The sequence below is a fragment of the Abramis brama genome (genome assembly GCF_963993115.1).
Source record: "Abramis brama genome assembly, chromosome: 2".
In the NCBI taxonomy this organism is placed as follows: domain Eukaryota; kingdom Metazoa; phylum Chordata; class Actinopteri; order Cypriniformes; family Leuciscidae; genus Abramis; species Abramis brama.
Window position 1 is genome coordinate 1,313,453 of NC_139964.1, and position 107,500 is coordinate 1,420,952.

Here is a 107,500-nt window from a genome sequence, read left to right on the forward strand (position 1 = left end):
GTTATATTACATAAACCGATAAATGTTATCATTAAATTTCACTGAAGTATTAAAGTCTGCTTTATATCTTTGTAATATACTGATAACCATCATAATAATACAAGTGGTAAAAAAGAAAAAACATGATGATTTTAATATACCATTAGTTTTCCACAAACTTAGGCTGTTAATATTGAGAAGGTGCACAGTGTCATACACACAAACACAAAACACCATCATGGTGACACACACACGACTCCAAATAATGCCATAAACATTCATTAAACAATATATGATGTAATATAAACCCCAAATGTATAAAACTGATAACAAAAACCAAGAAGAAACATAATTATTTAAATGAAACAGCATCAAATGTGAAGTGTCACACAGGGAATTCTGGGAATGTCCATTTAGAGAAACAACAGGAACAGAAAAAAGAGACGAGCAGAAACACAAGAACTACAACTGACTTCAGCCACAGCCTTAGATGAAATCAACTGAAGAGAAAAGAAGACATTAAATCTGTGAAGATCTCAGCAGAGGAGGATTAAACAACTCCACAAACAGCATTACCAGCTTCACTTATTACTAACCAGACTGACTTTATTTCTGTCAGACGTCTACAGTTCTGTTTGAGAATTAACAGAGGTTTAGATGTTGATGATTTATTGTTTCATTTGAAGTCACCATGATGGAGATCAGTGACTGCTTTAGTTGGGCTCTTGACCATTGACATTCTAACATTAGTTGTTCTCTGCCTGCTGTAGCTCTGTGTTTATAAGACATGTTGATTATGGCTAGGAAATCAGAGAGAAAATGAATCGTGTGATGGCAGTTGTGAATCAATGATGGCACACATAGATGTCACTGAACTCATTAAAATTCTGCTTTCTGACTTCGATTTATGTTGTTGGTTAGTGAATCTGCATAAATGCCCAGAATTTTTTATATAATATAAAGGATTTCTTAAAAGTTGTATTAAAAAAAAATCATTCTTTTAGGCACACACAGATGTCAAGATTCAGTCTATGCATCTCAACAATGGTGAGGAGCAGAATATTCAATTAAGAAATGTAAATTACTAGACAATTCATATCATAATTTATTCATACCGCAATGCATGATGGGAGCCATTAATGAGTTGTGATTGGTGGCAGCCACTGCAACATGCTTTATTAGTGTCACCATTGTTGAGATTCACATGCAGATTATTGATGTCTGTGTTTGAAATGAAATTATCTGAAAGTCTTTGATCAGAACGATGTTTATTAAATATTTTGAATTATAAGTAAAAGTACTGATAATCATAGGCTGAAGAATCACTAAACTGCTGCTAACAAGTTAAACCAAACTATCTCAATAAGTTTCCTTTTTCAGATCACAGCATGATTATGTCAAAACATAACCAACACTATAAGATAACATTTTACTTTGTTCATTTAACTGTTATAAATCAATAACAGCAGACAAACAACAGTAAATATTAAAGTAAACATATAATGGTCTAGAGCCCAACTAAAGCAAACAGCAGGGACGTGCACAGACATTTTGAGGGGCAGGGGCTCAAGTGAAATAAAGGGCACTTCTCATAATTACGTTTTTTTTTTTTTTTTTTAAACAAAAAAGTATATTAACGCAACTCTGACTTTCTTTTTAAAAAAATAATTTAAAAAGTTAATTAATTTTATCTTCCTCAAACTCACGCAATTGTTTCATTTTCAAAAGATGTCTACGAAATAATCAGTTCACACAGAAACCATGGTCTCCTTAGTATTCACTAGGTTTATAGAGCAGAAAAGGAAACCATTCCACAATGTGCATGTTTTGAAAACATTTTCTATGCTACTAGTTTCAAGTATATATTTATTAATTGTTTAAATACTTTTTGTTTCACAAGCAAAATAACTTTTTAGCTTCACACAACCAAGCATCAGAATACTGAATTGCCTTAATGTTTTAATCAAATACATTAATATTATTATTGCTATGCACGTACACACAGACACATACACCATAACTGATGGTGACTGACATGGACTTAGTTTCACATTTGAGGGAGGACTGTATCATCATCATCATCAAATAAAACCTTCAAAATCCACATTCAGATGGAGTTTGTTTTAAACCTACTACACTCTTAAAAATATTATGTGGCTTAGTAAATATTACAGAAATATTTAACTTTATTAACTTAATAAAATCTCTGAAAATCTTTACTTGATTGTTTGAATTAAACTTACCAAAATAATTGAGTAAAAATTCAATAAAAGCCAATGTCATGTATGTATTTGTGGTTGTATGGAATACTATTTTATAAAGGTTTAGAGGAAATAAAAAAGATAAATTACTCATAAATAAAAAGTTAATTTATAAATATTGTTATTTTTAATGTTTAATGTTAACTTATTTCTACTGAGTTTTATTTATTAATGTACCAGATGCAGTTACTCAGATTTACTACATTTTTTAGAGTGTACCTGTAGATTTCTTCTAAATTCACCAATTTAGATTTCTAAATTTCAGGGGGAAAGACTCTTGATGTAAGTCATTAACTGGGGACGTTCTGTATGCAAATTAGGCGTCAACTAGTTAAAATGCGCACATTTGCATCTAATTGACAGGGCAATGCAGGTAAATAGGATAAACAAAATAACTAAAGCATATCACCTTGATATATGCTTATTTTATTACTAACTTATTTTATTACATGGCTTGGTTGAATTCCAATGTAGAATGCGGTCTGTTATTTCTTGATAACAGACCGCTGTGCGGAGTATAACAGACCGTTGCGATGAAAAACAGCGTTGCTATGGACTCACAGGATTCTAACCGTAGAGACGGAGCGGACTATTTTCTTTAGCGGAAGCAATACAATCGGGTTTTAATCGGGAGAGAGAGAGAGAGAGAGAGAGAGAGAGTGAGAGGGAGCGCTTCAGAACTCCTGACCTGATATTTAGATATAATATTCCTCAATAAATATATTTGTTTGACAGGGAAGCTGTGCGCAAACAGGAATATATATTATTTTTCAAAAATAAAAAAAAGCACCCCAGAAAAAAGGGCACTTTCTCTCCAGGAATAAAAAGGGCAGGTGCTCAAGCCCCCTTTTATGTCTATGTGTGCACGTGCCTGGCAAACACCCATCACCTTAATGGTAACTTACAATTTGTGATTTTCTCCTTCAGTGATTCTGCTTGTTAACATCAGGTGTCTTCAATAATGCTCAATCATCACTAAATTAATCACTTAATTATCTCCTCAGCCCTAAATGCCGCTCCATCTGAAAGCAGGTGATGGCGATTTACTACTAATCAAGGAACCGGCTTTACTGACGAGATGCGCATAACAATATCGCGATTTAAATCGCCCAGCCCTAATTGAGCCTCCAATCAAAACTCATCAGTATCTCCCAGCATGCATTGCAGCAGGAATACATTATGCTGAATTGCCTTAGTATTTTCTTTTATTATTATATCTGCTTTTATTTTTGATGTTTTTGTTGCAGCTTTTTAGTAGCTTGTTTTGTGATGTTCAGAGTTTTATCTGATTATTGTGTTGATTGTCACCGTTGTTGAGATTCATACACTGAATCTTGATGTCTGTGTTGGTTTAAATCACGCGGTAGTTCAAAATCTTTTTTCTACACCATGTATTTATAAAGTTCTTCAGATTATCTGTTGCTCATTTACAGAAATATTATACTCAATAATATGAAATATTTATTTTAAATATTATAATCAATATTATCACTTTGCTCAAAGTGAGAGATACGACTCTTTATGAGGTCAGTGAATCAGGCCACAATATGACGATTATCTCATCAGTAACCTGCCATCATCACCTGGTCACATTTTCTCTCTGATTTTCATGCCATAACGTTTGTGTTTTATAACCACACAGTTAGGGCAGTCAGAGAAAATCTAAAGTTAAAAAGTCAGAGAGCCCAACTAAAGCAAACACTCATCTCCATAATGGTAACTTCAAAATGTATTATTTTCAATAAAACATCAACGTCTAAACCTCTGGTAATTCTCAATAATTAGATTACAGGAAACCACAGCTGGCAGGTTTTTATTTATTTTTTTTTTTAATAAAAGTTCAGTTCAATGTTCAATGCCATAAAACCTAAAATATTTCTACCGTATTTTTTACGGTAAAGCACTTGCAAGCTGCTAGTTTTTTACCGTAAACTTTAGTTCAGTGCCGTAAAAGCAAAAACAATTCTACCGTATTTTTTACGGTAAAGTACTGGCAACCACAGCTGCCAGTTTTTTTCCGTAATATTTAGATCACTGCCGTAAAAACTAAAATATTACTACCGTATTTTTTACGGTAAATCGCTTTCAACCAGCTGCCAGTTTTTTACCGTAAACTTTAGTTCAATGCCGTAAAACATAAATATTTATACCGTATTTTTTACGGTAAAGTACTGGCAACCAGCTGACAGTTTTTCACCGTAATTTTTAGTTCGATGATGTAAAACTTTGTAAAATTAGTAAACATTTGCTACCGTATTTTTTACGGTAAGGAACGGTAAATGCAACGGTAATTTTTTTTTTTTACAGTGTACTTCCAAAATCCGTACATTTAACAGTATATTAATGTAAAATTACATGAAATGTCCCGTGAGAGCTATTACAGTTTTTCACTGTATATAGTAAGGGTACATACCGTTAAGGAATTAACATTTTTTTTCCGTTGCTTTTTTACAGTTTTTTACTGTTAAAATTACGAACATTTTTAACAGTGTAAGAGAGACCAAGCCAAAAGCATGTGTTTATGAAAGTTGGACAGTTTGATTGGGATTTTGCTAATATTATAATTGCATAACAACAGAAAATTCAAGCCACCGATTTTAGAGAAAATATAGTTCGGAATAAAATTTTGGTCTTTAGTTATTATTGTTCCCAGGTATGTAACCTGATCCTTCACAGGGATGTCACATATAATTAAAACTTCACATTCTTTAACTGCCATTAGTTCACATTTTCTTAAGTTTAATTTGAGACCTGAAGCTTGTGAAAATCCTCTGATCAACTCTATTGCAAGGGGGATCTGGGATGCATTTCTCAGGAAGATGGTTGTGTCATCAGCCAATTGACGAAGGATGATACTTCTTTCAGCCAATGTTATCCCTTCCAGGGCACTATTAGAGACATGTAGAGCTAAGAGTTGAGAGGCGATCAAAAACAAGTATGGGGAGATTGGGCACCCTTGTTTGATTCCACGTGACACTCTGAATCTAGGGGAGGTACCAAATTTCAATTTTATTAGAAGTAGGCTGAGTTTTGTTCACCCTCTTCCATCCATCGTTTTCTTGACCTTATGTAGGCTCCCTTAGCTTTTGATTTATAAATGTCATCTAATTTATTTTGTAATTTAGTATGTTTACATCTTTCCTCATTGGATAGAGACTCTTTTTGAGAAAGAAATGCTAGCTTCTCAATAACCTCGTCTTCAACTGCTCGACTGTTCTTGGCCAAATCACCACCAAACCTCCTGAGAAATTTCCCCAACTCATATTTTAGAAGCTCCCAATTTGTCCCATAATCTTTCTGAGAGTCTGCTTTAATCCAAAAGTTTTCAATTAATTCTTTGACTCTTTGTTTGACCTGATCATGTTCAAGTAGGGAACTATTAAGTTTCCAAAATGATGCTTTTGGAACAGAGGACTGATCCGAGGACAGAGTTATTGAGAGGTAAATTGCTTTGTGATCGGTCAATGGAGTGTTACTGATATTAACAGATATGTTGTTCCTCGTTAAACATCTGGAAACCAACCAGAAGTCAATTCTGGATTGTCTTGAGCAGTCCTTATTGGACCAGGTATACTGTCTGACATTTGGAAACTGTTCCCTCCAAACATCAACCAGGTCAAATTTATCCATGAGACAGTTTAACACAGAGTTAGGAGACCCTGACCTCCTTGGTGGCCATCTGTCTAACATATTATTCATCGTTATATTAAAGTCTCCTCCCACAACTAAAGAGGCGTACGGGTATTTGTTCAACCAGTGTGATATTTTATCCTCTATGGTATCAAGAAGCATGTTATTCTCCACAGAGGAGTTGTATCCATATATGTTTATAATGACTATGGTATGATTATTTTTGGTACTTACCATTATAAGAAAATGCCCTGAAGAATCTGAGTCGGTATTTTGAATATTCCCATTAAAATTGTACCTAAAGATTCCTACCCCAGCTGAGTGTTCTGATCCATGTGCTAACCAGATGTTGTCTCCCCACTGTGACCTCCAAAAATTACAGTCATTGGCTGTTGAGTGACACTCTTGAAAAAAGCAAAAATCTGTCTTATTTTTCTTAGCAAACAAAAACAAAGCCTTGCGTTTCACACTATTTCTAAGACCCCTGGCATTAACAGACATTAAAGACAAAGACATAAGACAATATCAGCTATAACCTGAAAGCTGGAAAAAAAACACAATATTCTCTCTTAACACTTAATTAGAAAGTTGTTAAAAACTCTGCAATAGAAAAAATAACAAACCCCGCAAAAGGCATGTAGGTAAATTCTGTATACATATTATGATAAATCTACCCCAAAAATAAAGCCATGTCCTTTGATGAAAACATTTAAAGACATTTTTCCCCAAGTATAGGCTATATAAGAGCCTTTAACCTTGTAATTAACTGATTTTTTAATTATAACTACAAGAGCCATAGGTAAGTTTAATTGGTTACCTAGCAGAAATTGTTTGACACAAAAACGGAAATAGGCTAACACGTTTATTTCTGTCTTTTACTCTTTTTATCATGTGCTTTTTATCTGTACCCTTCATTTTTTCGTTCTACCCACCTTTTCTAAAGTCCTAACCAGATGATGATATTCAGCATTGAGGAGCATTACGTCTACTGAAAACAAAAAGGCCTATATCCATCTACAGATGACCCATATTCATTTACCCAATCAGTATAAAGTTGCTACCATTTATACAACTCATAGTAGGTTCTAGCAGCTTTACAACAGAGGTATCGTGTGAATTATTCACACTAGCAAAAGCTAGAAAATAATAACCTTGGGTGACTTACAGTATAACCCAATGAAAATACTTTTTTAATTTTCTTTGTGAATTAGATCATTTTATTTTATAGATTATTATTTTTATTTTATTTTAAAAAAAACTTTTTTTTATTATTATTATTTTTTGGTACTCCTGAGATGAACAATTCACACAGAAAAAGAGCAGATAAACCTTAAAGTCATTACTACTGTTATTTGTTATCCAAGCCTGCTCTGACCTTAGTTAAGATTCACATGTGCAAGCGCAAGCATATAGAGCAGCGCAGAGGCCTCACTTAAATGTCATTCACTGTGACCCTTTTACCATCAATGTGCGCGAAATGTCCTCTGAAGCCCGCTTTCTTCCCCTCCTTCCTCGCCTGTTCCACCAGCGGCCACAATTTGTTCCTGGCATCCTTGGCATCTTGAGTCAGGTCTTCGAAGATTTTCATTTTCCTTTCCTTGAGTACGGTCGACGTTCTGGCATCCTTCCAAATCTTGTCTCTGTGGGTTCGTGATAGAAACTGCACAATGATACGGCGGTTGGAGCGTGCCTCTCCCGAGCGGGGTCCAGGTCTGTGAGCGATGTCCACTGAAAAGGCCAGTTGGTCTGCGATGTCTGGTGAGACCTGGCTGAATAAGTCCACCATCATTTTTTTTTTACATTTTCTCCTGCTTGTTCCTTGACCCCAGCGACGCGTAGATTCCACCTCCTCTTGTAATTATCAAGTTCATTGCACCTGTCACGGAGCACACCGTTTTCTTTCTCCAGGACTCCAACTTTTTTCTCTAGGGTTTCGACTTTGTCTGTTGCTTCTTTTATTTGTTTCCCCATATATTCCATAATCTCTAGGTGTGTTCGACATCGGCTGCGGCTGGATGCACCCGATCGGCGAGAGTAGCCGCGTGCAGGTGGGGAGGAGCTGCAAACGGAGATATGAAGTCGGACACTTTCTGGTTCCCGTAGTGACCGCTTTACCACAGCTGCAGTGAAATAAATGCAATATTTGCCAAATAATGCACAGATGTTTCAGAGACATTTTAATTCAATACTTTATGTAGCCTACTGCTTCATCCAGCGTCTGTTTGAACAAGAATAAAGTTCAACATAAGCTACTATCAATGAAGTGGAGTCTACGTTTTTTAAGCAGTTTTAATTTGATAAACATGACACAATATAACATGACAACAACATGAAAAGAGTGTTCACTGTTATAATAAACTGATTTGAGAGCTTTAGAGGAACTAAAGGTTTTCGAATAAACACGAAACACACGTGATCGTTGTCATGCAGTGAATCCGGCCAATGGTGGAACAGCTGTGTCGTCATCAGCCCTCCTGCAGCCCAGTGCAGCCGCTCTTGAGAAGCTGCGCTGGCTGAGTTCTCCGGCTACTCTCGAATCGCTCTCGCGGTACTTTGATGGCATACGTCACAGTCACGTGGCGTCGGCGCTGTATCAAGTCGGACAAAATTTCTAACCGGCATGCACTGCTTTAAGTCAGCCGCCGATCGGTCTGCGCAGAGCTGCATGAAGTCGAACAAGCCTTCTCTCTTCAGTGAGCTGACGCGCATGTGACGTCAGCATCCATCACGAAATGCTTTATTATTTTCGTCAATCAGCGAAAACAAAATAATAAATAAAATAAAATAATAATAAAACATATGTCTGAACATTTCATGCTTTAGGCAAGGAAAAATATAAAATCAAAACAAAAACAAAAAATGAAAGTCAGTTGTCGTGAAGTAAAAGCACAGAGTTATAGGCGCGTTTCCATTACAGATTTGCGCAAAACTCTTGCGATTTTTTCTAAATGTCGACAACAAAACTATTGCGAAATGAGGGCGTTTCCATTAACCGATGTTATGCGGATAAAACTACATATTTTCCTCTCGCGATCAGTCAGTCCAAACATTAAAGCAACGGACGCTGGTGGGTTTATGTATATCCCAGCCACTGCACTGGCCATTATTATTAATCAGAGGAGATGTGTGTGTGTTTCCAATCATTAATGGTGAGGAACGACCCTTATGGGTGTTTCTCCCTCAGTTCTGCGTCGAGGTCTTGATTGTGGCATTTATTTGAGATTTAGAATCCATTATTCCTGTAATTCTTCTGTCTTTTATGAGTTTAATAAAGAACTCTGTCTCGTATTCTGTCCACACACACCGCCTCATTGACCTGCAAATACACAAAAACTGTTTCCATTTCAGTTTTGCGAAATGTTTCTTTTACGAATTGCCTGAAAAAACCTCCTCATGCGAGCAGGAAAACTTTTTTGTGATAAATGGGAGTTTTTGTGAAATTGACGTGTTTCCATTGGGCGTATTTTCAATTCGCAATTTCAATTTGTGCAATTTGAAGGGTAATGGAAACGCTAGTGATAAAGTTTCCCTGTGTGACACAGAAGCTTCTTCTATCAGGACCAGTGTTCGACTGGGGCTGGGCCCAAAAAAATGACCTCGGGGGGGGGGGGGGTACCCTGGTTTTTCATTAAAACTAAAATAATAGAAACATAATTTATTAGGTAATATATATATTTTTTTTAATCAAAGTATTGCGCTTTGAAGAGAAAAGCAGAACAAAAGCTCCTGGAGACACAAACTGTGCTGCAACTACAGACTAAACCATGACTTGATGGAGCAACATGAGAAGAAATATTCCAGCTCTACGTGACGAATCTCACATTCTGCTTCTACAGCATCAGAACGCTCAGCTGCTTTCATGGGAAGAGCATCACTGGACACTTCTTTTCTGCTCTTTGTTGAAGTGATTTAGACACTCCAGCTGAATAATGTTTAATCGGACAGATTTTGTCGAGCTTCGTTCAGGTGTCCTGACGTTGGAGGAAGGCTGAGACTGTTGTAGAGGACATGAAGCTCAGAGAACATATTCTTCACTGCCAAATATCTGTGCTTCAGCATTATTATACAACAAATCATTTTCAGCTGTCTTCTATCAGGACAAATAAAGGAAAGGATCATAAGGACACAGAAATAGAGCTAGTGACACAGAAGTGGCTCAACTTACCCACCATTAGGGGTGTAGTATGATGTCACTGTTGTGCATTATATATTATTAGTTATAATATAACTATCATTATCATTATAAATATTAGTTTTTTTTGTGCATTTTCCCATGACAGTCTTACTTTACAGCACATTATTCAGAATGTCTATTCATTAAGAATATTTCCATGCAGTGAAATATCCAAAATATCCAAATGTTAAATTATGACACAACAAAATAAAGTGAGAAAAAAAGAGCTTTTATTAGATAAAGAGAATATTTAATGTTCCTCATTGCAGTTCACCAAACTCTGTGTGTTTGCAGAAGAATATAATCACAGGAAAAGAAGAGCTGGATTCTATTTGCCACAACTATGATCAACATTTCGTAGTTTATGAAGAATTATAAAAGTGCAACTAAACATTACAACTAATTCTCCAACAAGTATGAACTACAGTCAGACAAATATCTTGCTATACATTTACTTTAACATTAAACTTGTTTTAACTTTCCTGAAGAATATTTACTTAGATGTGCAAGAATTCTCTGCATCAGATCTTTATACAATCAATTTTAATTTATGAATGGATATTTTGAAAGAAGTATATTTATATTTATTCTGATAAACTCATATTGTTTCACAAATGCAAAAATGGAAAGTAAAACATTGAATTAAAAAAGTAAAAGTAGAAAGACTATACGAGCGCTTGGGACGCTCAAGGGTTCAGGATTGATGCAGTCAAGATGGTGGTGTGTGTGTTTCCGGTAAGAGAAACATTAGAGGGAATCCGGTTCAACTTATTTATTCAAAGGGAATTTGTATACGTTGATTCACAAATGTATGTGTGATCCATAATCATTTACGCACTGAAACAAACATATACACTGCTGAACGACAGACCAGCCGGCCCGACCCGCAACTCAGCTGCCGACCCCTGCATGTTCGCGCTTGGCCGAGCTCTGTACAATACCAATGACTCAGGGGGCGTGGTTAGGGCTTTCTCACAAAGACTGAAAAAGCACTTCCTTATAAAATAATCCAATAATCTTGAAAAATAATGTTTAGAGTGAAGAATTGTGTTGTTTATAGTCTCTGCACAGGAGAGACTCGTTTACATGTTTACAAACAAAGGAATATATATATATATATATGTGTGTGTGTGTGTGTGTGTTGCTGTCGGCCAAAACATGTTGTGAAATATCAGCATATGGAGTATCAGCACAAACCCAATATGGTGCATCTCTAGTGTTTAGTGATGTATGAAGAACAGAGGATTGAACTATTATTCAGTCTGGAGAAATCCTTCACTAAGACACAGTATATTTCACTCACCCGGTTGTGTGTGTATCACTGGTGTTTCTCTCAGGACGCTGTTTAATGTCACACAGAGACACTGAGGAGTTATCATAAACCCCAAATCCAGCACAGAGGGGTTCAGTGAATGTGGTGTTGAGTGTGTGTAAGTGTGTGAGTGTGTGTGTGTCAGAGACGCTGTAGAAGGACAGAGTGCCGGCCGACACGTCCACATACACTCCTGCTCTCTTAGAGGATGAAGAGACGACAGGAAAACCAGTGGCTTTATTATTGTGATGGACAGAGAATCTGTTATTAGAGCAGAACAGACTCCAGGATTTGTCATTGAATCCAAACACACAGTCTCTCCATCCTTTCCTGCTGATTCCTTTATATGACACTGATATAGCAGCATCTCCGCTCCATTCAGCCTCCCAGTAACAGCGTCCAGTCAGACTCTCTCCACACAGAACCTGATGAACATCATCAAATCTCTCTGGATGATCAGGATACGGCTGACGCTTAGACACACTCGTCACTGTCCTGTTCTCATCAGACAGAATGAGTCGAGTGTGTGCTGTGTTTGGATCCAGTGTGAGATCACAGGCATCTGAACACAAGAAGAGAAACATTTCACTAAATGACACAAATCAACAATAAATCACTAAATGATTGTGTGTGTGTGTGTGTGTGTGTGTGTGTGTGTGTGTGTGTGTGTAGACCTACATTTGTGTAATCCTGCTGTCATTCTGAACTCTCCACAATGATCCACACTATAAAACACACACATGATTCACACTCATTTCTAGAGGAAACACAAGTGTGTGTGTGTGTGTGTGTGTGTGTGCGCGTGCATCAGCCTCACTTTGAACGTAAGAGTGTGTGTGTGTGAGAGTGTGTGTGTGTGCATCATCTTCCCTTTGAACGCAAGAGTGTGTGTGTGTGTGTGTGCGCATCAGCCTCCCTTTGAACGCAAGACTGTGTGTGTGTGTGTGTGTGTATGTGTGACATCCTCCCTTTGAACGCAAGAGTGTGTATGTGTGTGTGTATCATCCTCTCTTTGAACGCAAGAGTGTGTGTGTGTGTGTGTGTGTGTGTGTGTGACTCATCCTCCCTTTGAACGCAAGAGTGTGTGTGTGTGTGTGTGTGTGTGACTCATCCTCCCTTTGAATTGCAACTGTGTGTGTGTATCATCCTCTCTTTGAACGCAAGAGTGTGTGTGTGTGTGTGTGTGTGTGTGTGTGTGTGTGACTCATCCTCCCTTTGAACGCAAGAGTGTGTGTGTGTGTGTGTGTGTGTGTGACTCATCCTCCCTTTGAACGCAAGAGTGTGTGTGTGTGTGTGTGACTCATCCTCCCTTTGAACGCAAGAGTGTGTGTGTGTGTGTGTGTGTGTGTGTGTCTCACCCTCCCTTTGAACGCAAGAGTGTGTGTGTGTGTGTGTGTGTGTGTGTGTCTCACCCTCCCTTTGAACGCAAGAGTGTGTGTGTGTGTGTCTCACCCTCCCTTTGAACGCAAGAGTGTGTGTGTGTGTGTGTGTGTATCGTCCTCTCTTTAAACGCAAGAGTGTGTGTGTGTGTCTCACCCTCCCTTTGAACGCAAGAGTGTGTGTGTGTGTGTGTGTGAGTGTGTGTGTGACTCATCCTCCCTTTCAACACAAGAGTGTGCGTGTGTGTGTGAGTGTGAGTGTGTGTATCATCCTCTCTTTGAATGCGAGTGTGTGTGTGTGTGTGTGTGTGTGTGTGTGTGTGTGTGTGTGAGTGTGTGTGTGACTCATCCTCCCTTTGAACGCGAGTGTGTGTGTATGTGTGTGTGTGTGTGTGACTCATCCTCCCTTTGAACGCGAGTGTGTGTGTGACTCATCCTCCCTTTGAACGTGTAAAGGGTTAAAAAAAGTGTTCAAAGTTAGGCATAAGAGATAAAAAAGGTAATTGAGTTAGTACAGTTTATTATACTACCATTTATCACAAAAATAACCAATGTGGGAAAAATAGACACCCATATATTTTTTTATGATAATGTGTACTAAATAGTTACGAAGAGACCAGTTTCATTGTATTGTACTTGTTACTATGGTGGGCGATACTTATAGAGGTCACTAGATGGCGCTGAGCGCCGGGAGGAACTTAAAACCATTATGAGACAAGCGCTGCAGAATAAATACTGCAGTTGAGCTGAACCAGAGAATGTCTAATATGGCGAGAAGTTTCACTCTCACTACACTTCCGGCTTCTGAACTGGTTGCAGTTCCACTCTGATTCCATATGAGGGCGCTCACAGGACGAGTGCAGAATGAATGGAGGTCTATGGCGAAAAACCCTCAAAATCCACTTTTCTCAGGATATAATTTTTTGTCTAGTAATTTGAATGTTGTATTCGAAAGGAGATGCAAAGAAATTACACATTGCTGGGTGTTAGATTTTTTAGAGTCACTTATTTGCTTTAAAAAGTCTTTTAAAATGTAAATGACGTCAGAATGCTGACGTCATTAGCAGAATGCTAGCGTGTTATCGGCAACAACAACTCAACCTGTAAGAAATCAAAACGACATAAGTACTCGTTCATTCAACTTTCGACCTAAAACCCATGTTGATCTTGCAAAATCTACAATCAGATCTGAGATTTCTCAACGGCAATCGGGTGAAAGAGACAAATTTAGCCGTCTAGCCCCATTGACTCCCATTCATTCTGCACTCATGGCGATCGCCCCCAGTGGAACTCTGGTGGTACTACAACCAAAATTCGGTACAATAGGGCTTAATAGGGAGTGGGCAGGCTCTCCGTAGACGGGCTCTGGCTGAACGCAAGCTAAAGGTTTCGTCTCATTGTTTCTATATAATACAGGTGGGTTAATGTTCCTCAAAATGGTATGCATGTATCTCAGTATAAGAGATAAGAGTGTTGTGAATCGGTAGTGAGTACGTGCAATGTTTAGAGTTGAGTAGTTTTGCCGTAATGTGTGAAATAGTGATGTTCAGCTATACACTGCCATACTGAGCTAGCGGACCTGTTGCTATGAGTAACCAAGTAAACAATAGAAACGCGAATGGTCTCGTTTTGTGTTGTTAACTTAACAGGGTGGTGGCGCAGTGGATAAGACACAATCCTTTGGTGTGAGAGACCACTGTGAGATGTAGAATGTTTGAGGAAAAACCAATGTGTCACACACACATTATGTTAAAGGTTTTCCTGTGTTTAAACAGAGTAGTTGACTCGATCAGGTACTGTAGGGTACAAGTGATTTAACACTTTTCAGCCGGTTCTGATATTTGATGTTTGGCTACTATCGTTATTTTAATAATTTCTTTATTTTAATGTTATTTATTGATCTGTCAGGGTTATCTAATCTAACTATTTGTGGCTTGTGTTTTGAATATTTGTTCCCCTGCACTTTAGGCATTTTGCACACATTTGCTCCTCATCTTGTGACTTGATTCTGATTTATTTCGTTTTGTATTTTTATTTATCAGAAAGGTATATTCTGTTCTAATTTAATTTAGTAAATTAATTGTTTATTATTTCGGTGCATTGATGTTGTGCTGTACTTAGAGCCTGCTCGCACAGGTAATTTAGCAGATTTAATCTGATTTGCATGTGAAATATAAATCCTGACTGCAGTGTGGCCTTTCTGGAGTTATTTATGTTATTTCTTAGTTTTATTGATCCAAAATGTTCTTATACATTTTCTTCTATATCTTTGTGTGGTTTTCTGCACATCGCGGCTTTGAAATGTTAAATGCTGTGCTTATAAAAACTTTACACAGAGGGAAGATGAGAAGAAAATGCCATCAAAACATTTCATTTACATTTAAATTTATTAATTTAGCAGACGCTTTTATCCAAAACGACTTACAAATGAGAATAGAAGCAGTGAAACTAACAGTAGGACAACAATATGCAAGTACTATGATCATTCTCAGTTTAATCTAACGCTGTACATGTTAATTGTTTTTTTCATATTTCAATATTTAAAATGTTATATTTAAAACATTAATCTCATAACATTATTTATGCAATTGTAATTGGGTAGTTGACAAATGGCCAAGAAAAAGTACGTTTTTTGGAAAACATAACTTTTTAAGAAAAAATACATATATTTATGGAGTATGAAAACTGCAGTTTCAGAAAATAGCAGTGGTCACTCATTTTGTCAATGACTTCACATATTTTTTTCACGTTTTCACTCAACAGTACTGTAAATGTGTCCTATGGTGTGACATTTAAAAAGTACTAAGAAATTAAATTATTAAATAACAAAACATACTTGAGACAGAATTGTTCACATTATTAAAACATTATTTTCTTAAAGTGATATTTATTTTACATGAAAGTACTAATTAGAATCATTTTCACCATGGATAGATGAACCTGATAAACTATGAATGTCAATAAAACTTTTTCGCCAAACTTACAAAACTGTTTGAAATTGTACCTATTTAAGAAGAGATATTATTGTAACTCCCCTAATGCCAAACTTGACTCTTTTTTTAAAGATATTTTAAAATAAGTATATTTTTCTGTTGTTTTATGTTTGTCACACCATAGGACAAAACGTCACACTAAAGGACAAAGATAGTCATTGCATAAAAATAATCAGAATGCATACTGTTTATTGTAACAATAATAACAGAGGAAATTTGTTTTTTATTTTGTTGAAACTTTATATATTCGTTTTAAAAGCTTCTTAAAGAGGTCTTGTCCTATGGTGTGACATCTGTGTCCTATGGTGTGACAGGCGAAAGTGTCACACCAAAGGACATTTCCTGTGACATTTTCTGTCACACCAAAGGACATTTGAGCTTTTGTGGCAGTTAATAACCATGCTAATACTAGCTGAACTGTTATTAACAATTGGCATGATACATTTGCATAATATTACATAGTCCTGCTGTTAAAAATACAAATTTTATTTAAAAAAATAAATTTAGGAGTGTCACACTAAAGGACAAAAAAACTTAACTTCAGTGGTCTGAAAACATAGTTAAATATTTGAACAATTCTGAGAGAAATATTTACCATGTGCACTGCTCATGGGCTTGATAGGGGTCTTCAGTCACATGACCTTGATGGGGTCTTTCAACTAAATTTAGTTGTCCATGATATTGCCCAACTTAATATCAGGTTATTGCATAACACCAAAGGACATTTTCTTCTGTGACAAACTTTATGAAATTCCTACACTTTTAGAAATGTATGTATAGGAAAAGTGATGGCCACTTAGTGAAATAGACACTTGCACAATTATGCCAGGAGTGTTCATTAAGATCAGGGCTCGACATTAAGGCTTGTCCGATTGTCCGGGACAAGTGGATTTTTTTGTAGGACAAGTGGAAGAGAAAATTAGTTGTCCCACTGGACAAGTTAAATTTCAAACAAAATAAAATGCCATGTTACTTCACGTTATGTGCCACTCATTACGTCTATAATTTTACAGATTTAATTTGACCGATTTGAGACGTCGCAGAACTGCCAGAGTCAAACTGTGCTTTCGCGCGTTGGCTGGTGCTGAGCCAGAGTCGGACGCGTTCAGCGCTGTCATATATCACAACTAAGCAGTGTTTTTAACCTCATAATGTTTATTTTAGGTTTCAGATATTTAAATACACATAAGCACGAGTAAAACAATACATTTGTAGTTTGTAAAATACACACTGATGTCTATGGAAGCAGCAATAACAATCTATTCAAATATAATTTGCCGACATGTGTTATTCATATCAGACAAACATAGTGGAAGTAACTATAAAGTTTACTCTATTCTTCTCAGTTCACCGGCCACGTTCTTGCATTTTATTTCGGGAGAAACTGATGAATTCACGTGCTGTAAATCCGACTGACAGGACAACATTGCGGCGCCCATCTCATGATCAAGATTATTTATAAAGGTTTTTAAACAACCAAACACACTCACTTACACGTATTTGAGAATCGGAATATCAGATAGGCTAGTTGATGACATGGTAAGCAAGTTTGTGAATATTTTGAATAAAAAAGGAAAAGCGAAATAAAAGCGACACATCTGTCATACATTATTATTGTGACTGCGGTGTATCGCGTGACGCGTCGCCATGGAAACATTAAAGGGAACGTTCGCCTTGAAAAAACTCACTCTGGGGGGTGGGGGGGGTCAGTTAGAATATTTTAAACTTACGCGTGAAAGGGTTAAAGAAATGATCAAAAATAAATATATGTGTGTGCTGTAAAGTGGTTAGAAAAAAAAAATCGGAATCGGCAGGTCAAACTCAATGAAAAACCGGAATCGGCCTAGAAAATTGAAATCGGTGCATCTCTATGTCTACAAAATTATTTTAGATATAGTATACAGTAAGTCTAGCTAGCTTCAGCTTGTCTAGCTAGCTTGCAAATTCTGAGGATACCTACAAGAGTCAGCACTTCCTCTGGTGATACACTGCTCACCAGCGTGCAAAGTATTACTTTGTATTATGGAGTCTGGAGATCTGGAGTCTGGAGATCCTTATTTCTTGTTGAAGGGGAACTCTGTTCTTGGGACACGTTCCTTTCTACTGTTTCAACTGAATTTTATTAATATTGATAGTGTTTGGATGCTTTCAATGGTTTGTTCGAATTCTGCATTAGCAAAACACAAAAAAACAACTAAATGATAAAATTATATATCTTTACCCGGACAAGTGACTTTTGTGCATAGACAAGTAAAACATAAATTTACTTGTCCGAAGGACAAGTGCCTCAAAAAGTTAATGTCAAGCCCTGAAGATGTTTAAACATTATTTTATGTATTTATAAAAGTTAATATTTATGAAATAATGTTGTCTACCGTCACACCATTGGACGATTTTGAGATTTGGCTCAAAGTTGTAAAAAAATAAAAAATAACTCGGGTATTTAAACAACAAATTCATGTAAAACAAGAAAATGTTTAACCATTTATAGTATTCTAAATTATGAAAATGTGAAAAACTATTTTTTATCTTGTGTGACAGTGAAAAAGCCACGTCACGTCAACTACCCAATTGCAGTGTAAATGCATCCATGGCTCGTCTGCATCTCGAGCTACGAGAACTCGCGAGACTAAAATGTGACGAGATTTCTCGTCGAGTGAAAAGCTGTCTCGTGGTCTCGCCATGACGGAGCGTGAGGGTGAAATGAGCACAGAATAGCACATTCACACATAGATACGTGCCTCCACTGTTTAAATAAACACCATTGTAAACGTCTGCTCATCCAGCACGAGTTGCAGTCGCACACAGTGCAGCACGAACCACAGTTCACTGATCGCGTGATGATGGCCGAGGATTTGTTGCGCAACAGAGCCTAAAACGTCTGATAAATGTCTTATCTTGAAGAATGCGCGCTCAGCACTGCCGCTACGGAGTACGTGTGATCGCCAATCCCAAAGTGAAAGTAAAACACAAGCTCCCTGATGCGCGCAAATTAGGCTGCATACACACAACAGCCTGTTTTCCAGTCATGAACTTTGTCATTGAGGATTTCTATATTGTGCAAAAATCTCGTCTCGTCTCATTCTCGTGAACCCAATCTCGTGTCTCGTCTATTCTCGTGAGATAAGTGTCTCGTCACACCGTTTTGAGTGGGTGTGCCACAAGTTTTTTTTTTTTAAGCCCCTGGAAACCAATTTATAGCGGAAATATCACCTCTTTATGAAAAAGTTTGTTCCTATTGTTGCTGTCAATATTATTTTCGGAAGATACGTTAAAAATGCAGTTAGCTTCTGTGTACGTATCTACAATACATGGCATGATATGTGTGTCTCACTTGCTGCTTGTACATGATGCACCTTTTGTTTGATTTAATCCCGGATAATTCCAATTGATGATTTAACCTAAATTGTGTGATTAATCAGTATCTAAGAGCAGCATCTTTGGATTATGCGTTATATTTTTAAGCATTAAAATTGTCACTTGTTGCAAATGCAAAATTAAGACACATGAATGTGAACTGATTACGCAGTCGCGTTTCGAACACATTGATCAATATGCTTGCGTAGACTTCAGTAAAAGTATAGTGGCTAAATTAACAATAAATAAAGCTTTTACTTCTGAAGTTTCCAACGAGCACAGCAGTAATGACTTAATTAACTACTTTACTTATAAGATTGATAATATCAGGGAGAAAATGATAACTATGCAACCGTCTACTACAGTATCGCATCAGGCAGTGCACTGTAGTCTCCCTGAGGAAAAAAATCCATTCATTCATTGCAATAGGAGAGGAAGAATTTACTAAACTCGTTAAATAATCTACATCAACAACATGTATGTTAGACCCTATACCGACTAAGCTACTGAAAGAGATGCTTCCAGAGCTCATAGATCCTCTTCTTAATATCATTAATTCATCTTTGTCACTAGGATATGTACTGAAAACTTTTAAGCTGGCTATGATTAACCCTCTTATTAAAAAAATGCTACTTGATTCTAGAGAATTAGTCAATTACAGGGCAATCTCAAATCTACCCTTTTTGTCAAAGAGAGGCTACTAGAAAAGGCAGTATCCACACAACTATGTTCCTTTTTAGAAAGAAATGGGATCTGAAAGGATTTCCAGTCAGGATTTAGTACTGAGACAGCTCTCATTAGAGTCACAAATGCTTTGCTCTTATCATCCGATCGTGGTTGTGTCTCTCTATTAGTGTTACTCGATCTTAGTGCTGTATTTGACACTATCGACCACAACATTATTTTAAATAGACTCAAAAATTATGTTGGCATTAGTGGTTTAGCACTAGCATGGTTTAAATCATACTTATCTGACCGTTATCAGTTTGTAGCAGTAAATGATGAGATGTCTCATCGATCACAAGTTCAGTATGGCGTACCACAAGGCTCAGTACTAGGACCGCTGCTGTTCACTCTGTACATGCTACCATTAGGAGATATCATTAGGAAACATGGCATTAGCTTCCACTGTAATGCCGAAGATACCCAGCTCTATATCTCTTCACGCCCCAATGAAACATGGCAATTCAAGAAATTAACAGATAATGCATATCTTATATAAAAATTTGGATGACTAGTAATTTACTATTTCTTAATTTCTCAGATTTTCTAATGACTAAACCAAAAACCTCTGTACATACTAACCTAGAATACTGTCTAACACTTGATGGCTGCTCTGTCAAGTCTTTGTCGTTGGTTAGGAATCTGGGTGTGCTCTTTGATACCAATCGTTCATTTGAAAGTCACGTGTCTAGTATCTGTAAAGACACATTCTTCTGTCTTAAATATATATCTAAATTACGTTATATGCCTTCAATGAAAAATACAGAACAGTTAGTTCATGCGTTCATGACCTCAAGGCTAGATTATTGTAATGCTCTACTGGGTGGCTGCCCTGCACGCTTAATAAACAAACTACAGCTGGTCCAAAACACAGAAGCTCGAGTTCATACCAGAACCAGGAAATACGACCATATCAGCCCAGTTCTGTCAACACTACATTGGCTCCCTATTAAACATCGCATACATTTTTAAATATTGCTGATTACTTTCAAAGCACTAAATGGTTTAGCTCTGCAGTGCTTGAGCGAGCTCTTAACGCATTATAGTCCTTCACGTCTATTGCGATCTCAAAATTCCGGCCAGTTGATAATACCTAGAATATCTAAATCGACTGCTGGCGGTAGATCCTTTTCCTATTTAGCACCAAAACTCTGGAACAATCTTCCTAACATTGTCTGGGAAGCAGACACACTCTGTCAGTTCAAAGCTAGACAAAAAACACATCTCTTTAACCTATACATTCTTAAATACAAATCAGTTAAATGATTATTAGGCTGCATAAATTAGGTCAGCCGGAACCGGGAACACTTCCTATAACACCCAATGTACTCGTTACATCATAAGAAGAATGGCATCTACGCTAATGTTAGTCTTTCTGCTTATTCCGAAGTTTACTGTAATCAGCCGGATCCGGCCCGTATCCAGATCAGATGGAGGACCTGCACCTAGACACGACCACAACGCATCCCTGAAGTGTCAGCAGAGATTGTGCCAACTAGACTCTCCCCTGTGAAGGCCTCATTGACACGACAGCCATTGGCTCTGATCCTCAACAAACCAGTCTCCATACCGGCGTGATGACTCTGGTCTTCAACCAGATGGAACTGAAAAATATTCTGATTGTTCCAATCCAATCGAACTTCTGACCTGTAATGCTGCCTGAATCATAATCATACACTGTTCGTTCGCTGGCCAGAGGAGAACTGGCCCCCCGACTGAGCCTGGTTTCTCCCAAGGTTTTTTTTCTCCATTCTGCCCTGATGGAGTTTTGGCTCCTTGTCACTGTTAGGGCTGGGCGATAAAACGATAACGATATGTATCGCGATAGACACGTGATCGATATCAATAAAAAAATTGTTCGATAAAACGTTCAATATTTTTTTTATTCGTCGGAAGCAAACAGAGGACGCGAAGCAAGTTTGGTTGCATTAACAAAGGCACTCACACTTTTGGTAACCTAGCAACATAGGGAGTGACACGCTAACAGCCAATCATGTAACAGTGTCATGTTTGGTTGCGCCATATCGTTGTCTCGTGCTCTGTCTCTTCAGTAACCGGCGATTGATAAGCAGAAAATGAGTGCCGCAGCGAGTGAGGAAATTGTAAATAAAAGAGGAAAAGTCAGCTCGCCAGTATGGCAGTTTTTTGGATATTATAAGTCTGACCGTAGTCAGACCAATGTCGTCTGCAGGTTATGCAAGACCGTCGTACCTGCCAAGACTGGTAATACCACAAACTTGTTTTACCACCTTAGCCGCGCTCATCCTTTGGAGCACAGCCGTATTCAACCAACAACATCTGCAGCTGCAACACCGCACAAGCAGCAGACCACCATGGAGAGGTACTCTGCATCAGTGCCTTATGACAAAGAATCTAAACGGTACAAAGATATAACAGAGGCAGTGGCATATCATATAGCCAAAGACATGCTTCCGCTTAGCACTGTCGAGAAGCCAGGTTATAAAAAGCTCATACACGTGCTTGATCCACGCTATGTTCTTCCTGGCCGAAAGTACTTTTCTAAGACTGCCATTCCTAAGCTGTATGTAATGTGCAAAGAATCTGTTGTTACCGCACTGGCATTAGTAGTACATTTAACATTAGCTCAAATGATTTATAGGGAATTTTAATAATTAATCATGAATATGATTAATATTTTGCATAATACAGTTACATTAATTTATTCGAAGTTGAAAATAGATCGATTTGTATATCTGAATAATCAATCACAACTAATTATAATTCATCATTCATATACTAATAATCCTATTTCAGATCGATTATGAGATAACCCTTAATGGAAATGAATAATCATCAAAAGGTTGTTTGTCCAGCAAACGGCCGTAAGATTAACTTAACAATTTCTCAACAAAAATTATCTCTTTCTTATAATTTGAAGAAAGCTATTTTCTGGCCATAAAAACAACTCTCCTGTTCTTATAAGATTAGGTTACTTAAAGTAACAAATCAGCTTTGTAGCTTAAGATCGAAAACATCTCATTGACTTTAGTTATGAGCAGGCAGACAGAATCAACCAAGTATGAATTTTAATAATTGGACTAATACATTGAACTAAGGAATATAAAAATACTACAGTCTACACGAGTAAATACATATATTTACAACAGCAAATTACGGACGAAAACATTACAAGACCAAACGGATACGAAAATGAGGGAGAGGATGAAAGAGAGTTCGGACAATGAGAGAGTTGAGAGAAAGTGAAACTAAACGTGCGATCAAAGAAAGATCACAGTTAGGCAAAATCACAGGCAGTAACCTTGAGAGACAACAAGAAATCAGATTCATCAAATCACAAATCAAAATACTTGCGTTTGATTCTCTTTGTATTTGCTGAAGAAGGAGAAGCTCCTTAAGAGCTGGGCGTGTTTCCTCGTGTCTTTGAGCCAGACTCGCGCGAAGTTTAAAGGTTCACCGAACGTGAAGTTGCCAGAAGAGTTCATCTCCCTTTGTGGAGGGAGAACGAATATGAAAATAAAACTTAGTAAAGAAAATAAAACTGAGTTGATGATTCCCTAGCCATGGAGCCAGGAATTCTTTCAGTGCTCGTGCACGTCCTTGAGGAGGAGCGCGCGCCGCGGGAGATTCGAGTCTCTTTTTAGTTGAAGCTTCACTGAACGAATGCTAGAGTCTAAACAAAGACGAAAAATAAAGAAAAGACTTAAGAAAATAAAACGAGAAAACGGAGAATGAATGCTCCCTTAAAAGGGAGCCATGTGGATCTTCTTCCTGATGAAGACGGTTCGTAAGAAGTGCTCACGGAGATTTCCTGAGTCGGTCTTTTCTGGAAAATATGGGTTGACGCCTCTGTTCGCACGAACAACCAATCACCTTCAGAGATTGCAGAGCGGGAAGAAGATTCTTTGTCTTAGTTCCCAGTTTAATTTGCATGTTTTATGGCAGCGTTATTATGTGATCAGTTATACTCTAACGATGGTAAAAATAGTATCATACATTTACCAGATCCTGATGCATACATTTGGTTTCAGTACAAGGAGAGCTTTACGTGGATACCGAATTAGATATGTTTCGAAGGTACACGTCGAGATAGATTATTATTCTGTAAAAATAAGCTTAAAGGTTAAACTAACAACCTAGGAATAAAATGAACCCAACATGTGATGTACATTGATAAGTGGGAATTGAAGATTGGACTTTAGAAAGATCCACATGGCATATCTATGATTGCAACAGGGTGCACATCTGAAAACATTATTCCTTTACGGTTTACAAGAATACAAAAACCCATCACAGAGAAGAACAATCATGAAAAAGAGACATTACATTCAGGTTTACATATTTCTTCAATGGTTATACATATAAAATATCTAGGATGAACACTTTAATTCTGCTCTTCTGCCAGAATCTCAGTGAGATTCCTTGCTGCTGACATTCCGTTAGGACCATAAAATTTGATGGTCTGGTGGGAGGTAGGGTAGGCAAGACAAATATAGTGTATCATTCTTAAAATACCCACTTAGAATTCAAAACTACACACTAGAGAATCACACTAGAATAACACAAAACTAATCAACATGCGCGCTTTAATATGTCACCTACAAATTCTGAATCACTTGTATTCGGAATTAAATGCAAAGGGATGTTTGTGTGTGTGTGTGTGTGTGTGGAGATCTCCTCGCCACCTGGGTCTCTGGCTTGGAGAGAGAGAGATGTTAGCAGATAGGGATCTCTTTGAAGCCATCTTCTCGAATTCTGAGATGTTCTCTGGTAAGCATCACTTGGTAGCAAACGTGTCAAAAGAGATCAATTCAGTCCAGACTCATGGTGCCTGTCTTAAATGTATCTACAAGGAGGCATTAATCGTCTCTGTCAATTTATTGAACAACGAACACGAGCTGTCGAACACACTGCTTTTACATGCATACATGCCTTGTTTTTCATCCGGAACCCCTGCTTCTTCGCTCGCCTGTCACTCAAGCCTTCCATGCTCATTGAGTACCCCCTAGTGGGCTGGGTAGAACATCACAACTAAATAGATAATATACAATACCCTGACACCTCCCCCTTTTTAGTCAAATACTTCAGGTTACAATTCTGTTTACCTTATGATTATAACATCATGTTTCAGTAACCTTACTTAACAAAGATGACTATTTAACTACTTACCAAAACATATTTTCTTTAAACACAACATTACTCTATCTTTGATATATCACATGTCAGTTTGTCAATTCTCCCCATCAAACATCAGAATATTAATTATTATGTTCAGGAATAACCAAGCCTGTTCATAACACAATAAAGACATTGATTAACGACTGTGTATTATCACTCTCTTTTCATAAGTCCAAACGCTCAGCAGGCTTACTCACTCGGCCTGATCTAGTGATATTATGTTTCTTTGCAATTGTCTCTGCAGATAAATCAGAGTCTCTATGAAGTTGAACTTTCTGTGGTGACTGTTCATAACTCTCCTCTGTCTTTAAATTAGTTTTGGGAACTCCGTCAGGCAACAACTGAAGATGCCTGCGATTTCTCCGTGTCTCTCCCCCTTTTCCGTTGCAAACTTCATATGACCTCGGAGTAGTGCTCTCCGCCAGCACTGTAGCTGGTCCTTTCCATTTGGTTTCCTCATCCAGCTTTAACAAGACTGAATCCCCTGCTCTGAGAACAGGTAAGTCCTTCGCACCATGTCGTCTGTTAAAGTAGTATGCTTGCTTTTCTTTTGCTGCTTTGTCTTTCTCTCTCACACTTGATTTATTTGGCCACTTTGGTCTCAGGTTTTTCGTTAAGGTGGGTAGAGTCGTACGGATTTTTCGTCCCATAAGCAATTCCGCTGGGCTGACCCCTGTAGAGGAGGTGGGTGTGGCTCGGAAACACATGAGTGCTATCAACGGGTCATCCTGTTTCAGAATGCGCTTCGCCGTCTGAACGGCGCGTTCTGCGTGTCCGTTACCTTGTGGATTATACGGACTCGATGTGATGTGATGAATATCGTACATACCACAAAAGCTTCTCCAGGCTTCACTGGAGAACTGCGGTCCATTGTCGCTAACAATCTGCTCTGGTATGCCGAATCTTGCAAATAAAGCTTTAAGTTTCTGAATAACATGTTCAGATGTTGTGACTTGAAGCAGAAGAATTTCCAAGTAGCGCGAATAGTAGTCAGATACAACCAGATATTGTTTTGATTTATGCATACATAAGTCTGTGGCTATTCGCTGCCATGGCCGTTCCGGCAGTGGAGTTGACTGGAGAGGTTCTTTGCGCTGCGTACGTTTATTCTCTGTGCAAAACTTACATGTCTCTATCTTTCGCCTAAGATCCTCAGAAATTCCGGGCCACCACACAGTTTCTTGAGCGCGTGCCCTGCATTTTGACAACCCTTGGTGTCCGTCATGAATTCTGCTAAGCATCTCGTGTCTCATCACTTTAGGAATTACTATACGATTCCCCAGCACAACCAGTCCCTCACTCACTGACAAAGAGTCTTTCCATTTGTAAAAACTCTGTACGCTATTAGGAACACTTTTAGCATATTCTGGCCATCCTGACTTTACAAATCTCTCTACAGTTTGTAGCTGCTCATCCTTTTGTGTCTCCGATTTTATTTCCGACAACTTGCGCTGTGACACCGGTAGACATCTGATGATAGCATTCACGTGACAACTCACCTCTGCTGTCATAAAGTCTTCTGTAGTGTTCAATGGGCTTCGCGACAGAGCGTCTGCCACCACCAGGCTTTTGCCAGGCGCATACTCCGCTTTTGCGTTAAACCGCATAAGTCTCATCAAAAGTCTCTGACATCTCACTGGCACAGTGTCCAAGTCTTTACTATTGATCAGTGGTACTAACGGCTTGTGATCAGTGATCAATTTAAATGTGTCCATGCCGACTAAGTATTTCTGGAACCTTTCACACGCCCATACGCCTGCAAGGCACTCCTTCTCAATCTGGGCGTATCTCGTTTCAGAATCAGTTAGTCTTCTAGAACAGTACGCGACCGGTTTCCAGCTATCGTCATGCTTTTGCAGTAACACCCCGCCTATACCGTAACTGCTAGCATCCGCTGACACCACTGTTTCCTTTCCCAGATCATAGTGTGCCAGGACTGGAGCTTTTGTGAGTGAGCTTTTAAGTGTTTTGAATGCACTTTTCTGCGCTTGATCCCAAGTCCATGCACGTCCATTTTTGAGAAGCTCATACAAAGGACCTCCCTTCGATGCCAGGTCTGGGATGTATTTACCCATGTAGTTTATGAGGCCTAACGCCCTCCTCAACTCGTTTACATTTTCTGGCTCTTGCAAGTCACTTATTGCACGTACCTTTTCAGGATCTGCCCTGACACCCTGTGCATCCACGACATGACCCAGGAAGCTCAACTCTGCTTTTCTGAATACACACTTGTCTTTATTCAATTTGAGGCCCACACTTTCCATCCTTTTCAGCACTTTTCCCAAGTGTTTGTCATGCTCTGCCCGGTCCTTCCCGTACACAATCACATCATCCATATATACAGCAACTCCTTCCATGTCCACTAGGAGCTCGTTCATTTTTCTTTGGAAGATTTCTGGAGCTATGCTGATTCCAAATGGGAGCCTCTTAAAGCAATAGCGTCCCACCGGAGTAATGAACGTTGTCAGCAAGCTGCTCTCATTACATAACGGAATCTGCCAAAATCCTGACGCTGCGTCTAATGATGTGAAGACGCTTGCTCCTGCTAATTTAGCCAGAATTTCGTCTGTTGTGGGAAGCATGTACCTCTCTCTTTTTATGTTGTCATTCAGTTTATTTAATCCCACACAAATTCTGACGCTGCCATTGGGCTTCATGACCGGTACCATGGGTGCACACCAATCTGTAGGCTGTGTGACTTTTTCCACAACCCCTTGTTCCTCCATTCTCAGTAATTCTGCTGTAACTTTAGGAAGCAGTGGTAATGGTACCCTCCGCGCAGTATGTACTGCGTATGGCTCTGCGCCGTCTTTCAGGTGTATTTTTACCGGCTCTGTTTTCATTGTACCGCTTCCTTCAAAGACTGCGGCTATCTGCTCTATTCTTTTGACTAGCCCCATCTCAGCAGCTGTCTGTCGGCTTAGAAGGTTACTGACAGTTCCTCCCGCAACCACATACACGGTAATGGCATACTTTCTGCCTTTATATTCCACTTTTTCAGTGAACTGTCCGATGCAATTTAGTGATCCGCCTGGGCTGTCTAGTGCTATGTTTGAATGAAGGAGCAGAGCTTTTGAGCGAAGCTTTTCATAAGTCACTGTGTTCATTACGGTAACATCCGCTCCCGTATCGATCTTAAAACTAACTGGAGTATCACCTATCTTAAGCAACACAGTCCATTTAGCTTCATCTGACTCATTTTTATTACTCACCGCGCCCAGGTAAAAGCTCTCTTCACTCACTTCTTTCGCCGTCACTTGTCTCACAGTTTTTGATTTGCACATTTTCGCCCAGTGTCCTTTTCTTTTGCATTTTCTGCATTCAGTTTCAGCTGCTGGGCATTTTCTGATGTCTTTGTGTCCTGTCTTACCACACCTGCCACACTCATTTTCTGTATCATCTCTTCTTTTCTCACCAGCTCTTTTGTATTTCTCTCTCGTCCATGGCCGATCTCCCGCCTTTAATGAACGCCTGGAGGCTACCTCTTGCACGCTGCTCGTTGACTGACCCTCCTGCTGGCTGATCTGCTGCGCGACATCCTCGGCCTGCCTCGTCATCTGCACCGCAGTTTCCAGTGTAAGTGCTGTCATTAGCTGCATCCTCCTAGAAAGCTCTTTATCCCGAATTCCGACTACAAGTCTGTCTCTTATATGTTCATTTCGACTTGCACCGAATTCACAATTCTCACTGAGTTCGTAGAGGGCTCTAATGTAGCACTCCGCCTTTTCCCCGGGCCTCTGCACTCTCTGATGAAAACATGCCCGTTCGTGTATCACGTTCTTTTTAGGCAAAAAATACTCATCAAATTTTCCAAGCACCGTTTCATAATCCTCAGCACTTTCCTCTGCTGCGAAGTTGAATGATTTGAAAATGTTCTCAGCTTCAATGCCCATGGCGTATATTAAAGTGCTTATCTGTACCTCTTTATCTTCTTTGCTCAGTTTTGTAGCTGTCCTGTAGCGCGCAAACCTCTGCCGCCACGTTGGCCACTCCGTTGGACGATCAAAGTTAAAACTTTCTGGTGGATTAAATTTCGACATCTTGCTCTTCTCTTGTATTTATACTTCTGACACCATGTCTTAAATGTATCTACAAGGAGGCATTAATCGTCTCTGTCAATTTATTGAACAACGAACACGAGCTGTCGAACACACTGCTTTTACATGCATACATGCCTTGTTTTTCATCCGGAACCCCTGCTTCTTCGCTCGCCTGTCACTCAAGCCTTCCATGCTCATTGAGTACCCCCTAGTGGGCTGGGTAGAACATCACAACTAAATAGATAATATACAATACCCTGACAGTGCCATGCTCTAATTTACAATTACGAGTTTAAGGGTTAAAAGCTTCCTTAAAATTTATAATGACAAGTAATCATGAGTCCTGTCCATACGCTACACTGTGCAGCAAGAAATATTGTCAGCCAAGTACTTTGCAACAACCTCTGACCTGTGGTCAAGCCGTACTTCTGAGCCATACATTAGCTTGGCCATTTACTTCATCGACAATGAATGGGGTTTGAAAACCTCTTGAGACTGCATATTTCCCCGAAGATCACACAGGAGAAGTGATAGCAGAAGGCTTGAAGGAGGCACTGTTGTCTTGGAGTCTGATTGAAGACAAAATGGTGTGCATCACCACAGACAGCGGGGCAAATGTAGTGAAGGCGACTTCACTGAACAACTGGACACGGCTGCAGTGTTTTGGCCATCGTTTGCACTCTGCTATTGGTGAGTAGCTTTGTCATTTTAATGCTTGTCATCAATGTTGGTTCCTTGGGTAATTTTATTAGCTAATAATTGAGATTATATATTACAATTATATTATTATGATTTATGGAAAAAGCTTTACACACTGACATGACAGTGTGTGTGTGTGTGTGTGGGGGTGTTTCTGTTTGTGTGCGTGTGTTTCTGTGTGTGTGTGTGTGTGTGTTTCTGTGTTTCTCTGTGTGTGTGTGTTTGTGTGTGTTTGTGTGTTTGTGTGTGTGTGTTTCTGTGTTTCTCTGTGTGTGTGTGTTTCTGTGTTTTTCTCTGTGTGTGTGTGTGTGTGTGTGTGTGTGTGTGTGTTTCTGTGTTTCTCTGTGTGTGTGTGTGTGTGTGTTTGTGTGTGTTTGTTTCTGTGTTTCTCTGTGTGTGTGTGTTCTGTGTTTTTCTCTCTGTGTGTGTGTTTCTGTGTTTCTGTGTGTGTGTGTGTGTGTGTTTCTGTGTTTCTCTGTGTGTGTCTGTGTGTCTGTGTTTCTCTCTGTGTGTCTGTGTGTCTGTGTTTCTGTGTTTCTCTGTGTGTGTGTGTGTGTGTGTGTGTGTGTGTGTGTGTGTTTCTGTGTTTCTCTGTGTGTGTGTGTTTCTGTGTTTCTCTGTGTGTGTGTTTCTGTGTTTCTCTGTGTGTGTGTGTGTTTCTGTGTTTCTCTGTGTGTGTGTTTCTGTGTTTCTCTGTGTGTGTGTGTGTTTCTGTGTTTCTCTGTGTGTGTGTGTGTTTCTGTGTTTCTCTGTGTGTGTGTGTGTGTGTGTGTGTGATCTATTATCAGTTATTTACACTGGCATTGTTTTTCTGCAGGTGCTGCAGGAAAAGATAAAAGAGTGGAGAGGGCTGTAGGTGTGTGCAAGAAAGTGGTATCTGCCTTTTCTTACTCATGGAAGAAAAAGAGTGCGCTCTCTATAGCACAGGAACGTCTCCATCTTCCCACACACCAGCTGGTCACAGAGTCACTAACCAGGTGGGGCTCAAGACAAAAGATGGTGGCAAGGGTCCTAGAGCAACAAAAGGCCATCACTGAAGTTCTGTCTTCTGACAAAAACAACAGGCACCTGATCCCAACGTGGCAGGATATTGACGTCCTTGAGTCAATGCATGCGGCCTTAACTCCTCTCCTGGAGTTCACAGACTCCCTTTCTGGGGAGTCATATGTGACGGTCTCGTACGTGAAGCCTGTGCTCCACCTTTTCCGCTCCAGTTTGCTGAAAGTTAATGAGGGGGACACTCAGCTCACAAAAGAGCTGAAGACAAAGATAATGACTTATCTCGACGAGAAATATGCTGACCCTGACACAGATGATCTTCTTGACATGGCTACCTTCGTGGATCCTAGATTTAAAGGCCAATACATCAGACCAGAGAAGGTAGGGGCCATTCAAATGAGAGCTGTGTCTGAGATCATGGATGAAGACCAGGGCCAATCACAGGCAGGGCCTTCTGAAGGAGCAGCAGACCAAGGTGCAGAAGGAGGAGCTGCAAGTGGACCACCTCTGCCACTGGGCGTGAAGAAGCAACGCAAGTCATTGGGGAGCTTTTTCAAAAAACAGTGCCAAGAAGATGATGCCTTGCCTCTCACTGAAAAACAAAAAGTGGAGAGCGAGCTGGAAAGGTACCTGATGTGCCCTGATGCAGACAGTGAGTCTAACCCTCTGGACTGGTGGAGGCTACATGAACACAACTTCCCCAGATTGTCTCAGCTGGCGAAAAAGTACTTGTGCATTCCAGCCACCAGCACCCCCTCAGAAAGAATGTTTAGTACTGGGGGTAATATTGTTACATGCACCAGGGCAGCTTTAGACCCAGAGAAGGTCAACCAGCTGGTGTTCCTAGCACAAAACCTGGACTGAAAATATACTTGAATAGTTCAACTTCAAGTATGATGATTAGAGTAAGAATAGCTTGAAGAGTTACTTTTTCATATTTCTGCAGGCTTTATATTTCAAACAATGTTACTGTACTGTAGGTTTGTTTTTTATGTTACAGATGTACCTCAGTCTACCTCAGTTTTATTTATGTTTACAAAACACTGCACATATTTTAAAACACTTTATTCACCAGAAGGTGAACAGCTAGTGAACCTCCTAGCACTAGACTTGCACTAAATTCTCAGGTTTCTCTGTTTATATTTAACACTTTGCACTATTTTATTACACTTTATTAAGCATTTCTTGCATTTTCTTTCATTTTGCACCTTAAATGTTAAGATAATTAAGTGTTCATTGTGACTTTAGACTTATGTTTACATTTTAATTATTTGAGTTTTACATGGTTGTGTTGACATTTTATTGTCTTAAAGGGATAGTTCAGGATTTTAGACATGAATCTCTATAGCTTCCCCATAAGCAGTGTGGTGCATTGACCATGACTTACCCCCGACAGCGTCCTGTGAGCCGAGCTCCGGTCCAGTTTTGGTCAAGATGAAATTAGTCCGGCAAGTTTGCTGGGGTCACGGCAATAAAGCTTTTTTCTTCTCAAATCAATATGTGTTCAAAAGAGTGATATATTTGCAGCACAAAACCGCTGTCTATGGAGAGGTCAGACCTCGTAATGGCTTGGCACTATTTTCTTCCCCGTCATATCACTGCGCGCTGCCGCTACCTACAGCCAGCTGCGAGCCGCGCACGTGTCACTTTGTTTACAGCTCGTAAAGAGAACGATAACATGTCTGACTACAGCAGCGACGATGACAACATTGACTTCGACACACAGCCAAAAGGATATCTTTACGAAATGTGTGAGGAGAAAGCGCCACATCTTTGTTTGTACAGTCCGGATAGTCACAAGTCCGCACCATTTTCTACAAAGCTTGTACAAACTGATCGCTCTTGGTGAGTAGCTATGTTAGCTCGTTCGTGTAGCTGTTCTGAGCACGTAAACACTGCTGTAAACACTGCCGAACAACTGAAAAAGTGGTGTGCGCCTGCGCAGCTCGCAGCTGGCTGTAGGTAGTGATATGACAGGGGAGAAAATAGTGCCAAGCCATTACGAGGTCTGACCTCTCCATAGACAACGTTTTAGTGACGCAAATATATCACTCTTTTGAACGCATATTGATTTGAGAAGAAAAAAGCTTTATTGCCGTGACCCCAGCAAACTTGCCGGACTAATTTCATCTTGACCAAAACTGGACCGGAGCTCGGCTCACAGGACGCTGTCGGGGGTAAGTCATGGTCAATGCACCACACTGCTTATGGGGAAGCTATAGAGATTCATGTCTAAAATCCTGAACTATCCCTTTAAGAACTGAGGAGATTATGATCAGAGGAAGGTTAAGTTTAAAATAAAAATGTTTAAATGTAACATTTTTCTCCTGGTCCTTATTTTAAATGGGTAATAAAAAATATCAATAATTATCGATATCGACTGATATGAAACACTGATATCGTGATACAGTTTTCAGCCATATCGCCCAGCCCAAGTCACTGTCGCCTTTTTTCACCTTTGTTGCCACTGGCTTTTGGCTTGCTTAGCTGGGGACATTTAATTTTACATTAACATTAATTAACATTGACTGAATATTAGAACATATTAGATATTAATGCATATTAGAACTCAACCGAGCTGGACCATGACATCACAGTTTTCTCCAGAGCGGAAATATACATAAATTAACTAAATTAATACCTTTTTTACAACAAAAATGAAACATCACTGAACTTACTTCAAGGGATAATTCACTGCTGGAAAGATGAATGTGTATTTAAATTGGGTCATTTATGTAGTAGAAATGTGAAAAGCCAGAAAATGTATTTTTGGCTCATGTGGATGAAAGACATGAGGGAGGGAAGCACGGTCATTCGAAAATACTACTGGGTTCAATTCTGATGTTTTGCTCATATGTGAGACAGATCGGATGTTTTCTATGACAGTGTAAACAGGAAAAAAACGCATGCATTCGGATATTTCGAGATCGGTTTCAGGCCTCGTTCATTTGTGGAAATAAATCAGATATGAGCCAATGCAACTATCATGTAAACAGACAGATCCGATTTTTTGAGGCATTAGGGTACATATCCGAGGTTTAATGATGAGAGAAACCCTGACGCGCATCTGCAAAGGTATGGATGGCCCGATGAAACGTCGTGTCGTCGTAGGAGAGGAATGTGGACACACGTTGACACAACATATCAAAGGTTGGCTTGCTCATCCTAAAATTTCAGACCCGCTGCTCCTCGTTAAAGCCCGCCATGATCTCATGAAAGTGTGTATCTATAGCACGAATTTTATTTCTTCTGCCATTTACGCCAAAAATTGTTTTTGAGTGCATATGATACGCAGTTTCCACGTGCATATGATATTTACTTTATGGCGTGTAATACACACGCACTCCACACCCCTAATCGTACCCAAGGGGTTTAGAGTGCATATCTGCATGCAGAAACTATTTTTGGCATATAAATGGCACGAGAAATAAAATTTGTGGTATAGATACGCACTTTCATGAGATCGTGTTGTATGTTCCCACCAGTCCTGAGATGTCTCTCGCACACAATAACTGAAGCATATGTGCAGGCTGCAATGATGGCCCTTTTCATCCTCCTCCGCCTTAAAATCATGGTGATAGTTGGCGAACTTCGCATAGGCTACTGTATTTTCCGGACTATAAGTCGCATCAGTCCAAGACCAAGAACAGACATTTAATCTGGAAAGGCAAGTTATTCAACTACACAATAGCACACAGAACAACAGGCTGAAGAGGTGTCCGGTATGTTAACGTAACACATTAACTAGGGCTGTAACGATATGCGATATGAAACCGAATAAATAAATAAATACATACCGATAAATTCTTTAAAATTGGGCAATTCCAGCGTTATGGACGTGACATTTGCAGTCAAAACTTGAAATATAAATTCTCAGAAAATGCATTTAATACCAATATATTGAAACGTCTATTTATATATCCATATTCCCTTAATAAAGGGACATTAGAAAAATATCTCTACATGCGTTTTATATTTAATATGAGGAAAATACACACGCGTTACGGACACAAAAAAATCTTTAACTTTTAGGTGGCAAAATATTTTTTTGTAATTCTGTGAAATACACTGCGCAAACCAAAAGTAATACTACCCACCGGATGAAGAAGGGTTGGCTCTCCACTGAACATAAAATATATATATATATATATATATATATTTTTTTTTTTTCGCATTGAGGAAAAAACAGTGTGACGGACGGGACCGCTCTGAAAGCGGCACTAAAAGACTGCTTTGAAACGTGAAATAGAGTTGACAATAGATAATCCCGACACGGAGGCGCCGGCACGTGAACTGGAGGTCATCTCATAAATGAACCGAAACTCAGCATATACGGTGGCCTACTTGCCTCACAGACCTGAGACATATATAGAAAGCTTGAAATGTCTACTTTTAAACAGAACAATTCAAAACGAAAGAAAAAAGACTGCTCTGCTCTCTGCTTATGTAATCTGTATGAAATGTGTATTTCTCTCTGGCGCGTTCACTACGGCGAATATCGGGAGTCAGCATCTCCAACTTCATCTTTGCAGCCGACACTGACACAGAAAACACTTGTTTATTAATAAACAATTAAAATGTCTCCTTGCTATATTTGACATATTCATAATCATTACTTTTGCTGGTTCTTTGTGACAGCTTTTAGGAGCTTCATTGGCAGCGCCACCCTTACATGTTACATGAACGCGTCACCACCGCATCAGCACCGATAACATGGATTTTTTTCTTTTTGAGGGCATTTTGTTTGTGTTCAGTCTTTTGTTCAGTTTTTCAGTTGTTTTCAGTAATTTTTTCAGGGCTAGGCTACTGGAGCAGCATCTGTACTCTCGCGGCTGTAGACGGTAATGTCTTCTCTTGGTTCATGTCAGTCAGTATGAATTAATTTTGATATACAAGTCGCACCTGACTATAAGTCGCAGGACCAGCCAAACTATTAAAAAAAGTGTGACTTATAGTCCGGAAAATACGGTATATCGCAAGCTAGCATCAAGCATATTTCACGTTTGTCCATCTGTGCAAGAACCCCCTTTAAGCATGCGCATGTAAACACATTAATCGGATATGGGGCAAGAAACTGTAAACGGACGGTCAAAAAAAATCGGATATAGACAACAAATCAGATTTGGGCATCAAGACCTGCAATGTAAACGAGGCTTGCTTGTCCCACATACTTGAGTATCTGCAATGAGCAGTTTGGATCCATCCGTTTGCCAGAGAGCAGCTTGACTCCTGATTCTCCTGGGTGATTGTAGCTCAGGTCCAGCTCTCTCAGGTGTGATGGGTTTAAACTCAGAGCTGAAGACACATAACCACAGCCTTCCTCTGTCACCATACAGCCAGACAACCTACAGACACACAGTCAGACCATCTACAAAAACACACATGACTGGCAGACTGTAAATAATCTCTTATATGTTCTTTTTTCAATTTCAGCAGACAAATATATACATTTATCAAGGCAGAAATGCTTCTTTACAATAAAACAAAAACAGATACGTCAATACAGAGACAGCATTATAACCCATCATGTCCACCAATGGTCATGGAAATGAAATACTCAAGCTTATACAGATGTTTTGTGTTTTACTCAAGAACAAGGGGAGCTATTACTTATAATTATTAAAAAAATAAATTAAAAAAAAGATCAGTGCGAATTGGTTTTATATAATCAATAATTTTTTCCCATATTGAACAAACGTATTCTATCTGGGTTCTTAAGGAAAAGGAAATCTTTTCCATCACATGTATATGTGTGTATGTATATGTGTGTGTGTGTGTGTGTTTGTGTATATATATATATATATATATATATATATATATATATATATATATATATATATATATATATATATATATGTGTATATGTGTGTGTGTGTGTGTATATATATATATATATATATATATATATATATATATATATATATATATATATGTGTATATGTGTGTGTGTGTGTGTGTGTGTATATATATATATATATATGTGTATATGTGTGTGTGTGTGTATATATATATATATATATATATATATATATATACATGTGTATATGTGTGTGTGTGTGTGTATATATATATATATATATATACACACACATATGTGTAAGGAATAATTGGCCGTTTACCTCGGGTGTGCATTATTTTTCTAATAATTCAACGGCCTAAAGTCAATTATTCCGCTTATACTACAGTTACCACACCTCAAAACATTGTTCAGATTATGTATTTCAAGACGTTTGTAAAGTTTGTCATTAAAATGCTCTTGTATGTAGACCTAATTACGCATCTAATCCCATGCCTCCGTTGCTAATTCCAAAACGTAATTTTAGAGTTAGTAACGGAGGTTTGAGCCACTGATAGCAGACTAATGCTGGGGACACACGACTAGCTGACACACTCTCTGACTGTTTTCATCGACTGCAGCAGATTTTAAACACCGACTTTGAACACAGACTGAACGCACTGAACACGCGTTTGGGCATGATCAGTCATAAGTATCAAAGTACATTCATTATGCAGTTATTAATGCAGGGTTTAGAGAGAGATGTTGCAATAATAAGACAGAAAAGCATGTGCATCAATATTATTATTTATTTATTAATTCAATTCGTTTTAATTTATTCGATCATTCTTTTTTTTTTTTTATTATTGACAGATGACAGTAGACTATAGCCAAATAAATGAAACACAAAGCCCTTTTAACAAGTAGGCCTATCAATAATTATTAATTTGTTATATTATCTGCAATAAAAATCCATGCTGCAGGACTATCCAATTATTTAGCCTATATTCAGTTTAATTTTCTATTGATTATAGATAGGACTATATACTTTATTAAAATTAAACTGCATGTTTCTATTGATTGTGAAGCTAGACATTGAAAATTGCAGATCAAGCGCAAGGGGCTAAATGCTTTTGAATGCTTCAATGCTTTTGTTATGAATTGTATCCTACTTTCCGTTATTACAGTTGACTACGCGAAGTGACATGGAACTGTAATGTGGTCAAGACCATGCCTGGAACTACTTCCGTGCGTTTCCCTGAAAATAATGCACACCTTAGAACGTTCGTCAACCAATCAGATTCAAGCATTCAACGGCCCTGTAGTATATATATATATATATATATATATATATATATATATATATATATATATATATATATATATATTAGTGTAATATGTCAATCCAATCATCAACTGTAAGTGGCTCTGGTTTTAGCCATTTCTTTGTAATTACTTTTTTACTGGCTGCCAGAAGAATGATGTAAGCAAGATGTAAACATTCACAATTACAAGGAATCGTCACCTCAAAAACAGCTTCCAAGTTTCCTTCAATCCCTTGCCAAAACTGGGTTAATTTCTGACACTCCCCAGAAATATGATAATGGTTAGATTCCCTTTTCCCACATAATCTCCAACTGCTAGCACCTGTCCCTTTGTATCTTTTCCGTGTTGGTGTAGTAAATCTCTAATATGTTCTTAAATACCTCAGAATCTGCAGCTTACAGTGTGGGCTCTTCAGTCCTTCAGAAATAATCTTCACTCCTGAATCCTGCAGGTCATTATTCGTCAGGTCCAGCTCTCTCAGGTGTGAGGGGTTTGAACTCAGAGCTGAACACACATAACCACAGCCTTCCTCTGTCACCATACAGCCAGACAACCTACAGACAGACACAATCAGACCATCTACAAACACACATCAACATTATGACCGGCAGACTGTAAATAATCTCTTATATGTTCTTAAATACCTCAGTATCTGCAGCTGACAGTGTGGGCTCTTCAGTCCATCAGAAATAATCTTCACTCCTGAATCCTGCAGGGCATTAATACTCAAGTCGAGCTCTCTCAGGACACAGTTTGAGGATTGTAGAGCTGATGACACAATTTCACAATCCTGACCAGTGAGATTACAGCCAACAAGACTAGAAGAGAGTAAATACAGCACAATAAGTTGGGGTGCAGGGTGCTTTTCTTTAAAGGGGCAGCAGTAGCACCTTAAAACTAGAAAAGAAAATAGATAAATAATTGCCAATACAAAGATAAAATAGAGTAAAATATTGTGAAATATGTGGTTGTTGTGGAGAAGTAGTCCACATTGGTGGATGAACAGCTAGACACTCACTGACCATAGGGTTCCCTTGTCCATAGCATAGCCTAGTTATTCCAAACTGAAGTAGTATGTATAACAAAAATGTAAATATATACAAAAAAAAAAAAATTTCAAGTAGATAAAGGATTGCCAAGATATAATGTAGAATGAATCTGTTTCATATGGAGTTGGGACGTGAGGTCAAAGACTGCCACTTTCGGCTCTGGCCACATCCCCAGGTGAAGTCACAGGTCCATCATCCCCAGAGGCCTCGAGTCTAAAGGACTATGTATATGTTAAATTATGTTGTAAAACATATGCATAGAGTGTGATATCATATTGTGTGCATGCGCGTCTATGGTTTGCGTGAAAGAATACGTCAGTAGCGCCAAATAAAAAATAAAAAGAACATTCGTCCGCAGCCGCTCCACTCCTGACCGCAAGTCCACCGTCAGTGTTGTAGAGCGGCACTAGGCAGGTTTTTGTGTTCATTTCTATTGCATTACGATTGAAAGCAGTATCAATAATGTCAACAGTATGATGTGCAGTCAAGTTCGGGTGTGTGTATATGCTGTTTAAATTAGTGTTCTCACTGATACGCTTGTTGTGATTCGCGGAGATTTGAGGAGTTGTATTTTGACGACTTGATATTATTTCTTATTCAAAAGTTTCCCGCACCCCTGCCAAAGATCCAGGCAAGACAAGATTAAACATGTTTACTTGCAAAATAATTACATTCTGAAATTTAGAAAGCCTAACATTCCAGTTTAATGTGACATGTAGCCTAAGCTATGTATCGTTACTTTTGCAACGACTCTATTATTTTTCCAGTCATAGACCAGCGCTCAAGCACTGACTAGCATCCAGCGCTGACTAGAATCAGCATTCACAAGCTCAAAAATGTGTTTGGCGCTGACAACAATCCGGTGGTGGCTAACATCCAGCGCTGACTAGAATCACGCAGTGGAGGAATGGAAAGCTCACAAGCCATTAAAAAGTATTGACTAAAGAAACACTTATATTTTTTGAAATATTTTCAATAAATCATATTCCCATTCACTCCAGCGACGAATTTATAACAGTCGCGTGTGTGTGCGTGTGTGTGTGTGAGAGAGAGAGGTGCGGGCGTGATACTCCGTCATTTTGTTCATACAGGACATCATTCAAACTGTAAAGTGTTTACTTATATTTGTGTACACTCGCAATAAAACACAACATTGTGCTTTTGTCAAACTGTAACCTAGAACTGTCACCCAACCAAAATCTCTCTCTCTCACACACACACACACACACACACACACGGTTTAAAAGCAAAAAATATTTATCCAACCCCATTTAAAAACAGTCTGTGAGTGCCATCTTTTGGACATTCATCATATTGCATTGGTTTTCATTTCTTGTCCTCAAACAGAGCACAAATCTGTTTATTTTTAAGTCACACATTCTACATTGATTAAAAAAGAAAATCAATTGTGTTTTTAATGGTAGTATTATTTTATACAGAAATAAATTATTTATAATTAAGATGAGAATAAAGTTAGTGTTAATTAAAATTTTAAGGAAAACAAATATATTGATCAGAAATATAGCAAATATATATATTTTTAAATATATATTTTAAATTCATTCAGGTACAATTACCAAACATATCTCAAGGTCTTTTTGTCTTTGTATTAATTTAATGAATAAACTAATTATATAAACAATTGTCAATGCACTACAAATAAACTGGTTCTATGCCTTTACTTTATTAATAAAACCTATTTAAAAAATACAAGGCTTAAGACATTTATTTTCCTTTGGTGGTACAGCCTGAGACATGCACACTAAAAAAAAATTGCCTTCTGCATTTTTGTTTTGCTTTTCCCTCCATTGTACCGAACTCGTACCCAACCGTGATGTCTGAACCGAGGTATGAACCGAACCGTGACTTCTGTGTGCCGTTCCACCCCTACTGTCATGGGATTAATGTTATAACTATTATTATGTAGTAGTGTAATGTAGACAGACACAACTAAAAGAGGTTGAATTTTTCATATAATTTGCACACAGAATATGGGTTGGAGCTTTTACTTTTGAACTCTCAAAGTGCACCAGATTGATGACTTTAACATTAAAATGCACAAAGTTTTCGTTCAGGGACCTGGATATTGCATAGGGGGCGCTGGCCCAAAAAAGGTTGAGAACCACTGCTCTGAATGGCACGAATGGTATTATTGACTATTTAAACTGAGCAGTGTAATATCTTATATGTAAGGTTGACCATTTTATTTTGGTATTTTGGCGCGTGGCTCCTTTAATACTTATGTTCTGGTTCTGGTTGCTCTCCTTCGGTTCAGATAAGCGCGACTGAAGAGAGGCGAGTTGTGCTGAAGCTCCGTCTAAAAAGATGATATGAGTTTTGTTTATTGAACTAAAACATGTAATTTTGTTCTTTAATACACTTTAATCTTATTTATACTTGTATGAAGTTTGTGTGAAGGATGTGAAGCATGTATTTTTGAAGAGAGTTCATTAAGCATGAGTGTGCAAGCTCTGGCTAAAATAATGCCTTACTAAAATAATCACTGACAGGCTGATGTTACAATGGCAAGAGATGGCCACGGATTCCAGCTTGTTTTGATTCATTTGTCTTTCTATTCATGCAGGTATATGCTCCCATTTATGCTTCTGTTAATATATATTTTTTAATTTATGTAAAATGTTTTTTTTTTTGTTAAATGTTGAATACATTGGTTTTGATTTATATGAGAAACATGAAAACTGTAAAATGTGTTGCAGTTGCGGTAAACGTGACTGAAGAGAGGCTGATGTTACAATTGTGAGAGATGGCCACAGATTCGAGCTTGTTTTGATTCATTTGTCTTTTTATTCATGCAGAATAAAATCTGGCCTGAGTAATTTCTGTTGCCCAGTCTCGTTCATCCACCCACACAACGCAAAGCTTAATGAAGACCGGTGACGCGTGGAGGAAACATAAAAACATACTCTTTTGGTCATACTGATTTTCAACAGATCACTGGAGCTGTGTGAAGTCCCCTCCTGCTTCAAACACTCCACCATCATCCCGGTACCCAAGAAACCTAAAATCCCTGGACTTAACAATTACAGACCTGTTGCTTTGACATCTGTGGTCATGAAGTCATTTGAGAGACTGGTGCTGGCCTACCTGAAGGACCTCACTGGACCCTTGCTGGACCCCCTGCAGTTTGCTTATCGAGCAAACAGGTCTGTGGATGATGCAGTCAGCATGGGACTGCACTACATCCTCCAACATCTGGACAAACCAGGGACTTATGCAAGGATCCTGTTTGTGGACTTCAGCTCCGCTTTCAACACCATCGTCCCGGATACCCTCCTGAATAAACTAACCCAGCTCTCTGTGCCCTCCTCCATCTGTCAGTGGATCATCAGCTTCCTGACAGGCCGGCAGCAGCTAGTGAGGCTGGGAAAAGTCACATCTCGTACCCTTACCATCAGCACTGGTGCCCCCCAGGGGTGCGTTCTCTCCCCACTGCTTTTCTCCCTCTACACAAATGACTGTACCTCCAAAGACTCCTCCGTCAAGCTCCTGAAGTTTGCAGACGACACCACAGTCATTGGCCTCATCCAGGACGGTGACGAGTCTGCTTACAGACAAGAGGTTGAACAGCTGGCTGTCTGGTGCAGTCATAACAACCTGGAGCTGAACACGCTCAAAACTGTGGAGATGATAGTGGACTTTAGGAGAAACCCCCCTGCACTCCCCCCTCTCACCATCATGGACAGCACTGTGACAGCAGTGGAGTCATTCAGGTTCCTGGGCACTACCATCTCTCAGGACCTGAAGTGGGACAATCACATTGACTCCATTGTCAAAAAGGCCCAACAGAGGTTGTACTTCCTTCGTCAACTGAAAAAGTTCAACCTACCACAAGCGCAGATGACTCAGTTTTACTCAGCTGTTATTGAGTCGGTTCTGTGCACTTCTATAACTGTCTGGTTTGGGTCAGCCAGCAAATCAGATATAAGAAGACTACAACGGACTGTTAGGACAGCTGAAAGGATCATTGGTGTACACCTCCCCAACCTTCAGGACTTGTACAATGCCAGAGTGACGAAACGGGCAGGGAACATCATCACAGACCTCTCCCACCCCGGCCAAAACCTGTTTGCGCTTCTGCCGTCAGGCAGACGTTACAGATCTCTGCGCACTAGAACATCTAGGCACAAAAACAGTTTTTTCCCCCATGCTATCTCCAGCTTAAACAGCTAAAACAGCCATTAACACCTGCTGTATAATTCATTCAGTACTTGAGAGAGAAGCAAGAGGTTTTTTTGTGTAAATACATATACAAATTTTATTTATAGAGCTGTACACACAATGCACAAATCTGTACATAAGTCTTCTGTTTCAGATGTATACTAAAACTATTATTATTGTTTATTCTATTTATTTATGTTCTCATTTAAATGCCTGTTCTAATGTCATATATGTATGTATGTACCAAGAGCTCCGGTAAAAAACACAAAAAATTCCTTGTGTGTTTGTGCACACTTGGCGAATAAAGCTCATTCTGATTCTGATTCTGATAAGAGTAGGATTGTTCTAAACTAGGGAAGCACCGATAGGTTTTTCCAGAACCGATCCGATCCCAAAAATTCTGAGTATCGGCCGATACCGATCCGATATCAGCACAGTTTTCTTTTTAATCAATGTAGAATTTCTATACCTCTGTTTGTTGAACTGATAATTACTCTGTTGTGTGTTAAACATCATTATAAAGAAAAACAACAAATGAAAAAATTATATGATCATAATCTGACAAAATACTATTATAAACTAGATTAGTTGAAAATTCAGCAGCAAAAGTTACTCTAGAAAAATCATGAGAGCACAATAACTGAATAAAATCTAAACATTTTGTGAAAAACATTATTTAGTGGAGATGGAGAACAAATAAAAGTGAATAAGTGTAGCACTAAATCTGTTAAAATGTTTCTCATTGCTCTTTGTATTGTTGTAAAATACATTCATGAAAAACAAGTAAATATATTTATGATATATACTATAAAATTAAAAGACATTTCTTTTAAATGTTTAGCGCAGCTGTTTAATGAGGCAGCAACATATTATAGATAGGACAGAACAAGAAAGGCTATTAATAATCTTTCATTGCACAAAAGTATTATAATATGAAAGGCTCCAATACAGAGCGGCACAAAGCGCTTATGCGTATCCCGTGCGCAGAATGATGCGCTTGAAGCAACATGGAGTCACAGCGCTTCACATTGAAAACCTCAAAGCAAAAAGGGAAGAGATTTGATGCGTAGTTCCGGTATTATATGACTGCAATAGTTCCGGTATTATATGAATGCAATAGTTCCGGTATTATATGACTGCAATAGTTCCGGTATTATATGACTGCAATAGTTCCGGTATTATATGACTGCAATAGTTCCGGTATTATATGAATGCAATAGTTCCGGTATTATATGACTGCAATAGTTCTGGTATTATATGAATGCAATAGTTCCGGTATTATATGAATGCAATAGTTCCGGTATTATATGACTGCAATAGTTCCGGTATTATATGACTGCAATAGTTCCGGTATTATATGAATGCAATAGTTCCGGTATTATATGAATGCAATAGTTCCGGTATTATATGAATGCAATAGTTCCGGTATTATATGACTGCAATAGTTCCGGTATTATATGAATGCAATAGTTCCGGTATTATATGACTGCAATAGTTCCGGTATTATATGACTGCAATAGTTCCGGTATTATATGACTGCAATAGTTCCGGTATTATATGAATGCAATAGTTCCGGTATTATATGACTGCAATAGTTCCGGTATTATATGAATGCAATAGTTCCGGTATTATATGAATGCAATAGTTCCGGTATTATATGACTGCAATAGTTCCGGTATTATATGAATGCAATAGTTCCGGTAGTATATGAATGCAATAGTTCCGGTATTATATGACTGCAATAGTTCCGGTATTATATGACTGCAATAGTTCCGGTATTATATGACTGCAATAGTTCCGGTATTATATGAATGCAATAGTTCCGGTATTATATGACTGCAATAGTTCCGGTATTATATGACTGCAATAGTTCCGGTATTATATGAATGCAATAGTTCCGGTATTATATGACTGCAATAGTTCCGGTATTATATGACTGCAATAGTTCCGGTATTATATGAATGCAATAGTTCCGGTATTATATGACTGCAATAGTTCCGGTATTATATGAATGCAATAGTTCCGGTATTATATGAATGCAATAGTTCCGGTATTATATGACTGCAATAGTTCCGGTATTATATGACTGCAATAGTTCCGGTATTATATGACTGCAATAGTTCCGGTATTATATGAATGCAATAGTTCCGGTATTATATGAATGCAATAGTTCCGGTATTATATGACTGCAATAGTTCCGGTATTATATGACTGCAATAGTTCCGGTATTATATGACTGCAATAGTTCCGGTATTATATGACTGCAATAGTTCCGGTATTATATGACTGCAATAGTTCCGGTATTATATGAATGCAATAGTTCCGGTATTATATGACTGCAATAGTTCCGGTATTATATGACTGCAATACTGTAGTTCCGGTATTATATGACTGCAATAGTTCCGGTATTATATGAATGCAATAGTTCCGGTATTATATGACTGCAATAGTTCCGGTATTATATGAATGCATATAAGGTGTGACTGAGTGACAGTGGCTAATGGTTTACATGGCTAATGGGTCAGGTATGAGGGCCCCTTAACAGAGTTTTGCTTAGGGCCCCAGGGAGGTCAGGATCGGCTCTGCACGTGAAGAACAAGTATAGCGCTCTCTACTCCAGTGTGGTGATCTAAAAGACACCCGGGAGAAAGTTACATGAACAGCAATAAACTCCAGAAAGATAAAGTCATTTTATGCGAAACCATAGACCTTTCTCTACAGATCAAGTATAACAATAGTAACACTGAATCATCTTGGAGAGAGTTTCATCATGTTGACTGCCGTAACCGAACGCGCCGCGCTGTTTGAGTGCTGAATGGAGAATGACTGACAGCCACAGCGGAGGGGAGCACTTACTTGAGTTTAACGACTTCAGTATTAATCATTACATCACTTTATCACATTAAACTATAGAGTGGCTTTAGAACACTTATAATATAGTGCACGAAAAGTTGACGGTTATTTATAATGTTTTTGTGGCTTTTGTGAGGCTTAACAATAACACAGAATAGTTTACGCCAGTGGCGGATCTACGGGGTGGCAAAGGGTGGCAGCTGCCACCCCTGGGATACAGTCTTGCCACCCCTGTTGCCACCCCATTTATAAATCAGATAATATTTTTTAAGGATATTTTATGTTCATAGCCTACACGTTGAAGGCCAAGGAGACCCGCAACAAACTCCTCTCAAACAGAAATAGCCGATTTAGAATCCCCTCCCCCTCACAATGGTTTCACCCATCACTAGCACGGCAGCGACCCCCGCGAAAATGAAATTTCACCAGTGGCAGCAGGGCACAGGGCAGGCAGCACAGTGCATCTGTCTGCAGTACGCAGTGTCTTGCAACCCTACCGGAGAGACTGAGCTGCCCCAGAGCCTCTGAAGGTGAAGTGAGTTTCCCCAGGTGTAGTTTAAATACACGTTTAACTTAAAGTTACATTTGTAATGAATGTATTGTATGCTAAAGACGATTCAGCATCAGCAAAAACAGCGAGTCTATTACGTTAGCCAAAATCAGCGGTCAAACACTCCCTCGTGATTTGTAAGAGCACTCTTCCCTTTGATTGGCCTAATTTTTATTTTAGTAAAGACAAGAACAGCTTGATAAAAAATATAAAATATTGTATCCATAACGTTTACTGATGGTCGCCGTTACGTTACAACACACAATACAGTGCCAGTTAGGAGATCGATCATTTGATTAGCTAAGCAGTCCTATGGGTGGTGTTGGCGCAGTGGATAAGACACATGCCTTTGGTGTGAGAGACCCAGGTTCGAATCCACTGTGAGACACCAATGTGTCCCTGAGCAAGACACTTAACCCCTAGTTGCTCCAGAGGCGTGCGACCTCTGACATGTATAGCAATTGTAAGTCGCTTTGGATAAAAGCGTCAGCTAAATGAATAAATGTAAATGTAAATGTATTAAATCCAATTTCTCTCAGATATCACAGCAATGAAACTAGGCTACAACTGGGGAAATAACAAATACAATAGGATTAAGTATGGGCGTTAATAGTTGGGAGAAAATATGAGGCGTAATAATGATTAGATCTGCATTTGGTCTTAAAGAGGCAGCAGTCTAATAATCCTGCTGACGATTGCTCCATTAATGTGAACCAAACAACAAAAGGCAAAGAGAAAATCAGTCGCAGCTCTTGAATGATATAAGCTTTAATCTATCTATGATAAACTATGCAGTGTTATTTTAAATCTGACTTTATTAGATGTCTTTTTAGCCCATATTACTCCTGAACAGTAATTGTCAGTAGACATTACTGAAATTAAAGCACTGGGTATATAATTTGTATATTTGTTTAATTGTATACTTTTTTTGTTTGACCATGTGTTTGTACTTTGTTTTTTGGTGTCCTATGTCTTCTGTATATAAAACACAAAAGCCTGCACCCTTCTGCATAACATATGTTTTATTTGTTTTGTTAAAGCATTGCTTTTTCTTTTGCTATAGACCCCTTCACGGTTGACGTCACAGGAAAATTCTAAGTTTGCAGTGCGCATGTCGGGGTCAGAAAGTTCATTCCATCCCATTGAATTGTGTGTTAACCAGAGAATTTCTCGTCAAGAAAAAATGCCTTATTGTTGCGTCGTGGACTGTGAAAATCACACCAGTTGTGGAGTCAAGTTTTTCCGGATTCCTGCAGGATCTCATCCGTTTAAAAAAAAAAAAAATAGACGACATCTGTTCAGATCTATTTTTTTTACAGTCTATGGTTCAGATACTGCTGCTATCTGCTAAGTAGCATGACACAGGTCACAATTAATGCCAGATATCGAACTTCACCTAACTATTAAACCAGTCTACAGTTTACAGAAAACATTTGTTTACTTACCAGGGCTTAACTATACCGTTGTTGTCACAATAACTGTCATATAACACAATAACACTACAAACACGAGCATCTTTGATCGTAGCATTGTCCCTGTCTGCCCGTTTATTATATAAAAAAAAAATACACATACTTAACAGTGTTAAATTTGAAAAGTACTGTTCGACAGAACGGCTTGGTTTGTTACCACAGTTATCTGCGTAGTTCCTCGGCGATGAAGTTCCACATGTGCGGCTATCCAACACGAAAATGCATGCAGCAAATAAGCCGTTCACAATATTTTCTTCAGATAACTCCAAATTTCTCCCACACACTGGACTTGATTTTTGATGACTGTCGACAACTTTACAATCTCCACTAGCTATTCTTCTCTTCAACTCCTCAGCATCCATCTCAACGACTGCAAGCAGATCGCGCGCGCGCGGTTATGATGCATTTTTAAAAGTGAAAGATCCTGGGAGGGCGTGGCGCGTGGGCAAATAAACTGATGTGGATTTTAAATTATTTTATCAACTTGAAATACAGGCAATCAGGCATATTTTTGTAGACGTGTTCCTAAAAATCTGAATATATTTTTACGTTTGCATGTGATTGTTTTAAACCCGTGTTTAGACCCGTGTTTCCCCCGTGTCCGACCCGAAACACTTTGGATATTTTTCACCCGTTTGAGCAAAATTTGCGGGTCACCCGTCCGAACCTGTACAGGACTCTAATCAGGCAGACAATCGCCATTAGCTAAAAACAAGTTTATTATGGTTCTGTTCCCGTTCCTGTGATGGCAAAGACAGTGCATATATATGCCGGTCTATTAGCCGCACCATTTTTCTGACCCCATGCTGCGCGCGCACCCAACCTAGGCGTTCGATGTTTACAAACATTGAAGGGGTCTATAGATATTTATTTTACATTTCAAAATATAAAACAATATTAATTGTGTTCTAAATTTTATTTTTTTTCCTTTTTTTTAATATAACAAAAAGAACCGATAAGAATACCGTTAAAGTACCGGATCGATAAGGAGTATTGGTAAGAGTAATACCGAATGATACCCATCCCTATTGGAAGCAACAAATTAAAAGTTATGGCCAATTTAACTGTGATTAAATTCAGTGTATATACGTCTGCCATATTTTGCCACCCCTCAAAAATTCCTGCCTCCCTCTCGCCACCCCATAAATATTTTTCTAGATCCGCCCCTGGTTTACGCACAATATCAGATTTGGATCTCGTCTGACCGATTCCCGATCCGGCAAAGAATGGCAGTATCGGAGCCGACAGTGAGTATCGGATCGCCGCATCTTTATTCGAAACTGCATTTTGAAGTATTAAATTTTATTTGTGTACACTCACAATAAACCAGAACAATGTGGCTTTGTAAAATAAACAAACAGGATGTGTTTCTGTCGTCTCGGTTTCCTTCCCGTCAACTAGTTTGTGGAGCGCTTCACAAAAATAAACCAAACTCAGCAGAATACTGTCACACAGCTTTCTCTTTTCTTTTGTTAATCTGTTAATTATTTAAGCCAAATATATTTAGCATATTTATTCCTTTTATACAGGCCTATAGACTATGACTTTATGAAAACAAATTATTATTTTTATTATATTTTAAATGTAACTCCATTCTCCTTAAATCATCCTGGCGACCCAGGGTTTGAACACCTGTGCTCTAGGGAACTGAGTTTGGCTCCTCTAGTATAAGTGAACCTCAGGGAATATAATAAATAATGTAAAAACTCCATGTCATGACCCCTGTAAAGATGTAAGATGCATTATTAAAAGGATTCTTTAGCTATTAATGATTAAACACTCACAGAGCTTTTCTGCAGTTGACCACAGCTGGTACCAGTCTTCTTCTCCCCTCAGCTGATGTGTTGTATTTCATGGGGTTCAGCTCATCCAGCGCCTCCTCTGAGATCTGAAGCATGTAGGAGATTGTTGAGCAGTGAGACGGAGAGAGTTTCTCCTCTGAGTGTTTGTCTGATTTCACAAACTCCTGAATCTCTCTGGACAGAGTCTGATCTTTCACTTCCAGCAGACAGAGGAACAGATTGATGGATTGATCAGCTGAGAGACTAAGATAAGCATTCGGATGTTTGATTCTGTCTTTAATGAACTGTGTGGTTCTCCTGATGTTCTCTGAGCTGTTCTCTGTGTGTGTCAGTAGATCCTGTAAGAGTCTCTGATTGGACTCCAGTGAGACGCCCAGCAGGAACCGCAGGAACAGATCCAGCCGTCCATTCTCTCTCCTGAGGGCTTTAGTTACTGCTGATGTTAGTAGATCATACAGAGAGACTTCATCAGACCTGAATACACACAGAAGCTGCAGTGGTTCCTTGTTCTTCATTAAATAGCAGTAAAACACATAGAAAGCAGCGAGAAACTCCTGAACGCTCAGATGAATGAAGCTGTAGACTTTCCTCTGATGAATCACAGATTCCTGCTTAAAGATCTCAGTGCAAATCCCAGAATGCACTGCGGCGTCAGTGACGTCTATGCCGCTCTCAATCAGGTCCTCCTCATAGAACATCACATTGCCCTTCATCAGCTGATGGAAAGCCACTCCAGCAAGTTTCACAATCACTTCTCTGTTGGACTGCAGGAGTTTCTCTGGATCTCTCTCTTCATACTTCTGATTCCTCATGTTGATCTGAATCAGCAGGAAGTGGATGTACATTTCAGTCAGAGTTTGAGGGATTTCTGCACTCAGATCTTCTTCCAGGAGCTTCTGAAGCACAGTGGAGGAGATCCAGCAGAAGACGGGTATGTGGCACATGATGTGGAGGCTTCTTGCTCTTCTGATGTGTGAGATGATTCTGCTGGCTTGATGCTCGTCACTGATTCTCTTCCTGAAATATTCCTCCTTCTGAGGCTCATTGAATCCCTGAATCTCTGTCAGACGGTGGATGTATTTGGAGGGGATCTGATTGGCTGCTGCTGGTCTGGAGGTGATCCAGATGAGAGCCGAGGGAAGCAGATCTCCTTTCATGAGCTTTGACATCAACACACCCACTGATGAAGTCTCAGTCACATCAGAAACTTCCTGAGCGTCTGAAAACCTCAGTGTGATTCTGCTTTCATCCAGACCATCAAAGATGAACACAACTTTACACTCCTCATAAATCTTTGAGTCCAGATCTTGAAGTTCAGGATGAAAGTCCAGCAGAAGTCTGTGAAGACTGTACTGATGATCTCGGATCAAGTTCAGCTCTCGAAATGGAAGCACAAACATGAAATCTACATCCTGATGGTCTTTTCCCTCAGCCCAGTCCAGAATGAACTTCTGCACAGAGACGGTTTTCCCGATTCCAGCGATGCCTTTAGTGAGAACAGTCTTGATCTGCTCTTTCTCCTGGCGTCCTGGTTCAGGAGAGGCTTTAAAGATGTCATTGCAGTAGATTGGAGTGTCTTGTGAGTGTTGTGTTCTGGCTGTTTTCTCCATCTGTAAAACCTCATGTTCTTCATTCACTCCTCCTCTCTCTCCCTCTATGATGTAGAGCTGTGTGTAGATCCTGTTCAGGAGGGTTTCATTCTCTTGGAGTTTCAGTCCCTCAAATAATCTCTCATACTTGTTCTTCATGCTGGCTTTGTGTCTGTGTTTGACTCTCTGTAGTTCATCATTCACTGGTTGAGGAGAATCCTGCTCTCCAGTCTGATCATCTCTGAATGGGGACAAAATACACACATAAAACATGTTTGTGAATAAAACATGCAAGGAACAGCAACACATTAATGAACATTGTCAGTTTAACAGATTCTCCTTATAAACAACACTCAGGGTTTCTCCTGGCTCAAAACGAGGCGGAGGTGGTAAAATCCTGATCATGTACTTTAATAGTAAGATAATTAAATTGGCATTTTCCGTAGATCATCATATAGCCGACTGTGTTTCCCACAGTATTTCAGGGGGTGGAGGTCGGTACCTCTAGGGGGGTCAGGGGTCATGCCCCCCCGGAAGAACATTTTGTACATTTTAAAGATAAATTCATTAATCTGGTGCACTTTGAGTCTCACGAATCCGCTGTTAAAAATAAATAATCCGCCCGCCAACCGCCCCAAATATGATATTCTCTGATTTAGAAATCTGCATCTGATCATCACATTACAGTTATTCAGATTCTCAGAGTTAAGCATGATGATATGGACACATATCACACTGAAGTAGGCTGATTTAAAATGAACATTTATTTAAAATAAAAGTTCTTCTTTTGGCAAAATTACATTTCCTTAATAAGCTAAACAGAGGCTTTACTCCCTTCAAGCTTAAATTGTCAATGTCTCATTAAAATCACTGTTGGAAAACAATCTTATGAGAATAATTTTTTTTACCTTTATAAAGGGCATTTTTTCCCTAATTTTATTAAATGTATGCTCCATCTTTCATTTCAAATTTTAAATTTGATCAATACATTCAATTAGAATAAGACACTAGGATGTTAACAATCAAAACGTAGGGAAACACGGCAAGACATTTATATTATGATCAACTATAGGCTATCAATCGCCACTTACATTAAATGAAATAAAGTCAGAATCATCCTCGCGTTTTTGGTGATTCCCTTGTTATTTTTTCATTTATATATTTTGATATTGGCGTTTTAATCAGGGCATTTGTCCGGTTGGGCAAGTACAATTCTTCAATTCTCTCTCACTTGTCCCTTCAAAACAAGACAAAAACACCCGTGTCCCAGACAAGCGTTAATGTCGAGCCTTGGCATGTGTTTTCCTTGACTGGTTTTCCCTGAAGAGAATTACGCTGTTGAAAACGAAAGTAAAAGAGTGACGCTTGTTCATTGTGTTTTACCGTGATGAGAGTTCTGTGTCTTTATTAAACTCAACACATTATAATGATTTATCTGTCATCCGCCCTCGGTTAACTGGAATGTTAAGTTTTTATTACTTGGCCGCCCGACCCGCGGATGATGATGATGACAACCCGCGCAGCGCTATCGGCAAACTATACGGTTTGAGAACGGACACCGGCCGGGAACCCGACCCGCGGATTTTAATAATGTATTAATTAGTAAAACTGAAATTAACATGAACTAAGATTAATAAATGCTTTAAAAGTATTGTTCATTGTCTATTTATGTTAACTAATGAATTAACTGATGAATTCTTATTGTAAAGTGTGACTGAATAATAATAAAGAATCTGAACAATTTCAATCAATATCTAGGGCATGTTTTAGGTCAGATTAAAATGTAAAAATGTTTAAGTTTGAAAGTACTATTAGATCTTTAAGCATGTCAGTATTTGGTGCTGTGATGAACACTACTGTGAATACACACGTGTGAATGGCAGCCAGCTTTGAGTACAGGGTTACCAGGGTAACGGCTGCATTTCTGCGGCTGCATCAGCGCCATCTACTGTCAGAAAGTGGAAGTGCGTTTGCGTCTCCTTCCCTCGTTCCGCCATGCGCTTCTCATGCGTGTTGGTGTTGTTCACATCAGAGCACATGCCTCTGTGACGCAGCACACAGCAGACGTTTAACACAGCGGATGGAAAAGTGTTCTCAGAATGCATTCTGGGTAATTATTCACAGTATTGTGAAGTTCCCATGATAGCAATACCGTGCATGTTCATTATTGCGATGTATATTGTATTGCTGTATATCTGCACGTCTAATTGCACATGTGACTCAGCGTGTAACATCTCGTTAGTGCAGTAATGGCTGTTATGTTGAGCACAGTTTATTAATTAAAGCAAAGCTGGCTACTTTACACCATTGTTGACTCCTCTCCCTTCAGACGCGCCATTCATCGGTGGAGCCGATATTACAAAAAACAATATCCCATAATTGACAAAATAACTAAAACTAACACTATTGTCCTCTGTAGAGCCACTTTATACCTGTAATAATAACACGTGATTTATGCACAGATTCAACTTCGACACATGACTTATAGTCACGTTTATCCTCACCTGAGGTCAGAGGTTGCGGGTTCATCACTGAGGTCAGAGGTCGCTGGTTTATCACTGAGGTTAGGAGGAAGAAGAGGAAATGATCTGTCACTCTTCAGAGACACACAGCTGGGTTCTGGAGATGAAGATCTCTTCCTCTTCCTGGAGATACTAAGAAAATATATGATAATTTATACACATCTTTACACTGGATTAAATCTAAATGATTAGTTCAGATGATCTGTGATGTTGTGTGAGTCGGTCTATTGTGTCCAGCACTGGATTGTGTCTCACCTAGGGTCAGAGGTCACTGAGTCCATCTCCAGGATTTGTGGGATTATTCATAGATCTGTGACTCTTCAGAGACTCACTGCTGGGTTCTGGAGACGCTGCACTCGTTCTCAGAGACTCGCATCTTCCCTTTATATGGAGACACTGAGAGCATTACATTTATATCACATTCAGCAGCTTTAATTCACAGAGATTCACAGTGTATTCAAGATTATGCACATGTTCGCTGCGATGGAAGAGAGCGGGGAGGCGTCGTCCATATTTGTTTACAGTCTATGGTCCCAGTAGGCCTGTGACCTTTTGTTGTCTTAGCCCATTACTATTGTCATTACTGTCATATAAATTGTTGTCTGGCATCTTAAAAATATATAAAAAAATAAATAAATTAATATAAAAGTATAATTTAGAAATAAAAAAATAATATCATAATATAAATATAAAATTATATTGTAATATATTATAATATAAAAAGTATTACACATATCTACTCTCATAATCCATATCAACTGCACTTTGTGACCATAAATGACTGTGGTGGAAATGACATTTCTGTATTTGTTTGTGAAAAATGGAAGATAGTTTCACTGATTAGCTCTGAATTAATACTTAGCATTTATATATGCAAAATACTCTTATTTAACTTAACATTTCTAGTATTGACACCAATACTGTGTGACAGCTATATTTATTTTATAAAAATGTATATTGATAGTGGTCTCACATTAAATACTATAATGATTATTTTACTAGTGCTTAACTCAGGTAAATTAATAGTTACAAGTCATATTTTTAAACTGTATTATCATTGTTGAAGTTAAAAGTCTGGTTGTGTAACAAGGAGAAAACAGTGATTTTGACACCTATAAAGAGGAAAAGGATGAAAAAAATCATAATAGAAAGGTAGTAAAAAATCAGAAAATGTAAAAAAGTATACAAATGAAAAGTGGTTTTACTGTTAGTTTGACAAAGAAAGAGGAATTTGTCCAAAGTTATAAGTATTTTTAAAAATATGACCAGAGAACATAACAAGTGCCCTTAGTCTAAGAATCACCCAACTATAAATCACAACAACTCAGATTTCAGTCAAAACTCACAAATTGTAAAATTACTTAAAAGGTCTATTAGGGTCCAATGAAATCCATTGTATTTTTTTCCAAAATGCACATTGTTGCTTATTCTTTATTAATAATAATAATGAGAATTGTTACATAGGTGAAATAAAACAATAAATCGGGCATAATTTATCATATTATCTAATCGGGCTTCTTCCCTTAAATATCACAATCCAGACACTTTAATTGGAGAGTATAGATTTTCTGTAGTGATCAGAAATACATCAGTTTGTCATAATCTCCTGTTTCCTGTTTCGAATGCGCATGCGTCGCGTCTGAACGCGTTGTTGTCTTTGGAGCTCCCGATTGATTTATAATTCTTGATTTCTCTTTAAACTCACTTACAACGAACATTTTCTATTTTTCCTCACCTCATAGTTACAACGCGGACTGTTGAGCAGACGCGTCTCAAGCCTATTAGTGATCCAACGTCGGATACTCTTATAGGTTACTCCTGTGGATCACGGCTGAACGCGTCTTCTCCACACTCACTTACGGTACAAACAAACATTTTTTCGCCTATCGTGCGTCTACTCTACACCTGTACCACTAAAAAGACGGATTATATCCAAGACTTCAGTCATAAATTAGTATTAATATTGATAGCATCACTGGTAGCGTCGTTGCTAACTTAACTTACTGTCCATCTGTTAAAATGGCGAATATATCAGATGTAAGTAGTCTACCTTTTGGTGCAGGTGAGGACACATTTGAGCTACACGCGTTGCAGTCTGAGCTGGAAGCTGTTGAGAAACAGATCCACGACCTTTTAGTGAGAAAAGCCGAGCTGATAGACCGGCGGTTAGCTCTTGAAACATCACGCACCGATGCAATTGCACATAAATCAGTGATCAACGTTACTAACCCGCTGACTCCGACCTCGTCTACTCCGTGCGTTACTCAGCATCGGTCACGAGCGTCGAGGCCGCGATCAGCTATGGTCTCGTTTACGCCGGCTCCAACATGCCACCACGAAGCCTGGATATTTCCGCAGCGGAAGACGCGAGTCAGGTCTAGACCAAGAAAACTCTCTCCGACCCTCCCGGTTTTCGAGATATCCACACAAAACCGCTTCTCCCCTCTTCGCGAAACAGAACGCGATGCTGTGATCATCGGTGATTCCATCGTTCGACACGTACAAGCTACGTTAAATAAAAGTAAGGTGCATAGTCACTGCTTTCCTGGTGCTCGTGTTTCTGAAATCGCTGCTCACGTTCCCGAGATTCTGAACGAGCGCGTCGGAACTGTGGTCCTGCACGCGGGAGGGGCCGACATCAGGCTGCGACAGACGGAGGTTCTGAAGAAAGACTTCAGGAATCTGATCGATACGGTACGCAGCACATCGCCTGATTTAACGATCATTGTGTCAGGACCACTTCCCACGTACCGACTAGGTCATGAAAAGTTTAGTAGATTATTCGCGCTAAATGAATGGTTAATATCATGGTGCAATGAGCAGAAACTGCTCTTTGTAAATAATTGGAATCTGTTTTGGGAGCGTCCTAGGCTTTACCGTGCTGATGGCTTACACCCAAGCAGATTCGGATCGGATCTTCTGTCAGATAACATCTCCAAAATGTTAAATACCTTTTGACTAGTAACCAAAAGTTCAAATCATAGTCTCTGCTGCACCAAATTAACTGATATAAATAGTGTAGAACATTGCATAGAAACTGTGTCTATTCCTCGTTTAGTGAGATCAAATAATAAATCTACTGCAGGATCTAGAAAAAATCTAATCGTTATTAAACCAGAAAATGTTGCTATTAGTAACCAAAAACAATTTCTAAAGCTAGGTCTTCTAAACATTAGATCACTCACACCTAAGGCAGTTATTGTAAATGAAATAGTCACGGATAATAGCTTCGATGTACTTTGCCTTACTGAAACTTGGCTTAAACCTAATGATTATTTCGGTCTAAATGAGTCTACTCCATTAGGATACTCCTATAAGCACGAACCCCGTCTGATTGGTCGTGGCGGTGGTGTTGCAGCGGTCTATAGAGATATTCTCAATGTTACTCAGAAAACGGGTTATAAGTTTATTTCGTTTGAAATACTTGTACTAAATGTTACGCTCTTAGATGTTAGAAAAAAATCCATATTATCTCTAGCCTTGGCTACCGTATATAGACCGCCTGGGCCTTACGCTGATTTCCTAAAAGAGTTTGCAGATTTTCTCTCAGATCTATTGGTCAATGTAGATAAAGCATTAATTGTTGGAGATTTTAACATACACGTAGATAATCCAAATGATGCTTTAGGGGCTGCGTTTATAGATTTATTAAATTCCTTTGGGGTCAAACAAAACGTCACCGGACCAACTCATCGTCTTAATCACACACTCGATTTAATTATATCATATGGAACCGATCCAACCGATATAGATATCATTCCACAAAGTGATGATGTCACTGACCATTACTTGGTAACTTGCATATTACGTACTGCTGTAATATGTCATGCGGCGCCGCGTTTTCGACCAGGCAGAACAATCCTTCCATCCACCATAGATAATTTCTCGAGTTGCTTGTCTGATCTGTCTCAGCTGCTGCCTGAACCCAAACAAACAGATGAACTAGAAGAACTAACTAGCACTATGAGCACCATTCTCTCTAGAACATTGGATGTTGTTGCACCCGTTAGATTAAAAAAGGTTACAGAGAAAATTAAAGCACCATGGTACAATAATACTACGCATGTTCTAAAGAGAGAAACCCGTAATTTGGAGCGTAAATGGAAACAAACTAATTTAGAGGTCTTTAGAATCGCGTGGAAAGACAGTATGTCACGTTATAAAAAGGCCCTAAAAGCGGCCAGGGCTGAGCATCTCCGCAAACTAATAGAAAACAACCAAAACAATCCTAGGTTTTTATTTAACACCGTGGCTAGACTAACAAATAAACAGACGTCACCCGAACAAAATATCCCGTTACAGTTTAGTAGTAATGATTTCATGAACTTCTTCACTGAGAAAATAGAAAACATCAGGACCACAATTGTAAACGTTCAATCCTCAATCGCACCTTATAATTCAGCCTCAATTATCCCCCCGCAAGAACAATTACAGTGCTTTACAACTATAGAACAAAAAGAGTTAAATAAACTTATCACTTCATCTAAAACAACAACATGTTTATTAGATCCTATACCAACTAAACTACTGAAAGAAGTGTTACCTGTAGTGGAAGGTGGTCTCCTCAATATTATTAACTCGTCTTTATCTTTAGGTCATGTTCCAAGAACATTTAAACTGGCAATGATAAAACCTCTCATTAAGAAACCACAATTAGACCCGCATAATCTAGCAAATTATAGACCCATTTCAAATCTACCTTTTATGTCTAAAATACTAGAAAAAGTTGTGTCCACTCAACTGGGCTCTTTCTTGCAAGAAAATGACATCTATGAAAAGTTTCAGTCAGGATTCAGGCCGCACCATAGCACTGAAACTGCGCTCGTTAAAATCACAAATGATTTACTTTTAGCTTCTGACCAAGGCTGTATCTCAATACTAGTTTTGCTTGATCTAAGTGCTGCGTTCGATACTATAGATCATACAATACTCTTAGATCGACTACAAAATTATACTGGTGTTCAAGGACAAGCATTAAGCTGGTTTAGATCATACTTATCAGACCGCTACCATTTTGTCTATTTAAATGGAGAAAAATCGATCATAATTCCAGTAAACTATGGAGTGCCACAGGGATCTGTGTTGGGCCCTCTGTTATTCTCAATATATATGCTGCCACTTGGAAATATTATAAGGAAACATGGAATTAGTTTCCATTGTTATGCTGATGACACTCAAATATATATTTCATCACGGCCGGATGAAAGCGCTAAATTATCCAAATTGACAGAGTGTGTTAAAGATATAAAAGATTGGATGACGCGTAATTTTCTTTTATTAAATCCAGACAAGACAGAGGTAATACTTATCGGTTCAAAAAACCGCCCACAGAACCTCTCACAATACAACTTTGACATCGTAGGATGTCCTGTTACTTTATCCTCTACAGTAAAAGACCTGGGTGTTATACTCGACGGTAACCTGTCTTTTGAAAATCATATTTCGTATGTTACAAAATCAGCCTTTTTCCACCTTAGAAACATTGCTAAGCTACGTAATATGCTATCAGTTTCTGATGCAGAAAAGTTAGTTCATGCATTCATGACCTCGAGACTAGATTACTGTAATGCCTTATTAGCCGGTTGTCCTGCATCCTCAATAAACAAGCTACAGTTAGTCCAAAATGCAGCCGCTAGAGTTCTTACTAGATCAAGAAAATATGATCATATAACACCGATTTTATCATCACTACATTGGCTACCTATAAAGTTCCGTATTAATTATAAGGTATTGCTACTGACTTATAAAGCCCTAAACGGCTTAGCTCCAGTCTATTTAACGGATCTTCTATCACCCTATAATCCATCGCGCTCTTTAAGATCAATAAATTCAAGGCTTTTGGTCATACCTAGGATATCCAGATCAACCAAAGGAGGGAGAGCATTTTCACATTTGGCTCCAAAACTCTGCAATAGCCTTCCTGATACTGTTCGTTGCTCGGATTCACTCTCCCAGTTTAAAACTAGATTAAAGACGCATCTTTTCAGCCAGGCATTCATATAATATTGTTAATCTCACAGTTTCAAACTACAATCCGGCCTCTAGTTCATAAATGCCAGAGGAGAACTGGCCCCCGACTGAGCCTGGGTTCTCCCAAGGTTTTTTTTTCTCCATTAGGTCACCTGATGGAGTTTTAGGACACCATTAGGTCACTTGATGGAGTTTTTCGGTTCCTTGCCACTGTTGCCTTTGGCTTGCTCAGTTGGGGATATTTTGGGGATATTTAATTTTATTCTATCAATCAATAAATTCCACTAGAAACAAACTTTGTTGTATTATTTTATTATACTGTGAAGCTGCTTTGATACAATCTGTATTGTGAAAAGCGCTATACAAATATACTTGATTTGATTTGATTTGATAATCAATCTTCTCACTAAAGCTGATCGTCTGTGAGTCGACGCCTGGCCTTCAGGAGACCGAAAGTGTTCAGTTTTACATCTTTACTTTCCACCTCTGTATATTTCAGATTGTGAAGAATCACAGGATCAAAAAGCAGAATCCCTAGAGCTCGATATCATGATAATCCTGAAAATGAACTTGTTCACTTTTACATGCGTCACAAAACCTAAGTATTAACAAAACGCTACTTGAAGATCGAGTTTAAATATGATAGCGACGCGAAAACATTTTACAATAATATGGCATGGTATCTGAAACAGATAAATGAACTTACCGTGCTGTGATAACTATATATGTTTCAAGACTTCTGAAGGTGAATTTACATTTCCTCAGGATCTTCTTTACTTTCGGTTTCTGAAAGCGCATGCGCAGAGGGCTCAGATATCAGCGATAAACCCCGCCCATCTCTCTTCTTCTTCATTCAGTGTTCTGGCGGGTTTAGTTCTGTCGTGAAGGATGTTTAGCGCCTCCTGCTGTATACTGGAGTGTGTGACATCATGACCTCCTCAATCTCTAAGCGCAGAAATGCTGTAATAATGGCGTTAGACTTCTCTTTACATCTGTAAATATCATCAAGCTGGTTTTGTCATTTATGAAGCAAACAGTTTGATCATCTGAGAGATTTCCAGGGGTCTGTGATTATACGAGCAGAAGTTTCTTTAATTACTGCCTTTTCCTCAGTTTTACTCAGTTTCTCATTCATTCACCAATATCATATTTTACTAACTCCCAGTTATTACTAAAACAGCATTCATTACAGCTTTTTACAATAATGCTTAACAAAATATGTAACTTTAAGCTTAATGGTAGATATAAGACAGATATTTAATGTCAGTATGATGGTTTAATAAGTGCTTACAGAGAGCTTAGTCTTTATATAGATAGCCGTACAGTCAGTCAGCACAGCTGCAAGATCCACTCACATTAGCATCACAACTTCACAAGCACAAGTGTGAACGGGCCTATGGATTTAAGCCAGAAACCAGATGAAGGACCAAGACGCCCTCTCCGCAAATACCCAGCCCAGATGTTTGGACACCAGCGAAGAAGCTTCCAGAGTTAAGTTTGTTTTTCACTCTGTTGAACGAGCGACGCAACAGTCATTCATTAATACGTTTTTCAAGGTTAGTAAAATACTTCCGAATTCAGTTGATAATGAATATAAATGCTTAATGTTTTAACTTTGTCTGTTAAAGGTACATTAAGCAACTTTTCATGTTAAAAATACCCATTTTTCTAACCCATACATGCTTAAACAATTGCCTGATGGGCTGAATGAGCCCTTCTATGATCTCTGCGATTGCCTCTATAATCCTGTACAGTAAAATAAATTAGAGGGATTCGGGACGGAATCGACTGGGCGTGATGTCATGCGCGTTCACGCTCACCTGGCTATGTCTGGCAGGTTTGTGTATTCGCCGCCATTATCCGCATCAGCGAAGACAACTCAAGCGACTTTGGCAAAAATAGAAGATGGATTCAAAGAGACCGGCTTCTAGTTCATCCCAAACCCCAACGCAAACTCCACGTAACCGCGTGCACAACTCTGGTTGCAGTTTCGCGTGTCGCCAGAAGGGGGCATAGTTCTGCAAAAACTCAGAGACTTGCGCAATGCACCTTTAATGTAGATGACTTTGAACTTAAGTGTCAAAAAACAACGTTAGGCTGAGATAATGGCGCTTGGAGACACGTTTAATGGCGAACAGTTTACCCATAGTTTAGAATAAGTTTAGCTTCCGTTCCTCACTCCACTCCAAGTGAAACAGAGTAATAGTTTCTTTAATATCCACTGCATTCTTTCATTACAGTGTTATAATAAATCTTAGCTGTTATAATTTACAGTTCAATCCTTAAGGTTCAACCATTAGATTATAGATTGATGCCTAACGTTCTTTATACTCATGTAAATAAAAGCAGGTTTCCTTTGGATCCTTAAAATGTCTGAGTTTGTGTCTCATATGATGTGTAGTTTTATTACATGGCTTGGTTGAGTTCTGATGTAGAATATGCGGTGTGTTATCTCTTGAGAACAGAGCGTTGCCATGGACACGCAGGATTCTAACAGACAACAGAGCGTTGCCATGGACACGCAGGATTCTAACATAGAATAGAGCGTTGCCATGGACACGCAGGATTCTAACATAGAACAGAGCGTTGCCATGGACACGCGGGATTCTAACAGAGAACAGAGCGTTGCCATGGACACGCAGGATTCTAACATAGAACAGAGCGTTGCCATGGACACGCAGGATTCTAACATAGAACAGAGCGTTGCCATGGACACGCGGGATTCTAACAGAGAACAGAGCATTGCCATGGACACGCAGGATTCTAACAGAGAACAGAGCGTTGCCATGGACACGCAGGATTCTAACAGAGAACAGAGCATTGCCATGGACACGCAGGATTCTAACAGAGAACAGAGCGTTGCCATGGACACGCAGGATTCTAACAGAGACGGAACGGACTATTTTCTTTAGCGGAAGCAATACAATCGTTTTTAAATCAATAAACTCCTTTTTAAATCAATATTTTGTGTCGAATTATTGATTTAATTGGTGGGTAGCCATGTAATAAGCGGGATAATGTAGAGCGAGGCAGTTGTTATAGCGAACACAACCCCTTCAGGATTCAAGACCCCTCCGCAGCCTGTGTTGTATTCGCTATAACCACCGCCTCGATCTACATTATCCCTTACATAGCCTATTACCATATCACACGAGCAAGAGTGCCTTCTCCCAAAAAAACAGCATGATTGCAAACATATTTATTTTATAAAAGAACTTAAAATTGTAATATTTACAAAATATTGTATATTTTTTCCCCCGTTTATTCCGGAATTTTCTAAATGAAACCGCAGCCGATTCATGTCTCCAAGCAACACAAAGCGGTGGAGGGAGTGTCTGGCTAAACTGATGTGATAGGTCCGCTTTGATCTGAACATCTTAAAATGATAAATATGATGCACACAGCTCTTTTTATAATGTCATTTTAATGTTATGATGCTTTAAAAAACCGTTAATGAATTAATGTGTGACGATTCAAATCTGTTGAGATGATAAATTAATTATAGCACTTTCTACTTTTGCCTATTGCCGAGACGTTGTGTCTGGGCCTCTCTCTCATTCCCTTCTCTCTCTAATGCGGGACACTGGAGTTCTCCGGTGGAAACACCTCATCGGCCTCAGCCTTATCACAGCTGCTGTTGTGCTGGGAGAAACCTCTAGAAGTGCAGGTGTTCTTGCAGAGTCCACATTTTATTGTGGTTTATTTGGTGGGGGATGAGGGTTTCTGGGTAACAGACGGATGTGGAGATGCAAGCATTGATCTATTCATGTACCAGAAGATCGGAACTGCTAAAACATAATAGACTCAATCATCAACAATATGGAGCTAGACACAATACCCTAGACTCTTTAGTGCAGTCTCCCTCTTTACAGCAATGTCAGTGTCCTGCATCAAGATAGTAAAACATATAAAATGAAACTGGTTAAAGGCAGGGTAGGTAGGACTATATAAAAATAAAAGATCCACATTTGTTAAAACTTTCTATATATATCAATACATAATTAAAATGTAAGTACTCTGAAAAAAAGAGTATAAAAATCAAGTGACTCTAGACCGTTTAATCTGTATTAAACACAGCTCATTATTTCGATTCGGGACGAATCAAAGGATTGGCTTAGGCGACTGTCACTCTCTCTCGCAACCATGGCAACCACCCTTTTGCCACGGGATCTGCCCACTTGCGCGCGCACGTTTGATTTGAGGAATTCGAGAGGCACGGAACCTAGGAATAGCAAAACAATGGCAGAGAAAGAGCAATCAAAATTCACATTACCGGCATGCAGTTAGTGAAGGCAAACAAGGCAAAAAAAGAAGACAGTACAAGAAAAGGTAATGAACAAAAAGTCTTTGGATAAACAAAGAAATAAAACGCGTGTCAATATCGGCGTAGCTTTCCAGCGACCACTCCGTCCTCAGCCTCTACTTCCTCGGACCCTAGTTGCACGCCACGGCCTCTTGCACGACCTCCTCTGCTTCGCCCTAAAATTATTTTTATTTTACAAAAGGACATTTTACAAACCTACATTTTGCGCATGTGCTCCTGCACGCACTTTTCCAGTCACAACACAGCAATCAAAGGAGGACGCGCTGAAAACTGTAATGCTGTTCTCTTCCTTCATAACTCGTACTGAGAAGGTTTGAGTTGCAGAGGAATTTGTGACTGTTTCAGCTGTTCAACCACATCAAAGTTTCGTAATTAGTAAGTCCGTGCTTTTTCTCTTTTTGTTCTTATGTGCTGAAGGGCTGCTGTGCCTTGGTGAAACGGTGTTTGTACGTGAAGAGCTCTTTTCCAAAACGCCATAAACCTAAAAAGCTGCCTCAAAGAACCAGCAAAAGTAATGATTATGAATGTGTAAAATATTGCAATAAGACATTTTAATTGTTTATTAATTTCTGTGTCGGCTGCAAAGATGAAGTTGACGATATTTGACTCGCGATCTTCGCAGTAGGCTAGTGAACGCATGCACCGGAGAAATGCACATTTATTAGGCTACATAGTTTTATTTTGTTTTGGATGGTTTTGTTTAGAACCAGATTTCTGTAAATATATTCCACATTTTTTAGGCCTGTGAGGCGAGGCTACGGTTCGGTTCACGATGATATAATCTCCAGTTCAAGCACCTTATGTTGTGATTGATAGCCTATATTTACTTTATGTATTTAATCCAGGAATGAAAATATTAATGAATTAATGAAAAAAAAAAATATTAAAATTAAGATACAATTAATACAAAACGAAATTCGTTTTAAAGAAAGGCTTTGTGCTTTCTGTTTTGAGGTCTCTGTTAAAGTTTGAAAGTCTTAGTGCAGCTTTCAGAGCGCTGGCGTCCATAATGGAGAAATGTCAAGTAATATTGTTTTTTCCTCATAAATGCAAACACGAAAAATAAAAGACAAAAACTTTTTTAAAAAGACAAACCATAAATTTAGAAAAAAAAAAAGAAAAAAAAAAGGATTTATAGCGTTTTGGGGGAAAAATGAATGGATTTATACCGTTTTGAAAATGTTGATTGATCATCAACAATATTGTTGTTTGATTTAATAATCACTGTTGCAAGAAGTGCCTAGTTAAGTGTTTTTTTTTTTTTTTTTTTTTGTAAGTGGAAAAAGTAGGGGCTGCCACAGATTCTGTTTAGTTAGCTCCTTTATTGTTTTTTTCTATAGCCTAGAATAATACAGGTCAAATGCAGCAAGTCAAAAGACCAACTGGACCTTCTTTGCCAGTTTGCTCACATTTCTTTGAAGGATGGCAAAAATATCGCCTGAATATCGATATCTAGATATTGGAAAAAAATATCGAGATATTCATTTTTGTCAATATCTCCCACCCCTACATGCAGAACACCATATATGTTATGAATCTTACACGAAATTCATCTTCATCACAATATACCTGATGGTAATGTAAAAAAGTGTATCAATGCAACCTGTTTTTAGCTTATATAACTAGCTCGTTAGCGAATCAAAAAATATATATTTTAAATTTACCAATATCAATATGCTAGCTTGATAGTGAGTACTAAAATACATCTTATTTGTTTATTTTCATAAGCAATTAGCGTTAGATTTTTTTATTACATGTGATTCTGACATGATGTCACTACATGCACTGTGCTCCTTCCTCTCTGCTTGTCTCAGGTAAATAATGCGTCTTCAGCTCAGCGGTTGGAGTCGCGCGTTCATGTGTTTTGGGGGCGTGGCTTTGGAAGGAGCCCAGAAGGGAGGGGGTGGAGTGAATGGAAATAATGAACTGTCTTTAAAACAGTCCTGAGAGGTCTACAGACACTCGATTTTTATACTTTCTTTTTCAGAGTACTTACATTTTAATTATGTATTGATATGTACATAAAGTTTAAACAAATTTGAAAAAGAAGTTTTTTAGACCATTCCTACCTACCCTGCCTTTAAGTCGATCCATGCATTTACTGTGAGTCTGTGAAGGCTTAAAGGTTAAAGCTGCTCTGAGTGATGTTGGGTGACGGCACTTCTTGTTGACGTTTAAAGTATTGTCAAGCAAAACGGAGGCTAGCTCGACCCTCCCTCCTCCTCATCCGCGCACTAACCCCCCAAACCCTTCTTGTGGGTGATTGGCTGGAGCAGTGTATTATGTGTCGTGGTGCGGGTGAGCCCAGTGTGTGTTTGCTGCTGTGTGTGGAGCCTGGGGTGTCTACAGAGACGGCTAGCGGATGAGGAGGAGATGTTTGCTGGATGTGACGAACACTGTGTGACATCGCCTAGAGCACCTTTAAGTGTGAGACTGAGAGCTAGTTTATGTAGGAATGAATGAATGGGAAAGTTGGTTGCAGTCACAAGCGTGGCACTTAAAATGTGAGATGTCTTCTATAGATGAATGCGGAGAAGGGTGGTGTGTGTGTGCAGAGATGCTTCAGGAGAGCATTCCAGGTTTGGCATGAAAATGGGCAGTTTTCATACAGGCCGAGATAAGAAACCCAACCTGCATCGATTCCTTATTCTTTCTGGGGGGTTTCTCCCTAAATTCTTTCCCAGGTGTCAGAAAAGGAAGAGGCTTAACTCAAGTCACTGGTGGAGCAGCTGGACGTCCACGCTCTGATGTGTGCAAGATTACCTGCTGCATCTCCTCCATCAAGGTCTCCCTGTGCCATGCAGTGCCAGTCTTCTAGTGTCTAGGCGGACAGTGTACAGGCGAATGGCAGATTTACACATCACTGTTAGAGGTCTATACAGCACTTTATCAGACTCAGAACTTAGGATAACCTTGTTGGTGAAATCAAAGAAAGCATGCCACATGCAGGTTATGGGCTTGTTGAGGGGAGTTTGCAAGCCAGAGGACATCGGGTTCAGTGGGAGAGAGTTAAGGCCTCAATGCATCGTGTTGACACCATGGGGATCCTCTCCCGCTTGAACATGCTAGGGTGTTTTGTGCGGCGCAAATACTCCGTTGCTGGACCAAAAGCACTTGCACACACTGATACGCACCACAAACTGATCCGGTGAGTGAGTGTCTGTCTGTCTCTACATCTTTCTGTCTGTATCAATCAATCTATCTCAAACTTTTCAATGTTGTCTCAAAGAAATGCTTAATTCTAACATGAGTTGTCTATTGAATATCTAGGTACAATATAGTCATCTTTGGTGGCATTGATGGAATTTCCAGAAAGGTAATAATATCTTATAAAACACAAGTCAACACAAGGTCAGCTCGACTAAACTCTTTAACTCATTTATATCCTGCATTTTCCCGACAGATCATGTGCCGCAAATAACAATCTGTCCTCTACAGCCTTGGCCTTCTTCCAGCAGTCCACTGAACATCACGGTATTTTAATAAACAACTAAAACAATAATAGTTGCAGCAACATCTGAATGTGAAATGCATACATACATATAGGTGTGTATATATATATATATAAGTGGAAAATGTGTGTACAGTACGAGTGTGTGTGTTCGGGTAACCCTGCTAATTCTAGCATTAAACTGAATTGAGCTGAACTTCCACATGCTGCAGTTTTCAGTTTTATTTGGGTGTCTAAATAAACCCTCCATGCATGATGTTAAAGGGTTAGTTCACCCACAAATGATCATTTATTCATCATTTACTCAGCCTCATGTCTCTCCAAACTGTATGACTGACTCTCTTCTGTGGAATATAAACAATGTGTTACTAATGAAACAGTTTCAATTCCCATTTATGGACCAAAAAGTCAATGGAAATCAATGGGAATTTCAACTGTTTTCTTACTGACATTCTTCAAGATTCTTCTAGTGTATTCCACAGAAGAAAGACAGTCATGCAGGCTTTAGGTGTGTAAGAGTGAGTAAATGATGAAAGATTAGAACTTTCGTTTAACAACATAATAAAGAAGGCTTTGACTGGAATGTTTATCATGATTAGCGTTGATCAATTCTTCTTCAGAGTAAGAGGTGGCCGTGGCGTAGAGAACGTCGGCACAGCACGCCTGATGTTCACCGTACGGGGCGCAGGAAGGTCCAGCTTTATTAGCTTTATAACGAGTGTCCACAATCAGAGGCGGGTCGTTTCTCTCCTCTCTTCAAATGTATTGCTATGGTCTTTTTTTGTTGCTTTAGATGTTTGTAGGACTTAGGTTGTCTATAGGATACTTTGTTTAAATATCCATTGCTTTTAAATGGCAGATGTATTAAGTTTCCTGGCATTAGATTACAGTGTTAAAAACTAGTACAAGTATATTTTTATATTTATATCAAAGTACGTTTTCACTATCTGTTAATCACTTTTTAAAAAATGATGGTGGCGCTCTAAAACCTGTGCTGTTGATTATTTGCCATTGCTTTTTTGTTTTTTACATGAAACAAAACGTTTGAAATAAGACTAACTTTAAAAATGTGTCCACCTTATTCCTGACGAGCTTTACTGCTTTCTGGATTATGGGTTATTCCTGACGAGCTTTACTGCTTTCTGGATTATGGGTTATTCCTGACGAGCTTTACTGCTTTCTGGATTATGGGTTATTCCTGACGAGCTTTACTGCTTTCTGGATTATGGGTTATTCCTGACGAGCTTTACTGCTTTCTGGATTATGGGTTATTCCTGACGAGCTTCACTGCTTTCTGGATTATGGGTTATTCCTGACGAGCTTTACTGCTTTCTGGATTATGGGTTATTCCTGACGAGCTTCACTGCTTTCTGGATTATGGGTTATTCCTGACGAGCTTTACTGCTTTCTGGATTATGGGTTATTCCTGACGAGCTCACTGCTTTCTGGATTATGGGTTATTCCTAACGAGCTTTACTGCTTTCTGGATTATGGGTTATTCCTGACGAGCTTCACTGCTTTCTGGATTATGGGTTATTCCTGACGAGCTTCACTGCTTTCTGGATTATGGGTTATTCCTAACGAGCTTTACTGTTTTCTGGATTATGGGTTATTCCTGACGAGCTTCACTGCTTTCTGGATTATGGGTTATTCCTGACGAGCTTCACTGCTTTCTGGATTATGGGTTATTCCTGACGAGCTTCACTGCTTTCTGGATTATGGGTTATTCCTGACGAGCTTCACTGCTTTCTGGATTATGGGTTATTCCTAACGAGCTTTACTGCTTTCTGGATTATGGGTTATTCCTGACGAGCTTTACTGCTTTCTGGATTATGGGTTATTCCTGACGAGCTTCACTGCTTTCTGGATTATGGGTTATTCCTGACGAGCTTCACTGCTTTCTGGATTATGGGTTATTCCTGACGAGCTTCACTGCTTTCTGGATTATGGGTTATTCCTGACGAGCTTCACTGCTTTCTGGATTATGGGTTATTCCTAACGAGCTTCACTGCTTTCTGGATTATGGGTTATTCCTAACGAGCTTTACTGCTTTCTGGATTATGGGTTATTCCTGACGAGCTTTACTGCTTTCTGGATTATGGGTTATTCCTGACGAGCTTCACTGCTTTCTGGATTATGGGTTATTCCTGACGAGCTTCACTGCTTTCTGGACTATGGGTTATTCCTGACGAGCTTCACTGCTTTCTGGACTATGGGTTATTCCTGACGAGCTTTACTGCTTTCTGGATTATGGGTTATTCCTGACGAGCTTCACTGCTTTCTGGATTATGGGTTATTCCTGACGAGCTTCACTGCTTTCTGGATTATGGGTTATTGCTAACGAGCTTTACTGCTTTCTGGATTATGGGTTATTCCTGACGAGCTTCACTGCTTTCTGGATTATGGGTTATTCCTGACGAGCTTTACTGCTTTCTGGATTATGGGTTATTCCTAACGAGCTTTACTGCTTTCTGGATTATGGGTTATTCCTAACGAGCTTTACTGCTTTCTGGATTATGGGTTATTCCTGACGAGCTTTACTGCTTTCTGGATTATGGGTTATTCCTAACGAGCTTTACTGCTTTCTGGATTATGGGTTATTCCTAACGAGCTTTACTGCTTTCTGGATTATGGGTTATTCCTGACGAGCTTTACTGCTTTCTGGATTATGGGTTATTCCTAACGAGCTTTACTGCTTTCTGGATTATGGGTTATTCCTGACGAGCTTCACTGCTTTCTGGATTATGGGTTATTCCTGACGAGCTTCACTGCTTTCTGGACTATGGGTTATTCCTGACGAGCTTCACTGCTTTCTGGATTATGGGTTATTCCTAACGAGCTTTACTGCTTTCTGGATTATGGGTTATTCCTGACGAGCTTCACTGCTTTCTGGATTATGGGTTATTCCTAACGAGCTTTACTGCTTTCTGGATTATGGGTTATTCCTGACGAGCTTTACTGCTTTCTGGATTATGGGTTATTCCTGACGAGCTTCACTGCTTTCTGGATTATGGGTTATTCCTGACGAGCTTCACTGCTTTCTGGATTATGGGTTATTCCTAACGAGCTTTACTGCTTTCTGGATTATGGGTTATTCCTGACGAGCTTCACTGCTTTCTGGATTATGGGTTATTCCTGACGAGCTTCACTGCTTTCTGGATTATGGGTTATTCCTAACGAGCTTTACTGCTTTCTGGATTATGGGTTATTCCTGACGAGCTTTACTGCTTTCTGGATTATGGGTTATTCCTGACGAGCTTTACTGCTTTCTGGATTATGGGTTATTCCTGACGAGCTTCACTGCTTTCTGGATTATGGGTTATTCCTGACGAGCTTCACTGCTTTCTGGATTATGGGTTATTCCTAACGAGCTTTACTGCTTTCTGGATTATGGGTTATTCCTGACGAGCTTTACTGCTTTCTGGATTATGGGTTATTCCTGACGAGCTTCACTGCTTTCTGGATTATGGGTTATTCCTGACGAGCTTTACTGCTTTCTGGACTATGGGTTATTCCTGACGAGCTTCACTGCTTTCTGGATTATGGGTTATTCCTAACGAGCTTTACTGCTTTCTGGATTATGGGTTATTCCTGACGAGCTTTACTGCTTTCTGGATTATGGGTTATTCCTGACGAGCTTTACTGCTTTCTGGATTATGGGTTATTCCTGACGAGCTTCACTGCTTTCTGGATTATGGGTTATTCCTAACGAGCTTTACTGCTTTCTGGACTATGGGTTATTCCTGACGAGCTTCACTGCTTTCTGGATTATGGGTTATTCCTGACGAGCTTTACTGCTTTCTGGATTATGGGTGGCACTTCCGGTTTGGGGAACTTCCTTTCAAAAACACTGAAACGAATCATTTCAAATCATAAGATTGTCCACAAGTAAAGCTGATCCGTCAGTTTGAGTGAATGAGCTGTAAGTTTTCTTCCACGATATATGTTCAGACATCATGAGAATAACATAACACTTGGTATTTTAACGTGGTGTTATAAGAATAACTATGGCAAGAGCTCGTTTCAGTTGCTGCGTTCGTTTCCTTGTGATAATGTTCTTTTTTCACTTTGCATTTTGCTGTAAACGTATGAAGAAATGACAACATACTGATCATTTGTGGTCTCTTCTCCCGATTTAGTTTACGATATATGCCATTAATAATGCACGAAGAATCTCACATTTTTCTTCTCAATCCTAACGTCTTCTTTCCAGGTTTGTTTTCACAGGTAAATACAATTTATGATGTCAAAATGACGGAAATCACTTCGAAATAGTATCACTCAATGCTGAAGTTAATGAACATTTTTGATTAAGCCAACGTGTGTAACATAACACAGATATTACTACAGTGATATTTAACCCGTCTGTTATTGCTGTGGAAAGAATCGCGCTTTTGGGGTTGTTCATGGGCTCTTGTTGAAAGTACCTTGTTGATGCTTTAACAATTTTAAATGTCCTTTTTAATGTTCGATGGTTGAAGGATGAGTAGAATAATATAATCTCATTGTACCCAACGTACAGAAAAAAAATGTTCATAAGGCAAGCCTTTCACTGATTGTTTACAGCTTAATGGAAGTTACACCCATAATTCGCACAAAGCGGCATGGGGCGTAAGAATAAGGCGGATACATTGAAAATAATTATTTATAAAATATCACTTTTCCAGGATTGAGAGGCTGTGGAGAGACTGAGCTGTAACCACCATATGCTAGAGTGTGCTGCACTCACTGGAAGATGATGATGGGTTCTCTGACCTGTCTAACAACATGCATCTCTTTAGTTGCCATTATGTGTTCTTGCCCAGAACACAAGCTAGCCTGGACGCATTTCATGATGGATGGGATAATCACCCAGCTCGAACCGAGGGGAACATGACACCCAGTCAGCTCTGGGAGACGGGAAACATTCAGCATGCGGAGGCAGAGCCAGAGTTTGGAGACACTGAGGTAATAAAATGTCATCAAACAAATCACTGCAATAACATTAGGAAGTGTGAGCTTTCTTTTGTTGACGACAGAAATGTGACCTTGCTGACCCAGCTAATGTTACTCAAATATTTAGTTACGCTATGTTATATAACTTGCTGATATAAAGTAATTTAAAGGAGAACTCCGGTCAATTTAAACATTAAACTCATTTTATTGTAAATTTGGAGTGCTGTCAATACAGAGAACAACGACAAAAATCGGTGTTGCCTACACCATGTTATTCTCTTTTTAAAATTTGCACCCTGTTGACTTCAATGGGGCAAGTTTTAAACCTGCTTTTAGCCTCTTAACATCCTTGATGTGTCATTACAAGTGCACAGGTCATGTGAGTGATTCCTTCCGAGTGAACACGGGTGAATCTGACTGCAGTAGATGTGCAAGATATGTATAAAAATGATGTTATTTAAGCCAGCGCAAATACCTGTGTTTACATCCTGTTTTCGGTTGAAGTCCAAAGTAGTCGATTGCCGAGTTCACGCGCGTGATCATAGGTAACTAAACCAATGCGCGTGAACTCAGAAGGAATCACTCACATTTTCTGTGCACTTGTAATGACACATCAAGGATGTTAAGAGGCTAAAAGCAGTTTTAAAATATGCCCCATTGAAGTCAACAGGGTGCAAATTGTAAAAAGAGGATAACATGATGTAGGCAACACCGATTTTTGTCGTTGTTCTCTGTATTTACAGCACTCCAAATGTACAATAAAATGAGCTCAATGTTAAAATTGACCGGAGTTCTCCTTTAATAGTACAATTTATAAATAAAATACTGATTAATCCATTTTAGGAACTGTACCTTCAACACCTTGACTGGGAAGATTGTGGCCCGGCTTATGATCCACAACATGGAGTCATTGTTCCCACAGCGGACAGCCTGTTGATCCCAGAGGAGCTAGACTTGACCATTGACCCCATGAGACCCTCGACATCATACGGCACAGATATCTATCTGGCAACCACTCACTACATACAGCACATACTGGGCAAACAGTGAAGCACAGGTTTATTGTTATTCTTTTCAATCTCTTCTCCATGTTGAACCAAGTAAACAAAAAGAAAAGACTGACTGTACAGGTTGTATAGCACGTATCACTGCATAAACAGTGAAGAACAGTTTGCTTTTTATTCTTTTCCACCTATGTAGTGCTTTTATTTGTTCAAATAAATCAATAAAAATAAAATAAAAAATTCCACCTCACTATCCACGAACAATGTTTGGATAGAATTAATAGATCTAGATGGTTAATAAAACAAGAAATAGCCCTAGTACTGTTAAAGACCAGTAATTACACCAGTCCAAATCCCGTATCCACAGTTTTTGCCATCCCTACTGTGAATATATTATAGTGACAATTTTATAAAAGAAACAAAAAGATATCCAAATGCTTCTATTTATTTCCATTAATAGCATTTTTTTCCTGCACATGCATCTCAATGTTACAATTAAAAAAGTGTGTGTGTGCACTGTCAAATCGATTAATCACATCAAACTAAAGTGTATACACACACACACACACACACACATACACTACTGTGCAAAAGTCTTGCGCACGTTAGTATTTTCAAACCATAAAAATGTTTTTAAGCCAGTTATTTATATATTTTGCTGTAGTGTCAGTAGGAAATACTACTTTACATTTCCAAACATTCATTTAGCCATTAATTGTAATAATCCAGTGAGATTTGAGTATGCACAAGCAGTCCGACTAAACCCATAAGAACTGTGGGAACGTCTCCTAGACGCTTGAAGAAACCTTCCTGCAAAGCCACCTAAAACTATGTGCAAGTAAACCTGGTCAAAAGCTGCTTTACACACAAAGGGTGCTCACACCAAATATTGATTTGATTTAGTTAATAGAAGTTGATAGATCAAATCTGTTTATGACTTTTTTTTAAAGCATCCTCACTTTACAGCATTTTTACACAAGTGCCTAAAACTCTTCAGTTTGCAGGAAGATGTCTGTCTCAGTTTAATCTGTGTCTTCATGTAATCACAGACAGATCTCCGTGTGGAGCACCGGCTGTTGGCAGACTGCTCGTGCATACAGAAATCTCGCTGGATTATTACAATTAATGGCAAAATAAGTCTTTGGAAATGTAATCTAATATTTCCCACTGACACACTACAGCAACAGATATAAATGACTGGCTTAAAAACCTTTTTTTTTAAAACACTGATGTGCCTAAGACTTTTGCACAGTAGTATACTGTATACACACACATATACTAGAGATGCACCGAATGATTGGCTGGTGACCAGAATTGGCAGGTTTTCACATGTCTGACATATGCCGATGTTATGCCGGTCAAATGCCCTCTGGCGCCGCATGATTAACACCAGCAACAGCAGCATCACACGTGCACACGGACCCACATGTAGGAAACCTCGTGAATTACGCCCGTTTTACACTGCAAGCGAGCGGTGCATATTTTTTCCGGTGCGCATGTTAATCAGTGAGTGTGTTCACGCCGCGGGCGGGAGCAGCGCGCGAGTGTCAAGCAGGAGCGTCGCGTGAGCAGCAGTGAAGGGTTTCGGCGCAGAGTCTATTGTTGCTGCGCTGCTCACACTCAATTAAAGTGAAAGCACACTTTTGGACAAAATAAATGCACAGAATTTGCATGTCTAGTGTGTTTTAACAAGAACTGGAGTAGGCTAAAGGCCTCATTATACTCCTGCGTCAAACTCACGCCGTAGCTACGCCATAGGCTGTGTGTAGCGCGCGTACCCTGACGTGCACCTCTCCAAAAATGTAACAACGCATCAACTCTACGCGGACGCAAGCGCTGTGATTGGTCTGCTAGGACCGCTCCCTCGGGTTTCACACGCTCCCTCTGCAAGTGTAATTGCGCGTCAACGTGGACAACGACGCAGAAGTATAAATGAAAACCAGCGCGTTACTTACAGCGTAGATGAGGCTCCGGCGCAGGTCCGACGCAGGAGTATAAATCAGCCTTAAGAAAATGAAGACTCAAAAATATTTATAGAAAATTTACACATTTAAACTTGTTTTTATTATTCAGTTTGGGTAAAAGTATATGGTGTTTTATAAAAGAAATATATAGAAAATAAATAATTGTGTGTGCTGTAAAGTGGTAAATCGGTATCGGCAGATCAAACTCAATGAAAAATAGGAATCGGCGCATCTAATATATACATGTATGTGTATATATATATATATATATATATTAGGGATGTGAATTTCTGCCAAAAATGCAATCGAGGAGCAAAAGTCGAAGATAAAAAAAAAAAAAAAAAAACGCACACTCACAATGACAGAAAGGGAGGCCAATTTCATCTTTAGCGATTTGTTATCAAACAAACTGTTTATTAATTGAACAGGTAACATGTTCTCGTCATTTCTTTTTTACATAGTAGGCATATAAAACAATAAGCACGACAGTCCATTTGTGCATCGCCGAACCAGATGCTCGTAAGATCAAAAAACTAAATAAATGCAGTAGGATATGTCATAATGATTTTATGCGAACCTGCCCTGTTACCGGCAATGGCCTACTAGTACTTTTTACACACATTAGTTTCAGTCAAACTATTCATAGCCTAACGCTTAATAGGCACATGCCATATTCTTGTTAAATGAGCGTGCCAACATGTTCTGGGAAGAGACGCGAGCGTAACGTCCAGCCACGGAGAACAATGGCGTCATTTTTTAGTCAAATGTTATGAGCGTGTAAGACATGCTCACGAGCACATTATGTTATTTCACACGCGCAAAAATGAACCTTCAGCTGGCATGATAAAAGTACTCGCGCACAAATTCAACAACCGAGAGGTGTACAGGTAGCTGCGAGCGAGCGCCTGGCATACTCTCGTAGGTTAACTCTGCTTGTACAGTGGAATCCTGCTCGCGCGCAGCGGGCTTCTGCTCGCGGAGTGCTGTTTTGCTCGCGCAGCTGATTTCTGCTCGCTCAGCTGATTTCTGCTCGCTCGAGTCTACACGACTTTTGACAATTTGGGGGCGGAAACCAAGGAGGGCACTGACCCTCTTATGATTGGTCACTTTCATCATGGAAAATCTTGGGAAATCCTAACCCCGCCCACCTTCAGACGCAGCGCGAGTCACTCAGCTCGCTCTCCTACTCCGGCTATCTCTGTATATTTTAGGCAACGAAATATGTGATAAAACACCTTACTAACTATTTTCGTTTTCATTTAAAGAAATCTTAAACATGATAGCCACACAAATGTGGTTCATGCAACGCGTATTGATTATATTCACTGCACATAACGTTTGCCTATTTATAAAAACAAAACAAAATATAAAACACAAACCTGCCTCTTTTCGTTTTAAATATAATATAAAAACATTAAACATTTTAATATGGCCCAGGCAATATGTGCATTTGTACTAAACAACAGATTTTGCAGTAAACAACATTACAGTTTTAAAATTTTTAAATACAATTATTAGCCTACAATTTAAAATGACAAAACTCAACGGTCCGTGTACTTTTTGGTCATTTCATTTCCTGTTTGGAATGGAATAACGAGAAATGAAAACCAGCTCGTTTATTCGTTTTTTAGTTTAGTTTAAAAAACGAAAAATGAGATTTTGGCTCGATTTTTCATTTTTCGTTTGTGGTTTACAAATCGGTTTATGGGTTCAATATTTCATTTGCACACGTGGGCGGTGCTGAAACGCCCCTTTCATCTGATTGGTCATACTATATCAAACCGCTCCTCCTTCAGTAAGCTACGAGCTTTTCTTTCTGTCAGGCAGAATAAGAGTCAGTACAAACGCACTTTAATAAAATAATGTCTGAAACCACCACTCACTGTTAACTACGCACAATATTTGAAGCAGACTATGTTGCTGGTCACGTAATTCGCGCTGCTGCGACTTGCAAGTGTGACTCCATTAATGTGAGCCACAGTAAATGACAGATTATTTTAGCATGATGTATTTCCCATTGATAAATACAGTGCAAATAGTTCAAATATCTCTTTGGATAAAAGGGAAGTGGAAATAAAAATCAATAATAGGCTGAACTGTACCATGATATGTCCGTAACATGTGCGTAGATGACCTACCCATAACTGTTACATTAGAGTTAGCTAAGTTTAACACAGTTTGTACAGTAGCTATAAAAGTTAAAAAATTATGTCTAAAGTTGAAAACCCAACAACCCAATGGGAATATATCCTTGTTGTGTAAAACATCTGTTCATAATCTGTGATTACACAATTCCAATGCGAATAGCACCGGGAGGCGTCTGGAATAACTCTGCAATGATCAATCCGCATTTTTAAGACAGCTAATTTTACAGTAGGCTCATATTCAGAATGTCGACCTTCTCGTATAACGCCAACGACCGCACAAATGGGCTTCCTTTGTGAAATATAGCAGACCACCGTTTTAAATAAGTTTAAAAAAGGGGGTCTGCTATTTTTCTCAAAGGAAGCTCAGTCAGACAGACAGACAGACAGACAGAGAGACAGATAGATAGATGTGCCTTTATGCGCTCGTCTTCACAAAAATGCAGGGTTTTTAAACATCTTGTGTGGACAAAATATTGTTTGTTTTGCAAAGCCATGGCAAAAAGCAGGATAACTTGTAGGCTATAGCCTATACTTGAAAGGAAAACATATTTGCCGAGTAAAAACAGTTTGTGTTGTTGAATCATATTTTTTGGCTACATCTTAAAATATAGAGCTCATGACAAATAAAAGTTCCAGATAGACAAACATTAAATGCAAAAACCAGTGTGAATAACAGTATCTTAAAATAAACTAGAGAGTGGATATAACATATTTATGAATGAAATAAATTGTCATTTAAACTGAAGCAAACAGGGAAAGAGAGTAGAAAAGACTTATTATCCTGTCGCCCCCTCTAGTGGACAGCATTAAGTAGTACGGCCTTCATTGCTCAGATAAAGTCAATGGATTTTTTGGGAAAGTAAAGTCTGACCAGTTAGAAAAGATATAAGCGAGCCAGACCAGTCTGAAGGTCTGAGCTGAGATTGGTGAAGCATTAAAGTTCTAGGCGGAGTCAATTTCTCATACTAATAATAATAATAATAATAATAATAATAATAATAATGTTCAAATATGCTGGCTTTCTTAAGCCAACATAATAAAGAAAACTCAGAGAAACATCGACCAATTCAGTATGTAATAAAATTGTATTAGTTTTATAATAAAACTAATAACATTTTAAAGCTATGCCATGCTCTTCAATTTACATGATTTTAATTAATCCCAAACCTGCAAATTTTGTCAGTATTAATGTACGTTCAGTGATTCTAGCTAGCCTACTCTCTTTTCTGTCTTTCTTTTCATGTGAACTGAGTAGGCTACACATGTTTATATTCATAATTATATACACTTTATTTCTATTAAATTTTCTATCAAAATTATTTATAGCATGCTGCATACATGTGTCACACGTGTAACACTCCTGTCTGCCTTTTGAAGTAAATAAAAGACAAGAGTGCTAGCCTAAATGTTACGGATATATTATCATTGTACCGTTCACCCTATTATTGATTTTTATTTCCACTTCCCTTTTATTCAAAGAGACGGAACTATTTGCACTGTATTTATCAATGGGAAATACATCATGATGCTAAAATAATCTGTCATATAGCCTACTTTGGCTCACATTATTGGGGTCGCTTGCAAGTCGCAGCAGCACGAACGTGAACCAGCAACATATTATTGTGCGTAGTTAACAGTGAGTGGTGATTTCAGACATTATTTTATTAAAGTGCATTTGTCAGTGCCGCACTCGTACTGACTCTGCCTGACAGAAAGAAAAGCTCGTTGCTTAGGCTACTGAAGGCGGAGCGTTTTGGCCAATCAGATGAAAGGGGCGTTTCAGCGCCGCCCACATGTGCAAATGAAATATCGAACCCATAATCCGATTTTTAAACTACAAACGAAAAATGAAAAATCGAGCCAAAATCTAATTTTTCGTTTTTTAAACTTAACTAAAAAACGAATAAACGAGCTGGTTTTCATTTCTCGTTATTCCATTCCAAACAGGAAATGAAATGACCAAAAAGTACACGGACCCTCAACCCAGTCTCTTGTTAAATTTCAGTTTTATCAATATTAGCCATGATAAAAGTATAAGTAAAAGGTATAAGAAGCTATACAAATAAAGCAAACAATTCAGTCAAACACACAAAGTCAGCGCTCTAGTCTAACCATACAACGATGACCGGGCGCTCGGCGCTCATGTACCCCGCCTGGAGCAGCCTTTCCTCGGCTATAGTCGTTCTGACGTTCGCCGCTTTCTCTGGCGTCTCTGTAGTGGTTAAACATGAGATATAATTCGTCTTGTGTATATCTAACGGGCGATTTTTGGTCTCGTGAATCTATAATTTATTCCCTGGCCAATCGTTTTGGCTGAGGGGAAGTTTCATAACTTTATAAGCTATTTAACATTACCTTTGTATGGTTTTATAGAGCGCTGACTTTGTGTGTTTGACTGAATTGTTTGCTTTATTTGTATAGCTTCTTATACCTTTTACTTATACTTTTATAATGGCTAATATTGATAAAACTGAAATTTAACAAAAAGAGACTGGGTTGAGTTTTGTCATTTTAAATTGTAATAATTGTATTTAAAAATTTAAAAACTGTAATGTTGTTTACTGCAAAATCTGTTGTTTAGTACAAATGCACATATTGCCTGGGCCATATTAAAATGTTTAATGTTTTTATATTATATTTAAAACGAAAAGAGGCAGGTTTGTGTTTTATATATACAGTGAGGAAAATAAGTATTTGAACACCCTGCTATTTTGCAAGTTCTCCCACTTAGAAATCATGGAGGGGTCTGAAATTGTCATCGTAGGTGCATGTCCACTGTGAGAGACATAATCTAAAAAAAATAATCCAGAAATCACAATGTATGATTTTTTAACTATTTATTTGTATGATACAGCTGCAAATAAGTATTTGAACACCTGAGAAAATCAATGTTAATATTTGGTACAGCAGCCTTTGTTTGCAATTACAGAGGTCAAACGTTTCCTGTAGTTTTTCACCAGGTTTGCACACACTTCAGGAGGTGATTTTGGCCCACTCCTCCACACAGATCTTCTCTAGATCAGTCAGGTTTCTGGGCTGTCGCTGAGAAACACAGAGTTTGAGCTCCCTCCAAAGATTCTCTATTGGGTTTAGGTCTGGAGACTGGCTAGGCCACGCCAGAACCTTGATATGCTTCTTACAGAGCCACTCCTTGGTTATCCTGGCTGTGTGCTTCGGGTCATTGTCATGTTGGAAGACCCAGCCTCGACCCATCTTCAATGCTCTAACTGAGGGAAGGAGGTTGTTCCCCAAAATCTCGCAATACATGGCCCCGGTCATCCTCTCCTTAATACAGTGCAGTCGCCCTGTCCCATGTGCAGAAAAACACCCCCAAAGCATGATGCTACCACCCCCATGCTTCACAGTAGGGATGGTGTTCTTGGGATGGTACTCATCATTCTTCTTCCTCCAAACACGTTTAGTGGAATTATGACCAAAAAGTTCTATTTTGGTCTCATCTGACCACATGACTTTCTCCCATGACTCCTCTGGATCATCCAAATGGTCATTGGCAAACTTAAGACAGGCCTTGACATGTGCTGGTTTAAGCAGGGGAACCTTCCGTGCCATGCGTGATTTCAAACCATGATGTCTTAGTGTATTACCAACAGTAACCTTGGAAACGGTGGTCCCAGCTCTTTTCAGGTCATTGACCAGCTCCTCCTGTGTAGTTCTGGGCTGATTTCTCACCTTTCTTAGGATCATTGAGACCCCACGAGGTGAGATCTTGCATGGAGCCCCAGTCCGAGGGAGATTGACAGTCATGTTTAGCTTCTTCCATTTTCTAATGATTGCTCCAACAGTGGACCTTTTTTCACCAAGCTGCTTGGCAATTTCCCCGTAGCCCTTTCCAGCCTTGTGGAGGTGTACAATTTTGTCTCTAGTGTCTTTGGACAGCTCTTTGGTCTTGGCCATGTTAGTAGTTGTATTCTTACTGATTGTATGGGGTGGACAGGTGTCTTTATGCAGCTAACAACCTCAAACAGGTGCATCTAATTTAGGATAATAAATGGAGTGGAGGTGGACATTTTAAAGGCAGACTAACAGGTCTTTGAGGGTCAGAATTCTAGCTGATAGACAGGTGTTCAAATACTTATTTGCAGCTGTATCATACAAATAAATAGTTAAAAAATCATATATTGTGATTTCTGGATTTTTTTTTTTAGATTATGTCTCTCACAGTGGACATGCACCTACGATGACAATTTCAGACCCCTCCATGATTTCCAAGTGGGAGAACTTGCAAAATAGCAGGGTGTTCAAATACTTATTTTCCTCACTGTATATATATATTTTTTTTTTTATAAATAGGCAAACGTTATGTGCAGTGAATATAATCAATACGCGTTGCATGAACCACATTTGTGTGGCTATCATGTTTAAGATTTCTTTAAATGAAAACGAAAATAGTTAGTAAGGTGTTTTATCACATATTTCGTTGCCTAAAATATACAGAGATAGCCGGAGTAGGAGAGCGAGCTGAGTGACTCGCGCTGCGTCTGAAGGTGGGCGGGGTTAGGATTTCCCAAGATTTTCCATGATGAAAGTGACCAATCATAAGAGGGTCAGTGCCCTCCTTGGTTTCCGCCCCCAAATTGTCAAAAGTCGTGTAGACTCAAGCGAGCAGAAATCAGCTGAGCGAGCAGAAATCAGCTGCGCGAGCAAAACAGCACTCCGCGAGCAGAAGCCCGCTGCGCGCGAGCAGGATTCCACTGTACAAGCAGAGTTAACCTACGAGAGTATGCCAGGCGCTCGCTCGCAGCTACCTGTACACCTCTCGGTTGTTGAATTTGTGCTCGAGTACTTTTATCATGCCAGCTGAAGGTTCATTTTTGCGCGTGTGAAATAACATAATGTGCTCGTGAGCATGTCTTACACGCTCATAACATTTGACTAAAAAATGACGCCATAGAGAACACCCGCTCGGATGGCACAGAAGTCAAAGGCACACTGAAGGAGGAGATTGCGCACTTTGCCAGGCACGGCATCACATCATTTACACTCAACTTTATCATTGTTCATTTCCTCAAACGAGTCACACACAGAGCTTCTTGGCTGTTGTTGCATGGTTGGTCACAGAGTTAACGGTCACTCACGACAATGCTCTTCTGTTGTCTGTTTACAGTGTGTACAACGCAGGTTGGCTAGATCGCGCAGTAGGGGGTTTCATTCAGGTTAGCGCCACCTTGTGTCCCCGACAGGGAAATACCCTGCTGGCGATCTGTGACCGCAGGCGCCGCTTCAGTGTAGAAGACGCTGGAACTGCGCGAAAATATAACGATATTCGAAAAAGCTATTTTATGATCGAATTTCGCACGCAGTTCGACTATTCGAAGATCGCGACGACTATATATCATACATACAAACATACACACTCTGAATTAAAATGACTACTCTACCACTTTCAATGAACTGACGAAGGTAGCCAGCAACTCGGCTCTTCTCCTCCAAAGAGCATTCGTCATCGTCGTCTTCATCATTTTCCACCATGGAAGGCCAGCTGATGCTGTTTATGACACACTACAGATAAAAATGACAAAAACAACATGCAAAAATCACTGTCAATTATAATCAAATACACATTTCAAGAATCACACACGATAATCAAGAGTATTATTTGGAGATGAGATGACTAACTCCATTTCCTTCAGATTTACACTTCTCTGAGATTATCACCAAAATTACGCACCACTGGGGTCAACACATCATTTCTCTCTCGTGGGAAAATGACTGGATGCACATCCGGACGCTGGCCACAGCATGGCCTCCTTTAATCCTTTCCTAAGTTGCTTGATTTGCCTCATAGGTCGTCCGATAACCTAGTAAGAAAAAACAAAACATTAAATAACATTACAGAACGGGTTAAGAGTCAAGAATGTTCCACCGGTGTTGAAATGCACACGACCGCATGATGTAGAGCCTCTCATAAAGCCATCGTCCATTAGAGCTGTTCACTGGAGGAAGGCCCACATCATTAATGCTTTCCTTCTCGTCAGGTGTTCGTTCAGATTCTCCTTCAAGCTGAAAGTCACAAATGTTTTAATAAAATTGATTTATATTTACTATTAAATAAGCAAATGCTCTCAATTATTAACATTTGCTGCATAACAACAGTAACACAATAAATAAATAAATAAATATCCAAATGCAGCATATATACCAGCATAATTGTCTAACGCAAATCTAAATCTGGACAGTGTGAAATCTGTGCAACAGCTGTTTGTCCTGATAAGGGTGGCCCTCCATGAAGAAAGCAGTGACCGATCATTCTACCAGCCGTCAGAAACAGGTCACTATCCACCAGATGTGCAGAGGAAGATGGTACGAGATGATCTGGCTCTCCATCAAAAAGCCTTGTAATATGAGCATTTCCTGAAAAACAAGATGTTTTGTGGTCAGACACTGAAGGAGACAAAAGTTAGGCAGAGCTGACTCAGAAACTGATGAAGTAAGGGCATACCAAACCTAAGGTGAAAGCCTCATTTCAGTTTCTGTGTGGCCATTGGAAATAAGAAACGGTTTACACCCTCTCCAATAGCAGGATCCCCTTTAACGGATGTGAATTGGACTCTGCTTCGCTCTGACAGTTTCAATAAATAAAATAAATAATTTGTGAAAACACATGGTTTGTTGTGAAGTTATTCCCCCTGCATGAATCCTGCAGAAGACAACTGGCAAAGTCCTGTATAATTGCATATATATCCACAACAGTCCTGCAGGAACTGTGAATATTATAAACCCTGCAGGGATGTAGTAATTCCTGCCTGTTTTCCTGCATAATATTCCTGTGGGTTATTTGTGTAAGGGGAGGGGGAGCCAGATCGTGATGGGTTGTGTTAAACAGTGCTCTCTGTGCACAGGCTGAAGATGAGCATGAACACTGGCGCTGATTGTACCCGATGTAAACTCTGCGGTACTACGATTAAGTACAACAGCTCTAGAGTTCGCTAAGATAACACCTTCATAACTTGCCTGCAGGGAGGAAGTCTGTCGCCTTCACAACCTACAATCGCTGCTGTGTTGGGAAGGCGAGTATGTGACCACAGGAAAGCGGAGGGCATTACTCAGAGGATTTGCGGCATGATCGAAAAAGATATGATGCCAGTTAGCACCACTGATGGTGAGGGATTTCGGGAGTTACTACACTTCATGGAGCCAGGATATAATATTCCTTCTCCACCGACCATAACTACCCACTCGGAAGCACGCTACAAAAACAAGGCGGCTGAGCTTAAAACACAGTTAGCCGCGGCTAATGTGGCTCTGACGACGGATTGTTGGACGGCGCTGACTACAGAAAGCTACATTACAATCACTGTCCACTACATTGAAAACAACTGGCAGGTAAAGTCAGCAGTCCTTCTCACGGAGAGCCTCTCACAGAGACATACAGCTGATAATTTAGCTGACAAACTCAGCCAGGCTGTGGAGTCATGGGGACTCGCCGGGCGTGTAATAGCCTGTGTGCATGACAACGCTCCGAACATTGTCTCAGCAAACAACCCCGCGCGAGTCAGCTGGAAATCAGGTTCTTGCTTTGCACATACTTTAAATCTGGCCGTCAACGACGGATTCGCTGCTGCTGGTGTCAACCCAGTAATTGCAGCCGCTGGCAGGTCAAACACTTCAACCACAGCACACCAGCCACGAAAGAGCTAGAAGCAAAACAAAAACAAATGCAGCTGCCAGCTCATCGGCTCACTCAGTCCTGTAAAGCCAGGGGGAACTCTGCAGTGTTTGTCAGACTCGTAGAACAGCGGTGGGCCGTGTGTGCTGTACTATCAGACCGCTCAGAGACCAAGCCTACAGATGCGAGGACGCTGGAGTTGAGAGACGACTTCTGGCAGCTGACGGAGGACATGGCGCCAGCACTGGAGGCTCTCAAATGTGCGACTACTGTCATGTCTGCAGACACTGAAGTATCCATATCCAACACGCACCCCATCACAGTCAGTCTGATCAACACTCACCCCATCACAGTCAGTCTGATCAACACGCACCCCATCACAGTCAGTCTGATCAACACGCACCCCATCACAGTCAGTCTGATCAACACTCACCCCATCACAGTCAGTCTGATCAACACGCACCCCATCACATTCAGTCTGATCAACACTCACCCCATCACAGTCAGTCTGATCAACACGCACCCCATCACAGTCAGTCTGATCAACACGCACCCCATCACAGTCAGTCTGATCAACACGCACCCCATCACAGTCAGTCTGATCAACACGCACCCCATCACATTCAGTCTGATCAACACTCACCCCATCACAGTCAGTCTGATCAACACGCACCCCATCACAGTCAGTCTGATCAACACTCACCCCATCACAGTCAGTCTGATCAACACTCACCCCATCACAGTCAGTCTGATCAACACTCACCCCATCACAGTCAGTCTGATCAACACTCACCCCATCACAGTCAGTCTGATCAACACTCACCCCATCACAGTCAGTCTGATCAACACGCACCCCATCACATTCAGTCTGATCAACACGCACCCCATCACAGTCAGTCTGATCAACACTCACCCCATCACAGTCAGTCTGATCAACACTCACCCCATCACATTCAGTCTGATCAACACGCACCCCATCACAGTCAGTCTGATCAACACTCACCCCATCACAGTCAGTCTGATCAACACGCACCCCATCACAGTCAGTCTGATCAACACGCACCCCATCACAGTCAGTCTGATCAACACTCACCCCATCACAGTCAGTCTGATCAACACTCACCCCATCACATTCAGTCTGATCAACACTCACCCCATCACAGTCAGTCTGATCAACACTCACCCCATCACATTCAGTCTGATCAACACTCACCCCATCACAGTCAGTCTGATCAACACGCACCCCATCACAGTCAGTCTGATCAACACGCACCCCATCACAGTCAGTCTGATCAACACTCACCCCATCACAGTCAGTCTGATCAACACGCACCCCATCACATTCAGTCTGATCAACACGCACCCCATCACATTCAGTCTGATCAACACGCACCCCATCACATTCAGTCTGATCAACACGCACCCCATCACAGTCAGTCTGATCAACACGCACCCCATCACAGTCAGTCTGATCAACACTCACCCCATCACAGTCAGTCTGATCAACACGCACCCCATCACATTCAGTCTGATCAACACGCACCCCATCACATTCAGTCTGATCAACACGCACCCCATCACATTCAGTCTGATCAACACGCACCCCATCACAGTCAGTCTGATCAACACTCACCCCATCACATTCAGTCTGATCAACACGCACCCCATCACAGTCAGTCTGATCAACACGCACCCCATCACATTCAGTCTGATCAACACTCACCCCATCACAGTCAGTCTGATCAACACGCACCCCATCACAGTCAGTCTGATCAACACGCACCCCATCACATTCAGTCTGATCAACACGCACCCCATCACAGTCAGTCTGATCAACACTCACCCCATCACATTCAGTCTGATCAACACTCACCCCATCACAGTCAGTCTGATCAACACTCACCCCATCACAGTCAGTCTGATCAACACGCACCCCATCACAGTCAGTCTGATCAACACTCACCCCATCACAGTCAGTCTGATCAACACTCACCCCATCACAGTCAGTCTGATCAACACTCACCCCATCACAGTCAGTCTGATCAACACGCACCCCATCACATTCAGTCTGATCAACACTCACCCCATCACAGTCAGTCTGATCAACACTCACCCCATCACAGTCAGTCTGATCAACACTCACCCCATCACAGTCAGTCTGATCAACACGCACCCCATCACAGTCAGTCTGATCAACACTCACCCCATCACAGTCAGTCTGATCAACACTCACCCCATCACATTCAGTCTGATCAACACTCACCCCATCACAGTCAGTCTGATCAACACTCAAGACGGCAGATGGAGACAGCAGCCGAGCGGCAGAATCCAGATCTAAAGTGCACACTTCGTTGGGTGAACGGATGAAGGTCAGCTATGGTCATTAAATAATTAAACTATTAATTGACATCTCATTTGAGCTATATATATATATTTATATTTATATTTATTAATTAACAGATTATGGGGTGAATAACTTATCACTTTTCACTGACACATTGTCACAGTGTAAACTGTGTTTTTATGCAGTTGTACCCTTGTCATGTCAAACCTTATTAAATAAAACTCTGATGCTAGCTTTCTCCTTTATTTAATTTTAACAGGTTGAGTCTGAAGACCTCACATCAACAACACCAATGATAGCAACCCTCGTCATAAGCACCTGGGATTTCTGATCCCAGCAAGCAGGATCTCGGCTCGTTCCCAACTGCTTGAACTGGCTATGGCAGAACATGTGGGCTCCACATCAACAAATGAAGCCACCACTGGAGATGATGTGCCAGTCCTTCAGAGACACACTTCTGCTATGACTCTTCTACTGGGTGAAAACTATACCACCATCAGCAACGATGACAGAGAAAAGGAAGTGGACATGTTCCTGAAGGATCCCTCACCACTCCTTGACTCCAGTCCCACAGAATGGTGGAAAGTCAAATGTGGCAGGGCGATATCTGTGCACACCGGGCACGTCTGCCCCATCTGAGCGTGTATTCTCAGCAGCCGGCCTCACTGTACACAGGCTGCGCACACGACTTACTCCTGACCATCTTAATATGCTTATTTTCTTGATCTAGGTCAGGAGCCTATTCACAGTTCTGTGGGTTCTCTATTCTACAGTTCTCTAATTGTTCTGTCACCTTCCTCAGGGATGATTTAAGTTGTGTTCAGCTCTATATTTGAAGTTTACAGGTCTAGTAATCTTACCGTTACCTTTCTCAGACCAAGCGGGATTATCAGTGCTGCTGCTGCTAATGTTTCAAGTTTTTCATATATTTTTATTTAAAATGTATTTATGTTGCTTAAAGGGATACTCCACTTTAAAATGAAAATTCTGTCATCATATACTCACCCTCATGTTGTTTCAAACCTGTATGAATTTCTGTCTTCTGCTGAACAGAAAGGAAGATATTTAGAAGAATATCAGTAACCAGACAGTTTCTGGTCTCACTTCCATAGTATATATTTTTTTCCTGCTATGGAAGTCAATGGGACCCAGAAACTGTCCGGTTACTGATATTCTTCTAAATATCTTCCTTTCTGTTCAGCAGAAGACAGAAATTCATACAGGTTTGAAACAACATGAGGGTGAGTATATGATGTTTCATATCTTTAATGTTTCACATGCAACAGGTGAGCCAGTGCACAATTATTTTTTATATATTTTAATTTTCTGTGCATAATTTATTTTGTTAAACTAAATGCCATTATCTGTACCGTATCCCAACTGTTACAATAAAACATCACTTGAGCAATATAACATGCATTTTTATTCAGTATATAAGCAATATTTTGCTTTTTATGTTAAAGACACTATTGATACTGTGAGAAATTTACATTCTCAGGAAAATAGCCGCTTATCAGTTAATCGTTAATCGATCGATAAGGTCAATCAACTAATGATTAATGAATTAATCGATAATTTGCATCCCTACACTGTACTGGATGAAAACTCAAATACTTCTAGAAGTACATTAGCATCCATTTTGTGTCATAACTCTTTCCACATCTCTATCTCTGCAAACAACAAACTCAGCTCGAGTAACAGTGACATTTACAATACTCACTTTCTCTCTCTGGACGCTAGGGATGGGCATTTTTCAAAAATATTGCATTTGAATATTCGGGCTCATAAAATTTGAATATTCGTTTATTCAAATGACGTTTAACGAAAAAGCCTTTATTTTTTAAGTTTTTTTTTTTTTTTTTGTCACCATTTCTGAAGAAGCTTACGATTAGGCAATATACACAACAAGCTCACAATATATGTTAAAGTTTTCTTTTAATTGAAAACATTAAACAGTAGGCCTATGTGTAAACAAAAAAATATAAAGAACAAAAGGATTTAAGCTCAAGCAGCGCGAACGGAAGAAAACGGCTAATAAAGCAGAGTAGCAGATTGCGCCAGTTATCGTACAGAACGCTACACATACACTCGAGTCAGCATATGATTATCGTGTTTATATTGTTTCACGTTTATGTTGAGAAAAACAATATCCACATGCAGGCGCGCCAGCAATTTATGCTCGAGTGAGAAAACGCGCTGCGCTGACAGACGTTTCAGAGACACAAAGATAACGGTGTTCTAGTTCTAAGTTTCTTACAGCACTTTGCGTTTTCTGTTCTTAAACCTCTCCCTCAACGAAACTTAAAGGAAGAATATGTCTCAAAATCATTTTGCTATCAGATAAGTCATCATCTCGGATCACTCGCACTACAGCAGCGCTTACCTGCAGACAGTCGTGATGCAGTGATGGACAGCTGTCTTTCCTCAGTCGACTGCTGTTTGGATTTCATGTGATTTCTCATTGTGGTGATGATATTATAACTCCAGATTAATTCATTAATTTGATCAAAAGTAATTCCATTTTGTAAGATCATTTAATAACCTCATTTTCGACTAGTAATTCCAAACTTCGCGAGGCAGACGATGACGACATTATAATAAAATACAAACAACTTGTTAAACACGCGCCACAGTGCCACCCAGTGCATTTAATTATAACTGCGAGTTAGTGCTTGGGATTTATCAGGGATTCACTGCATTTACGACCCGCAAAGTATTTACGGTTTCATAAATTTGATAAAATTCGAATAGTATTTTATTTTTCGAATAATAATTACAGATCGAATATTCGAAAATTCGAATATTCGTGCACATCCCTACTGGACGCACGCTACTTTACACACTCAGAGGAACATAACTGCGGAGACCTGATTTTCCACGCTGATGTCCGGTGGCTGAGTCGTGGCAAAGTGCTACAGAGATCTGTTGACCTGCTGCCAGAGATAAAGACTTTTCTGTCAACGAGGAATGAGGAGCACAAAGAATTGTCCGATGATGCGTGGCTACTTGACCTGGGATTTCTGACGGACTTAACGGCAAAACTGAATGCACTCAACACTGAGATCCAGGGAAAACCGACCCCTATCCCACATGATAAGCGCAGTGAATGCGTTCAAGGCCAAGCTCGGTTTTGGACCGCACATCTGAACGGCAGGAGACTAACACATTTCTCAACCTGGAAAAAATGCCACAAACCATCAAAGACAAGGATGCGTCCCAACCGGAGCAGTGCTGCGCTCACCTGGACAAAGCTGCGACAGAGTTCAATCGGCGTTTTGGTGAGTTAGACGTCATGGAAGACATTGCTGCATTCGTCTCAAACCCATTTCAGCCCATTGATGATGAACAGGTAGCAGCCAAACTCCATCAAGGATTAGCTTTGCAAAGTGGTGTTGACATGGAGATAACTGATTTGCAGAATGACACAGAACTGAAAGCCAAATCAGGGGACAGTGAGTTTTGGGGACTTGTAAGTAGAGAGAAGTTTCCTCTCCTCACTGCATGTGCACTAAGAGTGAGTGCCTACTTTGGATCCACTTACCTCTGTGAAATGGCATTTTCACAAATGAAAATAATAAACTCAAAGTATAGGAGCCGCCTTACTGACAGACACCTCAGAGACTGCCTCAGACTGGCTGTCTGCAGCTATGAGCCAAACTACAGAGAGCTCGCAGACAGGACTCAATCACAGGCATCGCACTGACTCGAGTTACTGTTACTGCACACGTTTTGCCTGTTGGTATTGTGAAAGTGATGCTGCATAAAATGGACTAGACCTGCATTTAGTTTAATTTACTGGGGAAGTTATTGCCATTAATCTGCTTTCTTAAATGATACAAAGTAAATAACAAACATACATGAAGCAAGATCATAAGCTTCACAATTAACTGTTATTAATGGCACTGCATATGATCTGCTCAATACAAAATGTGTTGATTTTTTTCCCACTATGAACAAAATAACCTAGGGTCCTAGGCCTTGTATACATAATTCATAAATGCTGTTCATTATTAGCTCACGATACCTAATGCATTAATTAATTTTAAAGTCCCCTCTTATCACCTAATTTTTCAAAGGCCCTACCTACATAATTCTATAAAGTAAATAGAAAATAGGCCACATTCCTTTCCTATTTGTATTCATCAAATCAAGTATATTTGTATAGCGCTTTTCACAATACAGATTGTATCAAAGCAGCTTCACAGTATTAAATTAAAATAAAATAATACAACAAGTTTGTTTCTAGTGGAATTTATTGATTGATAGAATAAAATTAAATATTCCCAAAATATCCCCAACTGAGCAAGCCAAAGGCAACAGTGGCAAGGAACCACTGAGTGTTTATGTTCATATGAATTTAATGCAACTTAAAATTGATGTTGTGATGTAAAGAAGTTCTTAAAGCAATAGCTACGACCAGAGGTGGAAAGTCTAGGGGTCAGAAAGTAAAAGTCCTGCCATATATTTATTCCACCCATGAACTCACACAGCAAAAACTCCAGTGTTAAATGAACTCTCCTGGGAGTTTATTTGGCTCCAGACTCAAGAGTGTTAAAGTTAATGAGATAATTAAGTGATTGATTGAGTGATGATTGAGCATTATTGAAGACACCTGATGTTAACAAGCAGAATCACCAAAGGAGAAAATCTCTTTTTTTTAAGTTGCCATTATGGTGATTAGCGTTGGCTTTAGTTGGGCTCTTGACCCTTAAACTAATACCGTTAGATTTTGTTTGGCTGTTCTATCAGTGTTATAACTCTCAGATGAACAAAGAGAAAAGCTGATCAGGTCATTTTGGTTGTGTTTCGACATAATCATCTTTTGACTTGAATCACAAAGCTCATTCAGAGAGTTAGGGTTACCTTGCTGATTACAGCAGTCTATGATTCTACAGTATACTCTTATCAATATAATCCGCATTTTCAAAATAATCCAAAAGATTTCTTTAAAGTTGTCCTGATCAAAACACTTTGAAAACACTTTTTTTTTGGACACACTGACACCAAGAATCAGCCTGTGATTCTCAACAATGGTGACAATAATAAAGCATGTTGCAGTGCATTCTGGGTACCACCAATCAAAACTCATTCATGGCTCCCATCATGCATTGCGGTATGAATAAATTATGATCTGAATTGTCTTACTAATTTCCTTTCCCTAATTGAATATTCTTTTTGTCACCATTGTTGAGATTCATACACTGATTCTTGATGTCTGTATGCGCCTTAAAGAAAGATTTTGTTTGTTTTTTTTAATATCAGAACAACTTTTAAGAAATAATTTGGATTATAATGACAAATCTGGATATTATTCTGTAGAATCACTGTGATGCTGTTATGACCAATATACATTTAAGTCAGAGATTAGACTCTAAATGAGTTCAGTGATTCAGGTTAAATGATGATTATGTTAAAATATAACCAACACCTGTTCACCTTTTCTCTTTGTTCATCTGGCTGTTATAACACAGATACAGCAGCCAAACAAAATCTAAAGTTAAACATTTAAAGGTCAACTGCCCAACTAAATCAAACACCGATATCCATAATGGTAACTAAAATTGTGATTTTACTCCTTCAGTGATTCTGCTTGTTAACATCAGGTGTCTTCAATAATGCTCAATCATCACTCAATCAATCACTTAATTATCTCATTAACTTTAACACTCTTGAGTCTGGAGCCAAATAAACTCCCAGGAGAGTTCATTTAACACTGGAGTTTTTGCTGTGTGAGTTCATGGGTGGAATAAATATATGGCAGGACTTTTACTTTCTGACCCCTAGACTTTCCACCTCTGGCTACGACCTGTTTAATACACCAGTTACAGTCTGCCTAAATAAAAGGCAAAGTGAGAAAAAAAGAGCTTTTATTAGATGAAGAGAATATTAAATGTTCCTCATTGCAGTTCACCAAACTCTGTGTGTTTGCAGAAGAATATAATCACAGGAAAAGAAGAGCTGGATTCTGTTTGCCACAACTGTTTTTTAAGAAAATTCAACATTTCATAGTTTATGAAAAATTATAACATTTATAAAAATGTACATAATTCACCAACAAGTATGAAATACAGTCAGACAAATATAAATCTTGCTATACATTTACTTTAACATTAAACTCGTTTTACCTTCCCTGTATTTGAGTTCAAAATAAAAAGGGGGGGAAACGGTCCATTAACTCATGACAGTCTTACTGTACAGCACATTATTCAGAGTGTCTATCATTCAGAATATTTCCATGCAGTGAAATATATAAAAAAGAGCTGAATTCTATTTGCCACAACTATCCTTTTTAGCAAAATTATACATTTCACATTTTTTGGCTAATCTTTAAATCTCAAAATTAATAATAATAATAAAAATGTACCTCAGCAATTCAAGTATGAAATACACAGACAAATATTAATATAAATCTTGTTATAAATTTGCTTTGACATTGAACTCATTTTACATGCCATGTAGAACATTTGTAGCCTGGCAAGCCAGACCTACATCAAGATGTCAACTCTCCATAGACACGCTCACTCCGAGGGGCGGAATAAACGGCTGTCTTTCAAATTCCCTCTGCACGCAATAGGACAGCGCTTCAACCAACCAGAGCGTTTTCCCAACAGCGGAGCTAACGTTAGTTGATAGATTCAACTTTTGCCATATCTGGCCGGCAAAACGACGAACACATGACTTCAGTGCCGTTCTTTGCTCTTTTCTCAAAGAAAAACTTAACTCCAATTCCTCCAGAGTCGCGACCAAAGCCGTTTCGAAAGACTGTTCTCCAGCAGCCGCCATTCTTTGTTTTCAAGTAGCAGGAACCGTCGCAACTCTGTCGTCATTATGTTAAGCCCGCCCGCCCACTTTATACACGACGTGATTGGCCTGACCCAATTTAGGTTTTTGCAGCTTGAAAGTCTATTTTGCTGCCGCTAGGGTGCGTCTAGAATTCTAGGCTAGAACATTTGCTTTATCTTGTAAAAAACTGTTGTTGGATTAATTATAGAATGAGAGGAACTTACAATGTCTGTGTTACAATCTTACAATGATTAACAAAGCTCAGAAAAGTGTTTTGAATCAATAAATGCCCTAGTGAAAAAAATATACCAAAACACATTTATTTCATACTAAGCAAACTACAAATCCTTTAACATATTTACTGACATATCGCTTGAGAATTACTGACATAAACATTTTTAATTTAACTTTATTTGGAGTACTTCTTTATTGCACAATGCACATTTCTAAATATTAATCCTAAAATGTGTTTTAATATCATAATTAATGATAGTATGATCTCGGTAATAACATCAGTCTTTAAATGCTGGATATTTAAAGTGTAACTGAAGTATATTTGCAATAATTCCACATTTTATCACAATCAAATATACTTTAGTTGAACCTCAGCACTGTTATTAGTTGACCAAAATTAGTTGTTTGAGTTTAGTAGACTTTACGTGCAATGGCAGGATATTTATATTAAGTACATAAATATGTAAATACATTTGTAGTATACTTAGCATAAAATGCTACACAGCTTGAGCTCACAGTGGAGAATCAGACCAATGATCTCTGCAGTTTTACACACACACACACACACACACACACACACACACACACACACACACACACACACACACACAGCTTGAGCTCACAGTGGAGAATCACACCAATGATCTCTGCAGTTTTACACACACACACACACACACACACACACACACACACACACACACACACACACACACACACACACACACACACACACAGCTTGAGCTCACAGTGGAGAATCAGACCAATGATCTCTGCAGTTTTACACACACACACACACACACACACACACACACACACACACACACACACACACACACACACACACACACACACACACACACACAGCTTGAGCTCACAGTGGAGAATCACACCAATGATCTAAAAGTTAACGCTCCTCTTTCTGAAGAAATAGAATATTAAGAATATTAAGAAATTAAACTTTATTTGGATTACTCACAGGTTAAACTGTCATGTGTGATTTCTGAATAATGTCCCTCATTAATTATTTTATGATGAGCAGTTCATCTGCAATGTTCCCAATATGTTTAACTCTCAGAATGAGATCTGGCCAGTTATTTAAGAATGATGCTTTATCTGCCTCAGTATTCAGATGCAGCGTGTCTTTCTCAGCTGTTGCAGTGTTTGATCCTCCTCTCTCATGTGAAGATCATTCTCCCGATGCTTCTCGAGGTTAGAGAACCTGGAGCACAGAGAGAGGCAGAATGAAAGAGTGAGATCGAGTGTGTTATGCACACACAGCCCTTACGGAAAAGATGTATACTTCAAGTTCATTTTATGAAGTATACTTCAGTAAAGATCAAGTATATTTTTAAGTACACTTTTAGTAAACTTGAAAGTGACCTGTTTCAAAACTGCATGGGACTACATTGACCCACTTTTTAGTATATAAAAGTGTACTTTTAAGTGTACTATAAGTGTAACAGTAGTAAACATTAAGTGCACAACTAGTTCACAACTACGTTTCTCATTTGTACTGCATCTGTACTACAAGTGAACTTTAGTTTATGAAAGGTTAGTTTAGTTTAGTGAACTTATAAGTTCACTATTTTAATAATTGTAGTACATTTTTTAGTTGATGAAAAATGTATACACTTTGAAGTATACTCTCAGTATAAAACTACTGATCTTGTAGTTTACTGCAAGTATAATTGAAAGTTTTCATGTAAGTTTTTAAGACTATGTTTAAAAGTATTTAATAGGCTACTCTATCTAAAGTGGAAACAACAAGCCAAGTATACTTAGAAGTCTTAAAGCTACACTGTGTGAGATTTTCTCCCATCTAGAAGTGAAATTGTATATGACTACCAACTGAATATTACTCTCTAGCCCCTCCCATTCCGAGGGCGTTTTAACTCCTATGGCGGCCGTATTATGAGTAATCTCCCCTCGCATTCGTCACGGTGCCACTGAGTAAAAGCTCGAAAGGTGAGGCTTGAATTTACAGGGATGTCCCTCTTTGGCTAATGTATTTTCAAGATGGAGGCGCAACATGGCTGCCGCCATTCGAGCAACTCGCTCGTACATATTCTGAATGGCAGATTCAACGCTTACGAGAATACTTGATTAGTTTGTGGAAGTAATTACACATATCATTTTGAAAGAACAAAGTGTTTTTTGCTAAGAATCAACTTAAAACATTACACATTAATTATACTTATAAATATATCTTGATCAAAAGATAGAGTACAAGTAAAGGCCGAATATACTTACTGTCAGTATATACTTACAGTCAAATATACTTAAGTGCAATTTTAAGAATATTTCTGAGAAGTATATAAAAAGTAGACAAAGTATACTTTCTTATTTTTAGTTTAAAAGAAGTATACTAGTATAGCACACTTGAATAAACAAATTTTTCGTAAAGGAGGGTACAAAGTTAAGACCAAATCTAGCAAGTATTTGATACAACTGAAACCTTTTTATATAAAAATAAGCAAATGTAAGCAGTTTCAGTCTTTAATGTCCCTCAGAGACACTGATGAGTTATAATAAACCCTAATCCAGCACAGAGGGCTTCAGTGAATGTGCTGTTGAGTGTGTGTAAGTGTGTGAGTGTCAGAGACGCTGTAGAATCATATATTATTTCATATTTTTTCAGTATATTTAAACCATTTAATATATTGATCAGAAATATATGGAAATATTTTTTCATTCCATAAGGGACAACAGCTTGTAAGGTAATTGAAATGGCTTGGTCTGTGCAGTCTCAATCACTTGGTTTAATTATTTTTTAAAACCTACTTTATCCTAATTGGTCCTAGACCAGGAGTTCCCAACTCTGTTCCTTGAGTTCCTCTTTCCTGCAGAGTTTAGCTCCAGCTCTAATTAAACACATGTGAACTCGCTAATCAGGGACTTTAGGATTACTACTGTAGAAAGTTACAGGCAGGAGAGTTTGATCAAGGTTGGGCCGTTTCTCAATATGCGTTCTTGTCTGTACTTGTGTTCTTGTGGACTTGAAACGTCATCTGTTCCAATTTAAAGTTCACATCTAGCTAATACAGTTCAAATCCCCGGATGTGTTCTTGCTCCGCCCCTTTTACCCAGGATGCATCGAAAGGTGACTTTTGTGGACTTGAGACAGCCAGGTATCCCATAATGCATCTAGCTCTAACCAGCAAGCTCCAATAGCAGATGAGAAAACCTGCGTAATTTAAAAATACTATGGTTATTGTGTCACAAAATGTAGTTTTAAGAGTTTTTCAGGCAAGAATGTAGTTGTTTAAAGCTCAAATCTGTGGATTACATATAAAGATAGCGCCTAATTGAAAATTTGATCTGATGATTTGGGAGTTGTGAGATCCAGGCGATCAGCGTTCATTAACATTAACCTGGAACATCCTATCCTCGGCTAGTCCTTCTGACGTTTGCCGCTGGCTCTGACGTCTCTGTAGTGGTTAAACATGAGATATAATTCGTCTTGTCTATATTTAATGGGCAATCTTTGGTCTTATGAATCTATTGACAAATCTTTTTTGCTGACTGGAAGTAACTGGTAAAATGAATAACTTTATATATTTTATATATTTATATTTAAGCTATTTATCTTTACCATTGTAGCCTACTAGAGCGCTGCTATGTACATTTGACTGAATTTTTGCTTTATTTCCTATAAAGCTTCTTATACCTTTTACTTATACTTTTATAATGGCTATTATTAATAATTAAAACTGGCATAAAAAAAAGGCAGGGTTGTGTTTTATGTCATATTTCATTTTTATTACAGTGAAGATAATCAGAGTACATATTGCCTATGTTTAATATTTTTTAAATGTAAACAAGGAAGCAGGGTTGTGTTTTTTATATTTTGTTTTGTTATAAATATACATGCAGTGAAGATAATCAATGTACGCTTTGCCTGAACCACATTTGTGTGGCTATTAAAAGAGGCATAGTGGTGTTTTATAACATATTTTGTTTTATTGTTGCTTAAAATATACATAACGAGAACCGGAGTAGCAGAGCGAGCGGAGTGACATTATCAAGAACGCTGCTGTTCCATTAGCAGAATTACCGGACCTGCGTCCTCGAGAGTTTGTTCTCCTGAGTCGATCTTGGCAAGTCAGAACTACAGAGGATGCACGCCAGAACTTTGCGTACTTGAGAAATGCCCTTGGACTCTGCAGGAAAGTGGACTTCGAAGGCCTTGAGAACCCCTTTCTAATGCTGGGTATAAACTACATAAAATCATCATATCACTGTTCCTTTCACACTACACAACTGTTTTGTATCATGAAGTTGCTGTGCTTTACACATTTCATGACCGATTGTTGACTGGGGCTCACACATCACACAATATTTCACTGGAAATAATCCCCATCAACTCTGTTTTGTTTCCAGAATGCAGCGTGAGAAGTGATACAGGGAATGACGTAAGATCACGCTTGAGTGGAATTCTGCCGTAAGACTGGATTCCTCCACATTACAAATGTTGGTCTGCAAGAATCTTGCGATCCAGGTTGGCTGTGTGCTGATATGCAGTGAAAAACAAAAAAAGAAAAGCAAGACTACGGAGGAGAGAATGGTTGGGGAGACGACAACTCGTGAAATTTCCCTTGCGCTGTTTCCTGCTCTCTCATTGGCTGTAGGACGTCAATGTAATTTCCAGTCAAAAACATTTTACACAGCAAAACTTAAATAGTAGACAGTTCAAGATTTTTATCCTACTAAATATTTCATGGGCATCCACGATGTGTTGGCACTTCTCTTAGATCGTGTCTTTGATAATTCACACTATGCATGAGCGAGCACCAATTTATCTCAGATTTCGGGCTCTTGTCGGCGAGCTCCAGAAAACTGCCGGCCAGTGAAAATTGGGCCTAAAGTCAGTAGTGTATACGCTGCATTAGAGCATTCATTGGATTTTGTCAGATAAATCATGTTCTGACCAAACAAATTTGGTGACTGTGCCACATATTGGTTAATAGTTAAAGTATAAGCCATTGTTTTACACAAGTAGCTTTAATTATGCTTTTAATGGATCAAACCATTTAATGAACACTTGTTCTAACTAATGTTTTCAGTTATTTTCTCTTGTAACTACATGGGATAAAGTTCAAGACTTGAATATGAGTATGTGATAAATATGTATTTCCAGGTACAGACTGATCATTATTTACCCTTGATCTGTTTTGAATCAGCAAGTGGAAGAAGCCTTCATGTTGCCCTCAGTCCGAGCTGTGAGAGAAAGATGAAACATCAGATTACACAAACACATCAGCTGAGCAAAGAGAAACATTTGAGTTTAACAATGACTTCATTTGTCACATTGAATCCATCACAGCACTAAACAGTCACTCCTAACAATCAAAGAAAACATTTAAATGTAATGTTTAAACATTACCTTCCTTGTGTTTGTTCTCCAACTCTTTAGCCAGATTATTCTGGTTCATCTTCCTCAGGATGTTCACTGTGATCTTCACAGCTTCTTCTGGTCCTAAACGTGCCACTATCGTGTCCACTGTGTCAAAGACATCTGCGTTCTCCATTTCAGAAGTTGAAATGCGCTCATGATTCCTCAAGTACCGTTTAAAGCGCTTCAGGTCATCTTTTCCTAGATCCATCAGTGAGTTCTCAAGCAGCTCTTCAACAGACGCCATATTCCTTCGCTGATTCACTTCTGCAGGACAAAAAGAAAAAGGTCTTCAGTATTTTTCACTCTGAACAGATGATTCGAAGTATTCAAATATTAGGGTTAGATCAGGTCTCGTCTCTTAGAGGCATCTCATCCAAACTCTTGTCGAACAGTCAGTGATTTTTCAGCGAGTCACAAACAAATAAATAACACATTTACATGATCTAAATGAATTATTTGAGCTAAATAATGTTGTAAAATTATTGTGTGTGTATAATGTAGATATATTTTAGCTCCTCCTATGAACTTGCCATAGCACATTAATTGTAATATCCATTTTACAACAGTACGCAAGCCCAAGTTTTACCACCTCCCTACAAAAAGGAATCAAATTAGTAAATAAAGTTGCATAGAACTACTCAGAAGAATGATGTGTTGACGTAATCAATTACATTAAAGGGACAATGTGTAGCTTTTTAGGTATTTTATTATCTAAAATCAATATTTTTATTAATAAATATGCCCTCAATGGTGTACAAATACCTCTGCCAATGATCAGACTAATCCTCGTAAACGAAGAATTTATTATCTTTATATACATGGGACGGGTCGGTCCATAGAGGCTTCCATGTAGTTCCGCCATCTTGAAAAACTATAATAGCAGAGAGGGACAAAAAGTACTAGGCCAACGCGTTTCCACAACACGTTTCGTTCAGAGCCAGCGTCACGTGACTGAAGCCAGCAGAAGTGGAGGAGCAGAGAGAGGCGCTTGTCACTGCACCGGCAAGTTTAAAAGGCTGCACTGTACGGTTATTTATAATGGAGGACCATACATATGCTGAGTCACAGGATAAGGAGTCCTCGTCGTCAAAAAAGTCCAAAATAAGACCGTAAAAGGAAACGTGACCGGAGATTACAAAAACAAGGGTTAATGTCGGGATAGCTAATGCAGGAGAAAGCTTTCAAAAGAGACGCTGAAGTTGCCTGCTTTCTTCTCGACAGGTAAGTCAATGTTACGGTCTTAATTACAAGCTTTTTTTTTCATTGCTTGGTTGTGTACTTTATTATATAGACAGTAGAACATTTATAGTTACAGTAAAAGTTAAACAGGCTCTTTGATGAATAGCAGCTATTGAGTAAAGTAGAGAAGGCCCTAAAAACAAGGTTGTATGTTTTGTTTGTTCAAAACTGTAACATTCGTTTGTTCGTTGTGTCAAGTTGCAGTTTGTTTGAAATAACAAACCAGTTCACCCGAAGGAAAACTCGATGAAGTGATATTAGAGGACATCCTGTCATAGCTTTTTGGTACATAACGGCTACCGTAGATGCAACACACATTTTAAAAAAAAGAGGCAGTGTAGAGCACTATTCGTTTGAATGCAAAATACAATTTCACCGCTAGATGGGAGAAATTCCTACACAATGTCCCTTTAATTATGAAAAAAACTTATATTTGTGTGGAATGCACCAAAGTGGCACACTGTTTACATTCATCCCTAACAGTGGCGGCGCCAGGGAGGAGCTAGATGGTGCTGTAGCTCCCCCTATAATAGCCATAGCACCTGCCCAGCACCCCCAAGAAATATCTGTAATTTTTTATATTTATATTTTAATGTCATGTTTGAATAGTCTTTTTCATGTTGTTTAAAATAGGAATTAAATAATCATTTAAAAATCACGAGCGGGCACGGGCATAGTGAGCGCTGAGCGAGCAGGAACGAGTAACGTTAGTGACTGTTGTCGTCGAAAAAGATGGATAAAGCAAAAAAGCTGTTGGGGACTAAAAATAGAAAAAGAAAGAGGGAAAAGGAGATGGCATGTCAATTGATGCGACAGCAGCTAAATATGTGGATGGTGAAAGGCAACAGGTAGGATTTAAAGTGTGACGTCCAGGCATGTAGGCTACTGGCCATCAGGACTACCGGGAGATTCCCAGTGGGCCGACGTGCTTTTTTGGGCCGATACATCTCATACTTTTTTTTTTTTTTGTCTTAATGGCCATTAAACTCGTACATCGGCGGCCCATTCATTTTGTTTTGCTTTATTGGCGGCACTGGGTTAGTACGTAATTAGTGTGTAATGCATTGGTCAAAAAAAAAGTCAGCGTTAGTTTTTTTTCTGACACCCGATGAAACACGAAGATCAGCGGCCCATTGGTTCTTCTCTTGATTGACACTGGGCTAGCCCAATCACATCTTTAATGTGAAGTATAGAAATATACGCTTTCAAGTATAGAAATTAGTACAAAATTAATTATGAAAGTTTCCTTTATTTTGCAGTGCATTTGTTTTACAATATATGGCTATTACTATCATGGGATTAATATTATAACTATTATTATGTAGTAGTGTAATTTAGATTGACACTGAAACTAAAAGAGATTTGAATTTTTCTTTGTTTAATTTGCATACTGAATATGGGTTGAAGCTTTTAATTTTTAACTCTCAAAGTGCACCAGATTGATGATTGCCAAAACTGTTGCTGCATACCCCTCTGACACTTGGTAGTTGCGCTCCTGTCTATAGCCCTTGCGTTGAATACTTTTACATATATATACAGTATGCTTGTAGTCGCGTAACGAGTATAGTTAATGCGGGCGTGTACGCATGTAATGAAACGCCCCAAAATTCCAAGCACCTTCTCTTAAAGGACAAGTTAGGTATTTTACACTTAAAGCCCTGTTTACAGATCGTTTCTGATCAAATAGAACGGTTAAGATTAAAATTTGGACACATGCTGCTGTCCCGAGAATTTTAGGTTTCTTTCGCTTTCCCCCCCGCACCTCCAGAATGGCAGCCTATGGGCACTGGAACAATCCTTCCTAAAATGCATTAAACTTTCGTTTACAAAGACGTGAAACTCACCGAGTGGTCAGGGGTGTTCACTGATATGCTCACACAAAAATCGCTGCAAAAGATGCTTTAAGTGTTGAGCATCCCCATAGCACCTGCAACAGAAAATCTCTGGAGCCGCCATTGATCCCTAATCCTGTCATGTTTCACACAAAATAAGACTCACCAGAGCAGATGCTAATTAACTATTAGTTCTTCAGTAATTCTTATTAGTTATGCAGTAAGTAAGAAACAGTATTCTAAAGTGTTACTGAGATATTGATTTCAGATTAAACTGTTTTAAAATCGTACCTGTTTGTATCTTATAATCCAACAGTGTACAAAACAATAGTCATAATGGCAACAGCTCCGTTTGTATGAAACAACACAGAGAGCGAGTCCATGATACTGGATGGCATAATTAACTGTCCACAAAATATTGATTTGACTGTGTTTAAATATTTTATCAGCTCACCAAAGGCAAAACTTTCACAAAGTAAAACCCGTTCCTAGCAGGCGTATAGCGCTGCTGACTTCAGTGACCCGGATGAGTCTCTGTTTCTGTTCTCTGTTGTTATCTGGGAATATCATACCGCTGGATGGCATGATTGACCAATCAGAATCAAGTATTCCATACAGCCGTGTAATAAACTCTTATAAAGATTACTCCTCCAATGAACTAGAGAAGAGTAAACTTAATAAAATACACATCCTGAGACGTAAAACCCCCACCGCTAGATTACGAACTGAAGGTTTGTATACACTGTATAATCTAATTAGATACTCCTAATTAAAAAAAAAAAACTTGCAAACCGATTGCCTTAAAATAACTAAGTAAAGTGAAATGGAAATAGTATGTTGTACTGGCAAATGCTTAGTTAGTATAGTTCACTTACACTAGAGTTCTAGTAACTAAAAAAGACATGTAGAGAGAACTTGATAATTTACTTTAGATTTACTCTTGACTTAGTATAGTTACCATTGTTGTGTTTCACATGCTGAATGGTGAAGTCTGTGACTCAAGCATGGGCAGTTACAAGATATTGTCACAAATATAGTGGGATTATATCAACCCAATTAAAAGTTTCACAAGGTGTTAATGACACAAGTGTTAGCAATACAATTTTAAAAGACCATTATTCAACGTAAAAAAATAAACTAGTAAATGATTTAGTTAGAAGTTATGTCACCTTTTAGAATAGAATTACAATAATATAAATGAAGTTCCAAGTGTCCAACCGAATATAACACTGATAATCATAATGGTGAGTTCAGACAAAAACAGTTTTAGGAAAATAAATTTATGAAGTCAGCTTATGTGAAGTTCTCTAAAAATGTTGTATTGACAATTCAATATCAAAATTACTTTGGGAAGCGAGTGAATGCAAACAGAGAAAGATAACGGCAGAAGTGGAGGAAATGAGTGAAAAGTCTATTAAGAATTGCCCTGCCTCAGAAACTCTTTTTGCTTGACGAAATGTCACTCAAACCGAACAATTGGTTTTCTGAGTAACCAAGCCTGAGTTTTCTGAGTTTACTTTGCATTGGAAAAAAACGAATTAAATATATAAAATATTTACGAGTTTCGTTGCAATGTCATTAGCAATTAATTGTCTTGTCTCATGTTTAGCAGTTTCCCATTATGTTTAATGCCTATTAGTCTCCCCAGGTGTCTCTGGTTAACCACAGCCCCTTGTTATCTTGTTATCTTGTTTGCCTCTGTACTTAAACCCTGTGTCTTGTGTCAGTGTTTGTGAGTTCTTGACTTTGTATGTTGTTCTGTTCCCGAGTCTTGGTCCTGAGTCTATGTCTGCATCTGTGAAGTTTTGAGTTTATTTAATAAAGTTTGCTGCATGTGGATCTGGATTCTGCCTCTGCTTCAACCTCAGCGTTACAGTATAATATCACAGATCTTTCTCATGCTCTTCTGACTGGCTAAACTGTCATGTGTGATTTCTGAATATTGTTCCTCATGAATTAGTTTCTGCTGACAGAGTTTATCTGCAATGATCTGGACATTTGTAACCCCCTGAATGAGATCTGGCCAATGGTTATAAAAAAACTGTGATTTACCTTCCTCACTATTCAGACGCGGCTCGTCTCTCTTAGGACGAATTTGATCAAGTTCATCTTTCTCAATCGTTGTAGTCCAGACCTCCTCCTTATCCTCTTCTCTGATAAGAGTCATTTGAAGATCATTCTCCAGACGGGTGTTGACCTTGAAGAAGTTTGGGGGAGTTTCTCTTGTGAATGTGATCCCTTCTTTGGGAGTGATAGTGGAGGCACCAGGAACATCAAGAGTGTGTGGCGTGTTCATCCGAAATGGCCTGCCAGGTCTGGGATGCTCTATTGGGTCATTTCTCTTTTCTTTCTTAACTTTTTCTTTTGCATGATCATCAACTGGAAATAAGTAGAGATGTAGAATGAGAGGATCTTTAGAATGCATGTAGAGAAGAAGATCGCAGTGTTCATACCATCCCATTATCCAACTTATAATTAATGTTTTCAGAGAGAAGGATGGTTGGACAATCTTAGCATGGAATCGGGTCAACTGCACAGGTTCTGTGGTTATTCCCTCGTCTTTTACGGTGAGGACTTTCACAGCATCTTTGAGAGAGGGGTCAGACTCTCCTAAACAGGCGTAATGGGGCAGATGAACTTCCTCCAGTTTCCCTGAGATCACCGTCACGTCAATCACTGGACCGATCCGGTTGCACTGCAGCCTCTCCAGCTCTGCGTTGAGGAAGAGTCCGTCTACGGTACGGTACTGAAGGGTGACGACACAGTCACAGACCCATCGCATTCTGGTCCTGACACACTCGTAACGGCCTGGGTCAGTGCTGACCCTGAACTTTGACCCTCCTTCATCTGTACAGGCCGACGGCTCAATCTGAAGCCACTGATCAGAATCAGCTATATGGACACAAGACTGACAGTTCAGCAGCGGGTGAATATCGAGCCCAGAAGGTTTGGGCTGAGAGAACCTGTGAAGAACCAGAAGAAGGCAGAAGCAAAGAGTCAGCTGCTTTTATTAATCTCAGTTAATGTTATTTTCAATGTTTATTAATACATTATTAACATCAACAGTTGTACCTGTCAATATTATTTAATGGACCTGAACTAACATGAACTAACAATGAACAGTTGACTAACTAACGTTAACAAATACAGTTAATGCATTAACGAATGTTAACTAATGGGACCTTATTGTAAAGTATTACCAACAATTCAAAACCAACAACATACAAACAGTTTACTATAAAAACTATTTGACAGGCAGTTTGACAGAGAGAAAATATAAAGCTAGTATATAATGCTGCGACTGACACCTGTGATGTCACTCACTAATAACAAACAATCTAATATAACAAACACATATATACTATAATGAGAGTTTAATTCACACATAATTGTCCAGTTATGTTTATGTTTAACTAGCCAACATGAACTCTATATTCTCCATCAATAAGCTCAAGCTGAATAATGTGTCCAGTCTTCTATAAATCAGTGTTTTTAACTGTGGATATTTTCACAGAGGTGGACAGATAAAGACCATCAGCAGTCTGGGGTGGACAGAAATGTTCATTATCAAACATAATAAATGAATTTGACTATAAAGAACTGGACTGTTTTACTGCTTACAACACAACTGTCTACAGTTAATTGTGCTTGATTGTAATTGAGGGAGTGCTGGAATAGATCAAGTAATACTGAGTGAATTTGACTATTTCTGTCTTATTCCTCGTCTGCAGGAATATTAATAGAAAAGAAGATCACACTACAGCTAGAAAATTACAGAAAATTAATAGCAAATTACAGTTTAGAGATCGTGTGTGATCAGGAGCTTCTGAGAAATACCAGTAAATCAGTCTTAAGCCCTATTCACAGAGACCTCACAACTCTGAAGCTGAAGGAGAAATAGATTTAGCTCTAAACTCACTAAAATGAAGAATAATGTGTTTATAGTCTCTGCACAGGAGAGACTCTGTGTTGCTTCAAAACAAAGGAAAATATGTATTTATTGGTACTGACTAGGGGTGCGCCGATCCGATATTCGGTATCGGTATTAGTCCGATACTGGCCAAAATCACTGGATCGGATATTGCATGAATCGCGGGAGTATAACCCGATCCGATACGATCACGTCCCTTAGTCCTAAATTGTCATACAAATGCTTAAAGGGGGGTGAAATGCTCATTTTCACTCAATCTCCTGTTAATCTTGAGTACCTATAGAGTAGTATTGCATCCTTCATATCTCCAAAACGTCTTTAGTTTTATTATATTTATGAAAGAAAGATAGGCTGTACCGAGTCTTTCCGGAAAAAACCGAGCGGCTGGGGGCGGGCCGTGTGAGCGGTGTGCTATAGTGCTAACCGAGCTAACAACAACACAGAGAGACATTTGAAGCACTTTACTCACCGCATGCGACAGCGAACCTTTATCATTGTG

At 39.1% G+C, this 107,500-nt stretch overlaps 2 protein-coding genes across 3 annotated transcripts; one reads left to right on the forward strand and one right to left on the reverse strand.

Moving 5' to 3' along the window:
* Nucleotides 1–10,255: 10,255 nt before the first annotated feature.
* Nucleotides 10,256–60,784, reverse strand: LOC311077447 (NLR family CARD domain-containing protein 3-like). Of its 2 annotated transcripts, XM_084105946.1 has the most exons (9): nucleotides 60,498–60,780; nucleotides 54,077–54,202; nucleotides 53,804–53,953; nucleotides 49,693–51,540; nucleotides 38,450–38,623; nucleotides 38,186–38,359; nucleotides 35,875–36,048; nucleotides 12,035–12,081; nucleotides 10,256–11,918 (listed from the first exon to the last, which is right to left on the reverse strand). In XM_084105946.1, exons 2-9 carry the CDS (start codon nucleotides 54,100–54,102, stop codon nucleotides 11,344–11,346), a joined length of 3,168 nt encoding a protein of 1,055 aa, XP_083962072.1. In that variant the 5' UTR covers nucleotides 54,103–54,202; nucleotides 60,498–60,780; the 3' UTR covers nucleotides 10,256–11,343. The 2 variants fall into 2 exon arrangements, with proteins under 2 accessions (XP_083962072.1, XP_083962073.1); XM_084105947.1 differs by lacking the exon at nucleotides 38,450–38,623 and having other exon boundaries at nucleotides 60,498–60,784.
* LOC311077484 (E3 SUMO-protein ligase ZBED1-like) lies at nucleotides 29,460–31,997 on the forward strand. Its single transcript, XM_084106016.1, has 2 exons — nucleotides 29,460–29,695; nucleotides 30,522–31,997. Exons 1-2 carry the CDS (start codon nucleotides 29,590–29,592, stop codon nucleotides 31,565–31,567), a joined length of 1,152 nt encoding a protein of 383 aa, XP_083962142.1. The 5' UTR covers nucleotides 29,460–29,589; the 3' UTR covers nucleotides 31,568–31,997.
* Nucleotides 60,785–107,500: the final 46,716 nt, after the last annotated feature.

What these genes read in the sequence shown, in the direction of transcription:
- LOC311077484 (XM_084106016.1), top strand. Translation starts at nt 29,590, where the DNA reads ATGGTGTGCATCACCACAGACAGCGGGGCAAATGTAGTGAAGGCGACT. An exon ending in TCGTTTGCACTCTGCTATTG is followed by an intron (nt 29,696 to 30,521) that starts GTGAGTAGCTTT and finishes GTTTTTCTGCAG; the next exon opens with GTGCTGCAGGAAAAGATAAA.
- LOC311077447 (XM_084105946.1), bottom strand. Translation starts at nt 54,102, where the DNA reads ATGGACTCAGTGACCTCTGACCCTAG. An exon ending in TCAGTGACCTCTGACCCTAG is followed by an intron (nt 53,954 to 54,076) that starts GTGAGACACAAT and finishes ATATTTTCTTAG; the next exon opens with TATCTCCAGGAAGAGGAAGA. An exon ending in TGCTCATTGCAGATACTCAA is followed by an intron (nt 12,082 to 35,874) that starts GTATGTGGGACA and finishes TGTGTTTTATAG; the next exon opens with TGTGGATCATTGTGGAGAGT.